Here is a 137830-nt window from a genome sequence, read left to right as displayed (position 1 = left end):
AGTATAAGTATATAATTTCTATAAATTTATTTTTTAAATCAATTTGATGTACATAATAAAATAATTTGATTTTGTGATACTTCTTTGAGTGTAGGGTTGTTTGGGAGCATTAGATGGGACTTGTATTAATGTCAATGTCCCAGCAGATAACAAACCTAGGTATCGAACCAGAAAATGTGAAATTACAACTAAACATATAATTTAGTTATATCCTACAGAGTTAGAAAAGACCTGTGACAGATAGTAGAGTCTTAAAGGATGTTATTCGTAGGAGGAATGACTTGAAGATTCCTTAAGGAAATTAAGTTATAATTATTGTGAAATAATAGTCACTTGTAATCATTATGGTTGAGCACATGGTCATGTCTTTTTATTAAGTCTCATTAATGCTCTCCCGTTGCTAACTGTCACGTGTCTTAACTTTTGTCATTGCACATTTGACATGACAGAAGGATATCCGCTGGTGATGTGATAGATGTCTTTTCAAATTCTACGGTTGGATCTTATACTGGTTTTTCGCAACCCTTGATTGGACGGCTCGAGGCGAACGACTGCAAGGTTTATAAACCTTACTTTGCTTCGCCGTCGTCTTCATTCTTTGCATTTTCGTCTTCGAGTACGCTAAGTGGTGCTTCTCCTTCTCATCTTTACTAGCGATCTTTCTCAATAAAGTTCTTCTTTCTTCCCTTTGTTGTTATGTCTTCTCGATTTCTTTATTTTCGATTGCTAGTTCTTCACAACCTCCTGTGCCCGATCTCGGACTCTGATATACTTCCACCAAGTCCAGGTTTAATGGAAAGGAGATAGACTAGCTTAAATCCACATACCATTTTCCGTCCAATTATCAAATTGTCATTCCCTCTGCTTACGACCGGCCACACGAACCGCCAGCCGACTACTTAACCTTCTTTAAGGATCAGTTTTATGTCGGTCTTCGGTTTCCTATTCATTCATTCTTTTTCGTTGTATGTAAATATTTCCACATCTTCCTACATCAATTAGTGCGGAACTCCTTTAGATTATTGTGTGGGGTAGTAGTTTTGTTCTGCCTACACAACATTCTCTTGACACCCCAGGTCTTTCATTACTTCTATTACCCTAAATTGTCTGAGCCGGGGAACTTCTTATTTCAAGCCCGAGTGGGCTCAATCCTTTTTGACAAAATGTAATCCTCCAATAAGTATTGAAGGGAATACTATTTCTTTGTTCATTTTCTCAAGCGGCCCGACTTCTCGACCAGTTGGCAGATAAAAGTGATGACACCTCCATCGCTAGGGAGACACTGAAGCTGATCGGACTATCTCCAAGCAGCGTCTAGTTTAGCCAGTCAGAATTATCACATCCACCGACTGCTGTTGGAGGGTATCCTGTATGTGTTCGGCCTGAGCTCAATCCGAACACGACTTGTAAAATACCGAAAATAGGCGAATATTAATAAGGGAATCTTCCGGAATTTTTGAAAATTTTTCGGGAAATTTTCGGAGCTCGTATGGACAAGTTAACGGGGATAAAAATGGAGCCCCGGGAAAGCCTGTTTAGGCTACCCATTTAAGTGAGAAAATGTTTATTTATAAATACATTTTCTTTTCTTTTTTCTTATTTCTTTCTCCCTCCGCCAAATCCATGCGTCGACGCCGAGTCTTCTTCTCCCGAATCCCTACTCTAACCGGTGCCTTCTCCTCCTCTTCACCATTTCTTCTTCTTTCCTCCCTCGACAGCCATTTCTCACCACTGCCGAAGCCCTTCTCTGTCGACGCTGCACTTTCAAACTCCAGCGCCGATCGTTGTCGCTTGTGCCCTAGCGCCGGCCTTCTGCCCGCGACGCTGACCCCCTCTCCCGCCGGCGACGAGAGCCACCTTTCCTCTCCCCTCCTTTGGTCCGACGAGCCACCGCCGGACACCCTTGCTCTCGACCCCGTCGCGACGATCAGCGGCCATTGGATGTCGATGCGCAGAGATCACGCCATGCCCTAGCACTGTCGCCGACTGCCAAAAATTGATCCAGCACGCCTTGTGACACCGCCGATCCCTTGCCTCTGCCCTAGCCTTCAGCCACGTGCCCTACTTGATCTTGGAGGTCACGGATTGGTGAGGTTTTGTGTAATGTGGGGTGTTTTTTATTCCGGCAGCAACCCCATCATGCAGCATCCTGTTCCAGCACCAACAGAGGCTAGGTAGTGAGGTAAGGATTAGAGAATTGTATCCTTGCTGTAGATTCTATTTGTTTGGACTATTGTGATGATAAATTTGGATTTAGATATGAAGTAGAACTGGCTGTGGGGATTGTTCTTGGTGTTGGACAGCAACTCCATCTAGCTACTCTCTTTGATTTCAGTAGCAAGAACGACTGAGAGGTTGAGGTAAGATGAGTATATTTTGTTCTTGAATCAGGTTATTGTTGGTTTTGGATATTCTGTTCTTGATCCGAACAGTGTAGTTTGTTTCTAGTATGAGTTGGATTGTGGATTATGTTTATGTTATTGTTGATTAGGGTAAATCGTAACTAAATTTGATTGTTGTGATTGATCTAGGATTTGCTGCTAACTTAGGGATATTTGGTTTGGTGGACAACATTTTTCGATAAGAGCCAAGAAGTAGATTCCGGCAGCGTTTCCTTTCCGGCAGCAACCTTTTTGGGCCGTGGATTAAGGTAAGAAGTAAGGTAGTTGGTTTGTATTATTGATGAATTAGATATGTGTTGAATTGGAGATGATATGGATTTCTAGATGGTTAGTATATCACTAGTTGATACATGATTAGTGTGATTGATTAGTTTAATGTAGGTTTTGATCTTGGATGTAGATCATGACTGGATTTGATTATTTTAGATGATTATGCATGCTGTAGTAGGTTGATTAATAATTAGGGTTTTCTTAATTGAGTTAAGAGTTTGATTTAGTTATTTGATACAGGTTGAGTAACTAAATTTTATGTGTTTAATTAGGTAGGGTAATGATTATGACTTAGGGTTTTGTCCTAAGTTGTGTTGGGAATTTTATTTAGCAATTCATTTAAATTTTTAGCTAAATAAAATATCTGTGTATTGGTATTACAGGACCTTGACGCGAGACGAGTATCTCGACGTCGTGTTCGGACCAGATTGGACTTTTCTTATTGGAGGCGGGTACTTTTGACTTATGTCATTTGATATGCTTAGTAATTAAATTAACATGTTGCATTAATTGTGTTTCTTATCTGTTTCGGTTAATCACTACCCAAATCTTGGTACATGCTTGATTGATTGACTGGTTTGCATCTCATGTATATTTTACCTGTTTATACATGCTTATAGGGGTAGTGATATACCATGCTTTACCATGTTCAGGACCTAGGTTTTATACCTTCTGTATACCTTTGGATTGATTTGGATTCGTTGACCTATGATGCATTTTTATATATATGTGGATTAGGTCAGGATATTCTTATGGTTAGTACCATGCACCATTTGCATGATTGCATGCTGTGCGATAGTCCGCTCCATTATTGTTGAGCACATCGCCAGTTACATGGATCTGCACACACCACCACTCATGGGTTAGTGGTCGATTCAGGCTGAGTGTGTTGCAGCAGGGACTCTGTTAGGCACCGTTGGTCCGCTCATGGGTAGTGTGACACAACGTGTTATCCGGCAGGGATTCCTCCCCGTCTTTGAGTACCGGGAGATGAGAGCAATGCGCTCCCCCATCTATGATTTGGGGTAGGAGGATAGATGTACTCCGATAGCATCCCGTCCACTCGGTCACTCATCAGGAGTAGTGATGACAGAGTGCACGGTTGTCACAGCCCTACCCACTCGGCCTCACTTTTGTATGAGATGATCGACTGGCGTCAGGGGTGACCAGGACGCATCATTGGCATCATATGCATGATGCATTTATTGCTTGTGTTTGTGGTTGCTGCATTTATATGCTGCATATTGTTTGGATACCTATGTTTGACATGCATACAGGATTCCTATACCACTCGGACTGTTTGACCTTATACTCAGGACCTGGTTAGTACAGTATTCTCTTGTTTACTTCAGATGCATTTTTATCTTTCTTATCAGGAGACTGTACGCATGATTAGTGCTAGGTGTTATTTCTTTACTTTGTATATCAATTGTACCTGCTGAGTGTTGGACTCACCCCGCCTCCACTGTTGTTATATTTCAGGATGATGCTGTTAGGACTCAGGAGAGAGTTCCAGTTGCTAGTCCCCTGTAGACCACCAGCTGTAGTTGTCTTTTGGCTTTGTTTTGTTTCTTATTTGACTATGTTTTGGACTTAGTCTTGTGTTGGTTTTACTTATGGATTGTGTATGGATTCTTATCGTTGATGGTTTTGGTATGAGTTGGTTTTATTCTACTACATGCCTGTCTGGACGGCAGAAGAGGTGAGTTCGTTGGATTTGAGCTTTACGAGTGTAGTGGAGTACGGTTGATTTCGAGTCAGGGTATTATCTTTCTGTTTACTTATATAAACTGCGTGGTGATGGTTTATTTTGTTGTTATTATTCCAGCCGCATGTGGCTGAGGTATTTAGTGCTTGTAGAAAAGTTTCAGATTGTCCACCGTACAGGGGAGATGCTCCCGAAATTTTCTCGGACGGGGACTCCTCTGGGGCGTGACACGACTGCAGTCCAGCTTAGGTATGCTCTTTCTTCTCATCGTCTTTGAATCTAACTGACTTTTCTTCCCTTTTTCAGCTCGAATCATGTTGAGGTCGACCGAGCGGAGGAGTCATAACCGAGCGACTACCCTACTTAGCCAAATAGCGGGATCATTGTTGTATCTCTCAATATCTTTTCAGGAGACAGTGTCGCTGACACGGGGCATGGTTAACAGGCGGATCGTGCGACGAAAGCTTCTATTGTCTTGTCAGGGATATATGCATGTCCTGTTAAGGTATGACGTCAGAGGTACTTTTCTAACATATCCTTTCATAGAACAAATTAGAGATTAGAGAACATGCCTATGACCAGTTGGAGAACGTGCCCACATCTCGAGAAAAGTTTGCACGTCACGCACTAGGGCATTATATAAAGGGCGTCCATACACCGATAGAGCTATGCATTATTCTCTATTTACGCTTATGCTATTGTTGTTATGTCTTCATCTTGTTGCCGATAACTGACTTGAACAATGGAGGGTCAGCGTTGGGGACTCTTCCCTTGGCTCAGCACTGATGTTTCTTGTGCTTGCAGATCGAAGCATGATCTACATCTAGTTAACTCGGCAAGCACATTCACCAGCTTTCCGTATCCACGATTTTCGAATAGGATCATATTGACATCGTCTGTGGGAACGTAGTCTGCATCCGAAACACGAAGATGGAGGATGCTAAACGACTCACTATGATAACTTTGACAAAGGATGAGTTGGATATACTGATACAAGCTTGAGCGGCAAAAATGGTGGAGGAACAATAGCAACAGGCGCTGGTCGAGTGGCAGGTACAAGAACTCGCGGCCTCAGCAGCGAGTCATCAAGCTGGATATGGAGATCGAGCCGATTATGTTCCCGTTCGGGGATAGAGTAAGAACCCGACCACACGTATGGAGATGCACCCAATGCGTCAATCCCCTTTCATCAGACACTATTTCACACTCCAACAGAGGAATAGTACCGAACGGACAAAGACCAAGGATCCTCCTCGGACGACGCACCCGTTCGGGACGCACGAAAAGGGAAAGCGCCAAGGAATGATGATTCACCCAAGAGGATCAATCAATAGTTCTCTCGAGGGATCTTGGACGACCATCTGCCAAAGCACTATACCTCACTGACGATAAGGAGTACAATAGAATGACCGATTTGGACGACCATTTGGAGTTTGATAACACGACCATATTTCATCAGTATACCGATAGGGTGAAGTGTCGGGTTATCCTCACGACCCTCTCCGGATCGGCGCAACACTGATTTAGCATATTGCCAAGCGGATCAATCCATAGTTTTATACTTTCAAGCGACATTCTTATATCACTTCGCCAGCAGCCGCCACTACCAAAAGACAAACGTCAATTTGTTTGCTTTGAAGCAGGCACCCAATGAGGCATTGAGGGTCTACATCAAGCACTTCAATTAGGTGATTATGGATATTCCATCGGTCTCCTCTGAAATATGGGTGAGCGCCAAAAGAGAGTTCTCCCGTTCACTCATCCGGAAGCCACCAAAGGACTTCGACCACCTGCTCAGGAGGGTCACGGAGTACATAAGCGTGGAAGAAGCTCAAGCGGCAAAAAGAAAGAAGACGCCTACTGAGCCCGCAGTAGCGTCTGAGCGGCGACCACTGAGCAGCCATCAACCACCCAAGGGGCCCCGAGCGGGAGGAGCATAGCAACACCAGGAGCACAAGACACATGTCATGCAACATGTGACAGTCGGACGCCTAAAAGATGCAAAAGGAAAATCATAGACGACACTGTTATGCTCTTTCCACTATTTAGCAACACACAATACACATGACTGCTACGACCTAACACCAATCACGAGCAGACCGGCTCTATGGGGATATCACCGTTGATCACTATCTCTCGATCGACGCCATATGTGCCGATCAGCCGGGCGAAAGGATGAAAAAAGAACGATAGCTAAACCATACCATCATCAGAGCCAAAGAAGAAACAACACAAGTCTCGCCCGAGCTTCCGTTGAACAGAGCCGACCCTCGGCTCGAGAAGAAGAGAATCAGAACAATGCTACTCGGGGAGAGATTGGAATGATCGTCGATGGGGTCGACTGGCGGTGACTCAAGCCGGGCGAGGAAGTCGCACGCTCGGCAACTAGAAATACATGCAATTGGATGCAGCAAAGAGAATGTTGAGGGACTTGAGATCAACTTCGACCCCCGAGATGTAGAAGGAGTGAAGATCCCTCATGATGATGCCTTGATCATCTGAACGGTAATTGATAATTATACTGTTCACCAAACCTTTGTTGATATAGGAAACTCGGTGAATATTACATTCAAGAAGGTGTTCAACCAGCTGTAAATTGACCGGAGCAATTGCAGCTCATGATGACCCCGCTATACGAGTTCACAAGCAATGAACTATTGTCGATTGACCAAGCTTGGTTGACCATATCGCTTGGAGATGAGTCGCTGAAGAAGACAAGAACCACAAACTTCGTTGTGGTGGATGCGCCGTCGGCCTACAATATTATATTGGGTCGACCGACCCTTCACGAGTTTTGAGCTGTGGTGTCCACTTTCTGTCAGAAAATCAAGTTTCCGGTGGACAGCGAAGTGGGCGAAGTTAAAGGCAACCAGTTGGTCGCTTGAAGATGCTACGTCGAGATGGTCAAGTCTAAAGCAAGAGTCGCACGGAAGACCCAGCGCTTGGAAGTGAACCCCATCAGGGAAGAACCTCCCGTGCTGGTCTACGAGAAAAAGGAGAAAGTCCAGATTCATCCAAGTCGATCGGAGGCCACCACCTTCATTATCGCCGACCTGATAGAGGAGAAGAAGGTAGAGCTGGTCACCTATCTTAGGAGAAATCACAATGTGTTCGCCTAGTCGACCCACGAGCTCCCAGGCATCTTGTCAAGTGTAGCTCAGCACGAGCTTCACGTCCGACCAAACGCTCGCCCGGTGAAGCAGCGGAAGAGGGACTTCAGTACGGAGAAGAACTAGATCATCCGAGCGGAGATAGAAAAACTGCTGGAAGCCGGTCACATCCGCGAGGTGCAGTTTCTGAGCTAGCTCACTAACATCATGTTGGTCTCTAAGCCGGGTAACAAATGACGAGTCTGCATTGACTTTCGTGATCTAAATAAGGCTTAACTGAAGGACTTTTATCCCTTGCCCAGGATAGATCAAATGGTGGACTCCACGACGGGTTATGAGCAGATCTGCATGCTCGACGTATATCAAGGTTACCACCAAATGTCGCTCGCTCGGGAGGATCAAGAGAAGGTCAGCTTCATCATTGCCGACGGAACTTACTACTACAACATCATGTCATTCAGATTGTAGAATGTTGGCGCCACTTACCAAAGGCTGATGAACAAGGTTTTCCGACGGTAGATCAGCCGTAACATGGAGGTATATGTCAATGACATATTAATAAAATCCCTTCGAGTTTCTAACCTTTATGCAGACATCGAAGAAACTTGCAGAACACTGAGGGCATATGGAATAAAGCTGAATCTAAACAAATATTTGTTCGGAGCAAAGAGTGGTCACTTCCTCGGATACACAATCACCAAACAGGGAATCGAGGTGAATTCGAGCAAGATGAAGGCGCTACAAGACATGCCCCTACCCTGCAACTTGAAGGAGGCTCAATGGTTGACTGGACAGATCACTGCACTATCCAGATTCATCTCCAAGTCGTCCAATCAGAGTCACCTGTTCTTCAAAATCTTGCATCGAGCAACTAAGTTTCAATGGGAGATGGAATGCGACAAGGTGCTAGAAGAGCTCAAAAAGTACCTGACCTCCTTGCCTGTATTGGCCAAACCCATCGTCGGCGAGCCGCTATCGATTTACGTATCATCCATCGAGTATGCGGTTGGCTCGGCGTTGGTAAGACAAAATAGTCACGAGCAACAACTTGTATATTTCCTAAGTCATATATTAAAAGATGCAGAGTCCCGCTACACCAGTCTTGAAAAATTAGCTTACGCGCTAGTACTCGCCACTCAGAGACTCTGTCCATACTTCCTATCACATCTGATCATCGTGATGACCAACAGTGCCTTAGGAAGGGTCTTTCTTAACCTGCAGATGGCGCTAATATGATCCTATCCAAAAATCATGGGGACGAAAAGTTGGGGATGTGGTTGCTGCGTTGACTGGATGTAAACCGTGCTCTGATCTGCAAGTACAAGAAACATCAGTGCTAAACCAAGGAAAGAGTCCCCGGCGTTGGCCCTCCGATGTTCAAGTCACTCACCGGCAATAAGAAGAAGACGGAACAACAGTAGCACAAGCGCAAACCGCGAATAAAGCATACCTCTGTCGGTGTATGGACCCCCTTTATATAGTACCCTGGTGTGCGATGTGCACACTTCTCTCGAGACGTGGGCACATTCTTCAACTGATCGTGGGCACATTCTCTAATTTATCCTATGAAAGGATATGTCAGGAAAGTATTTCTGACCTCATACCTTAACAGGGCATGCATATCCCTGACAAGACAATAGAAGTTTCCATCGTGCGATCTGCCCATTGACCATGCCCTGTGTCAGCGACACTATCTCCTAGAACGATATTGAGAGATACGACAATGATCCCGCTATTTGGCCAAGCAGGGTAGCCGCTCGACTGGGACTCCTCCGCTCCGTCGACCTCAGCTGTTCTTCCTTGTGGTGTAACAACCACACCTCCCTACTACTACTCTCTAGAGGTGGACGCTACTTAACTACTAACTCTACTTAATCGGTATGATCGAAACCACGAGGAGTCTCTACTGAAAAATTTTGGCAACATCTCCCCTGTACCGATGACGATAAACTGAGATACATATATAGTATACATCAGCCACAGGTGGCTAGAACATATATCAAACACCCACGCAATTAAATAAGTGTCAAACACTAAAATATACCTACTTACTAAACAGAACTCATCTTAACATGCAATTTAAAACAAGAATAAACTCGAATGACATGGAGTATAAAATACAATCTCAAATGTTTACAATCTCAATAAATCTTATCCACTAAAACACAGAAACTCAATAATATCCCAAGTCTCTCCCATAGTCCTGGCATCACACACCATCCGCACCTCCTTGTCGCCTTCCTTTATCTGTAGTAAGAGGAAATGCAAATTATAAGTAAAATTGCTTAGTAAGCGCTATCTAACTCACAAAAATCGAATATGCATGTGAATATACTAAAATCTAAAAAACTGAATGCTCAAAAGGAAAACTACTCATGTTCATCTACTAGTAAAAGAACATACTGAAAAGCTAAACATGTAAAGCAAATCTATACAATCATGCTAGCATAAAGAACTAAACTTGCTGATTTTAAAGCAAAGTGAAACTTATTTCATTTGTTCTAAACTTATTCTTTTATTTCACTTGTTTAAAACTTATACTTTAATACTTCAAAATAATAATCAACTTCTCTTGGGCCCAGGCTTAGTACCAAAGCACGCTCCCTAATAGAAACTGGGGTAGCGAGCCACCAGTCATACGAGGGTAAAGACCTCGGTCTTACCAGGGCCAAGACCTCAGAATTGGTCACTTGAATTTATTTAACGACAACCTCGGAAGTCGGGTACTAGCCTCTTAAAAATAAAATATTTGTTATTTTTTATTACTTCTTCTTTAAATGTCCTGACATTTTAACAAGCACCTCGTGTGCCAAAATCCCTAAAGTCTTGACTTTGGGATCTACTTAAGGCCTTGGCCTTTTTCTTTCTTTTATTTATCTTGCTTATACTTGTTAATACCTCTATTAAAAAGATGTCTCATACAAAACTGCACTAAAATGCTTATTAACTCTGCACTGAAATGCTTAATAGAATTGCATGGAAATACTTAATAGAACTGTACTGAAATGCTTATTGAAACTGCACTAAAACTAAATCTGCATACAAGCTTAATTAAATCTGCCTACAAACTTAATCAAAATTCAGCACTATAAGCTTAATCAAAATTCTGCACTATAAGCTTAATCAAAATTCTGCACTGTTGTACTTAATAAAAATCTGCACTGCTCTACTTAATAAAAATCTGCACTGCTCTTCTTAATAAAAATCTGCACTGCTTTACTTAATAAAAATCTAGATGTTACATTCAAGCTAAAACAACTTTCGGCCGAATTCTCCTAAGACTAGGCTGTTCATGTCCGGTTAATTGCAAAAGAAACCAAAATCAGCAAGTCTAAATAAACTGCTGGAAGATCTAACTAAATACAAACTAAGGCTGTCCATAACTGTAAATTTAACCATATCATACATCTCGTCTAAACTGTCAATTTATCATAAGTAAGCAATGTATCATTTTTAGAACTTCAAACTATGCATCAACATTGAAATTATCCTAAGGAAATAATGGACCACAACTACTCATTACATGCATTTCTCCATTTTCTTCAGTTCTGTCCAAAGAAAACTATAAAACTCCATATAAACTGGTCATGCCCATTAAGATCCCAAACAAGAAGATCTACATCAAAAAGGTTCCGAATTTCTACTACAAAGCCTGAAGAAATCCAAACCATATACCTAACTAAACAATTCACTCATATCCAATACGTAGCACAAACAACATTGAACCTGCTGGAATTTAAAACCTACATAATGCTTATTTCCAATTAGAAACCTATTCCTACACATGATAGCAAGAAAGAAACACTAATACTAGATGTTACAAGCATGGAGATCAATTCTGTTAACAGCAGTAATCCACGAAAACAACACACATGCTTAAAATCCAACCTATCTCATGCTCATTGTTAGCCACAACCCAAAACCGGAAGGCCGAATATAAACTAATCAGAAATAAAGAAAACGTCTAAATCTGAAATGCAATCATAAGGCAGAAGGATCTAAATTACATGCCTAACCTATACAAATTCTCCTTTCTCTATTCCCTTGAAACTCACGGCAGAACTTCGAATTTTCATGTTCTCTACTTAAAACTCACGGCAGCAAATCCAAATCAATCACTTTCATGGTATGATTCGGAAACAAGAAGTAACAAGAGGAAACAAGGTCTGAAGCAAACAACCACAAGCTAAACAACAAACCCTATTTCCTTTCTTTGAGGTACACGACAGAAAGCTAAAGACTAAAAGAAAATCTTACAACATACTTCGAATTCAAGGAAAACAAGATCTGAAACTACTCCTACCGCAGGTGAGAAGCAACTTACCAAGATGTTCTTGGACTTACAACCGAAGGGGAAAGTTCCTAGGGATTCGGAGAACTCGAGCTCTCGGTCTCTTCTTGTGCTCACGGCTCCTCCTCGACGAGAGGATCACAATGGTGTGAAGACCTCACGGAGAAGGGTGCTCATCGGCCGCCGAAAACGCCCTAGCTGCTTGCTGCGTTTTCGCCCTAGCAGGAGCTGCCGCACGCCGTTCGCGAGCGAGAGAGGAGAGGAAGGGAGAAGTTTTAGGTCACGGGGAAAATAATCCCTAAAGTCTCTCTTTATAACGAGGGTATTCTGTTATGGTTTAATAATATTTCGCTTCCTTTTTATTACGAAACATTCGTTGGAACGCCTGGCAAGCCGCATTTTGACCGGGTCAGAGGTCGCGGGTTCGATTCCTCAGCTGAGCCCCTTTTTTCCCATTTATTTTCTGTTTCCTATTAACCATTACTTAAATAAATTTCATTCCCCTTTTAATTAGCAACACTCGCTGGAACACTTGGTCAGCCAGATTCGTTTAAGAGTTGGCTTGGCCGGAGGTCTCCGGTTCGAATCTCGACTTGGACATTTTTTTTTGAAACTTCTTTCGTTTAGTAAAAATACCAAACGACCTCCAAAAATTACATAAAAATACTCTAAAAATTTCTAAAAATCTCTAAAATATTTCTAAAGCATTTCTAAATATTTTTAATTACTATTAGGAATCCAAATATTAAAATTTGTGCCGTTACATGTGGTGACTGGGTATAATAGCTTGCCTCCTTCCGCTCAGACAAGCGCTTCAGTGACCTTAGCATTTTGTCGATCTGCACTGAACGTATGGTGATCTTGCCCTATTATTCTGAGCTGGACGGGGTGGGGGTCGACTTAGACTAGCCTCTTGCCAATCAAACCCTGCCCGCACTAATCAACCATTATAGTCGACCTCCGCTCGATAGTGAGTCTTTTGACATCCTGACATTGACCACTTTGACTTTGACCTCCACGTCGGCTGCTCTCTCTGTCCTTTAACCCCCACTTAGTGGCCCTTCTTTATCACCACATCAGTAATAAATGTCAAACTAGGTTATATACTAAAATCTTCGAACAAACATATTTTTATTGCATTACCTATGATTAAACCAAATGATATAGGTTATGTTTTATTCCCCATAATGTCAGCTATATGACCAAAGTTATACATGATACCTTAAATCAAACACACCTTAGGTGACAATCTCGATATTCTACCACTACACCATAGCCCAGGGCAGATTAAAAACTCTTATGAGACTCACTATAAGGGTATAATGTAATCATCTTTTAGCACAGATTAAATTTTAATTAGGAATTCAAACTTTAATTGATCATTAAAATAGTGATTGATATTTAATTTTATCATTAAATTAATAATTAAAATTTTTAATTCAATTATAAATTTAAAAATGAAATAAATATTTCATCATTAATTCGTGATAAAAATTTAATTCGATAGTTAAATAATAATAGAATTAAGTCACTAATTAATGATTAAAATTTAATTAGATCCGAAATAAATATTTCATCTTTAATTGATAATTTTATTATTGGGTTAGTTTATGGTTCATGGCATGTATTTTAGTTTATTATATCATAACAAGCAAGTCTTATTTATTCAGTGTATTTGTATAATAGATTATATTTTGTTAATTGTGGAAGATGTAATCAAATTTGATTTTGATAATGACAAAAGATCAATGTTAAGTTATTTATGATCTAACGAGATTGATTAAGTGCACAGGTAGCTCAATCAGAAAGTCCTAGAAAAATTATTAATAAACAAGTAAAAGTCCTAATAAGACTAGGCAAGGTGAAAGTCTAATAGGTCAACTGGACCGAATACTAGGTATGGTGGAAGTCTTGATAAATCAAAGACACCAAGCAAAAGTCTAGATGGGTAAATAGATTAGACGTCTAGTAGGTTGATAGATCATAGAGGACCATATATCAGAGGAAGTCATGTGTCAGAGGATCGGATGTAGAGCAAGAAGTACAAAGCGGGTCTGGAGATGTAAAAAAAACTCTCCTAAGTGGAATAGATAAGGACATGTTCTCTTAAAGAGAACAATAGACATTGATCTGACTTAGGATTTCACTGGAAATTCAAAGTCAAGATCAGACAATTAAAAAACTGTCACCATTTATATTATGTTTGTTGTGTTAACTCTGTAACATAGGAGCTTTAGATCATAAGCTAGCCGAACCAAGGTACTCCGAGCGATTGAATAGGATCCGAGTGATTTAAGAGGATATAAGCGTCAAGAAGCAAATAAAAGCGTGACAGAGTTGGATCGAGTGAGGCTTAGCTATGATTGCTCAGGGGTATACAGACGACCAGAAAGGATTATAAAAGAAGTTGTGGACAACAACCTCTTATAACATTTATGATCTACTTCCTATTCTCATCTTGCTTCGAAGTTCTAACACAACACCTAAGTGTTGTTCTGGCAATGACGATCAAACTCCTAATCTCTATTTGTTGTTGGTATTAATTTACTTCTATTGCATATCATCCTTTTCATACTCAGTTTTTAAAAAGAATGGTAGAGTGTTACCTTCCTTACATTTGTAAAGATGAGTCTCCTTCTTGATTAAGAAGGAGATAGAAGATTGACCAGGGGAAGCAGTCAATGACCACAGGCCTTGAACTACTAGTCACTAGGTTGTGAACAAAGTAAAAATAAAAGTATTCTTGCTATGTTGATTTTTATTCCACTGTTATTTCTGATAAAGAGTTTTCTAAAAATAGGAGTTACCATCATGGCTATTCACCCTCCTCTAACACTTTCTTGATCCAGCAATTAGTATCAAAGCAGGGGTGCATGAATTGGTGTAGCCATCATTTGAGCAATTTTTTTCTTACGTCTTTTTTGGGTTTTTCATTTATTTTTTATCGCACTACTAATCCAAGACCAAGTATTGGTACATTTGTCCTCATTTTTTTGTGCAAGATTTATTTTAATGACACATCAAGAAGGCTCTATCATAACCCGACCACCTATTTTCTTTGGCGAGGATTTCGATTACTAGAGGGGTCGGATAGAGTACCACCTAAAGACTCAGGTGAAGATGTGGATAGTGATCCAAACCAGATTCACTATCCCCACCGATGGAGAAGGAGTCCCATAGGCATGCGACAAATGGGATCCACTGATGAAGAAGAAGATCGAGGCCGATATAAAAGTCACTCACACTCTACAGTGCAGTTTGACCAAGGAGGAGCTCAACCGGATTAGGTTCTTCATCAACGCAAAGGACCTATGGAAGAAGTTAATTAAGTTATACGAAGGGACTTCCAATATAAATGTATGTAAGCGTGATTTATTATTAAAATAAATTATATAATATCAAAATATAGGATGGAGAATCGGCAAGCTAGCTCCACACCCGGATCCAACATCTTCTCAATGGTCTACACTCTATCAGATAGCTAATAGAGAATCGGGACATAATCAGGTATGAATTCAAAGTTTTTCCTAGGAATACCCTATGGGCATCTATGGTAGATACATACAAGGTTTCCAAGGACCTTTCAATTATTAAATTAGACAATTTAATTTTTGAATTTGAATTACATGAATAATCTAATGTTAATTTGACCGAGAAAGGTATCACTTTAATTGCAGGCAAAATCAATACCAAGGTGCCAAAGCCCAAGTGTCAAACTGAACCCAAATTAAATTCAAGAGACTATGAAGAAATTGTGTAGCGACCCGATCCCTTGGGCGGCTCAACTGGCGACCCAACTGGCGACCCCTTACATCATCGACCGACGATCCTCGGCCGTGCCGCTACTCACTAGGTCTTCCCACCCCTGGCCAGTGGATTTTTGCTCACTTGGTTACCAGGATTCATAAACTCTAGTACTTTGCCTGGAGGTCTAGAGTTCGAATCCTGGGGAAGGCAAAAATTCACTGGCCAAGGGTTGGAAGACCTAGTGAGTAGCGGCACAGCCGAGGGTCATCGGTCGACGATATAAGGGGTCACCAGTTGGACCGCCAAGGGGTCGCCAAATGGATCGCCAGTTGGGCCGCCCAAGGGGATGGGGGGTCAGGTCGTTACAATAAAAGGTGTCTTTTTATTGTAACGACCCAACCCCTCGACCCCTTGGGCGGCCCATTTGGCGGCCCCTTGGCAGTCCCTTGGGCCGCCCAACTGGCGACCCCTTATGTCGTCGACCGACGACCCTCGGTCGTGCTGTTACTCACTAGGTCTTTCCACCCCTGGCCAGTGTATTTTTGCTTTCCCCAAGATTCAAACTCTAGACCTCCAAGCTAAGTACTAGAGTTTATGAATCCTGGTAGCCAAGTGAGCGCCAATAAATTGTCACGCCCCAAGTAGTCCCTGCTCGAATAAAATGTCGGCAGCATCTCCCCTGTACGGATGACAATTTGAAAATTTTACATTGCCCTCAGGCCCACATATACCTCGGCCAACACGGCCGGAACAATAACAATAATAAAAATGCAACAACCAAGCATCCACGTAGTTTAATAGTAAACAAACTAAAGCAGTGATAAGAAAACTAAAAAAAAAACAACCTTACTCAACTACACCCATAAAGCTCAAAACTCGACGAAACAAAATCCACTCACCTCTTTTACCGTCCAGGCAGACATGTAGTAAAACAAATCCAAATAAAACTCATCGACGACATCCATAAAGTAAACTAATACAAGCTTAGATAGTGCAATAAGAAAATAAGAACCAAAAGTCCAAAACAACACATCCTCGCAACCTGCAGGGGACTAGCGACTGGAACTTTCCGGATAGCCTCGACCTGAAATGTAATAATAACCATGGGGTGAGTCAGCTCCTCAGCGGGTAATTTTGACATGCACAGTAAGAAAATAACAACTAACAGTAATCATGCGTACAATTTCCTGATATAAGAAAGATAAAATGCAAATGAAATAATCAAGAGAAAACTGTACTAACTAGGACCTAGGTACAAGTATAACAATCCAAGAGGTATAGAAATCATATATGCATGTCAAACAAATGCATTCATCCAATATGCAGCAAATAAATACAGCAAAAACCATAACCATTACCTCTACGGTGGCAGCTCCTTGTGTCTAACTGAGACACTCCTCAAGACTAGCTGCTGGTGGTCTTCTGTGGCCGAAGAAATGGCTGACAGCGTACACAGCCAAAACCCAAATCCTAACAGCGTAAGGATTTGGTGAAGAAAGAACCCGACAGTGGAAACCTGGGGCTCAGCGTTGTTAGGATCTTCGGATGGCTAGAGAGGGGGGTGTGAATAGCCTCCTCTAAAACTTAACTAAAATCTTCAATCAAATCGTTAGCACAGCGGAAATATGCACATGAAAATATAATACAAGGAAAAGAAAGATACACACCACTAACACCAGTATGTACGAGGGTCGGGGATAACTTGCCCCTACTCCTCGGCGTGTCCGTAAGGTGGACGATCCCTTGATCTTTCAGTAGATCACACCCCGGATAGATACCGGCTAAAGATTTCTCCTTCTCGGTGGAGTAACCTCTCCACAAAGTCTCAGAAGATATGTAAATAAAGCACAAGACTTACAGATCAGTGGCTAAAGAGAATGAAGAAAAACGCTCATAGCCACGCGAAGACAACAGTTAAACAGACCACAATAAGGAAGCACAGCCAAGAACTCAAAGCTCAGCACCCTTGCTTGATCGACCGAGAGTTTTTTTTTTCGAACCTCTCTTCATCCTTCTTCTTATGCCTCTGCTTCCACTGCGTTCAGCCTGTCCCGAATTGTTGTCAACCTGCACCGAATCCCTGCTGCAAGCTACGACGTCGCCAATCACTCTTCCTCCTTCCTCCTCCTCTGGTTCTCTGAACTCACACCAATAGAACCCATGGTCTTCACTGGGGTCTTTGAGCTCGAACCAATGAGCAAGAGTCAAGCTGATTCCCAACTAATCGCAGCCAGATCACAGCCTGATCGCAGCCAGTAACCGTTGATGCTCCAATTGCACCATTTGCAGCGAAACACAGTAGAAAGAACCCTTTGTCTTATTCTTCTGATGGAGCTTAATTTGAATTTAAGCATTGGCATGATACCTGCAACTTAAAAAGCTAACAGCAGATGGTTAAATCAGATGGATCAGAAGTTGCAGAGAAACAGCAGAAACTTTAGACAGTATGGTGGATCGGTCAACAGATCGATCCACAGCTTGTTAGACCGATTAGGCTATGGCCTGATGGGTCCAGGAGAGCTCTGATCGATCTGTGGACCGATCAGGCTATAAGTGGATCGGTCCACAGACCTATCCCCTATACTCTCTCCCGAACTTCATTGCCTCCTGATCGGTCTTCAGACCGATCAGTAAATCTCACAGAGTGTTACTGATTGGTTACTGATCGGTCTACAAACCGATCAGTAATTCTCACAGTGAGTTACTGATTGGTTACTGATCGATCTGGTGACCGATCAGATAACCATAGTATCACTGGATCGGTCAACAGACCGATCCAATGCCTTTGTAGGTAGGTTTAGAGCTTCCCAACCCTAAACCCTAAAGCCTTCCTGGTCTAGAGAACGAGCTACCGAGCCCTCTCTAACATAGTCCGAAGAACGAGCTACCGAACCCTCTCCGACTTCGTCCGGTCCAGAGAACGAGCTACCGAGCCCTCTCTGACCTAGTCCGGAGAACGAGCTACCGAGCCCTCTCCAACTTCGTCCGGTCCAGAGAACGAGCTACCGAACCCTCTCTGACTTAGTCCGGAGAACGAGCTACCGAACCCTCTCTGACCTAGTCCGGAGAACGAGCTACCGAGCCCTCTCCGACTTCGTCCGGTCCAGAGAACGAGCTACCGAGCCCTCTCTGACCTAGTCCGAAGAACGAGCTACCGAGCCCTCTCCAACTTCGTCCGGTCCAGAGAACGAGCTACCGAGCCCTCTCTGACTTCGCGTGCCAAGTTTCCATACTTGGACTTTTCCCTTCCACCTGATCAACATTGATCAGTAATCAATCTGAGTTTAATTAATATCTGATACAAACTTAAATCAGTGTCAACATCAAAACAACAGCCAGGTCAGACCGTATCAACAAGCGTGACGCCTGGTTTCCCGGGAAGCTCCTATGGACTGCGACCCAGAGAAGGAGAGGTCAAGTGGCACTTAGTGGCTGGCACAGGGGAGGCGATCTGTGGTGGGTCGGTGCTGCTCTGTGCTGCGGCGATCTAGGGCAGAAGCGTTGTAAAGGAAAAAGGGCGATCAACGCTAGGGTTCCTATGGCCGGCGGTGTCTCGGGAGGGTGAGGGAGTCGCAGGTTGGCTAGGGCTAGGGCAGAGGAAGCCGCAGTGGCGTAGGCTGTGGCGACGACAGCGACGCTAGGGCTCGGATGCAGGCGGATCGGGGGTCGACGTCGTGTTGGCCATATGAGAGGAATCGAGGCTCTCGTCGCCGGCGGCAGAGGGGTGAGGGCATGCGCACGAGGGAGATGAGGAGAGGATCGGGTTTTTGCGGGGAAGAAAAGAGAAGATGAAGTGGAGAAGAAAGCGTTGACGGTTTGAGGAACCGTCGGGTTGGGGGAAAAAGAAACGGGCACGCGGGGAAAGGAAAATGGAGAAAAGAAAATAAATAAATAATTTCAACTTTTCTCGCTTAAATTGGGTAGCCTAAACAGGCTTTCCCGGAGCTCCATTTTTATCCTCGTAAACTCATTCATACGAGCTCCGAAAAATTCCCCTATCATTATTCGTCATTTCTCGGTATTTTACAAATTGCCTCTGAACTAGTCAACCTAGTTCAGAAAATGCTCAAGAAAAAGAAAGGGTTCAATAAGCGTGAAAGCAAGAAAGTAATCCAATCAAAAAGCAAGCAATCGGGTATGAATCAAACCAGAAAGCCCAAGTTGGAAGTGACTTATTGCATGTGTAATAAAAAAGGACACTATAAACTAGAGTGTCCAAATTCAAAGGAGGTATATCAACATGGTCCGAGTCATCAGAAGAGTTGGACGAAGAAGAACAAGCTCGCATTCCTAGCGTTAATGGCAAAGGAACGATTAGTCAAGTATGATTTCAAGTCTTAACCTGAGTTCAAGTCTGAACTCGAATTTGAGTTAAGTCATGGATCTGCATCCGATTTAGATGACTCAAACCCCACTATAAGTCATGCTTTAGTTAAAATATTATATAATATAATATCGTGCTTAACTCGTAAATTAGTCAAGTCCAATGTTTGGAACAAGTCACTCAAAAAAAAAGTTCAAATCTTTAAAGAGAAGACTAACTCAAGTTATTCAATTGGCCCAATTCAAAATGGAACCTCAACCCAAGTCAAAAACCTTGGGGAAGAGAATTTCATTTTGAAAAGTCAAGTTCAAGAACTCAAAGGATTACTAAAAAAGTTTGTTTTGGGGTCCAAAAAACTTAAACATGTTACTTGGATAGTTGGATCTCAATGAGCCATGAACAACTAATTCGAACTTGGATACAAGACTAAGACTCATTTTAAGTCATATATGTCATTAGTTAATAGAATTGTTAGAAATTGAGTTCAAGCATGAGTTTCTAAATCAAGTTTTATTAATCAAGCTGGACTAAATCAATTTTGGATCCCTAAGAATTAGATTCACTACTTAGATATACCTTATTAAGGCAATGATTCAGGGAAAGTCGATAGAAAAAATAATTTTTCCTGCTAAATAAAATGCACATTGCATGTTTTACTATTTGATTTTGCATGTTTAGTTTATTTTTGCTTAACTTAGAATGGTTAAATAAGGATTTAGGCTTGATTAATACTTGCCCAACCTAGTAACAAGGGTGACGTAAGATGATAGTATATTAGAAAGATTTGGTATAGATAACTAAGTGGGGTAAGGAGTACTCTACTTAGTTTACTTAGCTAAGTGGAATTAACTGAAGCTACATCGTCATATTATAAACTAGTTAGATTAGAGTTTTTCAATAGATTAATTAAGTACTCAATTTCATGAATCAACTTCGTCTAAAAAAAATGATTGTTATTTCGACACTCAAGAAAGCATGTGTCTCACCATAGCATAGGAGTTGAAACCTAAAATATGTACTTAATTAGTTGACGGTTAAACCTGAATCTAACTTAAGGTTAATCAATCCTTAAAATTCAAACTAAATTAATTTAAGATAAAATTGACAAACTATCTTACACAACCCATAGGACCACATGTTTGGTAATTTAGAATGGGTGAAATATTAAGTTAAAATCAATAAACCTTAGTTAATTAATTTAAATTTGAATTAACACCTTAATCCTAATTAATCCAAAATTAAATTAAATTTAAATCCTAATTGATTCGAAATTAATTGATTTTTTAATCGTATAAAACTAAACTTAAATCTAATTTAATTTTGCTTAACTTAAATGTAGTTACTTAATTTTAATTTAAACTTAATTAAACAATTGTCATTTAAACTTAAACTTAAGTTCCAACTTAATCTAATAAGTTTAGAACTTAAACTTAATTATCAATTTAAACATAATTTATAATTCTAACATAAATAATTAATTTTAATTTTAATTACACCATAATTCTAATTCTAATTTACCTTAATTCTAATATTAACTTAACTTAATTAAACTTAATTGATAATTCTATTTAATATAATTTTAACTTAAACTTAATAAACAATTCAAGTTACTTATAATTCTAACTTGGATAATTAAAGTCCCCGCATCCATGGTGCCGCGGTAGGACATCCAGGTTCTCTCCTAGGTACCGCGGTTCGAACCCCAACTACGACGTATTTGCAGAAATTTTTCCTCCAAATGGGGGGGCGTAATCAAACGATGTTGGACTTCTGGGCTGGGGCTGGTCGTCGCGTGCGCTTCCCGATTTACCCTGGTGGCCGGTGAGAAACTTCCATGGTACCGGGTCGGTCACCCCATAGTCAATAAAATTAACTGGGATTATCATTTTTTTTAACTTGGATAATTAAACCTCGATTAATAAACTAAAATAATTCAAATTTAATTAATTAATCAAAGTCTTAATAAAAGTTTTTGATATGTTTACTCACGATAAATCAAATTAATCTAATTCAATCAATTCATAAAATTAATTAAAATAATTCTTAAGATAAATCCATTTTGAAAAATTCAAATACTAAAAATGCGAAAACAAAATCTTAAAAATTTTGGAAAATAAGATTTACAAAAACTAATTCAAATTTTATTATTAAAAATAGTTAAAGTCAAAATAGGATTAATGTTTCGACTTTAAGGGCTCACTTAACTGTGAGCAGTACATTTTGCTTAATTTCACTACTTTAGAGCAAGCATTAATAATTTTAATATATCTTTACATATTAAGATATTCATATCGGATCATCTCAGAAAAAAAAATATATAAGGTACATTACCACATGCATATTATATATGCATATTATATTAACATCTGTATTCTCTCAAATTCATTTTAACATTAACATTTATTATGATAAGATCGACATGTCATATACGTATTATATTTAACCTTATCAAAAATATATCATCAATCTAATTTTATTTATTAATTTTTAATTTTAATTTTTTTAATAAACTCACCAAATGAGATTCATTTTTAATAAAATCTAATTTTATTATATTTTTTTTTTATAAACAAATGCTTATAAACACGATCAATTGCTTAATATGTTCAAAGCCACATTGACATTAACAGCCGGTCATATTGATTTTAACACCAATACATGGATTATAGCACCTAATAACTTACTAATATGGATGCCCTTATAGTTTCATGTTCTCTTTATTTTTTCAAAAATTCTCTTTAAAAGATATTACTTTAAAATATTTCTGAAAATCTCTTCTACTACTTGTAACTTATTGTTTAAAAAATAACAAAAATAACTAAATAAATCTTTTCGATTGGGTTACATTGGTTGAAAATATTCTTTAACTTCAAAATATTATTTTAAATCTTCTTACTTGAAAATCTGCTTACTTGAAAAACGATATTATTCAAATTTTTTAAAAGACATTTGATAAACTCATTTTTGAAAATATACTACTTGAATTATTTTCAAAAATTCTTACTTTAAAATAATTTTAATATAATTCTCTTAACTTGAATTCTTGTTTAAAAATATCTTCTTAATTTTTTTAAAAAATTTGAAAAATCGTTTCGAAATGTTTCGAAAATTACTTTAAAAAATTAATTTCCAATTACAACATAGATTTGAAAAGCTAACTTTTTGAATTATTATCTAATTTGCAGATAATCTTGACTGCTCCCTAAATACTTTGTGATTTTTGGTGTCTATATTGGTTTTTTTTATGTATGTTAAAGGGGAAACATATGTTAAAAGTTTTTAAAAAATTTAAAGTATTTTCAAAAACTTATAAAACATTAATTTAGGGGGAGATATTAGGTTAAGAGAGAGTATTTTTGAAAATCTATTTTATATGTTTTTCTTAACTTTGAATTAGATTGTCATGATAAAAAAAAGGGAGGTTGTTGAGTATAGAGTATTGGATCGCGAAAATGTTAGAGAGAGAGAGAGGGATGAATAGCGATCGTCGCGAATTCGAAAATCGAATCGAGTATGCAGCGAAAAATTAAAAGACACAACGCTAACACAAATCAGTTTTACTTGGCTCGGAGCCTTCGTCGACATCTTTTCCAATGCCCGTACTCGTCGAGTGCTTTCGTTGAGCAATTCACAAGCAGTTCGAAGAATGATTACAAATGTAAGTACAAGAACTTTTTAAAAAATACCGACAACAGGAAAATAAACTCGAGTCGCAGGTTGTTGGAGAAGCCTCGCAGCGTTGCAGGAGCAGTGAGCAATAGAGCAGTCGTCAGGGGCGGATTTACCTAATGGCCCGAGGGGGCCACGACCCCTCCAAAATTTTTAAATAATATTACTTTTATATTAATGTTTTAAAAATAGTTTAGTATATATATTATTTGGCCCCTTTAAAAGGTAATATGTAGTATTGGTCTAATGGTATGTATAATATTTTTTTAAACGCACCTCTCAAGTTCGAATCCTTAGAGGACTTTTTTTTTTAATATTTCAATTAAATATATATTATTCATGAAAGTTAGGAAGGATTATTATTATATAATATATTTAATAATTATTTTAATTTTGTCACTTGATATATGGCCTCCCTAAACTTAATATCCTAGATCCGCTCCTGGCAGTCGTAGAATAAGTTGCTGTCTTTTGCTCCAGGTGGCGACCTCCTTATATAGGAAGTTTCGGGCGCCCATATCCCTTCCGGGCGCTGGAGCGTGACGTCGGCTCAGTCAATCAGCGTGCTCCACGTTGCATCAGGATAGAATTTTACATTTCGGGCGCCCGGACCACCATTTTCCAGCAACTCAATTTCCTACAAGAAAATGTTAGTCTGAGGTAAATGCAAATTATACTACCTTGCAAAACAAAGTGTTAGTACAATTATATTAAAAAAATGATAGTAATTAGATTCCGTCTCATCGAAATCAGAATCTAGTGACGATCTCAACTTAGATTCTCGAAAGGGTTCTAAGTTGGATCAACGCCTACTGTTCCCTTGAACGGGGAACGTGTCTTCACCAAGTCACTCTCCTCTAGTGACATACCTTAACTTACCTGTCAGACATCCGGTCAGCCCATCGACCTGTCTGGACTTCATGCCAGCTATCCGGCCAACCTGTCGACCTAGCTGGACTTCATGCCAGATATCCAGTTAACCCGTCGACCTAGTTGGACTTCGTGCTAGCTATCCGGTCGGCCCGTTGATGTAGCTGGGCTTCAGGTCAGCTATTCGGTTGGCTCGTCAACCTAATTGGGCTTCGTGCACTACAAGAAATTTTACATTTGACGACGCGTTTTAGCATCGTCAAATGTAAGGAAAATACGTCGCTAAAGTTTTGGCGACGCAAGAACGCGTCGCAGATGCCTCGTAGGCAAATGTCAATTTGACCTTTGGCGACACATTATGTACAACATCGCCAAAGGTGCAAGTATTTCGTGACATGTTTTAGAAAGGTATTATCATTTGGTGACGTCTTCCATGTGTCACGAAATATTTTCTATAATTCGATGAGTTGATATTTTCATAATTATTTGACGACGCAAAACTTTTGTCATCAAAAATATTATACATTTGATGACGCCTCCAAAGTGTCGCAGAATGTTATATATATTTTAATTTATTTTCAACAAAATTAGTCATCAAAATACATTATGAATATTTTTTTATCTATTAAATCTGAATATCAAATAAAATAATTAAATATAAGAAAATTTAATAAACGTGCGAATTTCTTATATTAATAATCAAATATTTTTTACAAAGATACACAATTAGTCAATGATGTCCAAAAACATAACATAACATTATTCAAACGCTAACTAGATAAATTTTTTTTAAAAAAATACAGAGTCATTACAGAAATACTAGAGGAGATAAAGTCCTTGCCTGTCGGTGGAGACTGGAAAGAGAAACCTAGAATGACATGTTAAAATTATTGTAATAATACTTCAAATTTTTTGCTTGGGTTGAAACCACCAACCTAAAATTTGTATCATGATATTGACATCTTTGGACTGATATGCATTATCGATAGAAGAGGTAGACACTTCCCCTTCTAGCTGAGTTGATAGAAATTCCAAGTCCCCTCGGGGTGATGCGATGGGTAAAATATGGGGTGTTACCATATGAGGTCTTGGGGTCGAAACTTGGTATGACCGAGCATAGCCTCCCCATGTCTTGACCATTTGTACTAATGGCTAATAGTCACCTGTGATTTACCTTCTCCATGTTGACCTGGGGACGGATTGACAGGGATGTTGGGGGCGAATGAATCACCTTTTGTCAAATGAGTTGATAGAAATTCCACCAATTTCATCCCTAAAAAAAAGAAAATATTAATATATAAAATAAAAGATGGTTGTAGCAAAAACAAGAACGTGGGATAAACACCAGTAAGAAAAATGAAAAAAAAAAACAAAAACAAAACAAGAACGTGAGTCATGAAAAAGATAAACCTCAGAATTAAAACACCATAAAACAGCATCATAACTTAAATTAATAGCCAAACTGAACATAATTAAATACCAGACAGTGAAATCAAGAATATGATCAAAGTGGGCTGAACCAAAACAATGATGCAAGGTTCTTAGCCAGCAAAAGCAAGTCTATAGGATTGAGTCGTTCGACAAGTAAGTGCTAAACAAAAATATTATCAAGAAGCTACGATCTATGGTCACGTGTATGTCACCAAATATTCTTGAAAAATTATGGATGTTGAGAGAATTATCCTTCATCTCAGACCAGGAGTAACAACTATATTTACTGAACACAACACATAAAGACAAAAACATTTATGACACAAATATGTACCTAAATAGTGAAGCAAGGTAGATCTGAGCAACGTATAGGTTTTCCATGATAGCATATTTGTTCCCTTGCAATGGATAAAAGGAGAGTTACCACAATAACCTGTCATGAAAGCAACACTCATTGTGTCCTGCAATAAATTGTGCAGGGTAAATTAGATTCAGTAGTAGCTGAATTGTGCTAGCTCAAAATTTTTTATTTAAACTTCTAATTACAGGTTACCAATGAGCAAATAGAAAGAAAAAAGGGAATGAATTGCATGTCACTATCCAATTTGTAATCACTAGCTAATGTGTCATTATCTTGTGAATATAAAAAAAACATGTGAATCTAAACAAATTAGATATGGAATGCCCACAACATGATGAGAAGTGAGAAAAGAGAAGTATGTTTTATGTACAAGAATATCAAAATATACTTCTTCTCTAAGCCATTTATTTTCTAATAACTAACAAGCAAGCAACTTATCCATATGCATTTCAAAGCAATTTCCAATAAAGAAAAAAAATGGCTACAAAACAATAAACCTCACAACATATAGCGTGCAAGATGAAAGTATATTACAAGATAGTCATGTTGCAAAACATGAATGAAAAGAGTTCAGAATGATAGTATCACATTTCATATAATAATCCACAAACCAAGAAGTTTCTTTACATGAAAAGTAATGGGAATCTAGAAGGAAAATTCTAGATCTACAACCCTATTTGCACTTGCACAATATCCAACAAGTTTTTGAAACAAACCAATCTAGTGAAGAAAAACAGATGTAAAAAAATTGAAGTCGCAAACAAGTGTGGAATAGGAGAAGCTTTAACTGAACATGCAAAAGAACAACGATGAGAAGAAAATTTTCAATCTATAGTCAATTTCATCAAGCATTTGGTTCATACAGTAAAGAAAAGACCCTAATCGAAAGTGTAGGAGTCAAACCACAACAAAGAGGTCAGGAGAGAAGGAGAACCAATGGAAGTCGCAGCTCCACTTCTCCTGCAGCATAGGGCACCTGGGCGGCCAATGGCATGTCCCCCTTGCCACCCTGTAGAACAACACCTTCGGCCAGGTGGTGTAGCAGATGAAACCAGGCCCTCGTGCCAAAGACTCTGAACGTGGGAATAGTTGTGGTAGCACACCAACACAAACTTCTGGCACATCATCTTTCGAGTCTATCAAATTCATCGAAGACCAATGTTTCTCCCTAAAACCTGTAAACTTAAGCACAAAGACAAAACTAAGCAAAAGTATTCACCTTGTAAGGTGATCTTGGCACCTTCGTCGGCGCCCTGCGAGAACCCTGGAAGCCCATACCCAAACCACACCGCAAGGAATCGCCGATGCACGTCAACCTTGTACCGAAAAATATTGCTACTGGGTGTCGAAAATACCGACGAAGACGAAGAGGACGTCGAGGTAGACGAGGAAACCATCCCAGCCACCCCTGGCGAGAGTTCGAGCATGGTGGCTGATCTACTCCAAAGAGGCCAGCCCTCAGGAGAGAAGCGTAGGCTCCAAATCCGTCCTCCTTACGGCGTCAGATGATGTTGCAGAAGGCGCGGATGAGACGCCGAAGAGGGTGAACTTGGATCCAGCATGGCTAGGATGAATCGATCGCTATAGATGGTGCGGGGAGGCACGCAGAGGCAGTGGAGGCAATGAATCTACCACACTTGATTAACATGGGGGAAAAGAGATCGCCGAAGAAAAGAAAAAGAGATCGCTGTAAAAAAGGTGGAACCGTCACCTTAGCGGCCCCTGGGTTCGGCCCTACAGATATCCAGAGGGGATAAATCACGGTTAAGCTGGGTAGGACGGGTGATTGGGGGTCGAGTGAAATTTAAAGCACAACAGACCGAGGTTTTACGCCCGTGTGCAACTGGCAACCCTCGACCCCTGAACCTCCGTTGCAAGCGTCAGACACTCTTCCAGCTGATCCAGCCCGTGGGGCTAAAGAAAAAGAGGTAGCGATCGGGGAAAAGGAGATTGCCGAAGAAGACGAAGAAAAAGTCAGGGAGAAAAAGTGGGGATTAGATGGATAAATATTAACTTAGATAAAGCATAAGACAATTTTTTGTTAAAATATATATTTAAAAAAAATAAATATAAAATGTGAAAAATTGTAAAATTATAACTTAGACCAAGTTTGAAATGCTTCGCGGAATGACCTACCTATGTTTTAACGACGTGTCAACTCTTTTACATCGGAAAATAATCCAACGGATTATCTTTCCGGCGCATTCATTTTCTTGTGTTGCCAAAAGATCCAAAATAATGATGGGAAAGTTTTCCATCATAGTTCAATCTTTTGGCGACGCAAAGTATGTTAAGCATCGCCAAAAGATTACATTTAGCGATGTGTGTTGCACTTTGCGTTGTAAAATGTTACGATTCGTGTAATGGTGTCAGTTATCCGATCGACCCGTCGACCTAGTTGGACTTCTCCTGTATACTCAATCAAAGTGTTAGATCACAACAAACCTAACTTGACCTATTTTGTCATTTATCAAAACTTGAGTTAGACCGTCAGTGCTAATTGCACCAATAATCTCCCTATTTTTGATGCAATGATAACCTGTGTTAAGTTAGTGAAAATATATAAAAAGAATGAATAAACATAGGACATGGTTTAAGTTATTGTTATTTTGATGTTTGATGTTTTACCTAACTTAATCCACCTAACCCTTCCCCTTTGACATTCATTAAAAAAAAAATAAGCAAAAATAGAATTGGCTATGTAAAGAAAGAAAAATTTTGATAACAGAAAATTTTTAGGTTTATTGGGGGAAGTTACTTAAAAAAACATAAATTTTCAATTTTTATATAATTTTCAACATCTACTAACGTTTTTAAGATAATTAAATTTTGAAAGATAACTGTTGAATATATATTAGGTTTTCATATATTAAAAAAAACCTACTAAATTTTCATAATTGTCAACATAGCTTAGTTTTTAAGTTAACTTAAAAAATATTTTCAAAAGTGAATTTTATAAAATATTAAAGAAAAAAACTACTAACTTTGTAAGGTAACTTATTTTTCTAAGTTTAAAGTAATTTTCAAAACAATTTTCAAAAATAAGTTTACAAAATTAAAACAATTTTTAAAAATGAGTTTGCAAAAGCAAAATAATTTTCAAAAATAACTTTGCAAAATTAAAACAAGTTTCTAAAACAATTTTGCTAAAGTATTTTCAAGGAAATGAAAAACACTTTTCAAAAATAATTTTGCAAAATATTTTTATAAAGGAGAACATAATTTTGTTACAAACAGTTTACTAAGTATGAAAACAATTAATCCCTCCTAGAACCTGACAACAATATTTAACGTAAGATTTTCAATTTTTTTTTTTTAAAAAAAATTAAGGTAGGATTTTCAAAAGAGATTTTATTTAGAAATTCGATAAGGAAAAAAATCTAAGGAATTTTTTAATAAAAAGACTTAAAGAAATAATTTTTAAAGTAAATATTTTTAAAAAAAATTGATCTCTCCCTAAATTTGATATTCCCCTAAAGTTGATACTTCTCCTGAATTTGATATTCCCCCTTAATTTATCTCTCTCCCTTAAGTTAACATTAAGGTTGGAGTATGTTAAATTTTAAAATCTTAACACATTTTTTTGCCTAAGTGTTTTAGGAGATTAAGTAACACTTATGTTTAAAAAGTTTAATATTTACATAATTACCTCTATATACTTGATATAATTATTCATTTGAGTTTGATTAATCATTAATCAATTATTCTAAAAAAAAATAACTTTAGATTTAGGTGTATTAAGTTAAACTTTAGTTTAATGTTAAATAAAATAATTTGTTACTAATTCAATAACAGTTAATCATTATTAATAGTTTATTGATTAACTTTTACTTAATTCAATAATTTAATACATATTTGAATAATTTAAATTTCATATTAATTGATCGAGTTAATTGATTAATAAAAGTATTATTTATAATCTAACTTTTCATTTACTATTTTTTGTTGGATTTAACTTAAGTAGGATTAACTAAGTTAAAGTTAGTATTAATTTGAAGTTAAATTTATTCAAATTATTAAACAAATTTAAGTAAGGTTTAATTTAAGTCAATCTTTAATTATGATTTAATTAAAATAGTTAAAATTTTAATTAATATTTTAATATAAAGTCAAGTTTCATATAGAAATAACTAAGTGTAAAGTTAAAGTATTAATTAAGTTAAATTAAGATACCGATCAAGTCAACCTAAGTTCTTAAATAAAATTATACTGAACAATTAATTTTTAATTATTTACTTATTAACTATTAAGTTTAAAGTTTAATTTAATTTAAAATTAATTTAATTAAGATTTAAGTTAAGTGACTAAGTTTTAAAATATTTTTGAAAGAATCTTTTTAAATAGTTTTTAAAATATTTTTTTTAACAAGTTTTTTTAATTTTTTGAAAACTTTTTTCAAATAGTTTTTTTTTAAAATAATTTTTAAAAGTGTTTTTTTAATAATTTTTAAAAGAGTTTTATAAAAATATTTTTAAATTAGTTTAATTTAATTTTAATTTAGTTTTAGTTTAATTTATTTGAATTTACATTTTTTTAAAAATTTAATTTTTTTTAGTTTAACTTTACGTTTAGTTTTAAATTTCAAGCTTAAGTTTAAGTTTAAAGTTTAAATTTTAAGTTTTAACTTAAATTAAGTTTTAGTTGAGTTTATTTTTTAATTTAAGTTGAGTTTTAAATTAAGTTAAGTAATAATTTAAGTTTAATTTAATTTTCAGTTTTATTCTTAATTTTAGGTTTACTTTTAATTTTAAGGTTAATTTTAATTTTTAGCTATGTTGATTTTTAGTTAATTTAATTTAATTTATTTTAGTTAATTTAATTTTTAGTTAAATTGATATTTAGTTAATTTAATTTTAATTTATTTTAGTTAATTTATTTGTTTATTAAGTTGATTTTTAGTTAATTTTAATTTTAGTTTGATTTAAATCTTAATTTAATTTAAGTTATAGTATTTTTTAATTTTTATTTAAGTTGAGTTTTAAATTAAGTTTAAAGTTTAATTTAATTTGTAGTTTAATTTCAATTTTAAGTTAATTTAAGTTACTTTAATTTAAATTAAATTAATTTTAATTTTAATTTAAGTTTAAATTTAGTTTTAAATTTATGTTCAATTTTAAATTTAATTTTAATTTTAACTTAGTTTAATTAAAATTTTATTTAACTTAATTAAAATTTCATTTCATTTTATTTTTATTTTAACTTAGTTTAATTTAATGAATTTAATTTTAATTTTAAATTTAGTTTAATTTAATTTAATTTGATTTTAAATTTAATTTAAAATAATTTGTCTTAGTCATTTCACCCATCTACATTTTCAATTAGAGAATGCTATAATTTTGTAAGATGAATTAAATTCAATTTCATGTTTTGGTTTAACTTTGTGTTACATTCAAATTTAGCTTTTGGGTTCAACAAATAGACATCCTTTGATATACTTCTGGGCTATGGTGACTCACTTGGAGAGTAATCATGCATAGACAGAACTTCCCTAAACTACTATCATCCAAACTTCACCAGTACCATAGACTCAAGTTAAACTTTTGTCCCTTTTTAATCTAATCCCAATTAGTCTGCCGGGTAAGTTATTTTTTGAGGTGCCATCTTGTTTGGAGCCTCCCCAAAATTATTAATTTTTCTTTTAAGATTTTTGTATAATTAAGATTAGTTTTAGTTAAGATTTAATGTTTAATTTGTAATTTAATTTTAACTTTTTTATTTTGATTTAATGAAATTAGTTAAATTGTCCTTCTTTAACAGAGTGTATTTTATGTTTAAATTTTTATTCAATTTAAATTTTATTAAGTTAATTGAATTATTTTTCTTTAATAGCTTATTTTTAATATTTAAGTTTTTTGAGCAATGATACATTCAAGGAAAAGCTACACTCAAGGAAAAGCTAAGGATAAACACATAAAGTCATGATCCACCATTTCACTTTTTGTGGGTCTCATCAGTTTATGTGTCTATCCTTGAGTTTTTTTTCTTGAGCATATCATTTTTCTTATGTTTTTATTAATTTTTAAATTTGAATTAATTAAATTGTTTGAATTATATTTCTTTAAAGGTTTATCTTTTAACTTTTTATTAATTGTTAATTTTAATTTTTCTAGATTATCTTTGTTTAATATGTTATCTTTAACGTTTAATTTTAAGTTTGTTAAATTTAGTTTTTATTTTATCAAAGTATTTGATTTTATCTTTATATTTTCTTTGCATTTTAAGTTGATATGATTAGTTGAATTTATTATATTAGTGTTATCTTTAAAATTTAATTTTTTGTTAATTAAACTATCGTGGATTTGGATAGGATTTTCTAGATTGATATTGTCTAGATTATTAAATAATTTATTAAGAAATTTATTAATTTTATCTAGATGAAATTTGTTTAAGTTTAAATTTGAATTTTTAATATTTAACTTTTCTGAATTTATTAATTTATTTAAATTTTTGTGTAAAGTAATATTTTTAATATTATTAGGTAAATTTTTCTTAGAGGTAGAGCTATTCAAATTGATTTGATTATCATTTGAATTTTTAGACTTATTAATTATTTTCAGATTTTCTGAATTTTTTAAATTAATTATATTTGTTTTATCATATAATATCCTAAGGGTATTTTTGCATGTATTGTCAAATATAATATTTTTACATATATTTTCAGAAATATCCAAATTAACATGTATATTTTTTAAACTACAAGTAGTAGGGGTATTTTGGTATATATTACTAACCTTGAGTGCAACCCCTAATTCAGTAGGCTTCTCCGTTAGATTTGTCTCGAGTCCGGATTCAATTTTGATTTGATCATCTAACTCCAACGGCTCCTCGTGAAGCTTGGTTAGGCAGGTCCAAAACTCCTGGGCATCCTTAACCTTTCCTATCCTGCAAGTAACTTTGTTAGGTAATAAATCTAAAACTAACTTTATTACCTTTTGGTTTGCTTCTGAGTTTTGTGTTGATCTTCTCAATGTCATGCCACCATCAAAGTCATTTATGAGAATAAAAGTTTTCATCTGGATCTTCCACAGATTGAATTCATCTCTCTTGTACATCTCATATGGAGGTGGTTCGTGAATGCTTCGTCCTTCGAATTGAGCCATTAAGCACTAAAGATAGAAAACTAAAAAGAGGTGCCAAGACTTGGTTTTGAATTAGCAGTGTTAGAGAAAAAATATAGTATTTCACTAATTTCAAAAAAATAATATTATAATATTAATAAAATATTAATAAAAAATGTATTTTCAAATTTTGATAAATGCGATATTTTGCTAATACTTACCAACGGTAAAAAGATGACAATAAATTTTTTAAAAAATAATTTTGGAGTGAAAAAATGAAAGGCGTAAGGATATTTTTAAACACAAATGATATCTATTTTTCTTTTAAAAGAACCTCCTTGCTCGATTGGTTGCACCAATTCAGAGCAGTACCCCCTCTGATAGCACTTGATGGATCGTGAAAATGCTAGAGGGGGGTCAATAGCGATCGTCGAGAATTCGAAAATCGAATCGAGTATGGAGCGGAAAATTAAAAGGCACAATGCTAACACAAACCAGTTTTACTTGGTTTGAAGCCTTTGTTGACTCCTACTCCGAGGCTTGCACTCGTCGAGTACTTTCATTGGACAATTCACTAGCAGTTTGAAGAATGATTACAAATGTAAGCACAAGAACTCTTAAAAAATACAGACAACAAGAAAATAAACTCGAGTCGCAGGTTGTCGGAGAAGCCTTGCAGCGTCACAGGAGCAGTGCGCAATAGAGCAGTCATAGAATAAGTTGTTGTCTTTTGCTCCAGGTAGTGTCCTCCTTATATAGGAAGCTCTGGACGCTCGGATCCCTTCCGAGCGCTTGGAGCGTGGTGTCAGCCCAGCCAATCAGCACGCTCCACGTTGCGTTGGGATAGAATTTTGCATTCTGGGCGCCCGGACCACCATTTACGATTGAGGCCTAGCTTGGGTCGCCCAAGGGTATACGTGCGACCAAAAAGGATTATAAAAGAAGCCACGGACAACAACCTCTTATATATAACATTTACGATCTACTTCCTACTCTCATCTTGCTCCGAAGTTTTGAAACAACATCGAAGTGATGCTCTGAAAATGGCGATCAAGCTCCTAATCTTTATTCCCGGTTGGTATATTGATTTACTTATATTGCATATTGTCCTTTTCTACTAGATTTTTAAAAGGAGCGGTAAAATGTTACCTTTTTTACATTTGCAAAGACGAGTCTCCTTCTTGATTAAGAAGGAGATTAATAGTGGATTGGACCGTGAGCCTTGGATTAGCATTTGTTGGATTGTGAACCAAGTAAAAAATATATATTTGTCGGCGGATCCTCTGGACCGCCTGTCCTAATCCGCTCCTAGACCAGGATAAGCAGATTGGTGAGATTTAATGGCCCCATTTGTTTAACAGGTGGGGGCCATCAAATCCCACTAATACAAATAAAGGACCAGGGGCTAATCCTTCCATTTGCAGTCTAGAGAACTGTTCTGTCTTATTGTGTTGATTTGTATTCCACTATTATTTCTGGGGAAAATTCTTGGTTTGGTCCCAAATCATTTGGTTGTTTCCCGGTTCAATCCCAAATCTTATTTGTGACCTGATTTAGTCCCATTTCTTTTTAATTTTTAACCCATTTGATCTTTTCGTCAACTAGTAGTTAAAATTAACGGAACAATCGAATCAATCAAAAGAAAAGCCCAAAATAAAAGCCCTAACACCTCTTCAGAGAAATTGATCCTCCTCTTCAAATTGTCATCTTCGGCACTGCCTCTCACAGTCCAAGAGTCTGCTCACGTCGCTATTCAATTTGTCACCTCAATCCAACAATCCTCCTCCACAAGCACAAGGTAAGACTTTTATTCGCTACTCGTTTGTTTTCAATTTGATTGTTCAATCTTTAGGATTTATATTCATTAGGAACTTGAAAATTTCACATGGGAGAGAGAATTCGAAAAATTCAAAGCAGCAAATGAGTGATTTTTCTGTTTATGTTAGTTTTTTTGTTTGTTCATTTATTTTTATATGAATGACTTTTCAATATCTCATTCTTCGCAGTTTGTACAGTGCCCTGGGTACGATGAAGTTCTTATATTTCGATGCCAACATTCTTCATAATTGACTAACTGGTTTGTTAACTTCAATGTCTTTACTTTATTATGTAGCTAATTGTTTGTATGTATTTTGTCAATAATCTATTAATTGTTTGTATGATTTTAAATAGCCTAATAATCTATTAATTGTTAAATTCTCAACTATATTTTAGTAGGTGATTGGTGTGACTGAATCAATATCTAATGGAAATAATTTCTCAATAAAAGACACTCCAAATTATGGTAATTTATTATTATTTTTAACTATCATGCCAACAAAATTTATAATGCATTCTTTTTGAAATTCTAATGTCTCTTTTTTTGTTTTAGGATTAATTGGAAAACCATATCTCTTTACAATTAAAATTTATTACAATGGAAGATTCAAATCTCTTGAAAAACATAATGAATACATCGGTGGAAGTCTTGAATATTTTGATCATGTTGATCTTGATAAACTAGGAATGGTTGAAATGTGGGGATTTATAGAGGAGCATATCGCCAAAACGAATTTGGTAATTCTGAATAACTCATCATTGATCTAACCATCTCCATAAGAGTCATATTCCTTCGTTCTGCTACACCATTCTGTTGGGGTGTTCCAGGTGCAGACAATTGGGATTGAATCCCAGCCTCTGATAAGTAATTCCTAAACTCTCCTAAGAGGTATTCGCCACCACGATCTGACCGTAGTGTCTTGATACTTTTACCTAGTCGTTTCTCCACATCAGCCTTGTATTCTTTGAACTTATCAAAGCACTCGGACTTGCGGCGCATTAGGTAAATGTATCCATATCTTGAATAATCGTCTATGAAAGAGACAAAATATTCAAAACCTCCTCTTGCCTGGACAGACATAGGACCACACAAATCAGAGTGAACCAATTCTAACACTTCTTTGGCTCTATACCCCTTGGCCTTGAATGACCTCTTGGTCATTTTACCTTTCAAGCAAGATTCACAAGTTGGAAAATTTTCCAACTCAAATGAACTCAAAAGTCCATCGGCTATAAGCCTCTGAATCCTACTTAAGTTAATATGACCAAGCCTCAGATGCCAAAGATATGCTTGGTTCATTTCCGAAGGTTCTTTTCTCTTATTAGAGTTAGAAGATGAGTTATAAATTTCCATGTTTTGCTTTGTGGAAGAAATTGGATTTAAAGTATACAAATTGCCAACTAATGCACCAGAACAGATAATCACTTTATTTCTTTTAATAACTACATCGTTACTGAAAGAAACTGAATATCCATCTAAAAACAGTTTAGAAACTGAAATTAAATTCTTTCTAAAACTGGGTACATAAAGACAATTTCTTAAAATCAAATTTCTATTTCTACTAAAAGATAAGTAGACGTCTCCCACTGCAACAGCTGCCACCTTAGTAGCATTGCCCATGTAGACGGTAATTTCTCCTTCAGATAGTCGTCGGGTTTCCTGGAACCCCTGCAAGGAATTGCAGACATGATCAGTGGCTCCCGTATCTACACACCAGGTGCTGGTAGATAACACTGCTAAACATGTTTCAACAACTAGAGTATGAGATATACCTTTGTTTTGGTTCCTACGAGGATAGTCCGCCTTCCAATGTCCTGCCTGCTTATAGATGAAGCACTTGCCCTTCGGCTTCTTCATTCCAGCTTTAAATCCCGTACTCTGAGATTTATTCACTTTCTTTGCTGAACCAGCTTGTTTCTTCTTCTTCTTTCCTTTCGGTTTAGAAGTAGAACCATTTTCAGCATAGTGAATATGAGCATTGTGACGAAATAATCCTTCTGCTGCTTGAAGTTCTGTCAGTAGTTCCGCTAATGAATAAGCCCTCTTATTCATATTATAGTTCAGGCGAAACTTCTAGGTAGCGTTTGGAGGATCATATCGATCTGGGTTTCCCCATCAATTTCTCCTCCAAGGATCTGTATCTCGTTCAGATAAGCCATCATCTTTAGGATATGATCCCTTACAGGAGTACCCTCTTGCATGGTGGCTGTCATTATCTTTCTCATGGCTTCTTGCCTAGAAGCCCTATCCTGATGACCAAAGAGTTCCTTGAGATTGTTCATAATATCATAGGCTGTTGGTAAATCTTGATGCTGATGTTGCAATACATTTGACATTGAAGCCAAAATGTAACACCACGCCATCTCATCTGCTTTTACCCATTTCCTATGATATTCAATCTCCTCTTGGGTAGATTCACAGTAGGTGCTTCAGGGCACTGCTCAGTCAGTACAAATTTATAGCTTTCAGCAGTAAGAACAATGTCCAGGTTTCTTTTTCAATCTATGTAGTTTGGTCCAGTAAGTCTATTCTGTTGAAGTATGATGGACAGTGGGTTGAAGACATCCTAAAAATCACAAATAACTTTTGGTCAGAACTCTAAATTTAGAATAATATTGATTCCTCAAACAATACTATTTTAAATTAACCAACACCTCAAAACACCGTGAATTTTGTATGCGACGTTAGTGTGGACGTATACAAATTCAACATTTGTAAAAGGAGGGTTTTATCCCATTAATTTTATTATCTTGTCAACCTAACTTTTTGACAAATAAAATTAATAGTTGGTGTCTTTTGGTCACACAAATAATAGCAGTGACTCCGATGGGGAGGATACTATTAGACGTGTCTAAGTGTATACCATTACTTGACACTAAGTTCATTAATAAGATTATGCCCCTTCCGTTGGGGAAGATCACACACTCTTAATTAACTTCCTATAGTCATCCAAAAATGGAAGTATGTTCTAGTGATCCACAAACAAGCTCATCCGTTATGGAGGAAGGCACTCAGAGCCAACGCGCAAGCTTGTTTGCATCACTTACAAACCAGTAATGGAGACCATGAGATTTATTTAAAAATCACTCTCCCACTTAGTTATTTATAAATGAGGAATTTTAACTATGCTAGCTTACTAAAACTTGTAAACTAACATGCACACACAGCATAATATAAAAGCAATAAATAGAAAATTTAATTTTCAACTATTATGGTTTTTATCTCTTATTGTCTTCCGTGTGTTGTCATCCCAAGCTGCTGCCATATTTGGCCACCGCCACCGGGTCTAGCTGTCGCATCCATCTTGCTCCTAGTTCCGCTGCGCCTCTGGTCCTTAGAAGGTTCCACGCTTTGCAAGATTCGATCCGCGACATAAATAGAATTTTACATTTTTGATCCTATATTCCATAAAAGGAATGTACATGTATCTAGATCAAAAATAAAATCCTAATAAAACTAAATACAGCTCCTGCTGTATTTTAATGCAATCATGCACACATAGATAAATGCCCTTGACATCTCCAAGGGTCCAATCACACACATAATAACTAAAAGCCATAATAGTTGGATCCTGCATCCACAAAGTTAGCACATCCTACTATTAACCTGCCTAAATTATGTATGACATGTGCATAATTAAACTAAATACCAAATACACAGAGGCAAAACCCTAGCTCTGATACCAATTGTTGGTTGCTACTCGGAAAACCTATATGTTCCACTGTACAAAAATTTTGTACAAAGATCTGAACCTTTTCCTAGCTACCATGTGTTCTTTTAAATTAAATTTTGGATCGTCTGCGGAACTTAACACGTTTGATCCAAAACTTAATCTATTTGTTCTTTTAGGTTTTGACTTGGATCTCCTGCGGAACTTAACACGTTCGACCCAAGTCTCCTTAAGTTATTAATTCCATTAAATATTAATTTCCATAATTGGTTCCCAGTACTGACGTGGCGAGACATATGGCCTTCTTGGATATGGGAGCAACCACCACCGACTAGACAAAACCTTTTATAGAAAGCTAATATTTAATTTCCTAAAATAACTTTAGGTTAACCAAAGAGAACAATCAAATCACAAGGAAAAGAAAAAACAAAAGAACACAATATCGAAAAACATATTCGAAATTCTAGAACGTAAGCCTCTTGTATTTGGTATTATTTCCATAAATAACTAGCATGATGCGGAAAGAAAAATTACTAGTTATACCTTGTAGAAAAAATCTCTTGATCTTCTACCGTATTCCTCTTCTAACCTCGGACGTTGTGTGGGCAACGATCTTCCGAGATGAGAAACCACCAACCACCTTCTTCTCCTCCTAGCTAGGTTCGGCCAACAAAGAGGAAGCTTCACCAAGGAAGAAAATCAAAACACTAACCAAGTTCCAAGAGATGCTAGCTTTCTCTCCTTCTTCTTCTCCTCCTACGAGTAGTATCCGGCCACCACAAGAGCTCCAATGGAAGAGGGAGATTCGGCCACCACAAGAGGAAGAGAGAGGAGAGGATGGCCGGCCACACCAAGGAACAAAAGAGGGAGAGAAATAATAGATGTTGTGTCTCTTGAAGGCACCCTCACCCCTTCTTTTATATTCCTTGGCCTAGGCAAATTAGGAAATTTAATTACAATAAAATTTCCTTAATTTCCTTGACATGATTTAATTGAGAAAAATAAAATAAAATTTCTCAAATTAAAATCAAGTGGCCGGCCATATCAATAAAAACAAAATTGGACAAGTTTTAATCAACAATTAAAACTTCCTAATTTGTTTCCGGAAATTTTTTAAAAAATAAAATTTCTCTTCTAATCTCTTCATGGTTGATAAAAAGGAAATTTCTATAATTTTAATTTTATTATCATGTGAATAATTTTAAAGAGAAAATAAAATATCTCACCAATCTACAAATAAGGAAAGAGATCTAATCTCTTTCTTTAATCTTTTGTAGATCTTTTATAAGAGAGATATTTTAATTTAAATTCTCTTTAATAAATTATTTCTTCCACATAATAAAAATTAAAATTAAAATTCCTTTTTAATTTAATTTGGCCGGCCCCCACTAGCTTGGGTTCAAGCTAGGGCCGGCCACCCAAATTCATACCTAGGCCGGCCCTAGCTTGTTCCCAAGCTAGCTTGGTCGACCCCAATTGGGTGGGTATAGGTGGGTATAGAACTCTATAAATAATAGGCTACGATAGGGACCGAGAGGAGGAATTGGTTTTGGTCTCCCGATAAAATTAAGCATCCCGTGTTCGCCCCGAACACACAACTTAATTTTATCAATAATAATTCATTCCACTAGAGAACTATTATTGAACTACCGCACCAATCCCAAATTATATTTTTTTGGGCTCCTTCTTATTATGAGCATGTTAGTCTCCCTGTGTTTAAGATATCGAATGTCCACTAATTAAGTGAGTTACTGACAACTCATTTAATTAATATCTAAGTCCAAGAGTAGTACCACTCAACCTTATCATCATGTCGGACTAAGTCCACCTGCAGGGTTTAACATGACAATCCTTATGAGCTCCTCTTGAGGACATTATCAACCTAGTATCTCTAGGACACAGCTTCCTTCTATAATCAACAACACACACTATAAGTGATATCATTTCCCAATTTATCGGGCTTATTGATTTATCGAACTAAATCTCACCCATTGATAAATTAAAGAAATAAATATCAAATATATGTGCTTGTTATTATATTAGGATTAAGAGCACATACTTCCATAATAACCGAGGTCTTTGTTTCTTTATAAAGTCAGTACAAAAGAAACGACCTCAAATGATCCTACTCAATACACTCTGAGTGTACTAGTGTAATTATACAGTCAAGATAAACTGATACCTAATTACACTACGACCTTCTAATGGTTTGTTCCTTTCCATTTTGGTCGTGAGCTACTGTTTATAATTTATAAGGTACTGATAATATCATCTTCTGTATGTGACACCACATACTATATTATCTACAATATAAATTAATTGAACAACTACAACTAAATGTAGAAAATTTGACCAAATGTGATTCTTTATTCATAATGAATGTTTACAAAGCTTAGGCTTTCAGTATACACTCCAACAAAGGTTTTAGAGATTATATGTTTGTTTTTCAGTGTGTAAGCAAGGATTTAAGAATGCTTGTCGGTGTATCATTGGTGATGATGGATGCTTCTTAAAGGTAGAACATGGTGGGCAATTGTTATCGGCTATGGGGCTAGATCCTAATAATAACATATTTCCAATATGTTATGCAATTGTTGAGCGTGAAACAAAAGATAATTGGACATGGTTTCTTCGCCTCTTAGATGAAGACATTGGTGTTAGCAATGATCCACATACTTGGACATTTATGTCAGATAAGCAAAAAGGTTTGATTCCTGCATTTGAATCTTTGTTTCCTGATGTTGAACATAGATTTTGTGTGAGATATTTAGAGAGCAATATGAAACGTGATGGATTCAAGAGTGTAGCGGTTAAGATTGCCTTTTGGGATACGGCAAAGGCGACAAGAATTGAAGAGTTTCAAGTGCACATGGCTGAGTTAAAAGACATTGATACAAAAGCGTATGGATGGCTGGTGAACAAACCTGAAAGCCAATGGTCTAAGGCATATTTCAACACCACTTCTAAATCAGACATCTTGTTGAACAACATATGCCAAAGTTTTAATAGCTTTATATTAGATGCTAGGGAGAAGCCAATAATTGAGATGTTTGAGATAATACGAAATCTTTTTATGGGCAGATTTCAAAAAAATAGAGAGAGTGCTGAGAAATGGAAAGGCTGAATTTGTTCAAAGATTAGAGATGTGCTAGTAAAGATCTATGTGGAGGCTATTAGGTATTCCCCCATGAAATCAGATGGAATGCACTATCAGATAACGAGGTCAGATGATAGACGTGATCAACATTCGGTTGATCTGTTGAGCAGGTCTTGTAGTTGTAGGAAATATGATTTGACAGGCATTCCTTGCAAGCACATTGTATGTGCTATTTGGTATAAAAAAGATGATCTAGAGGCAGATGCCCATCCTTATTACTTGGTAGAGACATATAAAGATGTTATGCAACACGAATAATACTTATCAATGGACCAGACTTGGGGCCTCAATGTGATTTGATGCCCCCACTACCCCCAATTTACAAAGAAAAAGTTGGAAGGCCTGCAAAATTACGAAGAAGGGAACCAGATGAACTACCCCTTCTGAAAATAAGTTGAGAGGTGTAAAAAAATTTATCAAATGCAAATTATGCGGTGGATCAGGACACAACAAAAGGACTTGTAACTGGATTGAAGATGTCCAACACCAAGGAGCAGTACAACAAGAGCCCATGACACAACAAAGTGTTATTTTACCGAATAATAATTTGGATCCAACTAGAAAAGAAAAACTAGAGGTACCGAAAATGAAAACTTATTTTATTGTATTTTTATTTTACATTTTTTAAAGAAATCTTTGGTTCTATGTACTTATATGTAGGTGAAAAGAGCACATCAAGTTGGAGTTAATGTTGAAGGGAATTCAGGTTCAATATCTTCGATAAATGTAAGTTTTTAAAAAATTTTAACTTAATATTTTCATACTAGTCCAATGTATTCTCAAATGATATGGTTGATGTAATATAATTGACTTGTTTATATTGTTATAGGTTAACTAATCATTGAATATTCATACACCTGCCTTTTTAAAGGTGGTGTTAGCTTTACAACAGTCTCACGATTGCAAGCTTCTACTGGTGTTCGAGGTAGAGTTTGGCAGTCATCGTCTTCGCCGGCAAATGGTCAAGTCTAACTCTTCTCAGGAATCTTTTAAGAAGAAGTGATTTTGTTGGAAGTGATATTCCATCAAGAAGATGTGATTTTCTTTATGTATCTAGTTTCAATTTTCATATTGGTTTATGTTAGTTTTTTTTGGAGGTTTTAGTGGCATTGTGCCTATTTGTAAAAACAAGTGTGAGAACAAAGCTTGATGTATTCCATGGGAGAGAGGATTGAAATGCGATACTTCATGTATTTTCTCTATCAATATATTTATTTTCTTCATCAACCGAATTTGATGAATTTGTGTGAATGTTGATACTTCTACTTGACTTGCACTTGTATGCATTCTATATTTCTTTCATCATATTTTCCTTTTTTTTGACATCCACATTTCACATTTGCATTCCATATACACTTGAATAATTCCAAAAGATAAATTAAAAAACATCAAGTTTCCAAAATATAGAAAAAAATTCACATTTGCACACCAATTGTCACGCCCCCAAATGAGTCCATACTGAAAAATTTTGACAACATCTCCACTATACCAGTGACAATCTGAGGCATACATACATACAAAATACATCAGTCACATACGGCTGGAATATATTTACACAACCACGCAGTTATATAATCAGCTCACTCGGCTGGAACAGAAATAAACACAACCACACAATTATATATAATAATCAACCCACACGGCTGTACTAAAAACCAACATAGTGGAAATCACAAACAACGATCACAAAACACAAAGCCACTAACTGCGAGTCGGCTCAGCTTGACACAATAACATCAAACCAAATACAAGATACACAAACACAAGAACAAGAAGCAAAACCAAAACACAACTAACGTACAGTATACCAAAACCATAGTATCGTCCTCGAATGTGACGTGGGACTGGAGGACATGATCTCCAGGCGACTCCATAAATCCTTTACCTGTTACCTGACGAAATTACCAATATACAGGGTGGTGAGTATAAAGACTCAGCGGGTAATAGACAGATAGTGCATGAGTATAGTAAAGAACTAGAGATATACAAGGGTATACAGTCTCGTAGGGAATAATAGCAGATACTACAGTGATATCCTAATAAGTGTCCATACCTGAAGTCATATCCTAGGCTAGTAGTAGAAGGTAAGGTGTAGCAAAGACCTGCTACAGTACTGCTCATATCTACATGAGTAACATGTGAGGTATATACATAATTACCATAGGTAAGCCAGTGTCTAAACACATATCACAGGTATATATCTTAACCTATGTCAGCATATAGCATAAGTAAACAACAACAGCATAAATAAGCAACAACAACAATAGTAAACAGCAGCTGATATAATAATAACAGCGTATGCACGAATGGTCACTCCCGCCCACCCCTCTGGCACCATGACCCCTGTATGGTCGAGAGGCCGGGTCAATGACAGACTGTACACCACTCCAGCTACCACTACTCTCGAGTGGTCGAGGGGACAGTTGCATAGTAGCTGAATAGCCATATCTGCGACGGGGTCCCTGCTGCCCGCGACTCCAGCTATCACTACCCATGAGTGTGCGAGTGGGGGGCACGACAGGACAAGCGGCACGCTTCAAGCTACCACTACCCATGAGTAGCCGAGCGTGCGACCCTGGCCAACGACCCTCTCAACCACAAGGGAGCCATGGTCGCCGGCATGCATGCAATGATATGATGCGTAAATGCAGCAGTCATCATATATATATAAATAGAAACAGGTATGCTACATGAAGCAGCATGCTCAGTAAGGTGTGTAAATAAACAACAACCAAAGCATGTAAACATGGTATCAGGTGTCTATATATCCAATACATAATATCTAATGTCTGATATCTGGTATATGGTATCTGATACATAGTAATATAGTATCTGCTAAATATCATCGATAGCAACAAGAGACTGTATAGAAACATACACGAGTAGCTCAAAGATTGTGTGGAAGTATCAAACGCAGGAAAAATAAGAGTAGAGTCAAGATAAACACAGTATCTATCAGAACATCAAGCTCATGCACTAGGATCAAAATACTAAAGAGATAAAGCAAGAAGTACCCGCCTTTATACGTAGATCATGTCAAATAATCCCATAACGAGACGTTTGTTCCGAATCCAAGTCCTGCGGTCACAATACGTATAATATAACTAATCAAGTAGGAACTAGTTAGCTACATCCATCATGAACCAAATAGTTAACTCAACCCTAATTTGATCAGGAATCTATGTACTAATTCCATTTCAATTATTAACCCCAAATCTGGTAGTTAACTAATATCATTAATCTTGTTAGGTTTAACTCAATCCATAACCTCTTATCATTCCACAACTCAATCTGTAGCTCAACTTAAACTAACAAATCCACAACTAAATCATTCATCCTTTAAGCATTACAATATCCACTGGTTATCCATAGCATCTAGTTAACAACTACATTGTTCCAATTTGAATCTACATTCATGTATGAATCAACAACTTACCCAAATCAGTGAATTCCATTGTTAACTCGTAACCGGAGAAGGTTGCTGTTGTGAATGTCCAAACCAAACATCCTACATGACACAAATCATAATCATTCCACAATCCTATTAATCCATCCATTGTATCATCTACAACACATCATAAATCAATCACTAAACAAACCAATCTGATATTAAATCCGTAACCAACCTTGTAATCAAATTTAAGCTTGGATTCAACAACTTTACCTCCAATCTAAATCCGCAGTAACTTCCTCTCCAAATGTAGCTGTGAGAGATAGGAACTGACGACCTCTACCAAAATTTATGGCCCTATCCAGTATTGAACCCTAGCAGAAATCCTCCACTCATCGGTCAGCAACTGAACAAGAACAGAGCAAGGGAAGGTAAGGAGGCAACCATACCTTCTTGTGGACAGAAATTCCCCGTCAAGCCTGAATGGATGGAATCAGATATTCCGACGATCAGAGGCGATCAGTGACACCCAACTCATACTTACAGCAGAAATCGATCCAAGAAGAAAGGAGCTAGGGCTCGGATCTCGCCTCTTGGCAGAAAATCTGCTCGCTTAAGGTTCAGCAACTCAGAGAAGGCAATGATCGGACGAACTCAACGATCAGAGGAGGAGGCGGCTCAACCGACGGTGGATAAACAGCGCCGGCTCGATCAGAAATCTATGTCGATGAAGTCTCAAAGAGAACGACAGCGTTGCTCCGAGAAGCGACACTCGGGTGGCCCTCGGAAGCTCTCAAGAATCGGCATCAGTGAGAGGTGTTCGTCCTCCGGCCGGTGGCCGGTGGCATCGCGAAGAGAAAAGGGAAGGAGAAGTTCGAGCAGCGTCGGCTTGGGTAGCGTCTCTCGACGCCGACGATGGTGGATCGGACGGAGCTGGCTCGCGAAGGAGGCGAGGAGGGGAAGAGAGATTCGGGAAAAAGGGAGACGAGCGACTTCACTCATAGCCGGAGGAAAGCCAGTGGCATCAGGTCGGCGACGATGAGGAGGTTTAGGGGAAATCGGGAGAGGGAGAGGGGGTGTCGGCGAAGAGGGTGAGGAGAGAAAACTTAGGCTGCGTTTGGTTTGATATTTTCCCATTTTCATTTTCTTTTTTTCTGGAAATAGCTGTTTATTGTGTGTTTTCCATTTTCATTTTCTGGAAAATGAAAAGCCATTTTCTAGAAAAATAAAAAATGATATTTTATCATTTTCTAACGAAAATGGGAAAAGGCGCTGAAATATGGAAAATGAGAAAATGCGCTGCCTCCATGAGAAAATGCGCTGCCCCCATTACCATTTTCCCTTATTTCCTTTTCTTTCTTTCTTTCTCTCCTCTCTCGCGACACCGATTACCCTTTCCCCTTCTTCATCGCGGCGCCGGTGACGCTCGAGCCGATCCAGCTCCTCATTCACGATTTCGCCGCTTCGTGCTCGAGCCCGTTCCGCCGTTTTCTCCGGTTCGTGCTCATGTCCTTCGTCGTCTTCTCCTCCTCTTCGCTGCTTCCTGCTCCAGGCTTTTCCAAACCAATCTAAGTTCACCGATTCGTGCCCACTTCGCTGTGGCTTGGCCTCTTCGTTCCCTTGGCGTAAGCTTCTTCACATGATTTCCTTTGTTTTCTTTTGGTTCTTCTTTAAGGGAAAATTTTCTTTTTATTCTTCTATTTGCTTCCTTTATTTTCTTTTTGTTCTTGTGCAAACGGACCCTTTCTGTTCGCTGGGATTCATTCTCCTATTTTGATCCCAAAATTCAAGGTTTGGGATGAAGATGCAAGGCACATTACATTTTCTTACGAATCTCAACTTGCTTCTGCTTTCGTTCATATTCTTGCCTGATCTTCTTTTTATCAGCCTCAAGAAGTTGCAGTTTTTCGATGTTAAATTCCTAATACAACCAAAAAGGTATCAAATTATTAATTTAATAAAGGGAAACATTTTACCAAGTAGCACACAAACTAGAACAAGCATGCAACAATATTTTGAGATGGAAGGAGAGTACCAAGTGAAGAGCAAGTGATTATAAACTAAATTCTCTCACATTTAAATACTGCTTATCTTTTTCAGTAGCATTGCTTATCTACTTTATATCTAACAATGCATATCACAAGTACCATTGTCTATTGCAACTCAATCTCAGGGCCTTGTTTTCTCTACATTGGGGCATCAATTTACTAGATGAAAAGGTTAAAACTTGGATGTACATACCAATTTTTTTTCTCTACATGCATGTAACTTGCTTAGGGTATTGCTTTGGGTATTACATTTTCTAATATATGTTACCAAACACATTTTTATGTCGGCTTTAATATTGGCAATTTTTAGAGATTACATTATAGGAGGGCATAATCCAAGTATCGAAATTGAGAAGTATGATTGGTCAAAGACAAATGTTGCCATATTTGTCGATATCATTTATGAAAAAGTGAAACACAATAAGTTACAAACATCTACCTTCACTAATACGGTTTGGGAGGAGATCAACAAAGAATTATATCAGGTTACAAACAAGAATTATGGTGTAGAAAGGCTCAAAGGTAAATGGAATCGTCTATGCACAAGACAACGTCTTTTTGCAGCATTGCTTGCGCATACTGGCGTGACAATGGATCCTGACACCGATAAAGTGAATGCTCCAGAGGAAGTGTGGGTAGAATTTTATCTGGTAAATACTTATATCTAATCAAATATATAATTTTATTGTATGTCTATGTATAATAAAATGCATTTTTTTGTAATCAATGGAACAGAAAAATAGAAAGGAGTATAAATCAATACGAAAGGAAGGATGTGATCATTTTCACATTTTTAGTGAAATTTTCGGCAGGACAACTGCAACTGGTGATATGCATAGAGCTTCTACTCAATTACCTCCCACATCTGATGAAGAGAGAGAGCTCGAAGAAGCATTCATTAACAGAGGTGTCAGCTCATATGTTGAAGTTGTCGATGACGAGAATGAGGACGTTGGAAGGGAACCTAACAATCGGCGACATCATAGTACAGAATCAACTGAGAGTCATCGACGTAAAGATCCTAAGCGTTCAAAAACTGAAAAATATGATGCTTATATGGACAAGTGGAGTGATACCTTGCAACACCTGAGTCAAGAATCTATTGCTAGGCAAAAATACCTGGATTTGAGGGCTACTAAGTTAGAACGCGAACAAGAAATTTCTTCCTCTACTGGAACGAGCGGGTTCAGTGATCCTTACTCTATAGACATGTGCATGCAGATTTTAAATCAGATGGATGACTTATCTACTCAAGTTTACACAAAAGCTACAGAAGCTTTCGGTAAACCTTGGCTACGAGAGGTTTTCATGAAAATTCCATCAAATAGGAGAGCCGAATGGTTGGATTGCATCAATCTCGACCATGTGTAGGGTCATATGTTGACAAGTTCATGGGGATTGCTTTTATTACCTAGCCAGAGACTTTTTAAGTAATGATGGTTTTTGATTTTGTGACTTGAATGTGTAAGACATGTTTGCTATTTTGTGGATTGAATGTTTAAGACATATTTGATATTTTGAAATTTAATGTTGATGACTATGTCATGCTTTTTAAATTTTAATTATTTATTAGTTTGCCTCAATTCATAATTAATTATATACATGTGTGCTGAGTTTAATATCGATTTATTGCAGATCATGTCAAACTCTGATGATGAATTAGGCCCAGATATCAATTTGCTTCTTATTTTTAGCCATGCAAATGATTTTTTTCATGAAATGACTCAATTTCATAGATCTATTGATCGAATGCCTTGTCGAACGTCATCTCTTACTGGGAGGATGTATATTCAAGAAATACTTGATGGGCACCCTCAAGTTTGCTTTGATAATTTTCGTATGTCGAAACATGTGTTCGTGAATTTTTGTAGGACATTAAAAGAGATGAATCTATTACAAGATGGAAAGAAAGTTACTGTTGAAGAAGGTGTCGCTATGTTCTTACTAATCATCGGGCACAACACACGACATCGATTATGTGCAGATCGATTTCAACATTCATTGTACACTTGTAGCAAGTGGTTCAAACGAGTTTTACGAGCTGTTTGTACATTGGGCACACATATTATTCGACCATATGAACACAATGGCGTCCATCCTTACATATTGCATAATCCAAAGTGGTTTCCATATTTTAAGGTATATATTTTACCCTAATGTATCTAGTTACATTAACAACATATCTTTACTAAGACATTGTGTATTTTTAGAATTGTCTTGGAGCTATCGATGGAACTCACGTATCGACATGGGCACCGACATCAATTCAAACATCTTTTCGTGGTAGAAAGGTTATTATCACACAAAATGTGATGCTTGTATGCGATTTCGATATGCTTTTTACATTTGTATACGGGCTGGGAGGGGACAACAAATGATTCAAGGGTGTTCATAGACGCTTTGACTAGGCATGAAAATCATTTTCCTAAACCTCGCGGTGGTAAGTAATAGAAAAAATTCTCTATATATATTCATTTATGTTGGTATTTTACATTATTAATTAATATGAAAATACTATCACAGATCAATTTTATTTGGTTGATTCTGGTTACCCAAATATGTCGGGGTTTCTTGCTCCGTATCGAGGTCAACGGTATCACTTGAGAGATTATCGACGGCAAGGCAGACCAAGGGGGAAGGAAGAGTTGTTCAATTATAGGCATAGCACATGTCGTAATATTATTGAGCGATGCATTGGGGGTGCTTAAGGCAAGATTTCGAATTTTAAAAGATATGACAAACTATCTAATTAGTAGCCAAAGATTAATTCCACTTGCATGTTGTGCGGTGCATAATTTCATACGTCGGCATCATGCAATGGATAATTTATTTATGGAGTATTCATCTGAAGATATGCTCATGTCTGGAGTTGAAGATAGTTTTGGTGATCAAGAGCCGATTCCAATTGATCCAAGCCAAACAGCTCAGATAGGACACATTCGTGATGACATTGCAAGCCATATGTGGAATGATTATGTGGAGCATCATCCGTAATTAGCTAATGTCTGGGTTCAGCCTTTTATGGCTCTTGATTTTGTTATGAATGACTGTTATAATTGGTTGTTTTTTGTTTTTGAATTTTGGTTGGGAAGTTTTTTGTTACAATTTGTAATTAGCTCAGATGGGAAGCTTTTTGTTACAATCTGTGGCTCTTGATTTTTGTGAAGGAATAGAAAAGATAGTTTTTGTTATCATTGAATATTGTGTTACAATATGTTTTATATCTGTTTTATAATTTCATTGTTCAATACCATTCCCTTAGTTGGTATAATTTGTGTTTTCTGATTACATCACGTGGAAGAAACATCTATCACATTATTATTGTAAATTATGCATGCCTTTGCTTTAATGTTATGTATTGAACTATTTGAACTGTTTGTTCTATTCTGATTAGTGTTGATAATGCATATTTGAACTCTTCACTTGACTTATGAGTTAACCGAACTCTCTAGTAGATTAAGGTCCCCTTTTGCGATACAGAGAGTTTGGTAATCGATCAGGTGATCGATTACCAAGTTCTCTGTGATTCTGGAAATGACACAGAGAGTTTGGTAATCGATCAGGTGATCGATTACCTCGTTCTCTGTGATTACGGTATATGATAATCGATTACGGCACGTATAAGATTGTCAATGAGAAAAATGTTTTATTGAAACATGATGTTTGAAATATTCAATTTGTTTTGGGTTCTCATTGTTTTGCATATTGTTTTCAATATAAACGTACCAAACGCATTTTCCAGTTTTCTTTTCCAGAAAATAGAATTCCAGTATATCATACTAAACACATTTTCTGTTTTCCGAAAACAGAGCCAGAAAATAGGAAAACAGAAATAGAAAATAGAAAACAGAAAATAGAAAATATTTTCCAAACCAAACACACCCTTAGGGTTTTAAATTAAGTCCTAAGTTGATTTCCTCAATCAATTCCCACTTATTAGGTATTCCAAACAGACTTTCTCCTATGCCTATTAATTCATCCCCGCAAACTACCTCATACGGACTCCGTTTAAATCCTAAAAAATTTCTAAAAATTCCTGAAAATTCCAATAAGATTATCTGTCAAATAATCTTATTCTTTAATTATTATTTAGGTGCCGTATTTTATACCAATACACTAAAAGCATTCAAATCCAAGTCAAAGATACAAAGATACACAATGATATCTAATCCTCACCACCAATTTCAAGAGAGTTTACTATTTGTTTAATATCTTCCATTATCCCTGCAACTTTCAATACATATTCGCGGTTCTCATTTTCTAAATCTGTCACGCCCCCGGTAGTCCCTGTCCGAAGAAATTTCGGCAACATCTCCCCTGTACGGGTGACAATATGAATCCAGAATACATATATCTCTATACCTCGGCCACATACAGCCGGAATAATACAATACAAATAAGAAACAATCCACGCAGTTATATTCAACATTTCCACACAGATATAATATGAACAATCCACGCAGTTATATAAAGAAAGAACGATATAAAATCCTCGAAGATATATGTAAACATCCTACTCCACTACAACGAAGAAAGACAAAATCCATGAAGTAATGAAAGCATATCCGCAGCGGAAAACCAAAAGTAGTAAACCCAAGTGCTCGATAATAAGTCCACAATACAAACCCACATCACAAGTATATAAGATGCAAAAACAAAACAGATCCCGACAACAGGAAATCCTCGCGATAAAGGGGCTAGCGACTGGAATCTCTCCTGACGGCCTCAACCTGAAAAATAGTAACAACGGGGTGAGTTCGAAGAACTCAGCAGATAATCCAATAGATATGTACAGCAACATATAACTACTAGCAATATCCTAAGGTACAGTCTCCTAAACCATAGGATCTATAGTACAGTTCCTTAACAGTACAATCTACGGTACAGTCTCCTAACAGTATAACAGATATGCATAGCTGAAATAAACTGTAATAACCAGCAATAGACATAAAGTACAGGCTATAGCAAGAATAATAAAAAGATGCATAACTGCAATAAACTGTACTCACCTACGAGGCTTGGGCAAATGACTATGGACATACGCAGACAAAGATAGTCAGAGCAAATAAGCATGTATCCTGTATGCATATCAATCATATGCAGTCACCCAAGTGCATCATCCAATATGCAGCAATCACAATAAATGTAATCTATGCATATGATGCAATATGACATGGTCACCCCTGACGCCAGTCAGCCATCTCACACACAATGGTGAGACCGAGTGGGTAGGGCTGTGACACCGTGCACTCTGCCGTCACTACCCCTGATGAGTGACCGAGTGGACGGGATGCTGTTGGAGTACACCTATCCTCCTACCTCAGACATAGTGAGGGAGCGTAACGCTCTCAACTCCAGGTACGTAATGACGGGGAGGGATCCCTGTCTGCTACCACGCTGCAGTCACACTACCCATGAGCGGACCAGCGGAGCACTACAGAGCTACTACCATACACACCCTACTGCGCTGTGCCACTACCCATGCAGTGAAACACGTTGTGTGCAGGCCTATGTAGCCGACCGACGAGCTTAAAAATAATGGAGTCTTCAATCGCCCAGCATGCAATCATGCAGGATGGTGCATGATGCTACAGTATGTCATACCTGAACATAGCCTCCTCCATATATGTGTGTGCCCAAAAGGTAAACGCATATATATAACCATGATATAAACAACATAAATCCAAAGACATCACATATAACAATGATGTAAGTGTCATGAATCCAAGAGCATGTATCACACATGTAAAGCAACTAATCCAGTAGAGTAGAGCACTATAGATATGCATCTCTATGAATATATATACACATGACAAGAGATAAAATATCCAATCCTGAAGTAAAGCAACTAGCAGATGAAGCATGTGATAGGTATCAACTAGCTAAGACCAAGAGAGAGAATAATCTACTATCTACCACTAGTAAGTATATATAAGCTACACATATCATAAGACATTATCAAAAGATAAGTCAGAGGGTACCCGTCTCAAATAGAAGGTACAGTATCACGCCAAATCCAACGTCGAGACGTCTGTCTCGAATCAGAGTCCTGTGTCAAACAAATACATTTACTTTTATTTAGCTAGAATACAAACAAATAGCTAAATAAATCCTAAATAGAAATTTAGGGATAAACCCTAAACCATATCCCTCAACTTTTATAACGATTAATTAGGGTTAATTACCTTAACCCCAAACAACCCTTTAGATAGAAATCCAAAACCTAAATCCATATAACCTAATTAATCTACACAACCTAATGATGATTAATCATCAATAGGTATCAAGATCATACATAATCATCTAACAAATATCCAAATTCGAAACATGATCTACAACACCTAATCCTTACCTAATATACAGCCTCTGCTGGAATAAAGTAAGCTGCTGGAAACCAACTGAGCTGGCTGGATGGACTGCTTCCGAAATCAAGAACACCTCATTGATCCAAGCCCTTGTTGTCGACACAGTGAGAGGTAGTCTCCTTGCTGGATCAGAGAACCCACAGCAACCTCTGCTGGAGTTCGTCCCCAATTCAACCAAGACCTCAATCAGCAGCAACATAGAAGGGATCCAAGATCACCTTCACAGAACCTCCCCTCCCTAGATCGGATCAAGATTGGAATCAAGCACAAGATTGGAGATCACGGATCAAACCATAGCTAAACAATTCACCTACCTCAAAGATAGGCGACAACCAAGAAACGAGAAGGAATCGGTTGCTTACCTTTAAGGCCGGCAACGACACTGGAACAGAGCTAGGGCTCGGCAGGAACAATTGGGTAAGATCAAAGAGAACCGGGATGAAGGAAACCAGAAGAGGGGAAAGGGAAGGTCTACCGGTTGAAGAGGATGCAAGATCCGGCTCCTCGCCGTGCCCTAGCCACCGAGAGGTCGTCGGACCGTCCGCGAGAGAGAAGGTCTGCGGCTGGATTGAAGCTCAATAGATGCCGATGCCAGTGAGGAAAGATCGCCGGAGCTGGAACCCTAATCCTGTGGCATCGCTCGTCCGCGAGAGAGAGCACAGAGGAGAGATCAGAAAGAAGAGAGGGGAGAATGGCGCGGCTTTGAGCAGGGGAGATCGGGGAAGGAATGAGTTAGGGATCGGCGATTTTGGGAAAGAAAAGGAAAAGAATTTGAATTTATAAATAAAACATTTCTTCACTTAAATTGGCATCCCAAACAGGCTTTATCCGTGCCCGCCGATCGATCCCCTCAAAACCCTCCATACGAGCTCCGAAAAATTCCCAGAAAATTTCTAAAAATTCTGGAAAAATTCTATAAGGCTATTTCTCAAATAACCCTATTATTTAAAATTTCGAGATCTCACAAAATCTAAGTAATATTTCAATTCAACTATTTTTTCAACTTGAGTAGTTCTGTTTGAAGCTGTGTTAGAAGTTGCACACTTTCTTTATCAGATGTAAATGAAGCAGATGTATGTAGTTTCTCTATAAATGTGCGAAAAGTTTTTGATGCTTCATCCCTGTTCCAGAATGATTTATGAGAAGCCCCACTAAATCCTACTTTACTGTAACAAAAATAAAAGAATGTTACTAATAATCAATCAATGTGACCAATATATGCCATTAGCCTAAAAAATTTGGATGTGCAAGATAAATTTTCACAGCATTTTGACACCAAAATATGTTCTAATAGGAAGTAAAGGAAGTAAATGTGCAGGCTCCTTAATTCTGATTTGAAGTATGCACAAATCAAGCACTCATGTAATTTAATTTGGTTCACAAAGGGTTGTATCTTTTGCTCTCACAAATGAATAAACATTGATCTAATCAAGGAATATGCTCTTGGAATTAAAGCAATTTCACACTTTCACTCGTACACCTAGCTAACTCACTCATTGACTTTTGCATCTTAATGACACTATAATTGGACTAAAAAAGGATATTTCACCATCAAATGCAACCAATCTTGCAATTGCACCCAAATTCGTATCCTAACTTTTTAGCCATCTCATGTCATGAAAGTTCTGATATTTTTGTTGCTCTACCTATTCAATGGAGACACCCAAATAATTGTAACAAATGAGTCCATAACTCAAGAAGAAAGAAACATGTAACAATTGACGGAAACAACATTAATTTTCATTGCTTTACCTACAATAATTTCTTATTCAACAAAGTTTAATTTTTTTGTGTTCGTAGCTCCAGAATAAAGAAACATGTGACAAGAATGAGAAGAGTAAGATTCCTGAAAAGAGTTAGATTGACAAATCGAATTGAAAACAAACGAGTAGCGAATAAAAGTCTTACCTTGAGCTCGTGGAGGAGTGTGGAGGAAGATTGCTGTATTGAGATGACGAATTGAATGGCAGCGTGAGGAGACTCTTGGAACGGTGAGAGGCAGCTCCGAAGATGACGATTTGAAGAGGAGAATCAATTTTTCTGAAGAGGCGTTAGGACTTTTATTTTGGGTTTTTCTTTGGATTGATTCGATTGTTCCGTTAATTTTAACTACTAGTTAACGAAAAGATCAAATGGGTAAAAAAAATTAAAAAAAATGGGACTAAATCAAGTCACAAATAAGATTTGGGGCTGAATCGGGAAACAACCAAATGATTTGGGACTAAACCTAGATTTTTTTCATTATTTCTGATATAGAGTTTTGAAAAAATGAGAGTCGACGACACATGCTATTCACCCTTAGCACTTTTTTTATCCCACGTATTTTGTTTAGGCTTGTATGATCCCTTAAATAAGTCAAATCCTCATATTCATCTCATTATAATATATAAACTTACTCGTTCATCTCATTTATAGTCTCAAGTGAGATATGATGGGGTGATAATTTTGCACATGCTTGACCTATCATGGAAGTCTGATACACAAATTGTGTGCATGAAGTTAACATTATCACGATTCAAAATTTCTTAAAACAATAATTATTGCTAAAAATAAATATATATAAAATGTCCAAGCTAAAAAAATTATAAAATTTTACCTTAGGTTCATGTTTTCCAACTGGATTATAGTATTGAGTTAAAAGAAAAATAAAAAATATAAAAAATAGGTATTTACGGGATATAGTAATGTGTTTATGGAGTATAATAATGTAATTGAGATTTATATTCGAGGAAATGTTGATTTTAAAAATAGAAAATAAAAAAAATGCGTTGATATCATGTGCGCTCACAGTCGACGTGGATATAGTATTATATATATAGAGAGAGAAGTTATGTTGTGGGTTGTGCTACGCGCGAAAGAGTATCCAAGCGCCTGGATTCATTTTTTTTTAAAAAAAATCAACATTTCCTTAAAGAGGAATATTATACCCCGTGAGTATCTAAATTTTTTAATTTCGAACATTACAACTTAAAAGGAAGCCTGAACCCTAGACGAAAAATCTTATTAGCTTAAACCTATAGGACTCAATCCCTAAATCCTAAATCTTAAATCCTAAATACATATAATATACCTTGTGAGTATCTGAAAATTTTAATTTTCAATACTATAATCTAAGAGGGAAACCTGAACCCTAGAGAAAAAATCTTATCGACTCAAATCTTTTATAACCCAACTTCTAAATCCTAAAATTTTAAATCCTGAATATATATAATATACACCCAAAAAAATAAAAAAAAATATTCTGATTGAATCTAAAGCACCAGGATTGAATCCAGGGCGCCCGAGGTCCGCACGGTTGCACGACAATGAGTCCGCAGCATAGCAGCTACTTCTCACTAGGGCAGGATAGGATATCTAAGTTGTTACCCAAACACCCATGGTTCAATCCCTAACTATGACGTATTTATAGGATTTTTTTCTCTAAATAGAGCACACAACCAAATGATGCTAGGCTTCTGGGCTGGCCACTGTGGGTGTTTCTTGATTTACCCTGGTGACCAGTGGAAAAATTTTATGGGACCAGACCAATCACTCTAGGGTTAGTCAATAAAACTAACTATGTCTATCATTTTGTTTTTTCTTCTCATTAAATCCAACATACCAATTTTGCACTTTAAAGGACAGATTATTTGGCTCGAACCCGTGACTGGGTTAATGACCGATTAACCATTAACTCGATTACACAGTTTGGAATAAAAATCAGAATCGACCTATTTGGGGTCAGATCGATTACTGGGCCCAAAATCACAACCGAATCAACGAGTCAGTTATCCGTTGACATATTAAAGAGGCTGGAATAGGAACCAACTCATTTACGACTAGGTCGGTTCTGGTTCCAACTCAAAACTAATTGTGAATTTGTGGTTCAAACAATTGTCGGTTCAAACTGGCCTTTGAATCGTAGATTCAAACTGGTAATTTAAACCTCAGGATCAGTCCTTTTTCCATTTTACAGTGGTCATGACAACATCTTGTCATGCTAGTTACACTAGTTAAGAAACAAGGAACAAAAAGTGAACAGAGAAGAGATTGAAGTAGTCAAATTCATCTTAAATTGGATTCTTTCATAGTATTTCTTGTGGAGCTTCTCATACAACTTGTCTCCACAAGCATACATCATCCCACAAACAAAGCCAGAGTGGAGGAGGAAATTTGACTGCCCTAATTCGAGATGGTAATGTGCGTAACTCCTTTTCACACTCCATCTTTGTGCCTCTATCCCTAACGCAATTGCTATAAGAACTAGATTAGCAATGGAATGGGTTAAGTGGATAAGATATATGAGGAAGAAGAAACACCTCCAATCAAGAGAAGAGGAAGTCATCGAGGGTTTGAAGAAGGTGCCGATCAACCCATCATCTTTGTGGGTACGGAGGCATGGGCGATGGAGGCAATGTGAAGCGGGGCCATATTAGGGCATCCATATGGAACCTCTCGATGAGTTCCTTCGTTGCGATATTTGTGCCACGTCAAAAGTAAAAACCTTCACACATTTCTTTACTATCAAAAAATCTTTAATCAACTTCTTTATGAGTTCTACACTTTTTCATTATATTTTACTTTATACATAAATAAAATTTAAAATTATAAATTACCATTAAATAATATTAATAATTTAAAATAAATTACATTATTTGAAATAAAAAACCTAAAATAAAAAATTATTAACTTTTTAAATTTAACTGAGAGCTAGTTCTTTCGAAAAATGAGGGAGCTCCATCCCATAGTGGGATGGAGCTCCTTCTCTACCGCCACATTCACAATGAAAGTTAGAATTATCATTGTGGATGCTCGTAACTCTCGATAAGTTTTCAAAGCATTTCTTTATTTCCCAAACCTTCATCACGTAGTTCCATAATAATTGCAATTTTTATTTTTCCAAGTTTTGACAATGTAGTTCTTGAATAATGAGCTCAAATTAGATTTCCATCGGTGAGTTAAACATTAAAAATTAATGGCCTTTGTTATGGTTGGGTGTTACATCGATTGTGGCTGTGATGCTCTCCCAGAACCTCTCGTTCGTGCCTTCAAGAGCTAAACGTGGGTGCGGTGGCTCGTTTCCTAGAGGAGTGCGAGACACGCATGCCATACTAAATTCCTTCAATACTTTCTTATAATTTTTAAATATATATTTTTATAAATAAAATAATAATAATTTTAAATAGTTATCTGGTAAAAGATGATTCATTTATCCCAACGTCCCTGTCAATCATAATATATAATTAACAGTTTTGAATCGTCATTCGTCAACTCTAATAGTTTTAAAGAGTATGTCTAGTTCTCAAGACGTAGCACAGACGGTGGACGCATGATATCTCTAACGTAATGGTTAGGGGTCAATTTTCAGGAACTGACGACCTAGGACTTATCCCAAAATGCGCCTAACGATTATGTACATATATATAGTTTCTTCCAAATCCACGAGACCGACACTAAAAGAATTATTAATATAATGGATCTAGAAAAAAGAGCATGTCTATAAATCTACTAAATAAAAAATATGATACTATTTAATCTTTTTTAATCAGAGAATTATTAATATAACGGATCTAGAAAAAGAACATGTCTACCCATATACTAAATAGCTATTTTTGAAAAATATTATACTATTTAATCTTTTTTATTCGCACCGCTGAAGATGAATGCATCTTACAACTCATTTGGATAGGTTAGAGGAGAAATCAAGCATATTATATATAAAAAATAAAATAGTATAATGTTAATTAGTAAATACTGATTTTTGAGTAATAGTTAGAGGTCAATGAGTCAGTTGTCCATTGACATATTAAAGAGGCAGAGGCTGGAATAGGAACAAACTCGAGTACGGCTAGGTCGATTCTGGTTCCAGGTCGAAATTAATTGTGAATTTGTGGTTCAATCAATCGTCGGTTCAAATTGGCCTTTGAATCGTAGATTCAAACCGACGATTCAAGCCTCAGGTTCAGTCCTTTTTTCCATTTTACAGTGGTCAAGACAACACTCTTGTCATGCTAGTTACACTAGTTAAGAAACAAGGAACAAAAAGCGAACAGAGAAGAGATCGAAGTAGTCAAATTCATCTTAAATTGGATTCTTTCATAGTATTTCTTGTGGAGCTTCTCATCCGACTCATCTCCACAAGCGTACATCATCCACAGATAAAGCCGGAGTGCAGGAGGAAATCCGACTGCCCTAATTCGAGATGGTACCGTGCATAACTCCTTTTCACACTCCATCTTTACGCCTCTATCCCTGACGCAATTGCAATAAGAACTAGATTAGGAATGGAATGAGTTAAGTGGATAAGATATATGAGGAAGAAAAAGCACCACCAATCAAGAGAAGAGGAAGTCATTGAGGGTTTGAAGAAGCTGTCGATCAATCCACCATCTTTGTGGGTACGGAGGCATGAGCGATGGAGGCAATGTGAAGCGGGGGTCATATTAGGGCATCCATATGGAACCTCTCTATGAGTTCCTTTGTTATATCTATGCCACATCAAAAGTAAAAAATCTCACACATCTTTCTACTATCAAAAAATCTTTAATCAACTTCTTTATGAGTCCTACACTTTTTCATTATATTTTACTTTATATATAAATAAAATTTAAAATTATAAATTACCATTAAATAATATTAATAATTTAAAATAAATTACATTATTTGAAATAAAAAACCTAAAATAAAAAATTATTAACTTTTTAAATTTAACTAGGAGCTAGTTCTTCCGGAAAATGAGGGAGCTCCTTCTCTACCAGCGCCACATTCACAATGAAAGTTTTCATGGAATTCTCATTGTGGATGCTCGTAACTCTAGATAAGTTTTCAAAACATTTCTTTATTTCCCAAATCTTCATCACACAGTTCCATAATAATCACAATTTTTATTTTTCCAAGTTTTGACAATGTAGTTCTTGAATAATGAGCTCAAATTAGATTTCCATCGGTGAGTTAAATATTAAAAATTAATGGCCTTTGTTTTGGTTGGGTGTTACATCGATTGTGGCTGAGATGCTCTCCCAGAACCTCTCGTTCGTGCCTTCAGGAGCTAAACGTGGCGAAGCCCACGCTGTGGTGGCTCGATTCCTAGATGGGTGCAAGACACGGGTGCCATACTAAATTCCTTCAATACTTTTCTTATAATTTTTAAAAATACATTTTTATAAATAAAATAATAATAACTTTAAATAGTTATATGGTAAAAGGTGATTCATTTGTCCCAATGCCCCCGTCAATCATAGTATTTAAATAATTAACAGTTTCGAATCGTCATTCATCAACTCTAATAGTCTTAAAGAGTATGTCTAGCTCTCAAGGCGTAGCACAGACGATGGACTCATGACATATCTGACGTAATGAACAGAGATCGATTTTCAGAAACTGACGACCTGACACTTATCCCACCATGCACTTGACGCTTGTACCTATATATATTTTCTTCCATATCCATGAGATCAACATTAAGAGAATTATTAATATAACGGATCTAGAAAAAGAGCATGTCTACAAATCTACTAAATAGCTATTTTTGAAAAATATTATACTATTTAATCTTTTTTATTCACACCGCTCAAGATGACTCATTTGGATAGGTTAGGGGAGAAATCAAGCATATTATATATAAAAAATAAAATAGTATAATGTTAATTAGTAAATACTGATTTTTGAGCAATGGTTATATAATTTTAGAGTGTGCCAGAGTTTATGTTTTTTATATTAATATAAACCGGGATGCCCCTTTATTAAAAAAATGCTATTTTTTGCCAAATAAAGTATTTATTTGAATAACATACGAAATATATATAAAAACTCAAAAACATAATATTTTTTAATCCATTTGCCTCTCAATTATTCATTAATTTATGTCCAACTTGTTAGCTCTGTTGAGAGAAACTCTGTGTCTAGAGCTTCAGTAACGATCACTTGCAGTAATCGTACTGGTAGTCAAATTGCTTCACGGTTTCTCCACAAAAGCCAAATGCGAAGCAACGGTAGCACCTCCGCAGTATTCTTTCTCTGCATCAATGGCAACACAGAGTTATGCGTCCCTTAGAACCTCATAGATTTCACCGGTAATTTCCGTCGAGAACCTCGGCGTAGGCGACTGCAGAATGGTGTACAAAGGCTAATTCCCCAATACAGTTCGCATCGAATTAAAGTCCTCCACAAGACACCAAGCGAGCGAGGAAGCAGGTGAAGGACTTTTATTTTGGACTGACGTGCCTCTGTGGCCAGGTGAAGGAGCACGCAGCGGTGGCGACAGACGACGCTGGACTCCGCGGCGTAGAGTAAGAGGAAGCTGATCCGTTCACGAGGAAAGTCGAGTAAGGCTTCCAGAATTTATGAAGAATAAAATAAAATTTTCAGTTTGCCCAATGTTCATGGTCATGTGAGGCCACCAGCCAAAACAAAAAAAAAGAAAAGTTACTTTTTTTGCTGTAGTTCTTACTGTCATTAATTTGATTTTCAAGGCTCGACTGCGTATGCAGTGCAAACACAACATCATCGTCTCTCTCCACTTTGTTCAAGTACTGTCCGTTTCGAAGAGAAGAGCGCAGAGCCGCTGCTGCTGCTCTTTAAAGCCTGTCACCTCGCCACCACCTACCTAATCCTCCCTCACCACTCTCTCTCTCTCCTACCATCGCCTGGAGCCCTGATCCCCTAGTGACCTTTCTCCCCTTTTCCGTGTTGTTTGATTCTAGTAATTTCAAGAACGATGCTTCGTGCTTCCTCGGCCACCGATGGCAAGGTGGCGCCTTGACGTCGGAGGTTCTCGCCTTCCGTCGTGTCGGTGACGAAAGCGAGGACCTTTGGGGGCGCAGTGAGCAAGAAGGAAGTGATTGCTGAAACTTTGATTTGTTTTGGGTTGGGGGGTTAGATCTATATGGTAGCTCGTCTTTTGCATCGGGTCTTTCGCATTCTGTTTTGTCCTTGACGTTTATCATACCTCGATGGTTCTTTGATTTCGTTCCCTGTTCAAAGTTTGACGCTCTCGATCCTTGGTCAGAATCTGCTCTCTTCGTGGATCTTTGGAGGCGAGTCGTTTGCCTTTGGGATTCTGTTCTTTTGCTGGAGAACAGACACTTCTGCTAGGAACAAGCTGCCTCCTTTTGTCTTTGGAATTACTTAAGCGAGCTTGCTTAAGCCCAAAACCATCATAGACGCCAACATCTGAAGCAGTTCTGTCTTTATCAATCTTCATTCGTAAGGCTTGCCCGTACAGTCGTTGCTCTTTTTTCTTTCTGGGAATCTTAGAATCAAAGCAGCGTTGAAAAGAAAAAGGTCGGAAAGAGAGAAAAAAAAGGTGACAAGTCGGTTCAATCCCTCTTCGATTTGCCGTTTTGGATCAGTCTACGAAGTGATGGCGGCAGCTGTGGCGTTGCGCAGTGGAGGTATGGAGAAACAGTCCATAGATACAGGGAAGTATGTAAGGTACACAACAGAGCAGGTGGAGGCGCTTGAGCGGCTTTATGGAGAGTGCTCAAAGCCGAGCTCTACGCGCCGTCAACAGCTGATTCGAGAGTGCCCTATTCTGGCCAACATTGACCCGAAGCAGATAAAAGTCTGGTTTCAGAATCGAAGGTAAAAGCTACTGGTGTTTTTTTCACAATGCTCAAATATTTATTTCTCTTCAGATGAATATGCTTTAACACAACTATGTTTTCACTTTTTTTTTGTTCGTTATTGCTTTTCTCAATAACGAACAGTGTGATATAATTGATGCAGCCAACAAGATGGCGAATGTTCCTGTATTTTAGTTTTATTATATGCTTGACCATTATTTGCTTTTTATTGACCCTAAGACAAAATTAAGTTGAGCAATCCAACTCAAGATATAAGTTTGCAGTTGATCCATCTACTTACACATCAAAATCAGGTACACCTACCTTTAAAAAAATGTGCCTTGTTGTTCTAGTTAGGCAAAATTTCACATTAGGGGAGTAGATTGCTTCTTCTCTACCAGCTTCATTATGAAAATGAGTGTCAACCCATTAACAAATTTACGTATTTTCTTCTTTAGAATGTCCTTGCATCTATTCTTAGTGTTAATAACTTAGTTTGTTGAGACCCCATCTAGTGGGTTAAAACTTGGTTGTTGTTGTAATAACTTAGGGTGCGTTTGGTTCGTGCGTTTTCCATTTTCATTTTCTGAAAAATGCGTGTTTCTGAAAAATGGTGTTTGGTTTACATTTTCTATATATGTTTTCTAAAAAATTAGATAGTATTTTATGAAAAAATAGAGAATGTCTAAAAGTCATTTTTTATTTTCTAGAAAACGTGCATTTTCCAGAAAATGGAAATAGAAAATGCGCAAACCAAACACACCCTTAGTTTGTTGAAAAGAATCATGCGCCAAATCCTGATGCTTTGGCATAATGTTGTCCTGTGGTTCTCCAATCATGCATAAGTGAAAATTGCATTCAGATTGTACTTTTTTGAGTTTTTTGTGTACTTTTATTCACCTTTTACATAGCTGCTTGCAACCTTCTCCACCATGTCTCACTGTAATAATCATGAGCCTGAAATTAGGTGTTGTGGGCCCTGTGGCTTGTTCATTGTCTAGCTTTCATACGGTTCCTATACTCATCTCTTCTGGATCGAACTGCAACATTGTGTTAACCTTTTCTAAGCTATTTAGTAACTTTAACTTGAACCTTTCATCTGTAAGTATGCTACCCATTTTGCACTACTAATTAATAGAAGTATTGCTTATGAGGTCTTGGACACACATATTTCCGTTCATATCTACATTCCTAACCAAAATGCAAAGTGAGAAGATGATCAAGAACTTGGTTTCCTTTCAGGTGCCGTGAGAAGCAGAGGAAGGAGTCTTGCCGTCTTCAAGCTCTCAATCGAAAATTGTCTGCAATGAATAAGCTATTGATGGAAGAAAATGAAAGGCTTCAGAAGCAAGTCAACCAATTGGTCCATGAAAATGCAATAATGCGACAACAGCTACAAAATGTAGTTCTATATAGTCTCCCTTTTTGTTCTTTATCTGATTTTCCAATTCCAATCATACAGTTTTACAATGTATTGTAACACAATCATGTTCTAGACATGCTTCAAGTCTACCTGACATATTGTGCAGATCCAGTTTGATTGGTCATTTCTTTTATTAACTAGTGTATTCTTTGATGCTAACTGGAGAAGACAGGGTGCTGCATCATTCTTCTTCTTGGAACATGCTACACAAGCCATGCATTTTTCTTGTGCTATCTATATTTTTTCTTAATTTGTGTATCACTTTTTTGTAGGTTTCCTTGGCTAATGACACAAGTTGTGAATCAGTTTTGACCAACCCACAAAATCCTCTAAGAGACGACAATAATCCCGCTGGGTACTGGCGTTTCCACTTTCTATTTTATTACTAGTTCAGCGAATAGTTATGATTTATCTTAATAATTTTGTTAAAATTTAGACTTTTAAAGTTAACTAGTCCTTCTTACTTGTTATTAGACTCCTATCTATTGCTGAGGAAGCATTGGCTGAGTTCCTCGCAAAAGCTACAGGGACTGCTGTTGATTGGGTCCAGATGCCTGGGATGAAGGTAACAAATAAGACATACCTGCTTCTCTATGGAGGCTAATTTAAGAGAGAATATTAGTTTGTTTTCAAAACATTTTTTTTAGAAAGTGGGCATCAATAACATGTGCACTTCTCTTGATCAGCCTGGTCCAGATTCAGTTGGGATTGTTGCTATTTCTCATAGCTCATGTGGGGTGGCAGCAAGGGCCTGTGGTTTAGTCAACTTGGAAGCTGGGAAGGCAAGCTTTTCATTAGTAAACTGGCACATCCTATTCCTATTGGGCCTAGATAGTTGTTAGAGTGACTTGTATTTCATACGGTACTCTTGTTAGATGCCGGGATAAAGCCAACAGCCAACAAGGCTTTTGCCATTATGAATTATAATGCTTTGTTTGTATATTTATGAACTCTTCTATGACCTCTTTTTTGATTTCACTCATTGATTAAGTTTCTATTAAAAATTTATGGAGTTGCACCAGCTCATCTAACATGAACTTTAATTCTTAAGTGTCTCACAGCTGTCATTCTGGTATTGACAGATTGCAGATATCTTCAAAGACAAGCCATCTTGGTTTCATGATTGCCATAGTCATGAGGTCTTCACCATGTTTCCCACTGGAAATGGAGGCACGATTGAACTTGTATATATGCAGGTCCAAGCCTCGAAATGATCCTTTTTTGTTTGAAAAATTCAAAATTATATTTTGCCTTATTTTTAATAATGTTTTAACACTAGACTTTTCACCCATTTTCCTTGGTACAGATGTATGCTCCAACTACTTTGGCTCCTGCACGTGATCTCTGGACCTTAAGGTACACTACAAGCCTGAAAGATGGAAGTCTTGTGGTATGTTCTACAACCAATTGTAAATTTTTGATTTGATTCTAGCGCATTAGCATTATAGTTATTCTTCTGTGTCATATTCTTGTTCCAAGATCTGTGAGAAATCATTAAGTGGAGGTGGCCCTATTTCTACCACATCTCACCAATTTGTCAGAGCTGTTATGCTTCCTAGTGGCTGTTTAATTCGACCATGCGAAGGAGGGGGGTCGATTGTCCACATTGTTGACCACTTGGATCTGGAGGTTTGTTTCTGAGTTATTAGATGTTATAAAAAATCATAGACTTTCAGTATGCTCCTTAATGACTACTATGTTCTAGCAGGCATCTAGGGTTCCTGAAGTACTGCGACCACTTTATGAGTCATCTAATGTTGTAGCTCAGAAAATGACTGTCACGGTAGGTAACCTTAACATATATAGTTGAATTCTTCTTTAGAAATATACATCAGTCTGGTTCTATGATTTTTAAGTTAATTATTTTCTTATATTTCTCACTGGTCAGTGGATGCTTGGAAGGTTAGTGGGCATTAATAAATGATCCATGTATGTTTTTTCCCTTCAAGATTAATTAGTAATGTTCTGGGAATGATGTGGATTTGTGCAGTTAGCATGCTGCATTCTTTCAGTTATTACCCTTTCTATGCTGTCAAATGCTGGCTAATCTTGATGTCCTCAATCAAAACATGTCTCTCATTTAAGTTGAAGAAAAATAATTAATCTTATCCTTTCAAGGCACTTCGTCATGTCAAGCAAATAGCACAGGAAGTGACTGGTGATGTAACATATGCCCTTGGTAGGGAGCCTGCTCTTTTACGGAGTTTTAGCCAACGATTACACAGGTTAGCTTATAATGAATAACACTGCAACAAGGAAATCTAACTATATTTTATTATTATTACTTATTTTTATATTGTGAGGTAATCTTATTAACTTTTTTTTCCTTGTAGAGGTTTTAATGATGCCGTTAATGGTTTCAATGACGATGGTTGGTCACTCATAGAGACCGATGGCATGGATGTAGTAGTTGCTACCAACACTGCAAAGAAAATTGGTAACCATGCCATTCCTGCCAATGCTTTTGTGTCGACTGGAGGTGTCCTATGTGCTAAGGCTTCAATGCTACTTCAAGTAAGTTCCAGATTTTTATTTTTGGTACTCAAACCCTTCTTATCTGGCGCTATAGGATCCATCCAAAGTTGTTAAATTATGGTGCATATCATGAATCATTTTATTGGGTTTTCTAATTGTAAAGTTCAATTACAATTGTAAATTAAGTTAAAGAAAGACATCTACCTTACTTGACATAGTTCTTACATCATAAAATACATTAAACATTATCATATCTATTTAATAACAATATAATCAATATAGCATGCAGATTATTATTCTTAACAAAAAAAACTGTGATTTATATTTTGCCTTATTCAATAAATTGCAAAATCTATATTTCATTCCATTTGTAATTAAAGTGAAATTTCTGTTATATTTTGCCTTTAACTTCTTCCAATAATAAGCAATCATCCTCAACTCCATCTTCATTGTTGATTCCAAATCTCACTGGTATTGATAAACCTGAAGAGAGAAAGAGGAATTGATACACTTAGAAGAGAGAAAGAGTAAGACAATGATAACATTACATATGAAGTGAGGAAAAGGAAGAAGAAAGTAATCTTTAAGTGGCAAGACCTCAAACATGTTGGCTACAGCACTGTTATCTCGTGGATTGAATGGCTAGTTTGAGGGGAAAATATACAACACACCTTTCATTTGATTTCTCATGCAAGCACAACTCAAATATAATGTTAAATCTAAGTGTTCATGCGGATCAATATTTTGTTGGTGCAGTGAGGACCGACAAGAGGGGGGTGAATTGTCTGCAAATAAAAACTATACCCTCCTCAACCAATTTAAACTCAAATAAATGCAATAGTTATAAATTTAAACAAAAACTAAACTATGAACAGAAAAGAAGTACTCAGCTATTTACTTGGTTACAACCAAGAAGGTTGTTAATCCAAGGTAGTAATAAAGCGCTATGAACGATCTCCTTCTCTTAAGGCGGAGAAGCCTTTTACACACTTGGAAGCACAGAACTATTGCTAGAATGAAAGTACAGAAATTATAGTTCGATTTCATTGTTCTGAATAGCTAACCGAGACCTCCTTTATATAGGGGTTCTAGAGCTTATCAGATAACCTGAACCTTCGGGATCAGGTTTGACTCGAGAGGGATCGGTCGACCGATCCCCAGGTTCGGTCGACCGAACCTACTGTACCTGCCCAGTCTTCTGTCCAGGTGCAGTATCTGAGGATCGAGCTTTGGTTCGGTTGACCGATCTTTATGTTCGGTCGACCGATCTTTATGTTCGGTCGACCGATCGGCCAACGGTCTCCAGCTGAGTTGACTCGATTAACTTGCTCGACTAAGTCTCTGGATTAACTTCGGTTCGGTCGACCGATCAACTTTACCAACGATCAGATTCTGACGTGGCATTGGCAGTTGACTGCTGATTGAGAGGGGTTCGGTCGACCGAACCATTGACAAGTCAACTTCCAGTTGACTTGCTCTGGTCGGCTTCTTTGGGTGATTTCAGCCATCCGGAATAGGGCTCACCCGAACCCAGTTCCCGCCCTTCTCCTCAAGCAGTCTTCCGTCCCGGCTTTACGTCCCTCGAACACCGCGCATGTTCTTCACGCCCACCGGGTCGTCGGCTCCCTTTCCGTGCCGTCCTTCTCGCTAGCTGCGTCTTCCGCTCGACTTCCTGCGCTCCTAAGCTCCTGCACACTTAGACACAGGGATCAAAACACAAAGCAGGACCTAACCTATACTTGGTTGATCACATCAAAACATCACGGGGTTCAACAATCTCCCCCTTTTTGATGTATATCAACCCAAGTCCAGGTTAGGGTAAAACAAACAGATAGTAATTTAAAGAAATTACTAAACTATCAATTCAGGCATAAATTTGCAACTTTAAAATAAATTGCAACATGAAAATTTAATTTTTTTTTTAACTAACTCCCCCTAACTGAAATTTTCAGAATTTTTTTTAAAAAAATTTCTAAGTAAAAATTTCAAGAAACACTTTTTCTAGAAAATTAAAAAATAATTTCTAAGGAAATGTTTACAAACTTTTCAAAGCATTATTTAATTCTAATTTTAATGCTTTTAATTAAACATTTTTATTTCGATATTTCGGCTTCCAGGTCGTGGCGAGGCACTAGGCCTTCTTGGTTATTGGAGCAACAATCACTTTGTTAGACAAAGCTTCCATAAAGAACCTCAATGTTTTAACTAAAAAAGAAATTTAAACTAGTAAAGATTTTGGAACCCAATAAAGATTCCTACCTACAGGGTTGGTCAAAAACTTAGGGGGTACATAGTTTCTTGGTATTTTCCTAAGTTGACCCTGATATTTCCTTATGTACCAATTTAATTTTCCATATAATTTTATTTTTGAATATGGAAAAACATTTTTAAAACATGCATCAGTTTTCAATTTTTTAATTTCTAATTTTAAAATTTCATTTTATGATTTCAAATATTCATTTTCTTTTTCTACTTTATCTAATTCTTTAGAAAGAGCTTTAATAAAACGAAAGAATTGTTTAAGGTTTAGGGCACGTACCTTACTTACCTCGTCTTGCGATGCTCCCCCTTCATCACAACTTTCTTCTTCTTCTGTTGTTCCTCCCCCTTCATCTATGCTCATTTCTGAGCTAGACGTTTTTTCTAGCTGATGGTTGGCCATCAGTGCTAGTCCCGAGAATTCTTCGACTTCGGATTCGGAGGACGATGAATCATCCCACATGACCTTTAGGTTGTGTTTGGGTCGAGCTGACTTCTTACTCTTTTCTTTACTTTTGCTCTTCAGCTTTGGGCTGTCATCTTTTTTATATGTCCTTCTTCGTTGCAATTGTAGCAACGAACCATCCTTTTCTTTTGCTGGAACTTTTTCGATTGCGATATAAATTTATTAGATTTAAAAAATTTATTAAAGCGTCTTACCAGTAATGCCGTTTCGGATTCGTCGATCGAGGCTTCGGAGTCAGAACCGTTTATTCTTGCTGATCCGGTGGTAAGAGCCCGGGACCCCTTAACGAGGGGTCAACGCCACGTGGAGGTCAAAAGGCCAGGTGGTCCGTCGAAGAAGGGTGAGCCGACCGGACTCATGAGAAAAGGGCAAGCCGATCGGTCTGCCAGTAAACATCTGATAGTAAAAGGCGCCCTGACAGGGATCGGGGTTCCGACGCTCAATGAAATAATAGGCCTAAGAGAAGGCAGGACGTAATGGGCGCGCCGCCCGGCCGGATGGACGTCCGGACGGCGCTCTTCGTCTAGCCGGCCGGATGGATGTCCTGGCCGGCGGTGGGTAAATAGGGACAGGAACATCTGCTGACATCCGTCAAGTCATATGGCTAAGCCATACTCCTAGTCTGACAACGGGGTGTCCTGTTGTCCCATCGAAGGCGCGATGGGACTGTTGCAGTATAGCGTCAGGTAAGCTTTTTGACAAACACATACCGAGGTATGAGCTGCAGACACGTACGCGCCTCGGTGGGCGTGTAGAGGCTCTTTCACCGCTCTATATAAAGAGCCGCAGACTTCGCCGGAGGTACGCGTTCAAGGCCTTGGGAGCTATTTTTTCCACCATCTGTTTGTCTGACTTGAGCGTCGGAGGGTCGTCGCCGGGAACCCCTTCCCGGCCCGACTTCTGTGCAGGTTCGCCGGAGCTTCGTACGACTAGCCGGAGGCCCACGTCATCGATTAGGAGAGCGCCACGTGCCCAGCGTCCGTTGATTCAGCATTCGGACAGGATCAATTTGGCGCCGTCTGTGGGAACGCTCCTGCATCCGATCGGAAGCAATGGACGAGGCTGGACGACAACACATGGTGACGCTTTCGAACGAGGAACTCGACGCTCTGATCGAGATAAGGACCGCCAAACTCGTGGAGCAAAAACAGAAAGTCATACCAGCGGAGCAAGAAGCAACATCAACGCGTCGGTGGTCGGCACCACCGCCACCGCTGATTTCATCGTGAGCCTATTCCGCACCCAGGCCGTACATTTCATGAGATAGGGATCTTCTTGGATGAGATGCTGAGACGAGATGACGAAAAGGGAAAGCCCACGCCTCACCCGAAAGGATTAATCGCCAATTTTCGGAGGCTATTCGAGAGATTCTCTCGAAGCACTATGTGCCTCCGACGATCGGCGAGTATAATGGACAATGACCCATGATCGTATCAGGTAAGTTCGATAATCGCTACTCTCCATCATGATACAGTACGGAGTAAAATGCCGAGTTTTCTTACCACACTCTGGGATCGGCTCAGCGGTGGTTTCGAGGTTCGGACGGATCCATCACAAGACTTCCGAACGGCCTTCCTCCACCATTTCGCAAGCGGTAGCTACCGTAAAACGGCGTGAGCCTGTTCGCCAGTCAAGAAGCAGTGAATCGCTCAGAGCTTATATCCGGTGATTCAACAAAGTGGCGATGGATATTTCAACGACCTGAAACCGTGATGAATGCCTTTACACGAGGCTGGTGGATGGGGATTTTTCGATCACTCATCCGAAAGCCGCCGAGATTACGATCACTTGCTACGCAACGAATACATCAGCGTGGAAGAAGCGGCCGGAAAAAGGAAACTCGGTAGGCGGGCTCCTCCTACGAGCGGAAGCGACCGCTCGTGAGAGGACCAAGGGCAAGCAATCCGATCCCCATGCCGGGTCCCTATGCGAGGTGGTTGCCCGGCCCAGCGAAAAGATGGACGATGTTGCACTCCTTCCGGGACGGATCGCATGACACGAGGATTGTCAAGTCTTCCTCCGTGGCTCATCCTGTCCGGAATCTTGGACGACGGTCTCCCTCGATCGACAGCAACAGAGAACTCGTGAAGCCGGTCGGACGCGGTGATAGGCGCGACAACAGACTCCCGATCGGCGTCGTTCTCAGGCGGGAGAATCGCCGGGCGTCGAGAACGGTCTCGGCCGTTCGCTCGAGAAGGAAAATAAGTAATACTTCGGGCGAGATCAGCGTTATTCTTGGCGGGCCGGGAGGAGACTCAACCGAGCTAGAAAGGCGTCCGTGACTCCAATGCGGTCGGTATGAGCGAGCTAAGGACCGAAATTAGTTTGGGCCGGGGACTGGAAGGAGTTGAAGTACCCCGCGATGATCTCTTCATCAAAGTAATAGCCAATTACACTATTCACGGCGTGTTTGTTGACACGGGGAGCTCGATCACATCATATTCAAGCGTTCGATCAGTTGCAGAATTGATCGAGCCGGTCATTGCACGATAACTCCGCTACGGGTTTATGTGAAGTTCATCGGACGGATCCGGTGGCTACCTGTTGGGAGAAGAGCCTCGGAGGACAAGGACAACAAACTCGTGGTGGTCGACTCTCCCTCGTCCTAGCGTCGTTTGGGACGACCAAGCCTCGGTAATTCCGAGCGGTCGTCGAACCTTCCATCGAAGATCAAGTTCCCGTGGAGGACGAAGTGGAAATGCGGGAGATCGACTTTCATTTCGGCGATGCTACGTCGAGATGGTCCGAGCGGAAGCATTCCGCTCGGAAGGCGCCCGGATCGAGGTAAACCATCACCGAAAAGCCACCCTCTTTAATTTATGAAGAAAAGAAGGGTGCATTCACCTGACCCGATCGGAGGCCACGACTTTTATTGCGTCCGATCTGGAGAAGAAGCAGAGGATCCAATGCCTCAGAAGAAATCATGATGTCTTCTCAGTCGACACATGAGCCGGAATTTCGCGAGCGTAAACTAAGCTACGTGTCCCGGACCTTGACGATGAAGCGAAAAGGGACTTGTTGGAAAGCGAATTCCATCATCCGGAGGTGGAAAAACTTATGGGCCGGCCGTATCGCGAGGTGCAGCTCCCAGCGTAGTATTAGTTTCGAAGCGAACAAGTGGAGAGTGTCGTAGATTTTGGGATCTAAACAAGCTTGCGAAGATTTTTATCCCGGATAGATCGGATGGTGGACTCTACGGTGGCTGTGAATTAATCTGTATGCTCGACGCCTACCAGGGCTATCACCAAGTGCCGCTCGCCCAGGAAAAAGTCAGCCGTGACGGCCGACGACACTTATTGCTATAATGTGATGCGTTCGGATTGAAGAACACGGGGCCACATATCGATGAATAAAGTATTCGGGAGGCGGATCGGGCGAAATCTAGAAGTTTATGTGGACGACATTCTCATTAAGTTCCACGGCCATCTCTTGAGGACGTGGAAGAAACCTTCCGAGCGCTACGCAAATATGGAGTCAAGCTAAATCCCAAAAGTGTCTGTTCGGAACAAAGGAGGCGTTTCTTGAGTGCATGGTGACCGGCGGGCATCAAGCAAATCCAAGGTGAAAGCCTTACAAGATATACCGCCTCAAAATAGGAGGTGCAGCGTTTGGCCGGTCGGATAATCGCTCTGTCGATTCATCTCCAAAACCGTAGGTCTTCCTTTTTCAAGATCTTCGCTCTGAAATTTCAGGAATGAAGAATCGCGAAGCGTTCAAGATTTAAAGGCATATCTGAATTCGCTCCCGCCAAGCCGACTATTGGGGAGCCACTTTGTATTTATCTATCCTCGTAGAAGCGGTGATCGGCTCGACCGGTGAGGCGGCGGAGAGGAGCACATGTATTTTCTTAGTCATTTTAAAGATGTTGAATCTCGCTATCTGGGCTCGAAAAGCTAGCTTCGCTCTGGTCCTCGCCGCTCGGCGCCTTCGTCCATACTTCCTGGCGCATATCATTGTCAAAACCAATAGCCCGCTTGGACGTGTTCTACTAAATCCAGAGGCATTCGGACGACTCATCAGACGACGGAGTTAAGTGAATTCGATATCGATACCAGCCCGCTCGGCGATCAGCGCATCCTTGGCGGATTTGTGGTGAAGTTCAGAATTGAGCGGAAGCTATGTGGAGAATGTGTGGATGGGTCGTCCACTCGGCTCAAGCGGGATTGGAATATTGTTACTCTCCTCAAGAAGAAAGATGCACTTATCCGTAAATTTGGATTATAAAGCTACTATGAACGGCAGTATGAGACCCTCATAGGCGGCTTGTAGGCTGCCCGCGTGTGGGAGCCGGTCGGGTAACACTTCACTCGGATTCGCAGTTGGCCGCTCGGTGACTCTGGTACCTTCGAAATCAATAATGCTCGGCTCAAGCTCTGTGAAGCCCGAGAAGCTCAAGCCGATTTTAGAAGTTGTTGTCGGAAGATACCCAGGCGGAAAATCAAGCGGTGATGAGTTAGCGAACTCATGAGCTCAATGTTGGGTCATTATTCGACCCAATTGAAAAAAATCTTGTTGGTGGCGCGTCGTAGGATGGAAGCCTCGCATTTCAATGGCGGACACCCATCATAGAGTTCCTCCGCTCGGGATCCAACCGGTATGAAGCCCACTTGCTAGGAGGAGAGCCGGTCGGTTCACTCTCGTGGCGATCGACTTCTGAGGCTTTCTCACGCTTGGTTGTTGAAATCGTGAGCTCGGATGACTCGGCTTACATCCTCCAAGAAGTACATCGAGGATCGTGCGGAGGACATCCGGACGAGCACTAGCTAAGAAGATCCTGTTTGGATACTTTTGGCCGACTTTAAGCGAGCCTTCGCTCGAACCGTGTCGGCGTACCTCTCGTACGGAGTACCATAACTTGACCACAGGCCGTGGAAATGAAGGCCGCCAGTGTCTTGCGGATTCGACCGATGGGGAATGGATATCGTGGGTCCGTTTCCTATGGTGACAGCGGAAATTTCTATTAGTGGCGGTTGATTATTTTTCCAGTTGGTGGAGGTAGCAGCTTGAGATCACCGGCGGATGGTCGAGAAATTTATTTGGCGAACATCGTGCAGGTTCGGCGTCCCGTCGACTTATCTCCGATAATGGGCGACACACCGGAAAGTTGCTCAAGATTGGTGCCAAGCTATGACATGAGAAACACTTGCGTCCGTGGCTATCCCAATGTAGCCAGCCGAGGTAGCGATCGGGAAATTCTTCGCGTTATGCGGCTCGGCTCGATCACTGGGAGGAAGTTGGGTAGATGAAGTCGGGCGTCTTATGGGCCATCCGAGCGACTCGAAGGAGGGACGGTGTCACGCCTTTCCACTGGTGTATGGTGGCGGTCATTCCTGTTGAAGTCGGCGTTGAGTCCGCTCGGATCTAAAATTACGATAAGGACAACGCCGAGGAACATGGAGTGGATTTGGTCGAAGAAGAAAGAGCCAAGGCGTCCGTTGATGGCATACCGTCGGCGGATGAAGCAAAACTACATCCGCGTAATCCCGGATCATTCGGTCGGGATCTTATGCGGAAGAAAGTCGAGCGGTCGGCGACGTTAATGACTAGAGGCAGTGGGCGGGCCTTGAGGTTATTGAAAAGCTCCGCTCGGGCGCTTATTATTTGGAGGATGAAGACGGACGTCAACTGGACCGGCCGTGGAGCGCGAATCATCTTCAGCCTTATCGGGCTGAGTGAAAGGTGCACTAATGTAACTTATTTTTGCATATATTTTGGTCGCCCGTACCCTTGTAATGCAGGAAGCAAAATTAATTCAAAGGATGACCAATGGGTTTGCCGAGCGGCCTATCTCCCTAATGTATAGTATCCGAGCCAAGCGCTCGAGGACGAAGAAGACCCCGAGCCGTTCGGCCGGGAGTACGTTATCCGCGTTGGGAGAAAGATATCGTTGCCGATCGGCAGTATCGAAGTTAGCCGTAAAGGCCGTCGAGCTCCGACGTTAAATATCGAGAGACGAGCCGGCGTCTATAAACGTCCGAGCGGAAGACCGTCGAGCTCCGACGTTAAATATCGAGAGACGAGCCGGCGTCTATAAACGTCCGAGCGGAAGACCGTCGAGCTCCGACGTTAAATATCGAGAGACGAGCCGGCGTCTATAAACGTCCGAGCGGATAACCATTCACATGATACAATCAACGATAGCCTAGTCATTAAGACCAACATACGGCTGAGCGGCTCGCTTATCAAAAATATACGGAAAACCCCTTTGGGGGTAAGGCACACAACAAAGATTGGTCAATGAGAACTAAAGATAATTACTATACCAACAAAGGGCGTTCTCATGCCGAGCGGCTGCTTAGTCGCATGATGAAAGACGTTATTAAAGACAATCGACTTTAGTCTGACAGAGCGTGGTGCCGAGCGGAGGAGTTTTAAAGAACACTTTAGTTATGACGAGAGAAAAATTTCTTGCCAAAACAAAAGTTGAAGGAAAGGAAAAGATTATCTATTAAGCACAAAAAGTTACAGCAAAAATAAGTTTGGCCGAACGGCGGGGATACAAAAAAATTCATAAGAAACACTCCTCATGCGTTGAAATCAAAAAGAGCATCAGGGATGGCGCCCATCACGGTCGCGAGGTCCTCGGGAGGGATGGTCAGCTCGGCGGGCAGGTGGCCTTTGGCCTTTAAGTGATCCACAGCCGCTTTGATCGCCTCTTCAAAGGTGAGGGAGATCTTGTCAGTAAATTTCTCCCCAAAGGCATCCGAGCGGACAAATGCCTTCCTCACCTCGTTGGAGCGAGCCGACTCCCCCTCTTGATACTCTTTGAGCTCGGCGTGGGCGGCGTCACTGGCGGCTTGGAGATCCTTCAAATAAATCTTTGAAGATCGGCCGAACGACTCTCCTTCTCGGTGGCCAGAAGAGCATCAAGATCCTTGATGCGTTGCTCCAGCCCTCTGATCTCCACCTTCATTCGGTCCATGTCATCGATGGCCTGTCGCTTCCGAGTGATCGCCGTCTTGATCTCTTTATCTCGTTGTTTGACCATCCCTTCAAGCCGAACGACCTTGCTCGCCAGATTGGAAGCCCGTTTCCGTTCGGCTTCGATGATTTTTCGCCTTCTCGGAGGCGGCGTCGATTGGCGTGTCCCCGCGGCCTTGAGTTTTTCAATTCATCCTCCAGCTCTAACGGCAATTTGCTCCACCCAGTTCTACGAGCAAAAGTGAGCAGGTTAAAAACTTAATTCAAATACGAACGAAAAAAGCGTACCGTGGCTTTGTTGAAGGTTCTTTGTCGTGCCGGGGTCATCGCTTTATTCGGTGGGCGTCCTCGAGCTTTGCAAGAGGCCCGTCGAGGTGATCTGCTGCTCGGGGACCAGGCCGATCAGCAGCAGCCATGTATTCCTCCGAGGGGAGGCGCAGGACGGTCTTAATTAAATTCGGGCGCTTGGCTCGCTCGAAAGCTTGACCGGATGGCCACGGTGGGCGAGGAGGAAGCTCAGCAGCTTCTGGTGAAAGTTCTTGAAGGGGTGGGCGGCACCTCATGCTGGCCCTCGGAGAGCATGTGGGGTCGGGGTACTCTCTGAAACCGTCCGGGACAACCTTGGAGCATCCGCGCCCGCCGGTGGCTCATCAGTGGAATTGAGGCGGATCAGATTTGGTCGTCGGGCGCTTAGGTGAGTGGCGGAACATCATCGTGAACGACCCTCCACCTCGGCTTGGGTAGAAGGTTCTGCACCGCCCGCCGCCTCGTCGTGAGAGGTAGTAGCTGCTAAGGCTTCGGGGGCATCCTGGGTCCCCTCGCCTAATTCGCCGGATCTGGATCAAGACCCCGCTCGGCGACCTCCTTGTTCTTCACCGCCTCGATCGGGCGACTTTCGATTTGAGCTTCTCATGCCTTAGCGCGCATAATTTCAGCGAAACAAAGATTAAATCAATTAGAACAAAGAAAAGGAGGGATGAGAATCGCTTACTCGTCTTGAGGCGGATCGGTGGGGTGGAAGACGGGCCGAATATATACATTACTCCGGGAGGAGCTTGTCGATGTGATAGCGACCCACTAACCGCTCGGTAGCGTGAAGGTAAGCGCGTCACCTCTAAATTTCGAGCTCGGTTCTTGTGCGTCTGCCACTTGATCTGAAAGTTGGCGGCTCGGGAAGCATACGTAGAAAAGTGCTCCTTCCAATGTTTGTTGGAGCTTGGCATATTATCAAAAAGGACGAAACCTATCCTAGATTGGAAAATAAAGGTACCCCACTCGGCTTGCTTGGGATAAAAAAAGTAGTGAAAAATCTTAGGGTCGAGGGGGATGTTGTTCGGTTTAAAAAGGACTATCACTCCGCTCAACAACCTAATGGAGTTAGGGACTACCAGGCCGAGTTGAATGCGAAAATAATTGTAGATTTGTAAGAAGAACTTGTGGGGTGGAAAACGAGCCCGGCCAAAAATTGGTCTCGGAAGAATAGAACGGTGCTGGGCGGTGGTTCATGAGGCCGATCGGTGGTGTCAGCTACTATGATGTGGTGGTCGGTCGGCAGATCATAGGTTCGAGTGAGGCGCAAGGCGTCCTCCTCGTCAAACCGACTTTCCATGGTCGAATACCAAAGACCAGGAGCACCGCCTGTCGGCTGTGAGGTCCTGGTCATGGTATAAGGCCAGGGATGGACGCGTGATGGAAGGAAGGAGAAATAAAACTAGGAAAGAGTGCGGGATGATAAAAGGAGACGCAGCAAGGAAAAGGAATCCTTACGGGCAAAGAAGATGATCGAAGGGGGCTGTAGAGTCGTCGGAGAGCTGAAACGCAAGGTCGCCGGAAAAAAGGAGCAGAGGGATGGCTGGAGACGATAAGGTCAAAATGCGGCGAAGAGCTGGGGTCGGGAGCTTTGTAAGGGCGGCCGCGATCAATTTACCGTCAGGCCAGTCGTCGATAGAGGTCATCGTCCAGTTCGTTTCAAACGGTATCTATCGGAGTGGCGCCACGCCATCTGTTGACGCATACGATCGCCGCGTGTTAGCGGGATCTTGGCGCGTTTAATGAGCTCCCCTTACGTGCGCGGTGGCGTGATGGGTAGTAGGGAGAGCATCGGACGATTCGAGAGAACATGAGGCACGGACACGATCTGCGAGCGGAGGTATCCCTATGCTGGCGGCTAATGCGGTGATCATTGCTCGGTCGGATCGGCGGTCGATCGATCGGACTTCGCTGGACTCGAGGCAAGTGATCCGGTGGTAGGCAGGGACCCCTAACGAGGTCGGCGTCGCGTGGGGTCAAGGTCGGTGGTCCGTCGAAGAAGGTGGTAGCCGGACTCGTGAGAAAAGGGCCGATCGATGCTAGTAAACATCGATAGTAAAGGCGTACAGCGAGGATCGGGTTCCGGCCTCGATAAACGATAAATAATGACCGGAAGGCTGAAAGGCGGGGCGTAATGGGCGAGCCGCCCGGGCCTTGAGGAATTAGGACGTCCGGGGCGGCGCTCTTAATCTAGCCGGCGGATGGGCGTCTGGCCGACGGTGGATAAATAGGGACAGGAACATCTGGCAGCCGTCAAGTCGTATGGCTAAGCCGTACTCCTAGTCCGACAACGGGGTGTCTTGTGTGATGGGATTGTTGCAGTATGGCGTCAGGTAAGCTTTTTGACAAACACATACCGAGGTATGAGCTGCAGACACGTACGCGCCTCGGTGGGCGTGTAGAGGCTCTTTCACCGCTCTATATAAAGAGCCGTAGACTTCGCCGAAGGTACGCGTTCAAGGCCTTGGGAGCTATTTTTTCCACCATCTGTTTGCCTGACTTGAGCGTCGGAGGGTCGCCGCCGGGAACCCCTTCCCGGCCCGACTTCTGTGCAGGTTCACCGGAGCTTCGTATGACTAGCTGGAGGCCCACGTCATCGACTAGGAGAGCGCCACGTGCCCAGCGTCCGTTGAGTCAGCGTTCGGACAGGATCACTTGCCTTTAAGGCAATGTTCTGACTAGACTTCTCTACTCCATTTGGTTCTGCAACTCGAGATTCGTGAAGTTCAAAAGTAGAAAACAAATGTTGTAGAGTACTTACCTCGAAGTCCTTAGAGTTGTAGTACGCATCTACTAAGGAGACTCACTCAGGAGTTCTCGGAAAGGCGTTGAGCGCATATCGGATCGAGTCCCAGTTCGTTACTTCTTCTCCAAGATTGGTTAGTTGCGTGATTAGCTCTTTGATCCTTGCTTGGAGTTGCGCTACCTTTTCGCCTTGGTTCATCCAGAGGTTCGTCAACTGGGTCCGGAGGATGTCGCGCCTTGCTAGCTTCACTTCGGAAGTACCTTCGTGAAGCTCTAGGAATGTTTCCCAGAGATTTTTCGCGGAGTCGTAGCTTCCGATCCGATTTACCTCCTGAGATGCCAGAACGCTGAGCAGGTGGAACTTATCCTTTCCGTTGGCGACAAAATCGGCTTGCTCCTTCTTGCTCCACGTGTTTTCTTCTTTATCTTTCGGCGCTGCATATCCATATTTCATTATTAAAAGTATATCAAATTCAGTTTTAAAAAATACCTCCATTTTACGCTTCCATGTAGCGAAATCTCCGTCGAACTTTGGGGGATGAATGTTCATGTCGGCCATTGTTCTGATCTTTGTGCTTCAGATGGCGGTTAGTCCCTCTGAGGCTGTTGGACTCTGATACCACTTGTTGGTGCAGCGGGTACCGACAAGAGGGGGGTGAATTGCCTACAAATAAAAACTATACCCTCCTCAACCAATTTAAACTCAAATAAATGCAATAGTTATAAATTTAAACAAAAACTAAACTATGAACAGAAAAGGACTCAGCTATTTACTTGGTTACAACCAAGAAGGTTGTTAATCCAAGGCAGTAATAAAGCGCTATGAACGATCTCCTTCTCTGAAGGCGGAGAAGCTTTTTACACACTTGGAAGTACAGAACTATTGCTAGAATGAAAGTACAGAACTTGTAGTTCGATTTCATTGTTCTGAATAGCTAACCGAGACCTCCTTTATATAGGGGTTCTAGAGCTTATTAGATAACCTGAACCTTCGGGATCATGTTTGACTCGAGAGGGATCGGTCGACCGATCCCCAGGTTCGGTCGATCGAACTTGCTGTACCTGCCCAGTCTTCTGTCCAGGTGCAGTCTCTGAGGATCGAGCTTTGGTTCGGTCGACCGATCCTTATGTTCGGTCGACCGATCGACCAACGGTCTCCAGCTGAGTTGGCCCAATTAACTTGCTCGACTAAGTCTCTGGATTAACTTCGGTTCGGTCGACCAATCAGGAGATTCGGTCGACCGATCAGCTTTACCAACGGTCAGCTTCTGACGTGGCATTGGCGGTTGGCTGCTGATTGAGAGAGGCGTCTCCAAGCTAGCAGGTTCTCCATCTTGCTTCGACTTCCGAAGTTCCGTTCTTTTGGGTGATTTCGCCATCGAAATAGGGCTCATCGGAACCCAATTCCTGGCCTTCTCCTCGAGCAGTCTTCCGTCCCGACTTTACGTCCCTCGAACACCGCGCATGTTCTTCACGCCCACTGGGTGTACTCTTCCGTAGCTCTCTCGTCCTTCGGACGCACCGAGCCCGTCGGCTCCCTTCCCGTGCCGTCCTTCTTGCTAGCTGCGTCTTCCGCTCGACTTCCTGCGCTTCTAAGCTCCTGCACACTTAGACACAGGGATCAAAACACAAAGCAGGACCTAACCTATACTTGGTTGATCACATCAAAACTACCACGGGGTTCAACATATTTTAGTGGTAATATGCAGCCACAATAATATATGAAATGAAATATATGCTAATGCAAGATGTAATGTAATGCAAAAACGTTGTTTCTAGTCTATTACCTATGACAACTTCGGTGCATCACCTTTTAATATCTTCTAAATTACCCTTTTAAATGAGGCAATAAGGTAAGCCTTTATTGGCGAGGATGAGAGGTCAATGGGTAGGCAGGGACATGTTTAGCTTGAAATTGAAAAATTGGTTGGACCAAACCAAACCAGATTAGAAATTTGTCTTTTTATTTTTTTTAGTTTAATTTGAGATTGGAAATTAGTAAATTTTCTGGTTCAGTTTAATTTTGGTTTGCATATAATAAAACTTATAAAAGCGTACTAAACTAATTAATAATCATATAAGTATCAATATATAATTTTGCCGACATTAAAATAGTAATAATTAGTAAATACTAAATGGCTTAGTATGCATTTGGTTATTGTGTATGTTCTTTCTATTATTTAGGATGACTAGTAGACACTAAATTGATTAGTGGCTACTAATTTAACATTATATTCTTTAGTAGCTTATTAGTTAGTATATGGTTGGTATGCAAACTTTTTAATTAAAATATTGGTTTAAATTGAACCAAATCAAAATCTATTTTTGGGTTTGAATTTTAACCTAAACCATTTTGATTTAGGTTTGATTTTGAATGATTTCTTTAAATAGAAATTTTGTCATATGATTTGGTTTTACCTATAAAGTTGATAAATTGAATCATGCCACCCTATCAAAAAGGATGAGAGCTTTACTCAAGTCTTGGAATCTCTATAAGCTAGAATTTTGGTCTAGCTATGAAATTTTGACATGCTAGAAAGCTTGATCCAATAATGAGATTTCTAAAAACCTCTCTATAAAGTACAAAGATGCTTACACGGGAGGAAAATGATGTATTTTACACTGTAAAGTAAAAGCAAACTCTAAGTGTGAAAGATGCTAATAAGAGAGCTTCATGACGATTTCAATTGATGCATATTAGTTCCTTAGTTGCTTTGGACACTTGACATGATTAGGGGTGATTTAGAGTAACTTTCATGAGGCCTTCTATCGATAAGATAAAATGGGCTCTTCATGAACTTCTCGACTTGGTCTTGAGAGGGAAATAAGTATAGAATTTGTGGAGAAAGTTCGGGAATGGGGCTAGGGGTGAATCCCTTGATGCAGGTCTTGGAGGTCTTAATGACCTTGGGGGTTTTCTCCCCTAGGTTGCTTTGCTATGACTCCACGCCTAGGTTAAGATTATCCTGATTTATATTTATGAATGAAATGCAAAATATCACAATGAGTGATCCTTCTAATGAAAAATGTCCCCAACCACTATGAGTGAATTTGATATGATAATGTGTTTATACATAAAGAGACAATCATGACAATCAAACACACAATAGATATAATTGTTGGAACCCCAAGGTTGTTTTGGTGTGATCAACAAGTTAAGTTAGGTCCTGTGTGTTTTAACCTTGTGTTTAAGTGTGCAGGAGCTTAGGAGCACAGGTACTCGAGCGGAAGACGCAGCTAGCGAGAAGGACGACAGTCTGAGGGACGAGGTGCTGCGGAAGAGTACACCGGCGAACGAGAAGGAAGCGTGCGGTGGTTCCGAGGGACGAAAGCCGGAGCGGAAGATTGCTCGGGGAGCGAGGCGGCTAGCGAGAAGGGCGCGTGCGTCAGGGACGAAGCTGCGGATGAGTCGCGGCGGACGTGAAGGAAACATGCGGCGATTCCGACGGACGAGAAGCTCTCGAGAAGACCGGAACTTGGGTTGGGTGAGCCCTTTGGATGGCGAAATCACCAGCGGCGGATCAGGAGAAGAATCGGACCGGCGGGGCCCAGACGGAGAAGAAGTCCCAGACGAAAAAGTCAACGTCTGTGACTTTGGGCTCGGGCGCCGGAGCCCTCCGGCGCCGGAACCCCTCGGCGCCCGGGCCGTGGTTGACAGTTGAGTTAATCTCGATCGGGCGTTGAGGATAAAGTTTTATCCCCAGGGCGCCCGGAACCCAGGCGCCCCGACCAAGGCTATAAATATAGCCTTGGTCGAGCTTTACGAACTCACGAATTGTAATTCCAACGCTTGTAAGCTTTAGTCTAGAGTTGAGCTTCTGTTTTCTACACTTCAACGCTGTACGAGGCTTCTCTGCCTGAAGGAGTTTTTAGTGAGCATAATTTTCCTTTGATTAACAACCACATCGGTTGTAACCAAGTAAATCCTTGTGCCTCGTTTTTTCTTTATGCTTTTAATTTATCAGCTTACTTTATATATACAAGTGTTAGCTTAAAGAGTTCGAGGAAGGGTTGTTTGCTTTTTATTTTACAGGACTATCCAACAAACCCCTTCTAGCCAGCCGCAACGGTCTTACAAGTGGTATCAGAGCCGAGACGCCTCAGAAGGACTAATCGCTGTCTGAAGCAACAAAACGATGGTCGGAGCTAGCGACTACCCACCAGCATTCGAGGGGGAGTTTGCCGTTTGGAAACAAAAAATGGAGGCATACCTTAATTCCGATTTTGGTATTTCTTTAATATTAAAATTTGGCTATGAAGCACCAAAGACAACGAATGGAGAACTTGATCTACGCCTCTGGAACAAGAAGCAACATGACGAGTTCATGGCAAACGGTCGGGCAGAATTTCACATTCTAACTGTAATACCAAATGAAGATCTCAATAAAGTTGGCGAGTACAAAAGCGCAAAAGAACTTTGGGAAAAGTTCTTGAAGATTCATGAAGAATCAGAAGAAGCCAAATCCGAGACTAAAGAAATTGCCGAAACAGCAATCCTAGCAGAAGACCCACCTAAAGATGAAGAAAGCTCAACCGAGATGAGCATCGAGAAAGGGGGAGTCTTCAGAAGAAAGTAATTCAACAGTGGGAGAACAAACGGCCGATGAGGTAAGTAAGGTATGACCTCTAACCTCAGAACAATTGGCTAATTCAATAGAAAAGTTGCCTGGAGATCATTGTGATTTAAAAATTGAATTATTGAAAGAATGTTTTGGTTTACCAATTATCTTGAAAGATTCTTACGAATTACAAAATATTTTGATAAAAGAATTTTGCAAGTTAGAAAATCTTTTGATAAAAGAATTTTGCAAGTTAGAAATTTTGCCGAAAGACTTTTGTGAATTACAAAATTTTTTGTCGACATATTTTGTCAAATTAGAAATTATAACAAAATACTTCTGCGAATTACAAAATATTCTTCTGAAAGAATTTTGCAAAATAAAGACATTGCCGAAAGAATTTTGACAAATTATATTGTCGAAAAATTCTATTAAATTAGAATTTATACTATCAAAATATCTTTGCAAATTAGGAATTCAAAATACAATAGAAAATGACATGTTACAATTTATACAAATTCCTACATGTTCAAATTTTCTTGCTTCAAAGTTAAGAAATTATGATAAATTAAAATGGAAATTTAAAACTCTTTGATAAAAGCATTAGAATAAAATATATAAATAAATAAATGCATAGAAAATTTCTTAATGTTATCAACTTTTCTTAAATTTTCTTGCATAAAGTTTTGGACTTAGAAAGTTTTTCTTGATGGCGAAAACTTGGAAATATTTTTTTTGGAAATCATTGAAATAGATTTTTATAATTTTTCTAAGTGTCAACCCTCAGATTTCTCTTTCAACCCCATTTTTTTATGTGATCAAAGGGGGAGAAGAAGAAATATAAGTTTAGGGGAGGTAAAAATTGAAAATTGAAAAATTTAATCTTTTCTATCTTTTTGTACTGAATTGCAAACCAGTTAGATTATTTTTTTATCTATGTTAACCCTAGCTTAACTTGGGTTGATCACACCAAAAAGGGGGAGATTGTTGGAACCCCAAGGTTGTTTTGGTGTGATCAACAATTTAAGTTAGGTCCTGTGTGTTTTAACCTTGTGTCTAAGTGTGCAGGAGCTTAGGAGCACAGGTACTCGAGCGGAAGACGCAGCTAGCGAGAAGGACGTCGATCAGGGGACAGTCTTGGAAGAGTACCGTGAACGAGAGGAAGGCGTGCGGTGGTTCCGAGGGACGAAAGCCGGAGCGGAAGATTGTTCGGGGAGCAAGAGACGCAGCTAGCGAGAAGGACGGCACGCGATGCGTCCGAGGGACGAAGACTGCGGATGAGTACGCCGGCGGACGTGAAGGAAACATGCGGCGATTCCGAGGGACGAGAAGCCGGAGGGAAGCCTGCACGAGAAGACCGGAACTTGGGTTCGGGTGAGCCCTTTTTCGGATGGCAGAAATCACCAAGCGAGCGGATCCGGAGGAGAAGAACCGGACCGAGGCGGGACTGAACCAGAGAAGAGGTCCAGACGAAAAAGTCAACGTCTATTGACTTTGGGCTCTGGGGCGCCCGTCCGGGCGCCCAGACCGTGAAGTTTGACCATATTGAGTCAATCTCGATCTGGACGTTGGGGGATAAAGTTTTATCCCCCCAGGGCGCCCGGAATCCTTCCAGGTGCCCCAACCAAGGCTATAAATATAGCCTTGGTTCAGAAGTTTTTTCAACGAACTTTGAATTGTAATTCCAACGCTTGTAAGCTTTAGTCTAGAGTTGAGCTTCTGTTTTCTGCACTTTAACGCTGTACGAGGCTTCTCCGCCTGAAGGAGTTTTTAGTGAGCTTAATCTTCCTTGGATTAACAACCACATCGGTTGTAACCAAGTAAATCCTTGTGTCTCGTTTTTTTTTTTATGCTTTTAATTTATCAGCTTATTTTATATATATAAGTGTTAGCTTAAAGAGTTCGAGGAAGGGTTGTTTGCTTTTTATTTTACAGGACTATCCAACAATCCCCTTCTAGCCGGCCGCAACGGTACTACAATATTCACCACATAATTAGTAAAGATATAATCAAAAGCCATCAACACAATCAGATTAGCAACAAAATACCAAAAATTGTGTAAGACCAAAACCAAAAGAGAGAGGAATAGGGAAAAATCAACAAGAGAAAATGTGTTTTTGTTTGGGTTTAAAACTTAGATGTGTATTTATATCTTCTAGCCTTTTATTAAACATAGTCAACCAAGACATCTAGGTTGACCTTTAGTCAGCCAAGGCTCTATATTTGGTCGATCAAGGGCATCTAGGCCGACCTAAGTTTTGCGTTTGGTTGACCTTTGGACAACCCAACTAAGATTCCTATTTTCTTTAGTTGATCCTCCTTTGCGTTCCTCTTCCATCATCTCTAGCCTCAAAGGAGCTCATCCTAACTATAGATTATCTCAATGTTCGTGTGGTAGACAATTTCTATTTCTTTCTCGCTTTTGGTTTATTCTTGCTAGTTTTTTGGTATTTTATTGCTATTTCAGTTGTGTTTATGGCATATGGTGATATTTTTGCTAATTTTATAATGATCACATTCTCATTGTGTGTAGGAGTGTAAATAAGCCGAGTTTGATGATGTTCAAGCTTGTTCATTTTCTATTGATCTTGTTTATTAAAACTCTTACCAAGTTTGTCGAGCTTTTTATTAAACTCAATTAACAATTTGTTGTGCTTAAAATTTAGTTATAATATTGATCTAATGCATGCAACTTATATTCTTTTTCTTTATTTTAACATATTATAGGCAATTTACCAAAATTTCTAAATCATTTTATATTAATTTTAATAAATAAAATAGAGGAATAAGTTTATAATTAAAGATTTATACAAGTTACTAAATAAGTTTATTTATAAATTGTTTATGAATTTTGTTCATTAGCACACTAATATTTAAGCTTGTTTATTATATATATATATATATATATATATATGTATTTTTAAATAAAATAAACGATTAAATGAACATAAATGAGTTCTTATTGAAACCGACACTGAGTTTGTTCACGAACATGCAGTTCATTATAGCCTTAGCTGTGATGGTTGTCATGATTAGGTCTTCATTTATATACATTATCATACCATATTAACTCAAGGTGGCATTTAAGTACGTTTAGATCACTCCTTGCTATCATATTTTGCATTACATTCATAACTATAGTTTGGGATTATCTTAACATAAGCACGAAGTCAACAAATCTCTCTAGAGGAAAAAATCCTTTATTATTATCCCGTGACATTTAAACAATGAGGAATTTCTACACCCAAACTTTTTCAATAAATTCCATTCTCATTTCCCATTAAGATATAGCAGAGATTCTTATAGAACTCATTTCATCGTATGAATACAAGATACCTTGACATGTTATTTTTCAATTCAAAATCACTCATTGTAAGGTTACTATTATCACTTAGAAGCCCTGGCTTCCTTAAAGCACGATGTTAATTATAACTATCTACCAAATTTTATTATAGCTTTGAATTTAATACTGATTGAAACATATGTAGCTTCTATCATTCAAAATATTAAGATCATTATTTTCCCTCTTTCCTTAATAGGTTCCTTGTCATTAAGGAGTCTAGGAGTGACTTTAGTTGTAAATACCTGATTTTGATTGTCATATGGAAGCCATTAAAATGAGCTATTTATGTAAATTTCTTTTTAGTTGGGTGGCACTTGAGGATTACTTGCTTTAATCCTCCTAAGTTGCTTCCTCCCACATATATTCCAGTTTATTACTTTGTCATCGACTGTATCTTGCCTATAAGCACTGGAGATGCTCTCGAGGCGTAGCACAGAGGGTGGACGCATGACATCACTGGCGTAATGGCCAGGGGTCAATTCTCAAGAACTGACGACCTGGGGTTTACCCCACCATACGCCTATGTCCTGTGTACCTGCATTTACCTCCCTCTATATCCGTGGGGCCGACACTATGAGGCCACTAAGGTAGCGGATTTATTTTTTTTCTTTTTTCTATAAGCACTGGAGATAGGTTAAATATTCATAAGGATCACATTTTCTCTATTTTCTTATTCAACAATATGAAATAAACATAGATTTGCATCTTTATCATTACCCCATTACACCTCCTATATATATATATATGTATAATGTACTGTCATATTGTCACAAAACTACTAGACAAGCCGGAAAATGTTACATTTGAGTAAATGGCTGAATGCCTTTCTCTTGAGGATCCGGTACATTAAATAGGAATTGTTGCACAAACTATTTTGAGTAAAAAAATATATACAACTAATATACTAATTATAGATAATTTATTTTAGGTAATGATATACACAGTTAATAACATAATTATGGTAAAATAAATTTCATAGTTGATAGTCTATAATCTCTGCCATTGATAGAAAAGATGTCATTGTCAATTAAATAATTAAGATTACCCAGAAGGACCTGATCACTAGGAGTAACATGAAGTTAAATAGCCTAGACCCATAAATATATGTTTGTGGGATCTAACGAAGCAACATAGAGACAGCCTCTCCCTACTCCAATTGAGCTAGAGTAATGCCTTGTAGGTACAATGAGAGAGTAAGTTTAGTAGCTCTATTCTATCCTAGGATTTCGGTCATGACATACAGATATAGAATGAGCATATTTAGAACATTCATGGTTGTCTTTATATCCAGGATGAACGAATCCATGATATGTACTATCTATTGAGATTAGTAAATTTAGAAAAGATCATAAATGTTGAGGTCCATCGAGTTGATTCCTTTCTTTGTGTGGGTTTTGTATTTGTGTAATTTTCATTTTGTATCATTCTCTTTAAGGTGTCTTGGTTTTTTGTTCTTTGTGGCACATGACTTAGCACGCCACTCTTATTCTTTTGGATTGTAGCACTTGACATTTTATGTTCGATATATTGAAGTGACGTTATTGAAGCTTTAATGCATATGTTATTAGTATAATACTTAATTGTATGCTTATTTCATTTTACATGTTCCTTATATTAACTCCGTCCATTACAAACCAATCACGACTGGTCCCAAACCCGGATAAAGGAAGTGGGTTGCGTTAGGTTGCCAACCAGCGTTAAAACTATAACAAATGTTTAATGAATGGATCTATTAGACTATTGTGCTAATGCTAGGTTATTTCTCGGAAGGAACGCGTTGCAGTGTCCCATTGTAACATCTTGGCAAGGACCGCTATATTTTCAAAACTCGGGTGTAGTGCTAAATTTGCAAGAGTGTGCTTTGCGGGATTTGATTGTAACGTATCAATGAGGAATGCTACATCTTCAAGAGAACTTGGATGTAGTGTTAAATAGGCAATAGTTCTCAAACTATAGATTGGATAAGAACAAATATAATAAAAAAATTAATAGTCTAAGATTTGAAACATGAAACATAGGAACCCGTAATCAATCATGATGGTGGATACGATGATTAGAAAAAGAATTAGTATTTTGTGCGTACAAGAGCAAAATGGGTAGGCGATAAGACAAAGATGATAGAGAACTCGGGTTTTAAGTTATGGTACACAAGAAAAAGTAAATCAAGAAATGGAGTGAGTATTGTTGTAAATAGTCCGTTAAAAGATGAACTTATAGGAGTAGTTAGAAAAGGGGATCGAATGGCGAATTATATCCCTCAAGAAACTATGAATATAATTAGAGTATATGCATCGTAAGTAGGATTAGATGAAGCTACCAAATCAAGGTTTTGGGATGACTTAGATGAAGTAATACAAAACATTCCGTCAAATGAAATGATTTTAATAAGAGGTGATCTAAATTGGTATGTCGGAATGAAAAATGAGAAATATAAGAGGGTACGTCGGGGTTATGAGTTTAGAACGAGAAATGGAGAAGGGAAAACTATATTAATTTTGCGATAACATGGACCTTATATAAGCTAATACATTTTTTAAGAAACAAGAAGAACAATTAGTCATGTTCAAAAGTGAGAATAATAAATCACAAATTGACTTTCTTATGATTAGGAAAAAGATAGAAAGATTTGTAAAGATTGCAAGGTCATCGTTGGAGAAAATTTAACTACTCAACATATGTTGGTAGTGTTGGATATACGTCTCAAGCATAATATCAATAGAAAGAAAATATATAGGACTCTTATAATTAAGTTGTGGAAATTAAAGGATGAGAAGCAAAATATGTTTAAGGAGAAGGTAGGAGTACAAGTATTAGGTAAAATATATGGTGACTCTAATACAACATGAGATAAGATGGTATCAAAGTTGAAAATAGTAGCTAAGAGTGTACTCGGTGAGTTAAAAGGACACGCACCACTAAATAAAGAATCTTGGTGGTAGAATAAAAAGTACAAGAGAAAGTGAAGGAAAAACGAACAGCTTATAAGGAATTACATTCGTAAGAACGATTTTTTTTTTTTTAAAATATACAATAGCCAAAAAAAAGTGGCTAAGAAAGTAAAGAATGAAATTTTTGAATGATTATATCAAAAATTAGATACAAAAGAAGGGGAAATAGATATTTATAGAATAGTTTAAGTGAGAGAAAGAAAGACAGAGATCTTATCCAAATAAAATGTATTAAAGATGAATGTAATAGGGTACTAGTAAATAATAGATAAATAAAAGAGCGGTATTTTGATAAACTTTTTAATGAAGGTTCAAGTGAACAACTTAACTTAAGTAATTTAAGTTGGTTAAATGAGTCAAAATTTAAATTTTTATCATAGAATTCAAACTTCAGAAGTAAAACAAGCTTTAAATGGGTTGCACAATGAAAAAATCGTTGGACCAGGTGATATTCCGATAGATGTATAGAAGGGCCTAGGGAAATAAGGTATTGAATGACTTACAAAATTATTTAACATGATATTGAAAACGAAAAAAATACCTGATCAATGAAGGGTAAATACTCTAGTTCTCTTATATAAAAATAAGGGAGACGTACAAAATTGTGCAAACTATAGAGATATTAAATTAATGAGTCATACCATAAAACTTTGGAAAAAAGTAATAGAAAAATGATTAAGGAAGGAGACTACGGTGATCGAAAATCAATTTGGGTTTATGCTTGGAACGTCAATAATAGAAGTTATACATCTTAAACAACTAATTGAATAAAACATCTATATATGATATTCATAAAATTAGAAAAAAGTTTATAATAGAGTCCTAGAGGAATTAGAATTCTATAAAAGAGAGGTGTTAGCGTAACATATATTAAACTAATTAAGGATATGTATAAGGATATAATGACGAGAATAAATACTTCAGGCGGAGTAACTAAAACATTTTCAATAAAGATAGGGTTACATCATGGATCAGCTTTAAGTCCCTATATTTTTATACTAATTATAGATGAACTCACTACACATTCAAGACACAGTACCGTGATGCATGTTGTTTGTAGATGATATTGCTTTGGTAGATGAAATATGTGAAGGAATAAATGCTAAATTAAAATCTTGGCGGGAAATACTAGAAGGGAAAAAAATTTACGCTTAGTAGAATAAAGACAAAATATATAGAATTTAAATTTAACAATATTAGACGTAATAAAACAATTGTTAAGATAGGAGATGATGAGTTGCTCGGAACCGAGAGGTTTAAATATTTAGGATCATTTTTGTAAAATGATGGAGAGATTGAGAGAGATGTCTTACATAGAATACAAGCAGGATGGTTGAAATGGAAGAAAGCGTCGGGTGTTTTATGTGACCATAAATTATCTCTAAACTTAAAAGGAAATTTCTACAAAATCGTAGTTACACCTGTTATGTTATATGGAGTTGAATGTTAGACTATGACTCGAACATATGAGCAGAAGATGAGAGTTGTAGAGATGAGGATGTTAAAGTGGATGTGTGGACATATGAGGATGGACAGAATAAAAAATAAGAACATTAGAGAGAAAGCCGGAGTTGCATCTATTGAGGGAAAATTCCGAGAGACATGTTTAAGATGGTACAACTATGTACATAGACCATCAATAAATATTCTATGACAAATACATATATCAAACGAGGAAGAGAAAGACCAAAAAAGATTTGGTTAGCAACAGTAAAATAAGATAAAATTTATAAGTATGGATGATGTTATAGTAGGAGATAGAGTTCAATGGCATAAAAAGATTCATATTGTTGACCCCACCTATGGGATAAGACTTGGTTATTGTTGTTGTATGTTCCTTATATTGATTGCTTATGTTGTTTTTTCATGGTTAATGTTTGTTAGGGGGTGGGTGGTGTAGATGCATATGGTTTAAGTTTGATTCTCCGTTATTCATATAAGTGCACGTGTATGTATGAATGTTGGTATCAATACTTTTCTCTTGCATGCCAAAGGCAAATCAAACTATATGCGTTGCGTGCACATAAACAAAGGATAATATCAATGGTAGCACACTTAATGTAACGTGGTTCAGAGCTTGTCCTCTATTGCTTATCAATTTGTCAAGTGAACACTCTTGAAATTCACAAATCGTTCTCCTTTACTAGAGGTGGAGAAAAGGTTGTACAAGTTTTTCTCTCTCTTGATAATAAGTACAAATGAAAGTAGTGAGAAAAGATTTACTAAGAGATTGTAGAGGATAAGCTTATTTTCAAGCCTCTTAGATGCTGTTCAACTTGAGAGTAAGTCACACTAATATTATAAGAGAATTCATGCACACTTGCCAAGTTGATCAATCCCAAAATCTTATATTAACATTCTCCAACCTGTAGTTTTTGAGTGTCTTCAATTAAGTAAAATAGGTTCCACTCGACTAATCAAGCATTTTTAGTCATTGTGTAGCCAATGGTCTTTTGGTCAATTGATTGGAAAAACCTTCTCCTTCTAGTTCACTAATTAAAGTCTGAATAGAAAAATTTTATTTTTTGAATAGAGTTTATTCGTGATTCTCAAGTTGGCTAACCACTTCATTTGACGTAGGGTCACATTTAATTTATTGAATTTACTTGGAGATCTTGACTTTACTTGGTGTGACCATAGTTGCGAAAAGCGTGTGCTTGACTGCCCCTAGGCGCAAGGCGATGCCAGACGCACCATTTGTGCCTAGGTAGTGACCCAGGCACAATACTGAATGAAGCGCACTTAAGCGCGTGCCTTTTGAGAGGTTAAGGCACGCTTAAGGCACGATTTTCCTCGCTTTATTGAAGTTTTAATTTTTTTTTAAAGTCTGATCCATACCTTTAATTACCCTTTAAATTAATTAGGTTACAGTAACTTGCATGCATGCAACACATTTTTCATGCTCGATTCTTCCTCTCACTTAGAAAATGAACATCAACCTTCTGATTTTCTTTTGCATGATCCTTCCTCCTAAAAAGTTAGCATCAACCTTCCCTACCCTCCACTCCCTTCTCAAACGTGAACTCTTCTCTCGCCTACAACATCAACGTCGGCCTTCTAGATTTGGTTACACTTTCTTGCTTTTCTCTTTTTGTTTCATTATAATGGTATGTTTTTTTCTCACATATTTTAGTCCATAAGTTTTCTTATTGATTTTGTTTTTTCTCTCTCATAGAATCAAATTGTAAATTAGTTTAGAATTTACATTCTTTTTTCGTTTCTCACAAATTCAAATTGTAAATTAGTTTAGAATTTTCATTCACTGATTTTGATTTTTCTTTAATTTGAAGTTTGATTTTCATTAAGAAGATAAACTATTTCAATATTTGAATGTTAGTGAATTTTATATTTACATTATCGTTTATTAGTTTGTAAAATATTTGAATTTTATTAGTGAAATATTTTGCAAAAACTTCCTATATATGTTTGAATTATAAAAACTTATACCCAAAATGCCTTGCTTTAGTAAGGCGTGTGTCTCACTTTGCGTCTAGCGCCTCAGGTCCCACAGGTCCCACAACACCTATGCGCTTTTGGGCGCTTCACGTCTCAAATAACTATGGGTGTGACCACCAACGTCAACTTGAAACGCGTTATTTCTTAGTCGAAGGCTCCTAACAAGACATTAGGTAGTCGCTCATGGTTCATATACATCATCTCTCGTTGATGTTGCCCAAAAATGTGAACCCAAAATTATGTTTCATTTGTCTTTTACAGCTCATATTACTCTTAGATTTCAACATCGTCAATGCTTTATGTTGCTTTGAGTTCACCTTGCATAAAGCCCTCAAGATCACCTTGCATCAAATTCTCAGTACCTCGGATGCACTACCTTGTATGCACTAAGCCCTTTAAGCATTGCTTCAATGTGTTATCTTTCGTTGCTCACCTATGGAGTCCACTTCCTATCAGCCTGACATTGGTACACATCGTTTGAAAATGTTGGTTCCTTAGATGCTCTACAATATCCTTCACTATCAAACCAGCAATCACTATATGTTATTTATCCTCTTTATCCTATATTCTATCTTATCAAAGTAAATTTCTGCCATCTGATGTTGTCAATCACCTCTAAGTCCACGAGAGTTCACCTTGTTACGGACCTTTTGAGTGATCGAGCACCAGTCTAACTGATTTGATTGCATAGTCATGAGCTCCACAAGCTATATATGCACTCTATCAACTAATTTCAAACTCAATGCACATCTTAGTGCCATCGGCAACAGATCAAAATAACTTTCAAATAGACCACTAGGGAGAACTATTTCACCACCATATGCTTATTATTGATGTGATATATGTTTATTGTTGTTATTGTTATTGAGTAGATAGTTCTATTTATGATTGTATATTGTTGTATCATGTTAAGGAGCTATTAGTTCTATCCATTGTATATAAGCAACTGTTCCTATATAGAGAGGAAATTCTACTAAAATTTTGTTAAAGTGGTAAAGGCTAGTCCTAGTTAATTTGACTTGAGGTCATGGCATATCTATAATTGCCCAAATTAAAGAGGAGTTTTCTACACTCGAGGGGTTGGTGTGTCCACATGATGCTTAAATTGTGGGGAAGTGGTTTGTCTTATGGGCGCACTGTATGACATGAATTAAGGGAGTGGCAACTAGTTAAGGAGGATCCTTTAGCCCCTTACATTTCTATTGTGTTTGCTTTTTATGCTCATATACAATAATATTAATATTATAACCACTAACCAAAACATTATAAAAGCGGGAGATTACCAATTCTCTCCCTTATAATTAGGTTTAATCTTTAGATTTAATAGATTTAATGTTTGATACATTTTTAAGTAGTTTATATTTGCAAGGATATTTATATCATACATTAAAATCTCAAGTCATTTCGCTCGATACGGGCGAAACATCTCGTTCCGCCCACGGGCAAACACCAATGCCGGCACGCCACGACGAGTCCGGATGCTTCATGGGGAACAATAATTTAAATAGGCTTAATTAAAGCTTAATAAAATTATCTCAAAGCCTAATCAAATTATCTCATTAATTTAATATATATATATATATATTTATATTTAAAAAAATTTATTATTTATCGTTTATATTTTTTATTTTAAAATATTTAGATTAAATTTTTATTTTTAGTTAATATATTTGATATTAAAAAAATATCGAAATTATATCGGCACGATATAGTACCGAAACTGTATCGTTCCGGTCTAGAAACCTCGGTATTGATTGAGATTTTAAACCTTGATTTATATTAAGTTTAATTGATTACAGAGTCAGTTAGTGTTTAGGACTTAAAGATGATCACTAAGCTTCATGAATGACTCGAAGACTATGTGACATATATATTATAATTGATTTTATACTTTTGAGTTTGTTTAAGATAAGCTCTAACTTAGAGACCATGTGACATATGGTAGTCTTAAGTAGTCTCAATACATCATCCAATAAACTCTAACTTAACACTAACACTTCACCCACAAGGACTTATGTTAGTCTCAAGTTAGTGTCTTAAGGTTTTAAGGTGGTTTATGGGTTAATAGGGTTACCTAGATAAGACGTGTTACACTTTGAAAGACACCATCAGGAGGGAGCACATAAGTGCAAAGTGGAGTAAGAGAGTATGTGCATGATATAATCTCATAAAAGTCAATAAAAATATTCTACAATTTAACTAGCATCATAGCAACAAAAATCTGTTCTTGTTTTTCTTCTTTAATTCATTATCTTTTTCTCGTTTAAATTGTTACACATTTTCCCATCTTATAACATTTTTTCATCTTATTCTATATGAAAATATTATTATATATAGTGAATGATGTGCAATCATTTGGTATAGGATGACATCGTAGATAGAGGTGAATGATTTGCCATCTATCAAATATGAAATACATCATATAATATATAAAAAAATGTAGGATAAATGACTTGCAATTCGCTTGATAATTGATTCATGTATACAAAGGGTAAATGGTTTGAATCCACCTACAAATGAAATAATCTTAAGTGAAAAGGGTGAACGATAAAAATCCACCTAGTGAGGGATTCATCTTATATAAACAATCAACAACAACGAAGCTTTATCCCATTAGGTGGGGTTGGCTATATAGATGTTTTTATGCCATTGGACTTTATTCCCTACTATATCATCATTTATATTTAAATAAAATTTATTTTATTTTATTGTTGCTAATCAAATCTTTTTTGATCTTTCTCATTTGATATGCATATTTGTCATAGTTTCACATCGTCTAACTGGGGCATTTATTAGTCATCTAAGTACATGACCATACCTTCTTAAACGCGTCTCCTTTTCTTCAATAGGTGCAATCCCGATTGTCTCTCTACTATTTTCATTTCTTATCCTGTCTTTCCTTGTATGTCTACACATTCATATTAATATCTTCATATTTGCAACTCTCATTTTTTGTTTAAGTGCTCGAGTCATGACCGAACATTTAGCTCCATTTAACATAGTAGGTCTAATCCCTATTTTGTAAAAATTTTCTTTAAATTTTAGAGGTACTTTACGATCATAAAGAACACCTAACATTCTCCTCCATTTTAATCATCGCACTTGTATTTTATGTAAGACATCTCTCTCACAATCGAAGCTTATAAAATGTGTGAAAGTTCTCGAGGATCTCTTTTAAGCGTAGAGAGCCAAGGCACTATAATATGGTAATAGTAGAATAATCACGCAACTCTATAATATATGTACTACATTTATTGATTTGTTAATTTAGTGGAATAGTCATACAACTCTTTCAGAAGGCAGAGATGAAGCTTATAGTACTATTAATCACGCAACTCTTTTAGAAGACGGAGCCAAAGCTCTATACTATAATTAGTCACATGTCTCTTTTGGAGGGCAAAGTTGAAGTTTTACATTTTATGTGTATCATTTTATGTATCACCTGATATAAGATTACACATTAATTTTACTCGTTTGCATGTTATGTTAATGTTGGGAACAATACAACTGAATAATAAGTAGTAACACAAGTAAAGAATAACTTTTGAAAAAATCATCCCTCCCATGTGTGTCACGCACATATATTATGCCTTGTGCAGCAGCAAGAAAATAAATCAATTTTTAATTCCAAAATTTAACCCCTATAGTGTATTCATTTATTTTCCATTTCATAAGCAAAATAATTCTCTTTTTGGAAACATTATGATAGTTATTTAACATCATTACTATCATACATTTAATCATACACAAGATAAATATAATGGAGAAAAAGACAACTCGGTACACGAAACTCCTGCCAATGCGAGGTCTTGGGAAGGTTAGACCACATTTGAGTCACTTGTACGCAACCTTATTTTACATTGCAAGAGGTGATTTTTGCGACTTGAATTCGTAATCATAAGGTCACATGGTAACAATTTTACCGTTACGCTAAGACTTCCCTTCATAAAAGCGCCCATCTTATTGAGGACTCATATCTCACTAGTTGACCCTAAGAAAATTCTCAACTCCTCCAATTGATGGATCTACCTTGATAAACTAAAAGAAATATATATTAACACCTAACTAACAAAACAAGAAATCAACTAAAGAAAAAGAATCATTCACGCTGTCATCTTGCCATGTTATTATTTTTGCATATAACTAAGAGGGTTATATCTGAGGTTTACATCTCAACCCATGCTGTGGTTTCAATCCTAGATGGAACAATACAATTTTAGGGGGTGTTTGGTTGATGGGTTTGGGAATGAGGGAATGGAATAATAGTAAAAGATAGTGTTTGGATTGTGGGTTTGGGAATGACATTTTGGGAATGATTACTAGATTTATGGGAATCAACCAAACCAATATAACTTGATGGGTTTCATTTCCATTCCTATTCCCATTCCACCCTACTATCAAACCCATACCCATAGTCATTCCCATCATTTAACCAAACGACCCCAGTATTGTATCGTGCCTATTGATACAATTTTGATATTTATTTATTTATTTATATAGTAATTATTAAATATATATGTTTATTATGTATAATTTAAAAATAAATTGTATATTATTTTTATATAAATTCTCAATTATTGAACAACTTAATATTGTTAGACAAAAATAATTTATAATAAGTATATAAATTAACACCAAGATGTTACTTTATATATATAATAATTATATAAATTAACTCTTTATTTATTTAAGTATTAATTTCAATAATATATATATTTAAAATAGTAAAAAAATATAGAATATCAATTAAACAATAAAACATTAAAAAATAAAACAAAATAATAATTTTTTTTATCATAATATAAATATGATTTATTAAAATTTTTAAATAAAATTTAAAATAGTAAAAAAAAGAATTTTCATAATATCAGTTAATAAAATTTTAACTGATATTATGAAAATTCTAAGCTAAGCTAAGCTAAGCTAGAATCTTGGAGGGAAACACTAGAAGGGAAAGGTTTTAAGCTTAGTAGATTAAAGACGGAATATATGGAATTTAAATTTAGCAATATTAGAAGTAATGAAATAATTGTTAAGATAGGAGAGGACGAGTTGCCTGGAATCGAGAGATTTAAATATTTAGGATCATTTTTACAAAATGATGGAGGGATTGAGAGAGATGTCTTACATAGAATACAAGCAGAATGGGTGAAATGGAGGGGAGCGTCGAGTGTTTTATGTGACCGTAAAGTACCTCTTAAACTTAAAGGTAAGTTCTATAAAACCGCAGTTAGACCTGCTATGTTATATGGAGCTGAATGTTGGGCTATGACTCGAGCACATGAGCAGAAGATGAGAGTTGCAGAGATGAGGATGCTAAGGTGGATGTGTGGACATACGAGGATGGACAAAATAAGAAATGAGAGCATTAGAGAGAAAGTAGGAATTGCATCTATTGAGGAAAAATTCAGAGAGACACGTTTAAGATGGTATGGACATGTACTTAGACGACCAATAAATGCTCCAGTTAGGCGATGTGAAACTATGATAAATATGCATATAAAACGAGGAAGAGGAAGACCAAAAAAGACTTGGTTGGCAACAATAAAACAAGATAAAATTTATTTAAATATAGATGATGATATAATAGGAGATAGAGCTCAATGGCGTAAAAGGATTCATACAGCCGACCCCACCTAGTGGGAAAAGGCTTGGTTGTTGTTGTTGTTGTTGTATCAGTTAATAAAATTTATTATTATTTTGTAATTTTAAATATATTTTTTATATATTTTATTGGGATAATTTAATTAGATTTATAAAAATATGTTTATATTATCACATTTAAATTAAGCATTGACTTATTGACTTAATTTTTTATTTTTGGATTGTCCTTGAACCGTGGGCATCACACACGTCTTGCGGCGCTGGTGGTGTCCTGCAACGCATTCGGACATTGTGCAGTGGTCAGAGGCATCGGAGGCGTCCCGCGATGCCGCCGGGATGCCTCCGCTCGCTTCCTTGCCGCTTCCTCCTCGCTCTCTCGCCGGTTGCTTTCGCCATTGCATCCCCTTTTTGTCGGGCGATGCATGCGAAATTGTCACGCGTGCTGAGCCGGTTTTGCTCCCGTGGCAAAAAGGTAACAACCGTCTGTGTCGTCCGACACAGAACAATATTTCAATCTTGGTTATATCTATGCCATCAAAAGCCCAAAATAGAACCTAATATATGACAATGCAAAAACTAATAAAGTTACAATAGTGCAAACAATAATAATATGAGTGCCACTAAATTTTGTGATTTTGATCCTTCATCTTGTTTCTCTATTTACATATACTCAACGTCCCCAACCGAAATAAATTGCTCATTGTCTCTATGGCAGCACACAGATGGTGTTGCATGTGAATGAAGGACTTTAAGGACGTGGGGTCCTTTTTCATGAGGAAAGGTGGAAATAAGGTGGAAGGTTGTAGTTGGTTGAAGATGGTGACAATTTGTGGCAATTGAGAACGTTGGTAGTGGCAAATGCTGGTGACTTCATCCAACATGATTTCTACAACGATGGGGGTGAACAGGGAGTCGAAGGGCGAAGGGGTAGTTGCATGTGATGGTGGAGGAAGAAGGGTTTGAAAAGATTGAAGTTTTATCACAAGGGAGAAGGGAATAGTGCGTATATATATATATATATATATATATATATATATATATATAATGTTTGTGAACAAAGCTTGTAAAATATGTCTATCAATGAAGCTCTTGTCAAACTTGTAAATAAACAAAAAACCTCTTAAAATGAATGAAGAAGCTTATAATATCAAGTTTATTAACCAATCAAACAAGGTTAAAAGTTTTAAACATTCAAATAAGTTCGAATTAGAAGTTCAACATCTAAACGAACCAAGTTCAAACCAAATTTAAGTTAAAAAAAACCCCACCAAACCAAGCTTGAACAACCACTTCAGTAGCTTGGTTAATTTTAAGCTGAGTTTGGCTTTTTATCTTATTAAAAAAGCTTGAACAACACAAAACTACTTTGGTTTGACTTAGCTTGGTTCCAGCTCTAAGTGCTCCTAGGTCGTGCATGGAGGTTTAGCCAACCTAAGGATTGGTTGACCTAAGTTTAAACTGAAAGTTTCAACAGTTTGTTGCATTGGCTGATCAAGGGTGAATTTTAGGTCAATCTCAAAGACATTTTAGTTACTGTAAACACAAGAACTCACACTTACATTACTCTCAATCACTTCTAATCATACTTAAATATTGAAAATATCTAAGAAGCTTGTATGCATCAATAAATGGTTAACATCATTCATCTTTGAAGCTCTCTTTGTAACATGTTTCTTGCCTAGAATTATCTATAGACTATAGGATGAGATAAGTTATTTTTTCTTTTGTATACATACCTTTGTATCTTTAAGAGAAAATGTTTTCATGAATCACATTGTTGTTAAGCTATGTTGTAGCTTGTGGAAATTTTATCAGTAGGGTTGAGATCTCTTCCTCATTGAGGGTTAGAAGCAGGGTGTCTGAGACATGTTACCACTTGTGTATTTCGTTTCTTTTATTATTTCCAGTGCGTATTAACACTTTGATATTGATCACAAGCACACTTAGAATTAAACTTCTTATTTGAATTTGGTTTAAGCATGAACTTCTTTGTGTTATGTAAGAAATTGAAAGAAATGTGTACCGTTTAACTGGTCATTTGATCGTACATCAACTTTCTCAACCTCATTGCTGATTTTGAGTCTTGAATGAGCTAGATTTCTTGTTCTTAATCATCATTTTTAGATTGGTTAAGCTTTACACAAATTTGACTTATGTTGGCTCACTGAAAACTTTTTTCCACTTTTTTTGTATGTAAAATTCCAATACAAATAAGATATTATATATTATCTTGTTCCATTTAATAAGAACACATCCTTTCATTTCCAAAACTGATGAGGAAATGGATAACACAGGAGGATGCAATTTTCTGTCACAATGCTTACAATGTAACTGTTTGTTTTGTGTGCTTCTAAATGAAAATGTTTTAGGATTTATTGTTTCTAGGTAATATAACAGTTTCTGAGTATCTAGTGTAATAATCAATTTTTTGTTATTATCTTATCAAAACAAATGATATTCTAACGTATTTTGTCACTTCTATAGAGTGTTCCACCAGCATTACTAGTTCGATTTCTGAGGGAGCACCGTTCTGAATGGGCTGATTATAATTTAGATGCATATTCTGCTGCCTCCTTGAAAACTGGTGTATGTTCCTTTCCTGGATGGAGACCTACCAAATTTTCTGGGAGTCAGACAATCATGCCACTTGCTCACACAATTGAGAATGAGGAGGTATATTTAACTTTTTCTTTAAATATGTTTTGTTTTCTTTTAGCAATTGCAAATTTAAAGAGGTATTATGGCTGTGTTGCACATTTCTAAGATGAATATTAATCTCACCTATAAGATTCTTTTTGGAAATTAGTTTGCAAATTTAAAGAGGTTAATCACGTTACCTTCTCAGCTAGAAGATAGTTGTTGTTGGATTTCTAAGTTCTTTGACCATGAAAGACAAGTGTTTATGTTGCTGTTATTGAGATGGTTCTTGACATCTTTGGACTTGTCTTAATAATCTTTCTTGGTTGCAAATATTTTCAGTCTCTTGAAGTTGTTCGTCTGGAAGGTGAGGCCCTTACTCATGGAGCCATCTTATCCACAAATATACATCTCCTACAGGTATAAGCTGTATGTTTTCCTTCATAGAATTCTTACAGAATTTGCAAATCATGTGTGTTTGTGTAGGTAAAAAGTTGTAGGATCGAATGTGGCCTGACTAGTGGAGGGTGGGGAGTGGATGAATACGCGATGTACCTTCCTTTTTAATTTCTTGCATAGACATAAATGCTCAAACAGAGGATAAACCCAACTGTCTATGATCAATTAGTGTGGTAAAATTGCAGTGAAAATACATATGAAATAAACAAAATGCTAATAATGCCTGTATTGTGGTTTGGAGAATTCACTTATATTTCATGGTCGATGTTTCAAACATCTGGTGCTTCATCCCAAAATATCTAGTAGATTATTCCTTTAAATGAGACAATGAAGTAACCCTTTACAAACCAAACATAACTCTTCACAAAGCTTGATCTAAATCTGTGAGACTCTCTCAAGGATAAAACCTCATGATGTAGAGACATTAAGAGATCTCTACAATGCATTATAATAGCAAAACCTTAGAAACCAATTCTCTCATTAAGGATCAAAGAATAAATACTAGAGGATAAACAATACTTACAACCTCTCCCTAAGAGATGCAATAAAAGACACAGAAGATAGGAAGTTATCAAAGAGCCTGAAGATAAGAATCGAAGCCTTAAAATTTATCCAAGATCTTGGATATGATTTAAGCACTTGATATCAATGAATCTTAGAAAATGAATCTATGATAATGTGGATAAGTGCCCAAATGATCTCTAAGATTCCTTATAAATCATGATCAAATGTTAACTTGCAAATGCTAAAAAACAGTTCCAGTTGTCTTGCCAAATAAGCATTCAAAAATATGATTGTTGAATCCAAAGACAATATTTTTAGTTTGCATAAAAAAATTCTTAGTCAACAAATCATTCGTCAGTTTGACTGCTAAAGTTATCAAGTCAACTGAAGCTCAAATAGAAGCTTTTTGTTTCCTTGAAAGCAGCCTTCAGTCGGCTGGCACAGCTGGGCAGCCCCATAAGTTATCTAATTAGCTCATGCAGCTTACGAGCCCTGTTAGCTATCATATGGTATGGGACCTAAAATGCCAACAAACATATAACTTGAGGGCACTTCTATGTCAAAAGGCTATCACAATATTAATACAACAAATCTATATCTGAAAACAAACACAAGATTACACGCCATAATTCAGTACTACGGTCACATAATTTTTGGGTACTTCAAGTTGGATAATAATCAATGAGTTCAAAGCCGCTCACATCATTTAAATTTGGTTACTGCAATGTTCAAGTTGCATGAATAAACTTGCACACTTCGTGCATATGATCAAATATTAATACCTAACTGAAATTGTAGTGCTAAAACAACAAAAGTTTGACCTAATCCCTAATGGATATCATGACAAATACTAGTGGATTGTAGCATACAGTTTATGTAGCTACGCTGTAATATACTAATATTTGCTTTCTCACATAAATGTTGATCATATAAAAGAAAATGATAGAACCTATTTATCATATTATCATTTATTCTTCAGCAATGGCCCAATTGTATGAAAGTTATGAATAGAAGTTCATCGGTGGTTGATGTATAACAGAAGTCCAGAAAAGTAACAATCACCATCTTTTATAGCTTATAATAGTCTTTGCTATGAATTTGTTTCATTGATGTTTGAATCTAAGGTTTACACTGATAAATTTGAGAAATGTAAGTCTTCTGTTGAACTGTCAAATAAAAACCCATTAGTAATGATATTTCCAATTAATTAGTGTAGTTGCATATTTATCATATCCATTTAAAATAAAAAAACTACCAAAAATATACCATAATGAGCTACCAATCAAGGATTTCAAATCACCTATACCATAGCTCCAAACGCAGACCAAACCACCAGTGGACTAGAAAAAAACCCAAACTAATACTTTTATGGTTGGGGTTAGTTGATGGATCAGATGTGCAAAAAACTTGTTAAAACTAATTTAAACACTGACTATTTTTCAGACTTGGATGGTCTTTAGAAAACTAAGTCAGTTTTGTCACTTGGCTGGAAATGTGAAAATCTCCCATTCACAATTTTGTGTAATTAAATTTCAGGAATAAAATGATTCTTTTTTATATTTTCACCTAATGATAAATTCATCCAAAGAAAAACCTAAAATCATTCATTTAAAAAGTGATTGCAAGTTAGTTATTATAGTTTCTATACCAATACCTATTTTTTATGTACCAATAAATTAATTATTTTACATTGATTTATGCAGAATTATGATTGTGCATACATTGTTGGCGCAATCATGTCATACGTGTTGTAGTACATGTAGTTTTGATGATTGATAGCATAAGGCAGGCAAAATGTTGGAGTCCAATGTTGATCATCAAGTGTGCAGAAATTGCAAAGAGAAAGTCCTCACATGTCAAGTGATCAAATGCAAGGCGATAAAGTTCAAGAGGTTGAAGGCTGAATTCTTGGTAAGAAGAGAAGTCTGGGCAGATTAGAAGATCAGAGGTAGGGTGAATGAGGACTCGAAGACATGGAGAATCCAGGCACCAAAGTCTAGGGACAAAGTTCTCGGACACGAGGTAAATGAGAGTTGAGGGCAGGAGAGTCTACGCAAACTCAACCATTAGAATGACCGAGAACTGATGCATTATACACCTATATCAGTCAATTGTTGCACTATTCTCAACCATTCTAATGGCGAATCGAGGGTAGACGGAACACTTGACTCTTGTTTACCTCATGCCAGAGAACCCTATTCCATGGATTTTCATGCCTTGGAGCCTCCGTGTCTCCAAGTCTTCATTCATCCTACGTTCGATCTCTGGATCTTCTTGGGTTTCTCTTCTTGACAAGAATTAGGCCTTCAGCCTCCTTGGACTTTATCGTCTTGCATCCGGTCACCTGACCTACGAGAAATTTTCACATGTATTATTTATGGAATGAAATTATAGTTTTGTATTTGTATTTATATACGCAAAATATGTTGCCTTAAAGATAAGGATAGACAAGGTAAATATAAACTAGGTCATTTAAACCTATTATTTCTAACACTTACTATTAATGTGGAGCAAGGATATTAATCATGCCCAACTTAATACATAGAGATATAAATCTAGTAGAGAGACTAGGCAAAGATATCTATAATTTGCTCTTTGGAAGATGTGTATGGTGTTAATCTTCTTGGGTACGACCAGACATTGAGATCTCATGCCGAGCCGGTTGAAACAGGCAAAACCTTTCTTTCCTCCGTCGACCGACACCAGTCCTGTGGCAGTCGCGTAGGCGTCACGACACCTGCGGCCGCAATCGTGCAGGAAGGGGTCCGCGACCGCACTGGAGGGGCGTTGCGACGCTTGCGGCCGCGAAGGAGGGGCGTCGCGATGCCTGCGACCGCGCAGGAGGGGCGTCGCGACGCCTGTGATCGCGCATGAGGGGCATCGTGATGCCTGCGGTCACGCTAGAGGGCCGTCGCGATGCCTGTGGTTGCGCCGGAAGTGCATCACGACGCCCCTCCAGCGCAGGAGGCCGCGTGACCCCGCGGTTCGGTCGAAGAGGTTGTGCAACCCTCGCAGCCATGCGGAAGGGGTTGTGCGACCCCGTGGCCACACCGGAGGGACCGCACAATCCCGTGGCCGCGCCTGTGTTGCGGTAGATTTTTTTAATTAAATATTTTTTTAAAAAAAATTAAAACAATTCTTAGGATGGATGAGGATAATTCAAAGAGGCTTAGGATTTAATTAATTAAATATTTTATTTATTTGAAAATTTAAAATATATAATAAAATTTTATTTATTTATTTAGTTAGTTATGTTATTATTTTTTTAATAATTTATTTATCTCTAATTTAAATAAATAATCAAATATTTTTTTAAAATCCTAAATAAATTATCCTATTAAAATATATAAAATTTAATTTAAAAATTTAAAATTGTTTAATAAAATATTATATATTTCTAAAATCCTTTGCAGTGATGGTCATCATCCCAACTGTGATTTTTTTAGTTTTTTTATATTTAATTAATTTTTAATTTTTTAAATATCGATTTTATAAATAAACTATTTTATTAAAAAATTTTAAAATTTTAAAATAATTTTAAAATTTTAAAATAATTTTAAAATTAAACATAAATTTAAAATAATCTAAAAAATTTAAAAAATATAATTCTTAAACATTTCAAATAATTTTTTTAAAATAAAAAATTTACATATACATTAAAAAATAATTTAAAATTTTTGAATAATTTTATAATTATTTTTATAATTAAAAATTTACTTTTGAATTTTAAGAATTACTTATTTTTTAAATATTTTTTATAAAAATTTAATAGACATTATCTTATGAGAAAATATTAAAATATAAATTCAACATCTCAATATATAAAACATCTTTAATAATCAAATATTAATATACATTTATATTTATATTTAAAAAATACTGAAATTTTATTGGCACGATATGATACCGAAATTATATCGTTTCGGTCTTAGATCGAAACTTCGGCATGAGCCAAGATTTTAAACCTTGGGCATGACTACATCACTAATGAAGTGAGTCTATCTTAATGTGTTTTATGCGTAGATAGTTGTTTGGCTATCACAATGCATATTCATTGGTTTTGTAATGTGAAACTAACATCTTCAAGAAGGGACGTTGTTTGTATAATCTTACAAACTATATGTGCAACCATATTTTGCTTTCTGCCTTTTTAGGTCTTAAGGTTGTCCCTAACGTAGGTATAAAATCTTTTATCAATACTTATCCAATATAATTGACATTAGAGAATACATTAATATATTTAGATGCCTATGCTACTTGTACAATAAAGGAATTCTTAGTATTGCCTCTCAATGACACTTCGTGGGTTGCTACATGAAGTGACTCACTGTATCAACTCTAAAGTATATATTTGGCTTGGTAATTGTAAGATAAATGAATTTACTTGTTAGTCTTTGATAATACGAGAAGTTAAAGTTATCATCTGACCATAACTATAGATGATGGATTATGATTTTGAATAATTGGAGTATCTGTTTGTATACATTCAAGTTTACTAACTTCTTATATGAGATCTCTTGCCTTTGGGGCGTAGCGCAGACGGTGGGCGTATGACATCTAACGTAATGGCCATGGGTCGATTCTCAGGAATTGATGACTAGGGTTTACCCCACCATGCGCCTAACGTCTGTGTACTTGTATTTACCTCTCTCCATATTCGTGGGGTCGACACTAGGGGGCCGTTAAGATAATGGATTTACTTTTTTTTTAATATATATAAGAGATCCCTTGTATATTTCCTTTGACATAAGAATGCTCCTTAAGAGCTATAAGAACTACCCTAAGAAAGTAAGCATCCTTTCAAAATCTTTTGAGCACATTGTTTCCTGTTTAAAAAAATGTCATCGACATAAATCGCCAAAATTAGGATACCAATGTCTTGTATTGGAAAAAAAAGTTGAATGATTTGCTTTTTTGCATTTGAGGACATTTGAGTAATTTGTTTAGTGAACTTCTCAAGTTGCATTTAAGGATTTTGTTTGAGATCATAAATTTCTTTTTTTAGTTTGTCTTCCTTGAGCAACATAGCTTGGACGTTGTATATAAACTTCTTTCAAGGTCGTTATATAGAAAGATAATTTTTGATGTTCATCTTGCAAGTTGTGATTTACTGCTGGGACAAATAATGCATGGTTTAAGTTGAGACGAATGATTGGTGGGAATATCTCAAATTAACTGTATAAGTCTCTGTTGGTCTTCAGAACTACATTTGCTTTCTAGCGATTGATTTTACCATTAGGAAGATATTTAACTGTGAATGTGCATCAACAAGATACAGGGCGTACATCAACAGTAAGATTAATACAAACAATTCATACAAACCCTTCCACCCGAGACAACACAATCGACAAATGAATAACATTAGATAAATCAAATGTGAATAATGTGCATCTCAACAGTACAATGCTCACTATAAAGCAGTAAAACAAAGTCTTGTCTATAATTCAGAAGCAACTATATGACTCAACACTTAAAGACCCGAAAGTGCAACAACCCCAAAACAAAGAATAACTTAAACTGAAAAGAAAAGGACACGGCCATCGAGTGTGTGCACTGCCAAGTATGAGCTAGCTCATCCATCAAGTCCCTCCGTCTCCTTGTTACCAACACCATATAGATCTAGTAAGTCTAAAGACTCAACAAGTTCTAACATGTTATAGTAAGAATTCAACATACATTCACATGCTTATATATATATATATATAGAAAAATACTTTGAATATTTCAGATCTAAACCTTGCTCACATAAAGAAAGAAAAAAAATAAACTAAATAAAATATGTTAACATCAGGCATTATCTTTCATCATCAAAACATTTAAGTGAGTTCATAGCATTGAGTGTAGCTATTTTTTCCTCGACCTTTGTTCGTTTGGCCAAACTTTTAACTAGGTTTGGTAGTGTTTCTCGGTATCCTCTAAGCCAGGTTCCACAAGCTTTGGTAAGGTTTTCGGTATCCTCTAAGCCTGATCCTTACCATAGTAGGTTTGGTAGGATTTCTTGGTATCCTCTAAGCCGGATTTCACTTGCCTTGGGTAAGGATTCCGGTATCTTCTAAGCCGGATCCCACATCCCCTTTTTCCTCTGTTTTGATAAGAATTCCCGTATCCTCTAAGCCAGATTCCTTACCCGTCACTTAGTCATCATATAAATTTATTGAATGATGGATTAATTCGTTTAATGAGTTGATTAACATATGTAGCTACTTATACATGGATTAATTACTTTAATAGATTGATAAACAAATCATTGGAAAGGAGATCAATTAATATTGCTTAAGTTATAAATACGGTTAAATCAAAGGAATAAATCCTAATATTAATTAATCAAGCAACTGTTCAATTGTCCATCAAAATAATTCCATGAATTCATTAACTAACTAATCAGAATTTAATTACCCCATTCCCATTATGCTTTTGCCTAAATTTTCCTTGGACAGTTTGTAGCCATTAGCTATCTTGTTAACCACAATGAATTAATTAATCTATCTATCATTTAACTCATCCACTGATTTCCTAATCTGGAATTAAATCCAACCATACTGACATTAATTGACCTACTTGTTAATAACCACACGTATGAGGGAAACCCAATCAAACTCACCCCTATTATTAATTAAATTAACAAATTCGTTACCAAATATACTAGCGACAATAACCCCTCTCGATTAATCCCTTAATCAGAAGTTACGTGATTAATGATGTAGTTAACAATGCATTAATCCATTACTAACTAGTCTTAATCAAGTGTTAAATCAACCGACATAAAATCAAAAACATATTCATTACCAATAAATATGCGTCGAACATCAAAATGTATGTAATATAATCCATATAGCGTGGAAAAAAATGAATGTTAGAAATCTTGCCTTAACGAGGCTTAGGGGAGACAACGTTAAGCAATTCGTCAAGGCTCTTCCTCAATCTCCACAAAGGTTGCTAGGGTTTCAGTTGTGTTTGTTGGGGACCGTTGGTGGGCGGCTGTCGGAGGGGTTGAATAACCCTGCACAAATATAAAAACAAAACCCTTCTCGAACTTTTAAAATAATACTTGCATAAATAATTAAAGACTGAACTTAAAAGAAAAGAGACATCGGAGTTTATTTGGTTACAACCGGGGAGGTTGTGAATCCAAGGAAGATGATCGCACTAAATTCTCCTTCAGACGGAGAAACTTCTTTTACAGCAGTGTAAGCACAGAAAGAAGGAAGCTAAACTAAACAATAGAAGCACACATGTGTTGAATATCAAATTGCTTGTTGAATTGAAAAGCTTTTGGACCAAGGCTGTATTTATAGCCTTAGTCGGGGGGGGCTTGGAGGGTTTCAGGTGCCTGGAAGGGGGATAAAGTTTAATCCCCTTCGCAACGGATTGCGGTCAAATGAGTTCCGGTCAAAATCGGGTTCCGGGCGCCCGGACCACTAAAGTCAACACAGTTGACTTTTGGTCCGGGCCCTCTGCTCTGGTGTTGCTCACCTCGGTCCGGGTCTTCCGCTCCGGCTCCGCACGCTTAGGTGATTTTGGCCAACCGAAATAAGGCTCATCCGAACCCAATTTCAGCCTTCTCGAGCAATGTTCCGTTCCGGCTTCTAAACAAGCCAAGTTTAAACCAAGCTCAAGCTTGTAAAAAAGAAACCAAGGTAAGTTTTAACGACTTGATTCATTTTAGGTTTGGCCTGACTTGGTTACCTTCTCAAACATGCTCGAACAACATAAAACTTAGCTTGGCTTCGCTTGAATACAACCCTACCAAGATTATATTCTTTATTTTGTTGCCTTCCAACATTTCTCTCTTAGTGGGGTCCAATCTTTATTTTGTTTGCAACATTTTTTGTTGGTCTTCATTGGTTGCAATCTCAAAAGTTAATAAATTTTTAGTATTATATTAATCTTTTCTTGCATATACGTTGGAATTTTACTCAGCTTCTTTGTTAACATTTCATCATCTCTTGGATTTATGACTTTATTTCCTTTCTCTAGATATTTACATATTTATGTCACAATAGTAGATATTGTAATCCTGATTTATCTTTTTTTTCTTCTCTAAATCCTTTTGCATATTGTCTCTGTACGTTTGCAAACTATAGAACCATGCAATATCTTCAGTTGAGATAAATTAATTAAGAAGATTATACTTTTTCTAAAATCGATGAGTCACATTTCATCTTCAAAATCACCGATCCACATAATTTGTTGCAGTTTCGTCTTCTTTGTCTAGCGTCTTGGCAATTTTCATCTGTTATGATTCTCAAGTTTGTGTAACAAGTTGAAAATGCATTAAGATTTGCTCTTCGCTCGAGGGTGACAACTAGAATTAATAGCTATTTATGTTATAATATACAGATTTAATCCCACATGATATATTATGTGAGTCACAATATGAGTGCAATGGTTCATTTTTAAAAGATTATAAAATTTGATTCCTCACAACTAAGATACTATTTTTAAAAATATAAATATATAATTGATTCCTTTTGCTAATTACTTGAGCTTTTGGGAAAGTAGTTAGCCAAATAACTTCTAAAATGATATCTTTGTTGGAAAAAAATTGCGTTGATTCATGTGTTGGATTTAGGCCAATCTAAGTGAAACATACCTACCCACACATGAAGAGGGGTATTATAAATAAATACAACAATAATCAAGCTTTATCCCACTTGGTAGGGTCGGCTATATGGATCTTTTTACGCCATTGAGCTCTATCTCCTACTATATCATCATTTATACTTAAATAAATTTTATCTTTTTATTGTTGCTAACTAAGTTTTTTTTTATCTTCCTCTTTCTCATTTGATAGCGTGTTTGTCATAGTTTCATATTGCCTAACTGGAACATGTATTGGTGGTCTAAGTACATGCCCGTACCATCTTAAATGTGTAGAATCGATGCAAGCTAGAAGGGGGGGGGGGGGGGGGGGGGAATAGCACTCGTGACTTTTACGTTCGTTTTTCGCAAATCACATAGTAAAACACAGCGGAATAAAGACAGAAAAGTAAAACAATGCTAACACATTTCTTTTACTTGATTCGGAGCCTGTGACGACTCCTACTCCAAGGCCCGCGATCGTTGATCGCTTTCGTTGGACAATCACTATAAGCACGAACAATGATTACAAACTTGAAGTACAATAGTAATAAAATAAAGTTACCGACAATAATAGAATTAGCAGCCGTTCGTCAATTGTCGCAGTAGCATGCGAGAGCTGAAGTAGTTCTAAATGATGTCTCAATGTCTGTCGTCGAAGTTGCTGGTCGAATCCCATTTTATAGCCGAACTAGACCTGATCCAGATCCACTGATCTCGGGATCAGTCTTTGACTCGACCGATCCGGGTGTTCGGTCGACTGAACCTGCCCAGCTTCCCGCCCTGATTCTGCCGCTTCAGATAGAACCTTCGTTCGATCGACCGATCCTGCTTTCCTCGCTGGCTTATCTAGTCTGATCAACCCAGTCCTATTGAGCCAGCGCCTATCCACCATTCGGTTGACTGAACCCGTGGTTCGGTCGACTGATCCCTTGGTCGAACCTTAGCCGCAAGCTGATTTGATCTCCAGGGTTCGGTCGACCGATCCGGAGGTTAGGTCGACTGATTAAGGCCACAAACTTCAACTTGCAAAAATGTTAGTTTCTTTCAAAACAGAGTTAGAGAAATAGGCAAATAGTATAAAATGTAACTTTGACAGTCTCCGGACTGTTCGGTTCTGACTTTCAAATTTCACATAAATCCTAGGTCGAACCGACGCCTACTGTTCCCTCTTTGGGGAACATGTCCTCACCTACTCCTCTTAGGAGAAATTACCTTTTGCTAGACCGGTCCTCTAGATTGCCTGGGCTTTTGCTTAGCGTCCGAGACTCCAGAACTTTCTGCTGAACGTTTGCTCCACGACCCGTCCAGACTTCCACCTGATGTTCGCGACCCCTAGGATTTTTACCTAGAGTCCTCGACTCTAGGATTTCACTCAAAGTCCTCAACCCGCCAGGACTTCGCACAGTCCCCTGGACCAGGATTTTGTTGCCTAACCACAGCTAGGGCTTTCCACAACCTAGGGTTACCTCCCCCTAGGGTTTTTCACCTACCTAGAATCCATTAGGACTTTTGCTTAAGAACATTTAGGACTTTCCTGCAAGCTTATTCACATTTGTTAGATAACAAGTCATCTTAATTTTTGAACCCTTTGCCATAATCAAAACTCAGGCTTGGATCGTTTGGTGCTCCCCACACCAACAAAATGTATCTCTCGGACTTTTCTCTCAATAGATGCAATTCCGACTTTCTTTAATTCTTTCATTTCTTATTTTATTCATCCTCGTATGTTCACACATCCACCTTAACATTCTTATCTCTGCAACTCGCATCTTCTGCTTATGTGCTCAAGTCATAGCCCAACATTTAGCTCCCTATAATATAACAGGTCTAATTGTGGTTTTGTAGAACTTTCTTTTAAGTTTTAGAGGTACTTTACGATCACATAAAACACTCGGCTCTCTCCTCCATTTCAATTATCCTGCTTGTATTCTATGTAAGATATCTCTCTCAATCCCTCTATTGTTTTGTAAAAATGATCCTAAATATTTAAACCTTTCGGTTCTGGACAACTCGTCATTTTCTATCTTAATAATTGTTTCATTATGTCTAATATTGCTAAACTTAAATTCTATATATTCTGTCTTTATTCTACTAAGCCTAAAATCTTTCCCTTTTAGTGTTTCCCGTCAAGATTTTAAATTAGCATTTACTCCTTCACGTGTTTCATCTATCAAAATAATATCATCGACAAACAACATGTACTAAGTTACTGTATCTTGAATGCGTGTAGTGAGTTAGAGCTGATCCTTGATGTAACCCTATCTTTATTAGAAATACTTCAGTTACTCCACATGAAATCTTTACTCTGGTTTTTATATTTTCGTACATAGTCTTAATTAGTTCAATATATGTTATGCTAATCTCTTTTTTTTTTTTATAATTCTCCATATAATTTCTCTTGGGACACTATTATAAGTTTTTTCTAAGTTAATGAATATCATATGTAGATCTTGTTTTTGCTCTCGATATTTTTTAATTAGTTATTTAAGAAGATGTATAACTTCTACTGTCGACCTTTAAGGTATGAACGCAAATTGATTTTCAATCATCGTGGTCTTCTTTCTTAATTTTTTTTTATTATTTTTTCTCAAAAATTTCAAAGTATGACTCATTAGTTTAATATCTTTATAGTTTGCACAATTTTATACGTTTTCCTTTGTTCTTATATAAGAGAACTAGAGTACTTACCCTCCATTGATCAGATATTTTTTATTTTCAATATCATGTTAAATAATTTTATAAGTCATTTAATACCTTGTTTCCCTAGGCACTTCCATACCTCTATCGGAATATCATCTAGTCTAATGGATTTTCCATTGTGCATCTCATTTAAAGTTTGTTCTACTTCTGAAGTATAAATTCTACGATAAAAATTTAAATTTCTATACTCATTTGACCTACTTAAATTACCTAAGTTAAGTTGGTCACTTAAACCTTTATTCAAAAGTTGATGAAAATACCTCTTTTACTGCTCTTTTATTTCTCCATCGTTTACTAGTGCCCTATTATATTCATCTTTAATATATTTTATTTTGATAAGATCTCTTGTCTTCTTTTTTCTTACTTTAGTTATTCTATAAATGCCTCCAATTTTTGATATAATCGTTTAAAAATTTCATTCTTTACTTCACTCACTACTTTCTTAGTTTCTTTCTTGGCTATTGTATATTTTTTTAAGTTTTCCTCGTTCTTACAAATATATAATTCCTTATAAGCTAGTCGTTTGCCCTTCACTTTCTTTTATACTTTCTCATTCCACCGTCAAAATTTCTTATTTAGTGGTGCATGTAACTTTGACTCACCAAGTACACTCTTAGTTACTATTTTCAACTTTGATAGCATCTTATCTCATGTCATATTAGAGTCACCATATATTTCACCTAATGTTTGTATTCTTACCTTCTCATTAAATATATTTTGTTTCTCATCCTTTAACTTCCACCACTTAATTTTAGGAGTTGTATATATATATATATATATATATATTTTTTTTCTATTGATACTATGCTTGAGACGTATATTCAACACTATTAACCTATTTTGGGTAGTTAAACTTTCTCCAAGGATGACCTTGCAATCTTTATAAATTTTTTTATCATTTTTCCTAATTATAAGAAAGTCAATTTGCGATTTATTATTCTTACTTTTGAACGTAACTAAGTATTTTTCTCTTTTTTTAAAAAAATGTATTAGTTAATATAAGGTCATATGCTATCGCAAAATCTAGTATAGTTTTCCCTTTTTTATTTCTTGTTCCAAACTCATAACTCCATGTATCCTCTCGTATTCCTCATTTAGATCACCTCCTATTAAATATATAATTAAAATCGTTCTTAATAGTTTGAACTTTGTGGGCAAGTGGTTAGCCAATTAACTTTTATAGTTATCATAAAGCACATAACTTACTCTTGAAGCTGCAAAGTCAGTGACTTCGAGGATGGTCAAGACCGGATAAAATAGATAATGAATCACATATTCGGGTCAAGTACCCTTTTAAGTTTGGACGTGCCAATTGATTTATCTTCTTTACTGACTGTTGTAATGAACTTTGTTACATTGCTTGCCCCAATTCTTTCAGTGTGATAAATATGGAATAATTTGAATTAAATGTTGACACTATGTGATTTTGTTGTTTCAATTGCAGATTTGCTATGGAATAGAGGATAATTCTCTGGGAACTTGCTTTCAGCTTGTGTTTGCACCAATAGTCGAACATTTTCCTGATGATGTGCCCTTGCTAGCATCTGGATTCCGTGTTATGCCGTTGGATACAAAAACAGTTAAGCATATCAATGATATCTTTTATCTTTCCATGTAATATGAGTTGATTCCTTCAAGGTATATTTAACACCTAAATGCAACTTAGTTCAACGTGCTGAGTTGCTGGCTGTATCCTTTAAAAGATGTATAAAAATGAGCCAATGAATTATACTTGGTAATCTGTAAAATCATTCATATCTTTTGTTTGTGTTACTTGTTAAATTTGCTAGAGTAAATTGATATATGTTGGTATTAGAGTTTAACAGTTTGGTCCTACATTGGGTATTTGTTCATTAGGTATTATTTTAGTCATATATATAAATACGTATGATTGCTCTTTAAAGAATATAATGTGTATAAGAGCATGCCAAGTCAGAGGGTTAGAGTTTTTGTTATTACCCCTCATCCTCTGCATAGTCCATAAATGGTCAACCAAATAGAAAGGGTAGCCCGTTGCACAAAACTCCCACCAATGCGGTGTCTTATGGAAGAATTGGACTACATTGGATCTATTGTATGTACCTTATTTTGCATTACAAGAGGCAAAGGTTGTTTTTGTGACTCAAACCCATGATCATAAGGTCATACGATAGCAACTTTATCGTTTCACTAAGGTTCCCCTTCAAAGAATAAAATAGAAGAATCCGCAAGAAACAATTGCAATTCATTCCTCTAATTGATTATATTTTTTGACACTCCCTCTCGAACTGGCTAATGGATATTGTCCATTCCTAACTTGTCAATTAATGCCTGAAAGTGAGAGTTGATTTTCTCTGTGAACACATCTACTAGTCAGAACTCTAGACGTACATGAGGAGTATAAATGAGACAAGTGCCTAGACTTTCCTCGATGAAATATTTGTCAACTTCAGCTTCAATATGTTTTATTCTGTCATCCTGGTATGGGATTATGTGCTATACTGATGGCTAATTCGTCACAGTAGAGGTTCTTGGACTGCTCCATTTGATTGTCAAATTTTCTATGATGATTTTTGACCATAGTGGCTCACATATCCTCTGTGATGGCTTGGAATTGAGATGCAACACTTTTGTGCCATAACATTTTGCTTTTCACTCCTCTAGATAACTATAATCCCCTTCAAAAAAAGGTGCAATACTCAAGGTAGATCCTCTGTTTGTCATCGAACGTGCATAATTAGCATCTGTATTGGTCTCGAGTGTAATTGCTATGCTTCTGTAACAAGATTCCTTTCTACTAATTTTTTTTAGGTAATGCAATTTCCTGTATGCTGTCTGCAATTTTTGTTTTTTTGGAGTATGTATGAATTAGCTCATAAGAGTTACTACATAGGCAATGTTTGGACGTGTGTGAGATAGGTAGTAGTGTAGCCTTGTGATATATTGTAAAGTGCATATACAACTTTTAACAATAAGGAAAAAAATATGAAAGAGGAAGCAATCCTCTAATCGGTCCTATTTTTTTACATGATTTCTTGTTGTCGTATGTGCTATTGTATTTCTCGGTCTAGGATCATAATTTGTTGAATTTGCTCATCACTATACTTTTGTTTAATTTGTTCATTGGTTGGCGGGATTACAATATCTTTCTTATACATGAATTTGCAGAATGGCATGCCATCCACTCACACTTTGGATCTAACATCTAGCCTTGGAGCATCTAGTAGAAACCAATCTGCTGGAGATAATAAATCTACCGATTATCACAATACACGGTCAATTTTGACAATTGCCTTCCAATTTCCTTATGAAGCACATCTCCAGGATAGTATTGCTGCCACGGCTAGACAATATGTCCGAAGCATCGTCTCGTCAGTGCAGAGAGTCTCAATGGCCTTAACTCAAGTACGACCTGGCCATAACATAGGGAGCAAACAACTTCCTGGCTCCCCTGACGCCGTCACTCTCGCTCATTGGATCTGTCAAAGTTACAAGTATGCTAGTGCTGCTTCTACCTTGATTCAGATCTTACCGATGCATATCTACTAGCACTTGTTAATCATAATGACTGATGATCTGTCAATCTGTCTCTGCCCATCTTATATTTGCAAATCACATTTCTCTCAACTGAGTGAACTAGTAACCTGTAGCTGCTTCTGCATCATTTTAATAAAATTCTATTATGTCATGTCTATCTAACTTTGTTTTGATATTGTAGTCATCATCTGGGGATGGATTTACTGAGAAATGATGGTGGAAATGAAGAATCATTGTTGAAAACACTCTGGCATCATCAAGATGCTATTCTGTGTTGCTCGTTTGAGGTACGCAAGGGATCCAAGCAAGTAAAAGTCATTCAAGACATGCTTAGCTATTTGTGTGTTTGCTGTGTTTACTACTGCATAAATGATTCTGAGTAATGGGGACAGATTTAGTAGCCATATTTGATAGTGAGGAGACAGTCTTCAGACTTAATTAATTATGCACCTGTAATTCCCAGATGCAACCGGTGTTCACCTTCGCGAACCAGGCAGGGCTTGATATGCTGGAGACCTCCCTCGTAGCACTGCAGGATATCACCCTCGATAAGATCTTTGATGAAGATGGTCAGAAACAACTTCACTCTGGGCTTGTTAAGTTAATGGAACAGGTATTGTGCTTAATTTTCTTTTCTTAGCTTCTTCATCTTAATTCTATTAGCTGTATTCTTTATCCTGAGTTCCTGGTTCATTTTTTTCATCCCTGCAGGGTTACATATATCTCCCTGCTGGTGTGTGCTGCTCGGGGATGGGTCGTCATGTTTCGTTTGAACAGGCAATCGCATGGAAAGTTGTGCGCGAAGATAACAATGCACATTGTGTTGCTCTATGCTTTGTAAATTGGGCCTTCTTGTGATACAATATGCTTGTCAAGGTTTTCTGAGTTAGGTTGGGGTTTGTAGGGCTCAATTTTGAATGACTACTAAATCCAAATGTTTGTGTATTTGATAATGGACACAATAGTAAACAAGTGGATAATTGAGTTGCTATATAGATTAATCATTTTGCCAACTCCAGTCTGATCAAATTCATTCTAGTTTTGTAATTTTGAATTTATAAAAATGTTACTTTTTATAAAATCCATGATTTGATATTATAAAATTCAATTGTAAACTAGTATAAAATTTAGGATTAAAAAAAATGATAATCCCAGTTAGTTTCATTTATTATTTCTGGGGTGATCGGTCCGGTCCCATGGAAATTTTTCATCGGTCATCAGGATAAATCGAGAAGCGGACGCGACAGTCAGTCTAGAAGTCCAATAAAATTTATGATATAAGAATGTGTGTATTTGATTGTTACATAAATTATTATTTTGTTTTCATAAATCAAAATTTACAAAACCGTAAAAAAATAGAAAATATGTTGAGATTTTACATCAAAATGTTCAAAAATCAAAATTGAAAAAAATTGTGAAGGTGTAGATGTTTTTGTAGAAAAGTTTTATCTATGATACCTGAGTCAACTACTTGACTCTTCGAGAAATACTTGGATTAGTTGGACCAAATGTCAGACATTTGATTACAAAAAAAAAAAAAAGTTCTTGACTAATACTATTTCTAATTAATTGCTTTATTGTAGCATGTAGACCATTTAAAGCCTCCTGCAAATTTCTATTAGATCAAATAATCTTTTTCTAACTTTTTTATTGTGCTATTAGTCAACTACACTTGTTCAATAGTGGACTAATCTTGCCTAGTCAACTGCCTAGTTGACTAATCTATGAATAAAAACATTATGGTAGTTGACAAACCACTTATGTTGACCGGTCAGTTAACTCATCCACTAGTCTATTGCATCCAACTTTTAATTTACTAGATCATCAACTATAACCAACTCCAAGGTGTCTTGTCTAAGTCAGGTTTATCCAAAATCCAAAGTATAGTTCACTCATAGACTTTCATTTTTATACTTCCCTACTAAGAGGATAGGCTTTCAGGCCTTCTTTGTCTTATTAAAATGTTTTACCTTGTGATTTTTCTTATCAAGAGGTCTTACCTTCATAATTTCATCATCCAGTATCAATTAATTTTAATCTACCAGGTCCTTCATTTGTCAAACATCTGATCAACTTTGACATATTACAACTTTCATTTATCAAATATTTGACCAAAGTTGATTGACCGAGACTTCCACTTGCTAAACGAATTGTTGAGAGCACTTTGAATTTACCCGATAGATGAACTAAGGATAAAATCACTCACCTTCAAAATTAATCGAGTATATAAGGATATGAGTACCTGGATTAAAAAAAAAATCTATACAACTTTATACAAGTGCTACCCTAGATTTGTTAACGATGTGACTCATACAATTCTACAATAGTAGAAAATAATATTAAATAAAATAGCTAAAAAAACATACAAAATCATTTAAAGATAAAGAAAATCATCATCAATTATTTTTTAAAAAATATTTAAATAAAAGAAAAGCATCATCAATTAATTTGGTCTATATTACATATGTCAATTCCTCTTTTAAATATGTTAAATTTATGCTAAATGAATTGCTGAGAGCACTTTGAATTTACCCGATGGTCGATGGATAAATCAAGAAAAAGTCGCTCACCTCCAAAATTAATCAAGTATATAAGATCTGAATACCTGGATTAAAAAAAAATCTATATGACTTTATACCAGCTCTACACTAGATTTGTTAGTGATGTCACTCATGCAATTATACAATAGTATAAAGTAATATTAAATAGAATAGCTAAAAATAAACATACAAAATAAGAAAATCATCATCAATTATTTTTTATCTAAACATTTAAATAAAAAAAAACATCATCAATTAATTCGGTCTATGTTACACATGTCAATTCCTCTTTTAAATATGCTAAATTCATGGTTTTAATAAAGATTTGGTAAATAAATCAACAAAGATTTGATTTGGTCAACAAAATCCAAGTCCATTTCCTTCTCTAATCATATGATTTCTAATAAAATGATTCTTTATCTCTTGTTTTGTCCTTGGGGATGTACAAGGTCCTTAGTCAAGTCATTACTACTCATGTTATCAAAAATTTATAATTTATAATTTCTAATATTTCAATCCGAATTTATTTAAAGTGTATTTCATCTATAACAGTAATGTCGCACAACTTCTCATGATTTCATACGCAATGGTTGATAATACAGTACATTATTATTTGCAACTAACTTATTAGAGAGGATCCTAAATTCCTAGCAAGTATGAAAATACTTCGATGAATATCTGACTTTCCCCATGCACATAGAGGATCCTAAGAATTAATGCTCTTCACTAATATTCTTTTTATCCAACTTGCAACCTATATAGTTAGAGTTGAAATATCTTACCAGGTTAAACGAATCAATCTTTAGATACCAAAAATTTCACTTGAGAAGTACCCTTTAAATATTTCAAGATGCTCTTAATAATTACTAAATGATATTCTTTTGGATTCAATTGACTTGTGGAAGAGTATCTATAAATATATCTTCATGTCTCTTTGCCCAACACTTCCCTATATAAGTTATCTTTGATATTTAGGATGCATGCCTTATGACCAAATACCCTAAAATAATTGAAGGCACTGTTCCATATCAAAGTTCATGAGGTGCTTTTGACTAACATGGATGCAAACAAGCCTTATTTAGTTACATGATATGCAGTATGTAATGCTTCAACCAAAAATTTACTAGCTAATAAATATTCATTAAGCATGGATCAAACTACCTCATGAAATGCATGATTCCTCGGTCCTCCTTTATATTGCACTAATTTATCAAGGTGTTCGAGTGAAGAACTCATGTAAGTATTTGTTGCTTTAACAGAAGTTTTGATACGCATTGCACACCTTGAACAAGCTTGGTGTTAAGCAAGTTTTTCACCAGGTTCCTCTAGAAAAGCTTTAAAAGTAGCCTCATGTTTACATGTGCTAGTCGCCAATGTCATAAACAAGAATCCTCTTCTTGGCCTATCACCTTTAGTGTAAAATACCGGAAAATAGGCGAATATTAATAAGGGAATTTTTCGGAATTTTTGGAAATTTTTCGGGAATTTTTCGGAGCTCGTTTGGACGAGTTAACGGGGAGAAAAATGGGACCCGGAAAAGCCTGTTTAGGCTATCATATTTTAATGAGGAAAAGTTTTATTTCCTTTTTCCTATTTCCTTTTCTTTTCCATTTTGTTTTTTTTTTCTTTTCCTCCCCGCGTGTCCGAGTTCCTCCCCAACCCCGATGCCGATTTCCCCTCACCCTTCTTCCTCCGAGCCCTAACCGCCCTAACCGGCGATCTCTTCCACTACTTCTTCTTCTCCTCTGCCCGAGTCGGATCTTTCCTCATCCTCCTTCCTCGCGACGCCCATCTCCACTGACAGCACTGCCGACGCACGGAGCACTGCCGCCGGCGACGACGGAGCACTGCCACACCCCGGTGCCTTAGCATCTTCGCCGACGCGACCCCCTTTCTCTGTGCCCTAGCATTTCCGCCGACGCCGAGCAGCGCCGGCCTTTTTCTCCTCGCCGGCACTCAAGTTGCCGCTGTGCCCTAGATCTTTACCGCCGGCCACCGCGAGCCCTAGCTGGCCATCGGCGCCCGTTGTCCCTTTGCTGTGGAGATCCCCACGCCGCCGTCGCTTGACCTAGCCGACCATCAAGAAGCCTACTGCCATCATCGACGAAGCTTCAGCCACCTACTCGAGGTGCTGTTCCACCGCCGATATTTTTGGTCTTTCTGATCAGTTGAGGATCAACAGAAGGTTTTGGGTATAAGATGTAAGGCTTCAATTTGATTCATCTTGCAATCTTGAGATATTGAGCTAGTGTGTGAGCCTAACATGTGTTTGTTTGGGCAGCAACCCTTTGATTTACAGCAGCGACCATCCTATGTTGTGAGCCAACAGAGAAGTCTTCGAATTGGTAAGTTTTGTGTTAAGTTATGTTAACAAGAAATGTTCATGTAGATATATATATTGAATTATGTTTTAATTGGATTATATGGTTAGGTGATAGAGTTATATTAGGTGAGATTTGGTTGATTTAAAATCAAATGATGTAATTAGGGTTAATGAAGCTAACGCTAGTTGGTCGAGGTTTATGGATTAGGGTTTTGCCCTAATTTAGTGTAAAAGATTTTATTTAGTTATCTATATGGTTGTAGCTAAATAAAATATATTTTTATTCGTGACACAGGACTTTGACGCGAGATGAGTATCTCGATTGTCGGATTGGACCATTTCGATTGGAGGCGGGTACTTTTGACTTTATGTCTTTGATATGCATAGTAGTGAAATTTACAAGTAGCAATAATTATGTTCTCTTATTTGTTTAGGTTAATCACTACCCGATACCGGTTACCTGCTTGATTGATTGTTTGTTTTGCATCTTGTGTTGTTACGTACCTGATTACACATGCTCATAGGAGTAGTGATATAACCATGCTTCACCATGTTCAGGACCTAGGTTTGATACCTTATCTGATCAGTGTACTTTGATATGATTTATTTACTATGGTGCACATCATATGTGTATGTAGATTTGTTCGGTATATTACCACGCTTAGTGGCATGCACCATTCGCATGATTGCATGCTGTGTGATAGATTGCTCAATTATTGTCGAGCACATTGCCAGTTTCATCACTGTTCAGTGCTCCGTTGTGACGCTCATGGGTAGCGTGACGCAGCGTGGTAGCACGTCAGTTTGCTCTTCCGGTGCTCCGTTGGTCCGCTCATGGGTAGTGTAACGCAGCGTGTAGCATGTTAGAGATCCCTCCCCGTCATAGTGTACCGGGAGATGAGAGCACTGAGCTCCTCCATTTATGATTTGAGGTAGGAGTATGTGTGTACTCCGACAGCATCCCGTCCTCTCGGTCACTCATCAAGAGTAGTGATGCAGAGTGCACGGTCGTCACAGCTCTACCCACTTGGTCCCACTTCTGTTGTGAGTTGGCTGACTGGCGTCAGGGGTGACCATGACATTGGCATCATATGCATGATGCATTTATTGCTTGTGTTTATGTTTGCTGCATTTATATGCTGCATATTCTTTGGATACCTATGTTTGACATGCATACAGGATTTCTATACCTCTCGGACTGCTTGTCTTTATACCCAGGTCCTGGTTAGTACAGTATTCTCCTGTTTACTTCAGTTTGCATTTACCTTTATTACATCAGGAGACTGTACGCATGATTAGTGCTAGGTGTTATTTCCTTACTTTGCATATCAGTTGTACCTGCTGAGTGTTGGACTCACCCCGCATCCATTGTTGTCATTTCAGGTTGATGCTGTCACGAGAGAGTTCCAGTTGCTAGTCCCCTGCAGACCACCAACTGTAGTTATCTTTGGTTTTGTTTATGCTTCTCATTTGACTATGTTTTAGACTTGGTTGATTTGATACTTGGATATTGTATGGTTTGTACCTGTCGATGGATTTTTATTCGTTATGTTTTACTACATGCCTGCCTGGACGACAGAAGAGGTGAGTTTGTCGGATTTGTGTTTTATGAGTGTAGTGGAGTAGGAAAAACCAGATTTGAGCTTTATGGGTGTAGTGGAGTAGGGTTGATTTCGAGTCATGGTAGTACTACTTTGTTTGCTTATATTTATATATACTGCGTGGTGATGTCAGCCAGAGGCTGAAATTTATATTAACTGCGTGTGATGATTATGTATATGTTTGTTTTATTTCTGTTATTATTCCAGCCGCATGTGGCTGAGGTATATGAGATGTAGAAAGTTTCAGATTGTTCGTCGTACAGGGGAGATATTGCCGAAATTTCTTCGAACAGGGACTCCTCCGGGGCGTGACAATTTAGTGGTATCAGAGCTTAAGTTTTACGATCGTTGTTTTCGTATTTTGGATATTTGAGATAACCTGATACCTATTGATATGGTATCAGAGCGCCAAAGTTTAGCGATACTTGTTTGATTTCCGTGTGTTGGATTTTTGAGATTTATCTGATACCAATTTATTGGTATCAGAGCAGGGTGTGATACCTGCTTTTAGAATTCTGGATATTTTTTTTATGATAGCCCAAGTTTGCGAGTCAAACTGGGTAGTTATTTTGGTTGCACAGATTTTCCATTACGTATATGTTTGGACTTCCGTTTCGAATTTATATGGATTTCCAGTGATTTTCTTGTACGGAATTTTGAGGTCAATTTGGGGACTGGACAGCGACGGAATATCTCCAGACGGCATATAGGTATGATGTTTAATTTGATAGTTATGACATGTATTAGCACTTTATCTTTAGTACCTGTCTGGTTGTTGTAACACATATTACATGTGATGGGATAACCATTGAGCATGGTTGACCTTAATAGAGATCAAGGATTATAGTCTCTAGTGATTTTTTTCATATCATACCATCAGTAGTTTTAGCTTCTATTACTACTAGTAGGAGATGGAGGCACATACCAGCCTCTGCTATTGTTGGCTGGATAATGGATGATACCTACATATTTCTGTTGACTTAGCCAGTAGAGTTTTTATAGTCATATCTTTTGGATATTAGGGTACCCGATACGATGAAAATTAGTCATTGAGGAGTTATCATGTTTGATCATTGTTGAGAATGGTTTGAGGTTGAGGGATATTGTGAGATCAGATATTGTGATATGTTGATTTCTAATGATTATGAGAGTAAATGTTATGTGGTTGTCTGATGATCTATTACTAGATATTTGTTTTGATGTTCTGTTAGTGGATAACTATTTTGATAATCTATTATTTGGGTTGTCGTTGATGGTGACATAGTGAGTGTCATGTATGATGTTCACAGGTTTGATGATTATAGTTGGTGGTCAGATTATAAATCAGGTGCTAGAGAGTTTACGGTTGAGTGTGCCTAAGAAATTTTAATAAATCTGGTTAGTTGTGGTTAGTTAACAGGATGATAAAATTGATATTTGCTTCCTCTGATATTGGACTATGTGGATAAATAATGATTTGATGTTTTGAATGCTAACTTGCTCTCATGGGGAGTAGAGATTTATTCATCTGATATTATGTGGGCTGATATTTTTGAGGATAAAAATGAGAGTGTCTTGATGATCTTGAATTCTGACTTTTTTTTTTGGGTCGTACACATTTATACATATGATATTATGTGGGCTGGCATTTTCTAATTTGAGTTGATGTAATTAGTGTTGAATTGACCCATGAACTGATTTAGTTATTTGACAATTTATTTGGGGGTCAAGTTGTTACTTGCTCTGGTGTCTATAAAGATGGATCCCTTCGGATAGTTCTGTATGGATTATGGATCAATGAACTGGTAGGATTTTTGTTGTGCTGCCTTTGGTTGTCATAGTTGAAAATTTTTCTGGGTCTGCTGAGTGGATACATGTATGGAACATGATATCCGGTTGATTATGATTGGATTGGTTTGTGAATCCTGGCAAAATTTTTGATCATATAACTCCATATGAATGATTAGTAATGGTTTCAGATATTGAGGATATAAATTTGATTGAAGTGTTAAATGTAACCAATTTTTTCATCAATGTCAAGGCTAGATGAAAATGGTTGAGTATTGTGTCGGATTTGGATAACATAGAAGGTAAAATAGGGAATGTTAGGTTGATTGGATTAAATATGCTGATTAGGTATATCTATGTGGTGTATACTTGTCTAGTTATGATTATTGTGGGTGTCTAGTAGATTATACCCTAGTGGTTAGGCATACGTGTTTGATTGTTTATTTGGAGGTATCTTATCGATTTAATATGAGTTCTGATATGTGCAGATGTGTTCGGTGTAATATTCGAGGTATTTTATTGATTATATTTGATTTTTGGATGCACTTGTGTCTATTAGGCTTTGTTGGAAGTATTACGTTGATTATACTCTTGGCATAGGTGTATATATGCCATGTGAAGTTGTTTGAGGTGTATTGTCGATTATACCTATGTTGATATATGCACACGGGTTCGGTAGGTATTGTTGGAGGTATCACACTGATTTATACCTGTGCTATGAGTGTGTTTGATGTGTACTAATTAGATGATTATGTCGATCATACCTATGTTGTGTGTGCACGTGTGCCAGGTGTATGGTGGGTAGCATCATGATGATTCTACCTATGTTGAATGTAGAATGCTGAGTGTCTACATTATGTTATTGGTTGTATAACCCTGTCAACTAATTCTCCTATTAGTGGGTGACCAACCCACTAGGATGATGATAGAGTTGACTATGGATTTGATTTGTTTATTAGATTGTTTATACCTTTGGCTGCCACAGTAATATGTGGTTGAGTGATCTCGTGTAACCTCTAGTTGGATAGTTAGGTGCCTTGGACACTTATGGATCGTTTGTGGTGGAGCGGAGCTCCCACATATACATATTTCGGATTGCTTGTAGCAGAGCAATTGCTCCCATATCTATTGCAGATACATGTTATGGATTATTTGTAGTGGAATGTTATTCCTACATATTGAGGATTTCTTGTGGTAGAGCGTTGCTCCCACATATGTGGTATTTTCTGTGATGGAGCGTTGCTCTCACACTGGAGGATCTATGCTTAGATGATTTATATCGTTGGTGATCATATTTCAGACTTATTGTCAGGGATCTTATGGTTAGAAATGTCTGTGATACGGACATTATGTGTCATGATTTTACCATTAGGGTTTGGGAAGCCTTAGAGGTTTTCAGAGACTTGATGATTTTGGTATTCCCAGGATGTTTGGATCGGTTTCCATTGTCTTTGTTGACGGTGTTGTGATCTATTTCGGATCCACGGTGAGTCACGCACATCATCTTTGCATAGTACTAGAGATGTTTCGATGGAAACGTCTAGATGTGAGGATCAGTAGTGCGTGTTTTGGTTGTCTTCTGTGAGATGTTTGAGACACACGGTCATCAGTAGGAGTATACCGTGGTTCCACAGAGATCGAGGTTGTTATCATTGGGAGTAGACGGAGTCTATAGAAGAGGCTCATAACTTCCTTTGTTTCGCTCGATATTTCCGAGATACGCCGAGGTTTTTTCACGGATTGTTATGCTACTACACGCCGACTGTGAGCGTGAAGTTCACTTGGACCGAGGATGGCAAACCACTGGAGTGAAGCGGAGACTAGTGTCTGATCCGATTTTGATTTTAACCTTCTGGAGAGGACGGATATGTCCTCTACACCGACGCATCTATTCAGGGTTTGAGCACTGTTCTGATGCAGCACGATATGGTAGTCTCCTATGCTTCTCGTCGGTTGAAGGAACATGAGAAGAACTACCCTGTACATGATCTGGAGCAAGTCGCTATTATTTTTGCCATGAAGATTTGGCGACATTATTTATATGGCATTACATTTGAGATACTCACTGACGATAAGAGTCTCAAATATCTGTTTACTTGGAAGGAACTTAATCTCCGACAGAGGAGATGGATGGAGTTCCTGAAGGATTTTGATTGTACCATTAGCTATCACCCGGGGAGAGCTAATGTGGTTGTCGATGCGCTTAGCAGGAAGTCTGGAGGGACTTTAGCTTGCCACCGAGTTGTGGTCACAGATTTGATTTAAGGTTCCTCCGATTTGGGTCTTGAGGGGTAAGGACATACATAGCAGGGTATTCTTGTTACCATGGTTGCGCAGTCGTCGATCAGGACGAGGATCCGAGAGGCCCAGGCTGGTGATCAGCATTTGTAGTTCATTAGCAGTCAGATAGCTTCTGGGCAGCAGACCGAGTTTACACGAGACGAGGAGGGTATTATATACTTTCGAGGCAGATTATGCGTACCTCAGTCTCATCCGATCTTACACGAGCTACTTCAGGAAGCTCACCGCTCTCGATTTACGATCCACCCAGGCGGGACTCGTATGTGTCGAGACTTGAGGCGTTCCTATTGGTGGAACGGTATGAAGAAAGACATCGCGGATTTTATAGCTAGATGTCTTATCTGTCAGCAGGTGAAGGCTGAGCACCAGAGACTTGCCGGATTACTTCAGCGGCTTCCTATTCCTGAGTGGAAATGAGAATATATTACTATGAAATTTATGGTGGGATTGCCAAGGACAGGAGGAGGCCATGACGCGATTTGGGTAATTATTGATCGATTAACCAAATCCGCACATTTCTTAGCGATCCGGAGGACAGATTTCCTGGATCGATTGTCAGATCTGTATTGCCAAGAGATCATCCGACTACATGGTGTTCCGTTGAGTATCATTTCGGATAGAGATCCACGGTTCACGTCTCGTTTCTGGCAGAGCCTGCAGTAGGCCTTGGGCACACAGCTCCGTTTCAGTACCGCCTTCCATCTACATACAGATGGACAGTCAGAGCGGACCATTCAGACTTTAGAGGATCTGTTGAGGTCATGTGTTATGTATTTCGGAGGCAGTTGGGAGGACCATCTGTCGTTGGTAGAGTTTGCTTACAACAACAGCTTTCATTCTGCTATCCAGATGGCACCGTTTGAGGTGTTGTATGGTAGACCTTGTCAAACACCCGTCCTCTGGGATGAGGTTGGAGAGGCCCAGATATTGGGACCTCATAGAGTTCAGCAGGATGCAGAGTTGGTCCGTACTATTAGATGGAGGATGTCAGAGGCGCAGGACCGCCAGAAGAGTTATGCTGATCGGAGACGCAGACCACTAGAGTTCTCTGTTGGCGACCATGTATTTCTGCGAGTTTCACCCACGAAAGGGGTGAATAGATTTGGCCTCAGAGGTAAGCTAGCTCCACGGTACATTGGCCCTTTCGAGATCTTGGAGAGGATCAGAGCGGTAGCTTACTGACTGGCACTACCACCGTCCCTGTTAGGCGTCCACGATGTATTCCACGTATCCATGCTGAGGAGATACGTACCTGACCCGACGCATGTGCTGACAGATGTCTCAGTTCCAGTTCAGCCTGACGTCACTTATGAGGAGATTCCGATACGGATTCTGGACCGGAAAGAGCGTCAGTTGCGGAACAAGACTATCCGGCCGGTTAAAGTCGGATGACAACATCATTCGGGTGAGGAGGCTACTTGGGAGCTCGAGGATACTATCCGAGCTCGATACCCCCATCTTTTCACTTGAGGTATGTGATTTGTTTACCATTCAGCATTTATACTCTATATCTGTTGTTAGTACTTGCTGATGGTAGATAACAAAATTTGGGGACCAAATTTTTATTAGTGGGGGAGAATGTAAAATACCGGAAAATAGGCGAATATTAATAAGGGAATTTTTCGGAATTTTTCGGAAATTTTTCGGAGCTCGTTTAGACGAGTTAACGGAGATAAAAATAGAGCCCAGAAAAGCCTGTTTAGGCTACCATATTTTAATGAGGAAAAATTTTATTTCCTATTTCCTTTTCTTTTTATTTTTGTTTTTTTTTCTTTTCCTCCCCGCGTGTCCGAGTTCCTCCCCAACCCCGACGCCGATTTCCCCTCATCCTTCCTCCGAGCCCTAACCGGCGATCTCTTCCACTTCTTCTTCTTCTCCTCTACCCGAGCCGGATCTTTCCTCTTCCTCCTTCCTCGCGACGCCCATCTCCACTGCCAGCACTGCCAACGCACGGAGCACTGCCGCCGGCGACGCACGGAGCACTGCCGCACACCCCGGTGCCCTAGCATCTCCGCCGACGCCACTGACTCCTCTCGGCCGCTTCTTTGTGCCGGCAACCGAACCCCAACGCCGACCCCCTTTCTCTGTGCCCTAGCATTTCCATCAACGCCGAGCAGCGCCAGCCTTCTTCTCCTCGCCGGCACTCAAGTCGCCGCTGTGCCCTAGATCTTTGCCGGTGGCCACCGCGAGCCCTAGCTGGCCATCGGCGCCTGTTGTCCCTTTGCTGTGGAGATCCCCACGCCGCCGTTGCTTGACCTAGCCGACCATCAAGAAGCCTGCTGCCATCGTCGATGAAGCTTCAGCCACCTACTCGAGGTGCTGTTCCACCGCCGATATTTTTGGTCTTTCTGATCAGTTGAGGATCAACAGAAGGTTTTGGGTATAAGATGTAAGGCTTCAATTTGATTCATCTTGCAATCTTGAGATATTGAGCTAGTGTGTGAGCCTAACATGTGTTTGTTTGGGCAGCAACCCTTTGATTTATAGCAGCGACCATCCTATGTTGTGAGCCAACAGAGAAGTCTTCGAATTAGTAAGTTTTGTGTTAAGTTATGTTAGCAAGCAATGTTCATGTAGATATATATATTGAATTATGTTTTAATTGGATTATATGGTTAGGTGATAGAGTTATATTAGGTGAGATTTGGTTGATTTAAAATCAAATGATGTAATTAGGGTTAATGAAGCTAACCCTAGTTGGTCGAGGTTTATGGATTAGGGTTTTGCCCTAATTTAGTGTAAAAGATTTTATTTAGTTATCTATATGGTTGTAGCTAAATAAAATATATTTTTATTCGTGACACAGGACTTTGACGCGAGACGAGTATCTCGATTGTCGGATTGGACCATTTCGATTGGAGGCGGGTACTTTTGACTTTATGTCTTTGATATGCATAGTAGTGAAATTTACAAGTAGCAATAATTATGTTCTCTTATTTGTTTAGGTTAATCACTACCCGATACCGGTTACCTGCTTGATTGATTGTTTGTTTTGCATCTTGTGTTGTTACGTACCTGATTACACATGCTTTCATGTGGGTAGTGATATACCCATGCTTCACCATATTCAGGACCTAGGTTTGATACCTTATCTGATCAGTGTACTTTGATATGATTTATTTACTATGGTGCACATCATATGTGTATGTAGATTTGTTCGGTATATTACCACGCTTAGTGGCATGCACCATTCGCATGATTGCATGCTGTGTGATAGATTGCTCCATTATTGTCGAGCACATTGCCAGTTTCATCATCGTTCGGTGCTCCGTTGTGACGCCACGCGACGCGTCACGCAGAAGTAACACGTCACGGTGCTCCGTTGGTCCCCTCATGGGTAGTGTGTGCAGTCAGCAGAAGTACGTTAGAGATCCTCCCCGTCATAGTGTCTGGAGATGAGGCACCGAGCTCCCCGTTTATGATTTGGGGTAGGGTACGCAGGTACTCTGACGATCCCGTCCTCTCGGTCGCTCATCGAGTAGTGACGCAGAGCACTATCGTCGACCACCCACTCTGGCCCCACTGCGAATAAGTTGGTGGCGTGAGGTGACCATCGCATCATCGTATGATGATTATCGTCAGTGCCCAACATTTGTGTTCACTTATTTATATGCTGCATATTTTCCGATACCTATGTTTACATACAACATTTCTATACCTCTCGGTTGCTTGTCTTTATACCCAGTCTGGTTATATAAGATTCTCCTGTTTACTTCACATTTACCTTTATTACATCGGGGAGATGCGCATGATTAGTGCTAGGTGTTATTTCCTTTACTGTGACATCAGTTGTAATGAGTGTTGACTCACCCGCCTCCATTGTTGTCAATCTGGTTGACAATGAATCAGTAATATAGTCCCCGCAGACCACCAACTGTAGTTATCTTTGGTTTTGTTTATGCTTCTCATTTGACTATGTTTTAGACTTGGTTGATTTGATACTTGGATATTGTATGGTTTGTACCTGTCGATGGATTTTTATTCGTTATGTTTTACTACATGCCTGCCTGGACGGCAGAAGAGGTGAGTTTGTTGGATTTATGTTTTATGAGTGTAGTGGAGTAGGAAAAACCGGATTTGAGCTTTATGAGTGTAGTGCAGTAGGGTTGATTTCGAGTCATGGTATTACTGCTTTGTTTGCTTATATTTATATATACTGCGTGGTGATGTCAGCCAGAGGCTGAAATTTATATTAACTGCGTGTGATGATTATGTATATGTTTGTTTTATTTCTGTTATTATTCCAGCCGAATGTGGCTGAGGTATATGAGATGTAGAAAGTTTTAGATTGTCCGTCGTACAGGGGAGATGTTGCCAAAATTTCTTCGGACAGGGACTCCTCCGGGGCGTACATTTAACCTTCCATTATTTCAAATGACATGTTACCTTTTTCTTGGTACTTTAATGAAGTGAATTTGTTGGCATCTCCAATTATGTCTTATGTCTTGAGCATCATTATTGATCAACCACTCACTTTCAGTGCTCTCACTTCTTGTCTGTGAAAAGATAACTCTAAGTTGTATTTGGTGCCCATGGTGTTGGGTCTTATGGGATTAGTATGAAAATGAGAGCCTTAAACAAAATTAAATAGAGTTTCATAATGGAAATATTCATTTTCGGCGGACTATGGTTAGAAGCAGAAAAGTGTTGAACTTAATTTGCTAATAACAATTTCAATCAAATAAACAAACCACCAATAGTAATCATTTAAAGCATTAATTAGTTTGTTTTATATAGTTTTTAACATGGTTAAACAGAAAGAAAACAGATTTATGACTATCCTACCATGTAAGTAACAAACATGTCCAGGTAGCAAAAACATCAACAAGCAAACTAGAATGTCTAGATGAATATTCCTTCTACACTAAAGAGTTTAATAGAAGACACAGAAATATTTCTGTTAACAGAAGAAGGATCAAGAGATAACAACACTACAATTGAAAAAAAAACTAATTTTAATCATGCTATTCAAGATCTATTTGTAACACAAATATTACCGGGTTCATCATTTCTACAGAACATATAGAGATACAGAGCATAGAGCATGTTTGTGATCCTGAATTAAAACAAAACAGATAACTTTTTCATCGACTCAATTGTTTATCACTGGATTGCTCATCTATTCAGTTGATTGATCAACTAATTGAGTGAGATTGTGTTGTACTAGATGGAGTGAATAACCCAGAAAATACATCTTAAATCTAGAGTTAATGCAACGAATAATGAAACAAAAATATAAACGTTTCTAGTAGACTGAACAAAGGCTAGAAAGAAAGCAACTGAAGGCTTGCATATAAATATGACCAAAGAAAGCAATGAGAAAACTATTTTAAATACTCATTCTTGTACGAGTAGCTGGGTTAACCACTTGATAAACTTGAGTTATTCCCAATGATCTAGAATGGATTTTCTCATGACAAAGTATAAATTATAGGCAGAGTCACTGTCAAGCAGATTTGGACTTGTCTATTTATGTTGTATATATGCACAAAAACAGAGTACATTATTCCATAGCATAATTGCCAAAAGCACAAGGTGCCAAAAAGCGCTCAAGGTGTTGGGGCTTAAAGTGCAAAGCGCAAGGCGAAGCACGGGTTTTACGGAAAAAAGTGTAATAAACAAAAGAACTATTATATCTATTAAAAGCCTTTAAAAATATCTTTGAAAATCCAAATAACCATAAACAAAAGATTCTTTGATGAAGTTGTAGATTATTCAAAAAACTAAAAATAAATCAAAAGTCTTTAAAAATGTGATAGATGAAATATCAAATATCAAATATCAAATATCAAAATAATGATCTTCTTCATCTTCATTGTCCAAATCTACATCATCAGCTCCATCGCTTGATTTGTATCCATCGGTATCTTATTCTTCAATTTTATCATCAAGGTTAATCTCTTCTTTATCTACAAGACTAGTTTGAGTTGAAAATTGCTTTCTTTTTACTGAAGCAGATGATAATGCTTCTTTTGAAGAAGATGCATTTCGAGATTGAAAATAATATGCACTTTCACCAACCCTAGATGCTCGTGCTACATCATTCGAATGCAAATCTTCACCTTCATAGATAAAATCATTATCATTGTCTTTACCACTGTCATCCAATTTTTCCAACAACCATTAATTACTATCATCTATCTCTGACAAAGTTATATGATCAATCTCATTTTGAATGTCATATATTCGCCTCAAAGCTCTGTTGTACTTGATATATACTAAATCATTTAATCGTTGTTGATATAATTTATTTCTTTTCTTAGAATGTATCTAAAAAAAAAGTAAAAGGTTAAGTTCATAATATGAATTTTAATATGTATTAAAAAAACTCCAACTTACATATTCAAAAACACTCCAATTACGTTCACAGTTTGAAGAAGCGCATGTGAGGTTTAAAATCTTCATTGCAAATATTTTTAATTTAGGCGTTGATGCACCATAAGAAAACACCTATCAGCTTGAAATATAAAAACATATAAATTATAAGATTAACTTTATTACCATCCAATATTGATATTGCACAATATATTATTTACAAATTTACCTACTGATTTTTAAGTTCTTTGTCAAATAGCTATTGGCAAACAAAAAAAATCTTGTTTTCTTATATTTTTCCAATTGATTCATGATCTTATCTTGTAAATTCTCACCTCTTACCAATTTAGATATGCACTTGTACAAACCCTCCATCACTTTTGTATCATTTTCTATATCAGGGTTTGAGTAAAAATACTCTAGATTCAAGAAATATCTAGTTGCGTGCAAAGGTCGATAGAGTTGAATGTTCTATCTTTTGTCAATGAATGCAAAAATACTACAATATTTCTCTTTATTATTGTTAAATGACGTAGTGATAGCTTCTTTAGTCCTGTCCATTGACTCATAAATATAATCCATAGGAGACTTTTTTTTCACCATCTACCAGTTGCAATACTTTCACCAATGGGTTGCCAACTTTTAATGCAAATAGCATATTTTTCTAAAAAAAAAAGGCATCAATATCACTTCTGCTAAACTTTTCCTGCAACCTCTTTAGAAAATCGACTATTTGCCTACTTTTCAGATGTAAACATCTTTCTCATATTTGCCTATTGTACATGAAACCGCTTAAAAGTCCAAAAAGCGGTTGCGAAACGTCTTTGCAGTTCTTACCATGTTTCTTTGTCCAATAAAACCTCTCATCATGCTCAATACTTGTGGTATGTTGTAAATATAATCATTCACCATCCCGTTCATACAATTTTCTGAGATGAGGCAACAAATCTAAACAATAAGCTGCACAAGTGTGGAAATTGGCTTTCCAAAAGATGACTTGAAAAAAGAAAATTTAGTAAAAAAAATTAAAAATATGATCCAATTATTAATTGAAAGTAAAAAAAATTTAAAATATTACATGCACTGACATTACAACTTGCATTATCTGTTACAATCTTAATCATATTTTTTTTTCCAATGCAATACACAAATTTAGAAAGTAACTCAAAATCTTGTTAGCTGTGTGAGAATAGCCCTAAACATCAATTGATTCAATAAATATGCTTCCTTTGGGACCATTCATCAAAAAATTTATAAGGGTCCTACCCTTTTTATCCGTCCATCCATCTGCCATGATTGTACATCCAAACTTAGCATGATCTTCTTCATGAGATTTGAGAAGCGAGTTTGTATTTGTCAACTCCTTCTTCAAATACTTAACCCTCGCTTCATGATATGATGGAGCTTTGATCCTCTATCCAAATTGTCCAATAGCTTCAATACAAGCATAAAAAAAAAATCATATTTAATAGCATTGAAAGGAATTCCAACATCATACATCTATTTTGCAAATTTCACAACTGCAATATCTCTTAACTTCTTTTTATTTTCATCAAAATGTCTTTAATTTTTTGTACGTTTTTGTTTGACAATTTCATCAACATATTTCGTAAAATAAAGATGAATGGTCTAGTTTATTTACACTTTTTTTTATCTTGGACCGTAAGATGGATGCTTGGATCATATATTGGTCGTTTCCCTTTCACTTTAGTTTGATGATCATTTTCATGTTCTTCGAAATCTTTAAAATCATCAATATCATCTGAATGAGGAGTTTCATCCATTTGATTATTCAAATTACTCTTTTTTTTTACATGAACTCTCTAATTTCTTCTTTAACATGCTTGGGACATTTCGGATAAGCTTTCACATTTCTATTGCTCCCAACTAAATATAGCTTATGTTGATAAATTCTGCCATTTGTCTTTTACAACAAAAAATACAACTTATTTTATTTGGATTTTTAGGATTTGAATATGTTGCATAATTCCAAGCAATATCCTTTCGAGTTGATGAAATTGTTGTATTTGACATGGTTAAGATTAAAAATCAAAACCACTAAAATCAATAATAATCAATCAATAAAAAAAATATAAAACAAAAAAAAATAATTATAGAATATAAATATGATTTGTATGAATTAATCAATTAATAAAATATATTAAAAATATTTTATTTTAAATATTTTAATATATTTAAATCTGATTTACTAATTTATATAAATTAATAAAATTTATTAAAAAAAATTATTTTAAATATATTGTTTATATATTTAAATTTGATTTACTGATTTATATGAATTAATAAAACTTATTAGATTTTTAAATTTTAAAATATATTTTAATGTATTTAAATTTTAAATATGATTTACTGATTTATTTGAATTAATAAAATTTATTAAAAAAATATTTTAAATATATTTTTTATATATTTAAATTTTATTTACTGATTTATATGAATTAATAAAATTTATTAAAAATTTTAATTTTAAAAATAGTTTTTATGTATTTAAATTTTAAATCTAATTTACTGATTTATTTGAATTAATAAAATTTTTTTAATTTTTTTAAATTTAAATATATTTAAATCTGATTTATATAAATTAATCAGATTTTTTATATTTAAAATATATCTTTTTATAAAGTTTAATGCGGATTTATATTAATTAATAAAATTTATTAGATTTTTTTATTTAAAATATATTTTTATATATTTTATTTAACTAATTTAATTAGATTTTATAAAAACGAAAATATCCCATTTAAGTTGGGAATTATTTGATTTATTAAATCCTTAAAAAAACACACGTACAATATCATGATTGTGACCGCGATGCCCCGACG

At 37.6% G+C, this 137830-nt stretch overlaps 1 protein-coding gene across 2 annotated transcripts; it reads left to right on the top strand.

Moving 5' to 3' along the window:
- The first annotated feature begins 61863 nt into the window (after window positions 1–61863).
- On the top strand, window positions 61864–119153 carry LOC122038441 (homeobox-leucine zipper protein HOX9-like). Of its 2 annotated transcripts, XM_042598191.1 has the most exons (19): window positions 61864–61994; window positions 62678–63252; window positions 64476–64635; window positions 64929–65011; window positions 65131–65221; window positions 65343–65438; window positions 65739–65852; window positions 65963–66046; window positions 66136–66285; window positions 66365–66439; window positions 66775–66881; window positions 66990–67170; window positions 102226–102414; window positions 102721–102798; window positions 116069–116203; window positions 117772–118097; window positions 118322–118427; window positions 118604–118753; window positions 118852–119153. In XM_042598191.1, exons 2-19 carry the CDS (start codon window positions 63032–63034, stop codon window positions 118996–118998), a joined length of 2493 nt encoding a protein of 830 aa, XP_042454125.1. In that variant the 5' UTR covers window positions 61864–61994; window positions 62678–63031; the 3' UTR covers window positions 118999–119153. The 2 variants fall into 2 exon arrangements, with proteins under 2 accessions (XP_042454125.1, XP_042454124.1); XM_042598190.1 differs by lacking the exon at window positions 61864–61994 and having other exon boundaries at window positions 62156–63252.
- The last annotated feature ends 18677 nt before the right edge of the window (window positions 119154–137830 follow it).

Source organism: Zingiber officinale, chromosome 1A (assembly GCF_018446385.1).
Source record: "Zingiber officinale cultivar Zhangliang chromosome 1A, Zo_v1.1, whole genome shotgun sequence".
Taxonomy (NCBI): domain Eukaryota; kingdom Viridiplantae; phylum Streptophyta; class Magnoliopsida; order Zingiberales; family Zingiberaceae; genus Zingiber; species Zingiber officinale.
The sequence above is the reverse complement of the archived record's forward strand: the minus strand, read 5'-3'. Positions and strand labels throughout refer to the sequence as shown.

Excerpts from the sequence above, each read along its gene's own strand:
- LOC122038441 (XM_042598191.1), top strand. The coding sequence starts at position 63,032 with ATGGCGGCAGCTGTGGCGTTGCGCAGTGGAGGTATGGAGAAACAGTCC. Across the intron at positions 65,222-65,342 it reads TCCAGATGCCTGGGATGAAG|CCTGGTCCAGATTCAGTTGG; the intron begins GTAACAAATAAG and ends TCTCTTGATCAG. Across the intron at positions 102,415-102,720 it reads ACACAATTGAGAATGAGGAG|TCTCTTGAAGTTGTTCGTCT; the intron begins GTATATTTAACT and ends AAATATTTTCAG.